At 37.7% G+C, this 144,179-nt stretch overlaps 3 protein-coding genes across 5 annotated transcripts in view; 1 reads left to right on the top strand and 2 right to left on the bottom strand.

Annotated features, from left to right (window-relative positions):
* The window catches only part of fas (Fas cell surface death receptor), a 52,222-nt gene extending 1,956 nt beyond the window's left edge, over positions 1-50,266 (bottom strand). Inside the window, exons 1-9 of one of the 2 annotated variants that reach the window (XM_028795442.2) lie at positions 49,673-50,266; positions 28,478-28,568; positions 27,099-27,233; positions 19,456-19,564; positions 17,555-17,622; positions 11,257-11,382; positions 6,735-6,778; positions 6,398-6,431; positions 1-2,477 (exon numbers count right to left, since the gene is read on the bottom strand). The exon at positions 1-2,477 is cut by the window's left edge and continues 1,956 nt beyond it. In XM_028795442.2, coding sequence (XP_028651275.2) covers positions 2,200-2,477; positions 6,398-6,431; positions 6,735-6,778; positions 11,257-11,382; positions 17,555-17,622; positions 19,456-19,564; positions 27,099-27,233; positions 28,478-28,568; positions 49,673-49,726 — 939 coding nt within the window. In that variant the 5' untranslated portion in view covers positions 49,727-50,266 and the 3' untranslated portion in view covers positions 1-2,199. The remainder of the gene's footprint in view (positions 2,478-6,397; positions 6,432-6,734; positions 6,779-11,256; positions 11,383-17,554; positions 17,623-19,455; positions 19,565-27,098; positions 27,234-28,477; positions 28,569-49,672) is intronic. The other variant, XM_028795443.2, reaches the window with a different exon arrangement.
* A 31,660-nt stretch (positions 50,267-81,926) lies between these two features.
* acta2 (actin alpha 2, smooth muscle) lies at positions 81,927-92,882 on the top strand. Its single transcript, XM_028795441.2, has 9 exons — positions 81,927-82,037; positions 84,747-84,914; positions 85,055-85,183; positions 86,253-86,363; positions 90,401-90,485; positions 90,825-90,986; positions 91,124-91,315; positions 91,734-91,915; positions 92,395-92,882. Exons 2-9 carry the CDS (start codon positions 84,786-84,788, stop codon positions 92,536-92,538), a joined length of 1,134 nt encoding a protein of 377 aa, XP_028651274.1. The 5' UTR covers positions 81,927-82,037; positions 84,747-84,785; the 3' UTR covers positions 92,539-92,882.
* A 150-nt stretch (positions 92,883-93,032) lies between these two features.
* stambpl1 (STAM binding protein-like 1) lies at positions 93,033-140,369 on the bottom strand. 2 transcript variants are annotated; one of them, XM_028795438.2, is made up of 11 exons: positions 139,732-140,369; positions 113,162-113,255; positions 111,359-111,573; positions 110,471-110,546; positions 109,271-109,366; positions 107,892-108,225; positions 106,895-107,019; positions 106,257-106,394; positions 102,052-102,164; positions 97,834-97,933; positions 93,033-94,077 (listed from the first exon to the last, which is right to left on the bottom strand). In XM_028795438.2, exons 2-11 carry the CDS (start codon positions 113,207-113,209, stop codon positions 94,021-94,023), a joined length of 1,302 nt encoding a protein of 433 aa, XP_028651271.1. In that variant the 5' UTR covers positions 113,210-113,255; positions 139,732-140,369; the 3' UTR covers positions 93,033-94,020. The 2 variants fall into 2 exon arrangements, with proteins under 2 accessions (XP_028651271.1, XP_028651269.1); XM_028795436.2 differs by having other exon boundaries at positions 111,359-111,576; positions 139,732-140,368.
* Between the last annotated feature and the right edge of the window lie 3,810 nt (positions 140,370-144,179).

Genomic DNA, 144,179 nt, shown 5'->3' with positions numbered 1-144,179 from the left:
TTGTTTAATTAAATTACCTCTACCCTGTTTCATAACACTGATCTCTACCTCTGCTTAATTAGTTCAATAAATAAGAAAGAATGCACAGAGGTGCACTATCTTCATTGAATTTACACTAAACTGTCAAACTATCTCATTAGAAACAACTGGTTTAAAAATATAAATCTTTTAGGTTTAAGTGTTTGAACTGAGTGGCACAGTGGTGAGCACTGATATCCCATCCCCTGGCACTATCTATGTGCACTTTACATGTGCGTCCCTCATTTGATTGGATGGACACTCTCTCTCAGAGGTTGAAATAGCAAGTTAGAAAATGGATGAATGGATAAATGTTCCATTTCTGTAATATAAATAGGTGATTACTCTTAAAAATGATCCTGTCTGAAATTTGTTTTTGCAATGGTTGGTTCCCTGCACTGCATTGTATCTTGTGGATTGTGCTGCAAGAGCATGGGAATCCAAGGCCGCTGTGGCATATTATTCTATTCTTATAGCTGCTGTGCAAAAGTTATGCTCTCATATTTGTCATTAAGTCAAGTACTTTCAGATGGAACTCTACCAGAAGTGTATCTAATCTCCTTGCCTGTTCATGATTTTCATGGACAAGGTATTAGGGTGCATGCAGCCTAGCATTTAATAGCATCCAGTCTGGGAACTTAAGAAATGTATCTCCATTTACATCATGTTGTTCCCTTGGCATCACCAAAATGTGCTCAGTTCACAACCATGTGTGATGATCAGTACCTCCAAATCTGAGGTCAGTTTGCTCTCCCAGTAAAGACAAGATTGTTTTCTTCTTGTAAGTAGCAACCAGTTCTCCCAAGTGGAAAAATGGAAGTATCTCAGGGGATCATGAGACTGGCCAAGAACCAGCAGCAGCACGAGTTCTCCCTGATGTTGTGTAAGTTTATGAAAATAAAGTAAGAGTTACTCCCTGGACAAAACTTTACATTCACCAGCTATACAAGACATTTAGTATCTTCATTCACACTTATGGTCATAAGGACTTGGTGTCAACCATAAGAAAAAAAAAAGGAATTGCAAATACTTGTAGCCAAAATGACAGTCCAGTGTAAGGTTGCTAGGCTCACTTTCCATGCCAGAGTGAGGAGCAAAGGAATATGGAATTACTTTAAAGTAGAACAGATGATTCTCACAATGGTGAGGAGACAGCTAAGGTGGTTTGGGTATGTAGTTACAATGCCTCCTTGGTGCCTTCCCAAAGGTGTTCAAGGGCCAGCGCTGTGGGAGAAAAGGGGCAGTCCAAACATATGCTGGAGTGATTATATTTCTCAAATGGTCAGGAACTGCACGTGAATTCCTTTGGATGTGTTGGAAGAATTTGCTAAAGACATGGTGGCTTGGTCAAGACACCTCACTGTGCTGCTGCCACAACCCATCATAACGAATTCCTATATTCTCTTCTTATGCGTGGGGTATTTCTCCAGGTATTCTAGTTTCCTCCTATATCCCAAGGGCACAAAGATGAGGGTAATTGTCCTATGTGTGTGAGTGTGCTCTGTGATGAACTGGTACCTGTTCCAGAGCTTGTTTAGCTAAACAGGTTAGGCTGCAGCACCCTAACACCAAACATTGGATTTAAAATAAGTGTACAAATTTCATGGATGGGTAAAATTACTTTGCATTTTTTTAAAATCTGTCCTGCCTGCTTAAAGACTGGAAGGAATTTAGATACACTTCAGTAGTTCAAAATTAACACAAAACCCTCATCTAATAAATATAATGATTTTTGGGATAAAACACCATCTAAGCATAGGATCTTGTATTGCAATACATTCATTGTGTTTCTAACAAGTTCTAAATCCACACATTCAACTGAAGAACAGATGTACTGAAACCTTGAAGAAGAAAATCTTATCTTGTAATATGTCAAATAATTACACATTAAAAGCACTTTAACATTATACTTGTACATAATACTGAAAACAGCACATAAAAAACAGAAAAAACAAGAAAAAACAAATTAATTTTTTTTTCTTATTAAAGAAAGACACATTCATTAAAAGAAGTTATCAAAAACCTATCAATAACTGTATCATATGCAGATTATTTTCGGTACTTTGTAAAACTTTTTTTTTTTTTTTAACAGAAAGATGTGTAGAAGAATAACAACTCACCGTGAGGTATTAAAATGTATATTTCAAGTGGCCAAAGTGCTGTTCTTTTGTGTTTTCCACACTAATGCTTTTTAATTATCCTAATAAGAGCATCAGCATCAGCATTTAGTTTCAGTTCCCTGAGGTTTCTGATCAAAGTCGGATAGGCACCACAAATTCCGTGTTTCTGTAGCCATGTATGCCAAAGTTCATAAGACTGCTCAAGTGCATTATGTGGATGGTTCTCTACAGCCCTGTCAATATCAGCCTTCGTCAGTCCCTCCTTCATAACAAACCTCTTTGTATTTATAAGTGCTATTTGCTCTGCAATTGAATATAAGTGTGGTCCAAGGTCCAGATCTTAAAAAGAGCAAAGACATAAAATATTTTAATTACTTAATTTCAGAAAAAAGTATTAAGAAATCCATTCACCTTCTCAGGCCACTAACTCTATTGTAAAGTTGCTAAGATATGCAGCCTATTCTAGCATTACTGGGAAATAAGCAGTCACCAGTCCGTCACAAGATAAAAGTAACATATACAGCCAAGTGCTGTTCACAAAGGCCCAATTTAGAGTTACCAATTAATCTCTCGTACATCTTTGAAAAAATTCGTATGGGCAATTATTAAACACCACTGGTCTGAAATTCAAATGCATATGCCTCGAACATGAAAGCAGCTACAGTGCCACCTGAACTTGTATTGCTTAGATTTTGATTTATGCAGAATTTTATTACAGCTTGGGTAACATGTGGTCAATATAAAATTGTAAGTGATACAATTAAAGGCCACTATTTGGACATAAATTTACAGTCAATATTACCCTAGGTTCTTGTCTATAAGCCGGACTCGTGTATAAGCCGGAGACCAAAAATCATACGAATTTTTAAAATAAAATCTTATCATAGATAAGCCGGACTCATGGATAAGCCGAACGTACTATAACCTATAACTAATAGAAGGGAGGGAGGTCAGTGGTCTCACTCGCACCCATTTAATTTCTTTAAGGGGGGAGAGAGTGTGAGATATTGGCGTCTCTCTCACTCCCCGCATGGCGCGGTTGGAGCGGCCGGAGCACGTTCTTTCTGCTCTGGGCGTCGCTGAGTCAACACGCGTGCGTAGCGGTCATTTAAATTGTGATTTTATATGTAAGCATATTTAAATATATATCGCGGATTTTTTGCTGGTTCGCGGATTTCTGCGGACAATGGGTCTTTTAATTTCTGGTACATGCTTCCTCAGTTGGTTTGCCCAGTTGATTTCATACAAGGGACGCTATTGGCAGATGGCTGAGAAGCTAGATTGCTTACTTTTCTCTCTCTCTTGCGCTGACTATCTGTGATCCTGACGTATGGGGATTGAGCAGGGGGGCTGTTCGCAAACCTAGACGATACGGACGCTCGTTTAAAAATGCTGAAAGATCATCTTCACGTTGCTATCTTTTGTAAAGCTGATTCCTGAAACGACATGCTGCACAGTGCTTCGCATACTTAAAAGCTCGAAGGGCACGTATTGATTTTTGACTGAAAAACAAACTCTGTCTCTCTCTCTCTCTGCTCCTAACGGAGGGGGTGTGAGCTGCCGCCTTCAACAGCTTTGTGCCGCAGTGCTTCGCATACTTAAAAGCCAAACAGCACCATTGATTTGTTTGCTAGAGATTGTTTTCTCTATCTATGTGACATTCTGTGCTCCTGACACACACTCCTTTGAAGAGGAAGATATGTTTGCATTCTTTTAATTGTGAGACAGAACTGTCATCTCTGTCTTGTCATGGAGCACAGTTTAAACTTTTGAAAAAGAGACAAATGTTTGTTTGCAGTGTTTGAATAACATTCCTGTCTCTCTACAACCTCCTGTGTTTCTGCGCAAATCTGTGACCCAAGCATGACAAAATAAAAATAACCATATAAACATATGGTTTCTACTTCGCGGATTTTCTTATTTCGCGGGTGGCTCTGGAACGCAACCCCCGCGATGGAGGAGGGATTACTGTATAAGCCGGACTTATGCATAAGCTGATATTCTATTTTTTCATTTTCACAACTTTTTTCCTTAGATAAGCCGCGGCTTATAGACAAGAACTTAGGGTATATATTTCCAAATGTATCATTATGAATGGTATTATAATGTAAAGCCCAATCCCTAAATAGCTTCTAATTAAAAAAACAGTCATGTCTAGTTTTATAAAATCCATACTGCATTCTAAACTTCTCACATTCATTAATGATTTATATATAGAATAGCTCCAGAGAACCTAAATGTGGAATTTGTGGATTTAGAAAATGCATAAAACCATGGTGATGGTTAGTAAACTATTGCGCTGTGAAACAATTGAAAAATAAACAGTCTTTTATTGCACCTGTGGCCTAGTCTCATCAGTTGTGTCCTGAGATAGGTGTGTGAGAAGCCCCAGTACCATCACAATACCACATACGGTAACTATGTTGTTTTTAATGTTTACATATAGATTTGTTAAGTGTGTATACAGTATATATATATATATCAATCAATGTCAATATATTAGCATACTAAGAACATATAACGTCAGTTTTACTTGTTTTTCTGTGGAGTGCTATCCTGTGCAGAAACACTTCTGCAACAATCACTATGGCACATTTGCGAAAAGCAGAGCGCAATAATAATAGAATGGAGCTGCAGCCACATTTTCCGGTCTCACATGTCAGACGTTTATACTAGACTAGGAAATAGGGACTTTGTAGTAGCTGGTAACTTAGAAGTTTTAATTAGTAGCTAAGTAGTTCCCACCCTTACCATTAACTTTAAGAATGTCAAATTATTTCAGGACTTTTTTGATTAATGAAAAAATTATAACGTAATTTGTCATTTTCTTCCCATGTACACAGCATGTTTTACTGCAAGTCTGCAATCTGAAGATTTAGAGTAATTTAAAAATAAATTTAATCAGATGACTTTTTCAGTTTTACCAGTTATATTGTCTTCATTGCATAGCATAACATTATTAAACTTGCTTAGTCTAAACTAGGGTCATGGGGGCGGAGCCTGTTCTAGCAGAAATGGCTGCAAGGAATGAAACATGTAAGACAGGGTAACAGTCTATTGTAAGGTCCAATTATGTACCTAACCTTCACTTCATAAAGATTTGGGAATAACCAAAGGAAAATCCATGCAGACAGGGAAAACACTTAAACTGCCCACAGAAAGCTAACAGGCATTTCTGATTTTAATATTTGTAAATATAATGTTATTAATGATATTGAAGACAAAGTTTAACTTTAAAATTCAAATTTTGGAAAAAATAATTGTGCTAAATTACACAACTAGAAAATGCTAGCATCTTCCATTTACCATGATTGGTAATAAATAACCTCAGAGTAAACTAACAATGTTTATTGAAGTTAGAATAATTAATTTGATTATCATTTTATTTGTTTGTTGATGTTAGGATAATTAATTTGATTATCATTTTAATTAATCCCATTATGTCATTTTTCCAAACTGTTTGTTTCCAATATTACAAATATAAATATATGCACTGCAAACTGCTGTTGTTTTGCCCGGCACTTCATGGTGTCTCGTCAAACTCAAGGAAGAAGCTTGCTTTCTGCTTACCTCTCTCAAAGACACCACCTGGTGGTCATTTTTACATTTGAAAATAGAATCTCTCAAACAACAATATAACTTTAGGTGGATGGATAGTTCCCAGTTTCTAAAAATCTAATTTCAGCAAACTGTTATATGTGTTGTTCCTGATGCACTGAGGCAGTGTCTGGATTCTGGACAATTTTTTCATCAGAAATAATCATAAAGTAATATTCTCAAACCCAGGAAAAGAGAGGAACCAAACTCAATAAACGGTTCAATTAAATACAAGGAACATTCATTCACACAAACACACACATACACACACTTCCTCAGAGCCAATCTTTTGTTGCCAAATACTTTAGCATGCATTGTCTTTAGAATGAAGGAGGGAAGCCTGTGCAAACACATGCGCAAACTCCACATATATGAGGAACAGGTGTGGGATATGAAATCAGCATATTGGATCCATCACTGCTAATCACTACACCACTTTGCTGCCCAGTATTAGTCAGTCAGCCTTTGGAATAAAGATAAAAGAAGACTGCATTCACTTTGGATTAGTATTCAAAGGAGTGTGGATAAATCATTTTTAAATTCCTGGCAGCTTGAATGATAACATAAACATCAATAAAACCATACTGTACATTTTAAAATATTTGAAAGTATGAATATAATGTCAAAGAAACGGTACTAAATTTTGAAAAAATAGAAAATACCTTCATCCACGTTATCATGTAGCTTAACTACCTCCTAAGAAAAACAAAGAAAAGGTCAGCACCTTGTTAAAACAGCTGTTTGTAAAAAACCGTTATGTGCTACTAAAGTCTGTTAAGTACTATTCAAACATATGATAATGTAAACTTTTATAGACAACAATCTAACAAAGGTAGAAATTCCCAATAAGTTATATAAAGACTTTTATACGTAAATAAATACAGGCACTGCTATTGGCTTTATTATTACCTCAAGTGTTCACATAAAATGAACACATTTCAATTTATATAATTAATAATTACAGAATTTTAAAAGTAGAAAAACTGAGTATCTGCTTACCTCATGGTTACTGCTTCTTGGATTCTCTCTTCTTTCTTTACATGCTATACAATGGAGAAATACAATTCTTAATGATTTTATACTTTGTATATATCTTTTACAAAACTGAACTCTAACATTGTACATATAGGAAACTATTTCAATGGAGGGACCACATGAGGTGTGCAAACCCAGTAAAATAGCAAAGCAGGAAAATAACCCACAAACTACAGTCTATAATAGAGTTTATAAATAAAAAAACAGACCTGTTACTGTTGCATTACAAGAAACCCATTCAGCCCAATGAAGCTTGTTAACTCTTATTCACCAAAAACATCAAACAATTTCAATTCACAAAATATACATCCCAAAAGTGCTGCTTTCAATAAATTTCTAGCCTGCTCCAAATTATTCTAAATGTTTTGTGGTGAAATTAATAAATTAAACACGTGTACCCTATACCCACAACTCCTTCCTTTACACATGCCTTACACCCTTAAACCCTGCAATACCATAAGGTAAGTCTTCTCCCGACTTTTTCTAGTGCTGTAATATTAATTTCATCACGATGTAAACCAGATGTATCCTCACAAGTACACAAGTTTGTGTGTGTAAATATGTATGTAAATATATGTATATGTATATACAGTATATATGTAAAGAGATTGTGAAACAACTTTAACTGCCTGTCATTGGCCCATCTCCTATGTTCTTGAGACTGCACTGGGAGAAACAACAAACCTTCTTGTGACAGCACATATGGATGTGCCATCCTGGAGGAGCTGGACTACCTTTGCAACCTGAATTGGCTGCAGGTACTGCCTCATACTACCAGTAGTGACAAGCACACTAGCAAAAAACAAAACTAGTGAAGAATCAGTTAGGAAGGATAAGGAGAGAGCAATTGTCAGTGGCCATCACCTGCAAAACCATTCCCTTTTTGGGGGGGTGTCTTGCTGTTGCCACTCCAGTGCTGTTATCACTTTCATTTGCACAAACTGATATCCCTGAAACTTAATCGACTTAGTGTTAGACTGTGATGATTAAGTGTTCCCTGACAGAAACAGCTTTGGCAGACCCAAAACTAAAACAGAATCACAAGTGTCTGAGAGTTATCAGGTTGCGTGAATGTGCCCCACAGGACAACAGCTTCAAGCACAGCTTAACAGTGAATAAGGGACTTAGAAAGAATAATGAAAGTAAATTTGCATTCATTGTCTGAGTATCCACGGTCAGCAGGTGAATGCAGATGTTTATCCAGGCAGCAAATGATGATGGAGGAATTCCTCCACTTTTTCCATAACAAAATTAAAGATCTAAATAATTCAACGAACATAAATACATCATCTGTTTATATCTCTCCCTGTTTTCCCACTCTATCCAGCTCCTTCTCCAAGTTTATAACCTGCTTTGTATGATGAGGCCGACTACTTGTGTACTGGACCCCATCCCCACCACACTACTTAAATCCTGCCTTCATGCCATAATCCCGACTGTTACAACAATAATAAACTCATCCCTTGACACTGGCTCTGTGCCGCTCACTTTTAAAATTGCTTCTGTAGCCCCAATGTTAAAAAAGTCTGGTCTTGATGCTGACAATCTTAACAATTTCCGGCCTATTTCCCACTTACCTTTCCTGTCAAAAGTTCTCGAGCGTGTTGTAGCTTCCCAACTCACCAATTACTTAACCTCTAATAACTTGATGGAACCCTTTCAGTCTGGTTTCAGGGTGCGGCACAGCTGTGAAACTGCTCTGCTATGGGTAACCAGTGATTTGCTTATGGCAGCAGACTCTGGACAAACTGCATATTAATTCTATTAGAGCTCAGTGCAGCATTTGACACTGTCATACATGACGTTCTATTGTCCAGAATGGAGAATATGCTGGGTATCTCTGGCACTGCCCCCCAGTGGTTCAAGTCCTATCTGACAGATAGGCAAGAGTTTGTTAGTCTTGACAACAGCAGATCCAGCTCAGCGCCAGTCACACAAGGAGTCCCTCAGGCCTCTGTCCTCGGCCCTCTTCTCTTTTGTATTTACATGCTTACCCTTGGCCATATTATCTGTAGCTATGGACTGGGTTATCATTTTTATGCAGATGATACTCAACTCTACTTCAATGTTAAAAGTGGAACTTCATCAGAACTTTCTCAGCTCACAACCTGCCTTAGTGAAATTAAAACCTGGATGGAGCAGAACTCTTTAATATTAAATTGCAACAAAACTGAACTCCTGCAAATTGAGACTAAAATGCAACTTAATAAAATGAGCTCCTTCCCAGTCCATCTTGGCGGTGGTCTCATCAGACCTGCCTCTACTGTAAAACATCTTGGTGTCATTTTTGATTCCTCCATTTCTTATTCCACCCACATAAATCACATTAAGAAACTTTCTTACTTTCACCTCTGTAACATATCCTGTGATTGCTCCTTCCTCTCCTTCTCTAATGCTGAGAAACTTGTCCATGCTTTTATCACATCCCGCATCGACTATTGTAATTCCCTACTGGCAGGTGCCCCTTCTAATCTTATATCACAGCTCCAGCTTATTCAAAACTCAGCTGCAAGAGTTCTTACTCGAACCAGCAGCAGCAAGCACATCACACCCATCCTGTCCCGTCTTCACTGGCTCCCTGTGTCTTACAGAATCAAATATAAAATCCTACTAATAACCTACAAAGCCTTAAATAACCTAGCGCCAAACTACATCAGTGACCTTCTCCATCACTATGTGTCTGCCCGCCCACTAAGGTCCTCTGATTCTGGCAATCTTGTTGTACCCCACACTAATCTACATTCCATGGGTGACAGGGCCTTCAGCTGTATAGCACCCAGACTCTGAATGACCTACCGAAATTAATCAGGTCAGCTGACTCCATGAATTCTTTTAAAAAACAACTCAAAACTCATCTGTTCAGGAAGGCTTTTAGCTCTGCTTGACTTTATTACCCTTCTCTCAGTTTACCTCTCTGTCAAGATGCTCATGTACTGTAAACTGTATGTGTGTGTGTGGAAGACCATCAATTATGTTGTCTGTTTTTTTTCTTCTCTGAATTCACTGCCGTAATCTTCTTTATTTATTTATCTGGTTTGTACAATGCTATATACTGTATACCCTGCCATTCTTTCTCATATTCTGTAAGTGCCTTGAGCATGGGAAAGGCGCTATATAAATAAAATGTATTATTATTATTATTATTATTATGGGAAGTAAAATTGAGGAAAGTTTCAAACTGAGAGGTTTGTGGATAGTCTACAGGTTAATTAAAAAGATTACATTTATTCTGTTTAATTAATTTTCCTAGGTTGGATGTGGTCAAGTGGATTGATATTTGTCTTTGTTCTTACATAACCCAATATCTATCATTATTGTTGGTTTTCTTTTACTATACTCCTTTTTTTTATCAATAAAAATAAAATAAAATGTATTTAGTCAGTATTTTAAAACTTCCACATTGGCTAGACATTCATTCATTCCATATTTGAAGTAAGAGACAAATCTTTCTAACGATGCTACATATGGTGTACATGCATAATAATAGAAAAGGACAATTAGTGGGGCTGCCAAAAAAGAACATTTAATTGCTAAAATCATAGCAGCAAGCAGTAAGTTTTTTGTTGTTAATTGGGTTTTGGAAACTAACATAATGTTCATTTTCGTAATAGCTAAAATGTGACAAAGCTCATCCAATACATTTTGAATGGTACACGAGTACCAATAAATGTAGACTTCAGTCAGGAGTAATAAGTGTTATTAAAGTCAGTCAAGCTCCATTTATGTAAGCATAAGTAATAACAACATCTAATCACCTATAAGGCACCTTAAAAACAACAGAAGAAAGACATATATAGGAATTTGATTAATATTCAATTAATCTTCAACTAATATTTTTGATTTCACACCCATATCCTTAAAGTTGGGACAAATGTTAAAATGAAAGAGAGGTTTGGAAAGCTAAAGCATTAGTAGTATATAACATTTAAATTTTAAAGTTGACTTGTCTATTAAATATTACTCATCACTAAATAATATTAACCAGATGTGTCCTCCACATACTACTGCTAACATAAATTTCACAGCAATAAACGTCACAATCCTGAGAAAGTCACTTGCTGAAAAAACTCATTTAACAAATGTGTTGATATAAAAGCAGCAAGTAAAAATATTCAGAATACTACTGGCATTCACTAATATTATCATTTGCTAATAATGTGGCATTGTTTTAATATGTGTAGAATTTTATTTTTCACTACTGACTTTAAGCAGTATACATTTTCAGTTACTGAATAGAATCTTTTTAGTGAATAAATTTAGTATGTGAACATGGACAGATTAATCAAGAACATGGTAGTCATTTTATCATCTCTATGAGCAATATGCTGAATCACATAATGCCTATAAAACCTCCCCTAAGCCAATACCCTATTAAACCCTTCAACTCCCCCTTCATTTGTTGTTACACAAACCCTAAATGAAATTCAGGTCATGACATATATATATTTTTTTATTTATTTATACCTGCTCTTTATGATATACTTACGAAAATGCAACATTCCTTTCTTCCTCAAAATCAGTAGCAGTAACAGTAACACCATACCTATAGCCAGCACAGCTACAACGGGTTTCCACCAAGGGGTGCCTTGATCTGAATCAAAATAATTTTTTCCTATTAAAAGCAAATAATAACACCAAGCAAATGTTAATAAAGTCTGCACTTCATTATATATTCTCAACTGACAACCCTAATTTTTTTTTATTATTATTTTATTAATTTTATTGTAATCATTCTGTACAAATAGATCAATTTTTACAAAAAATAGGATTGAAAACAAATCAAACCCCACCCCTGAGAAGGACAGCATGGCCAAAGGAGTAATACTTAAGGCTTGTAAACATGCCTAAATTGTTGAGTTTAATAGGGCAAAAAAGATAAATGGAGAAGGAAAAGAAATGCAAAAATAATTATTTCTTCTTATTCTAAAATATTATTGATTAGATCATGCCAGGTTTTGAAAAAATTCTGTACAGATCCTCTAACTGAGAATTTGACTTTTTCCAATTTCAAATAATATAAAACATCGGTTTCCCACTGACTTATTAGAGGAGAGTTAGGATTCCTCCAATTTAACAAAATCAGTCTGCGTGCCAAAAGTGTAGTGAATGCAATCACAGTTTGCTTGTCCTTCTCCACTTTAAATCCATCTGGAAGAACACCAAACACAGCTATTAATGGGTTATGAGGGATTGTGACACCAAGGCTGTCTAAAAGGCACCAAAATGATGTTAATTTGGTGCATGCCCAGAACATGTGACCCAGTGAGGCAGGAGCTTGGCTGCAGCATTCGCAGGTTCGATCTTGCCTTGGAAACATTTTGGATAGTTTTAAACGAGACAGATGAGCTCGATATATAATTTTAAGTTGAATAATTCTAGGCTTTGCACATAGCTCGAGTGAATTCTCTGCATTGCTACCCTCCACTCCTTTTCTGATATATTAATTAAGAGATCTTTTTCCCATTGTCCTCTTGGATCTTTGAAAGGAAGGGACTCTAATAAAATTTTATTTATTGCAGAAATGGTGTCTAAGTCTTCGAAATTGAGCAGTATTTTTTCCAGCATGGTGGAGGGTACGAGATGAGGAAAATCGGGCAGGTTCTGTTTAACAAAGTTTCTAATTTGAAGATAGTGAAAGAAATGTGTAGCTGGAAGGTTAAATTTGGAATGTAATTGTTCAAAGGATGCAAAGATATTGTCTATATAAAGATATCTGAGCAATTTAATCTCAAATCTTTTCCAGATATTAAAAACTAGATATGTTTGCGAGGGTTGAAAGAGGTGGTTCTCCTGCAGATGTGCCACAGATAAAAGATTTTCCATCTTAAATTGCTTTCTAAATTGGTTCCATGTTCTGAGTGAGTGAAGCACAATTGAGTCATTAGTATATTTGCGATAAGTTGCATTTATTGGAGCACAGAGCTGGGAATATAAAGAAGTACTGCAGGATTTTACTTCTATTGCGGACCAGGCCTGTGTATGTTCATTTATTTGTGTCCAGGTTTTTATGGCTTGTATGTTTGCTGCCCAGTAATAAAACTGAAAATTAGGTAGAGCCATGCCACCTTCTGCCTGAGGTCATTGTAGGGTTGCTCTTCAGATACGTGAATGTTTTGAGTTCCAAATAAATGAGGTTATGGTTGAATCTAATTGCTTAAAAAATGATTTATTGATATATATTGGAATGTTTTGAAATAAAAAAAGAAGCTTAGGAAGGATATTCATCTTAACAATGTTAATTCTTCCGGCTAGAGTGAGATGAAGGGTTGACCATCTATTCAAGTCTTGCTTAATTTTTTCCATACAGATGGCGAAATTTTGTTGATAAAGAGCTTTAGGTTTACTTGTGATATTTACCCCTAGGTATTTAAACTGTTCTGCTATGGTAAAAGGTAGGGTGTCCAATTTAATATCATATGCTTGTGAATTCACTGGAAAGAGTATACTTTTATTCAAATTAATTCTGAGACCAGAGATCTTTTGAAATTCTGTAAGTGCTGTTAAAACTGCAGGCACAGTGTTTTCTGGGTCTGATATATATAAAACCATATCATCTGCATATAGAGAAATTTTCTGTTCCAGTCCTTCTCTGATAATCCCCTTTATCTGATAAGAATTTCGACAGTGGACCGCCAGTGGTTCAATGGTGATTGCAAACAGCAGTGGTGACAAGGGGCATCCTTGTCTGGTGCCACGTTCTAGTTTAAAGTAGTCTGAACAAATGTTGTTAATATAAACTGAAGCTTCTGGACTGGTGTACAGTAGTTTGATCCATGCACAAATATTCGGGCCAAACCCAAATTTCTCCAATGCAGTGAAAAGTTAGTTCCATTCAATCATATCAAATGCTTTTTCTGCATCCAATGATAATAATATCTCTGGGGTGTTTGACTTTGCTGGTGAGTATATTACATTAAACAGGCGTCGAAGATTGGAAGATGTGTCGGCCTTTAATAAATCCAGTATGATCCTGTGATATTACCGAAGGCAGCACTTTCTCCATCTTTGTAGCTATAATTTTTGAGAGTATCTTAACATTATTATTCAGAAGTGAAATTGGTCTGTATGATGCACATTGTAACAAGTCCTTATTTTGTTTGTTTGTGAAAGACGGTGATTAATGCTTGACGAAAAGTTTGAGGTAGAATTTGATTGTCTCTAGCTTTTGTAAATGTTGCCAATAAGAGGGGAGCTAGCTGAGTGGAGAATTTCTTATAAAATTCTACAGGGTAGCCATCAGGGCCTGCTGATTTCCTGCCTTGAAGTGACTTTATAGCATCTTGTAATTCTGACAGGGTCAGAGGTTTATCCAGTTCCTCAGCACTAAAAGTATCTATTTGTGGTTATCTGTAATGTACCCAGAAATGCATTAGATTGTGTGTTGTCTTCTTTAAACTCAGTAGAATATAAGGTTTTATAGTAGTCTCTAAATGTGTGCATTATATTTTTATGGTCAATGATTTCATCTCCATTCGTGTTGGTGATTACTGGGATTGCATTGCAAACTTCTTGCTTGTGGATTTGTTGAGCTAAAAGCTTATTAGCTTTCTCTCCATGTTCATAGTAATGATGTCTTGAGTTATAAATAAGTTGTTCAGTTTCTTTAGCTGTCAAGATGTTGAGTTCTGTATGCAGAGCCTGCCTTTTCCTATGAAGAGCCTCACTTGGACACCTGGCTTGTTCTTCATCTATTCTAGTAAATTCGCTTCCTAGCTCTGACACTTTCTTGGTTTCTAATTTATTTCTGTGGGAAAGATATGAAATAATCTAAATCTACGATTTAATCGTAGGCAAGAAATTATTATCTATAAAGAAATACAGTAATCCCTCGCTATATCGCGCTTCGCCTTTCGCGGCTTCACTCCATCGCGGATTTTATATGTAAGCATATTTAAATATATATCTCGGATTTTTCGCTGCTTCGCGGGTTTCTGCGGACAATGGGTCTTTTAATTTCTTGTACATGCTTCCTCAGTTGGTTTGCCCAGTTGATTTCATACAAGGGACGCTATTGGCAGATGGCTGAGAAGCTACCCAGCTTACTTTTCTCTGTCTCTTGCGCTGACTTTCTCTGATCCTGACGTAGGGGGATTGAGCAGGGGGGCTGTTCGCACACCTAGACGATACGGACGCTCGTCTAAAAATTATGAAAGATTATCTTCACGTTGCTATCTTTTGTGCAGCTGCTTCCTGAAAAGACATGCTGCACGGTGCTTCACATACTTAAAAGCACGAAGGGCACGTATTGATTTTTTTATCTGTCTCTCTCTCTCTCTGCTCCTGACGGAGGGGGTGTGAGCTGCCGCCTTCAACAGCTTTGTGCCGCGGTGCTTCGCATACTTAAAAGCCAAACAGCCCTATTGATTTGTTTGCTCCTTTGAAGAGGAAAATATGTTTGCATTCTTTTAATTGTGAGACTGAACTGTCATCTCTGTCTTGTCATGGAGCACAGTTTAAACTTTTGAAAAAGAGACAAATGTTTGTTTGCAGTGTTTGAATAACGTTCCTGTCTCTCTACAACCTCCTGTGTTTCTGCGCAAATCTGTGACCCAAGCATGACAATATAAAAATAACCATATAAACATATGGTTTCTACTTCACGGATTTTCTTATTTCGCGGGTGGCTCTGGAACGCAACCCCCGCGATGGAGGAGGGATTACTGTAATCAATTCTTGAGTAGCTATGATGCACTGGTGAGTAGAACGAATATGTTCTTGAGTTTGGGTTTAGAAACCTCCAGGGGTCTGATAAGTTGTGGTTGGTTACAAACTGTGTAATTGTCTTTGCAGTGTTAGATGTCGTCCCCCCTGTGGCAGGAGTCCTATCTAAGAGTGGATTTAAAACACAATTAAAGTCCCCAGCCATTATAATTTTATGATTGTTCACATTGGGAATGGATGCAAATAGATTTTGCATGAATTCCTTATCATCGACATTGGGTGCATAAACATTTATCAAAATCATTTTACAGTTAAATAAGTTGCCCATGACCATCACATATCTCCCTTCAGGATCCGATACTACATCTGATGCTACAAATGGGACTGTTCTATGTATGAGAATTCCCACAACTCTAGTTTTCTTTGTAAAGCTAGAATGGAACATTTGACCAGTCCAGTCTTTTTGTAGCCGGAACTGATCCTTGCTTAGTAAGTGGGTCTCCTGTAAAAATACTATTTTAGCGTTTAAGCCTGTTAGGTGAGGGCATACTTTCATTCTCTTTAATTCGTGATTCAGGCCTTTAACATTCCAGCTCACAAAATTAACTGTCCCATCATGGAGATATGTTCTATAATAACAATATTTAATTAGTAAAAGTATGCCTTTTATTATCTTAACATGATGCAAAAACTCATACATTCCGAGTACAATTACTTTAACACTAATTCTAATAAAAAGATCTTTATACAATAAACATGAGTGCAGTATTGCACATGCAGAAGGAAGGAAAGAGCAAGAAAAACACAAAAAGAAAAGATACATTAGAAACAAATGAATCTCTCAGCACAGTACATGCCTACCAATCTTTTCTTTCTACATGTGTACATTATTAGTTTTAATCTCAACATCATACTTCTCTGCTGTACATTTTTTTGACCTAATACAGTAATAATAATCATTTAAATGTATAGTATTATTTTCTCTGAGGTGTGGGGACACAGTAAATGCTTTCTAGTTATGAAGACTGAGTGATGATGAAATTCATCTCAGAAAGACAACAAGCACACCCCACAAAAGTGGTGTGTGGTCTGAAATCCAAATCCAGTCTCTTTGAGCTGTGACACAGCAGTGCCATTCATTATGCCAGTGTACCACCCCAGATACATTAAAACAAGGAAAGAATTGTACTCCAGGTACAATTATCATCTACATGCATATATTTTGAAGTGGGATCTACCATTCTTTTCAACAACTTTGAACAATAGCCAGAATAAACAAAAGACAGGTTATGCACTATAAAATCACTAGAATACCCCATTAAGGCAAGGCACTAAAAACAGTCAACTCATAATCCATCCATCCATCCATCCATTTTCCAGCCCGCTGAATCCGAACACAGGGTCACAGGGGTCTGCTGGAGCCAATCCCAGCCAACACAGGGCACAAGGCAGGAACCAATCCTGGGCAGGGTGCCAACCCACCGCAGGACACACACAAACACACCCACACACCAAGCACACACTAGGGACAATTTAGAATCGCCAATCCACCTAACCTGCATGTCTTTGGACTGTGGGAGGAAACCGGAGTGCCCGGAGGAAACCCACGCAGACACGGGGAGAACATATAAACTCCACGCAGGGAGGACCCGGGAAGCGAACCCAGGTCTCCTAACTGCGATGCAGCAGCGCTACCACTGCGCCACCGTGCCGCCCTCAACTCATAATCATTAACAACAAAATTAGATTTTACTGCATTAGCTATAGCTGCTGAACATTACGTTACAATTATGTTTAGTTCACTACAAACAAAAACAAAGACCACCAAAAATATTAAAAGAAGCTACAATCATAAGTTTAGGCCATACTCAATAGGTGCTGTTATAACTTAGTGGAAACTCCCAAACATGTTATTCTTATGACAGACAGCCATTAACGTTAGCTTTTTACTAAATAAAGACTAATTAAAACATATGATTGACACTCTAGTAGTTGTCATCACATATATTGTTTACTTCTTTCCCCTTTCAGAGAGAAATATGCCAGTCTGCATTCCACTCCTATAATTATTATTAAGAAAAATAATAAATAAATTATTGGAAATTATCCAGCAATCACAATACCTTGTGACTTCTTGCATACAGTGTTGTTGTACTTGCTGCACGATTGCTCAATTCCAAAGTCTTTACACCTAAAACATAAGTACAGAAATATTCTCAGCAAGATATGGATTGGCATGTGAAGTTCATTATTATGGTAAATAGACTATATTATTGTTGTTGTCCACTTGAACATATAAATCCACTTTAGATGTCATGTTTTGAGGGCGGGTAGGGGGATATGCTTTTCCACCTTACCTACCAGTCCAACACATGCTCTTTACTAGCTTCTGCTGCACCAAAGTAGTGAAAAAGAGAGGTCCTTGATAAGTAAGGATACACACTGAGGAAGGAATTCCAGGAATATCGGCTATTTGAGAAGTTTCAATAAACAACTGTGAATTTTCACAACTGAGCTACACACGTGACTTCAGGCCTGTTTTTAATTTTTTTTTTCTGGTTCCTTCTTATATATACAATAAAACTTAGATGCCAGATCATAAAATCTCATTTGAACGATCATTGAGTGTGTCTACATGAACACATAAAACCAGGATAAGTTGAGTAACCTGGTTGAGGCAGAAGTCTGGTTTCTTAAAAGCCTCTGTGAAGTAAATACCATCCATCCACAAAACTGAGCACCTAAAGAATCATGGTATGAACACTGGCCACTATGCCACCCGATCACACTGTTTCAACATACTGTATCTATAGCAAATAGCTGCATAAAACCTAAAGTGACACTTTATTAATAGGTTTCTGTTGCCAGGTTGCATTCTGCACACACTTTTCTGCTCGGCTATGCAACTGAGCCCTGCAAAGGAGCAGTGCACCAGTACATTAGCTTCTTGCCTTATACTCAGTGCTGCTGGGATAATAATAAAGAAGGTGTTTTTATTTCAGTAAATGCGATAGGTTACTCTTTACATTAAAAAGAAATTGGACTATGTAATGCTCATTCTTTTTAACACATTACCCCCAACGCTGCTCTCAAGTACTGTTATGTTCAGCTCATCAACATACATGGGAAAGGCGCTATATAAATAAAATGTATTATTATTATTTATTATTATTATAAATTTAGAAATTTCTAAAATATTGAGACATTTTATTTCAGCCAGGATAAGAAATAAAGAGGTGCTGCAAAGAGGAATGGGCGAAACTGGCCAAGGATAGGTGTGCCAAGCTTGTGGCATCATATTCAAAAAGACTTGACGCTGTAATTGCTGCCAAAGGTGCATCGACAAAGTATTGAGCAAAGGCTGTCATTATGGGGTGTTGTGTGTAGAATTCTGAGGAAAAAAATGAATTTAATCCATTTTGAAATAAGGCTGTAACATAACAAAATGTGGAAAAAGTGATGCGCTGTGAATACTTTCCGGATGCACTGTAAGTCTGCGTGCCAATAGTGTAGTAAAGGCGATCACAGTTTTTTTGTCCTTCTCCACTTTAAGCCCATCTGGAAGAACACCAAACACAGCTGTTAATGGGTTAGGAGGGATTATCAGAATAAGGGTATACTCATGAAGCCAACACATGAGATATGTGTCAAGAACACCTCCATTAGTGAATGCTCATTTAAAAAAAAAAACCTTCACAAACATTACTTTTAGTTTTGATCATAGGATCTCTGACATTTACAACTTTTAAATTGTCTTTCACCATGCCAGATTCATCAGAATCAACTCATTTGTTTTGGAGGGCTAGATGAAAGAGGATATATGAAAAAGACGTACGGCACGTCTGTGTAATATGTACTCACACTGAGCCAAGGCAGACAAAACATTGACCACTCTCTACAAGGACATTTATTAAAATCATTAGCAAAGTATGCATTCTTATTGGCTTGTACTCCTAAACCCAAGTTGCTTTTAACTTGAACATACTTGAAAAGATTAAATCCGAATTGGTTCCAAATAACTTACTCTTCACATTTTTCACAGTGATTGCATACGGAATTAACACAATACCACCCTTTTTTGCATCTGCATATCCTGTCTCTTGTTGCTTCACATTTTGATTCCTCAACAAGATCTGAAAAATGAAAAAAGAAGTCCAAAATATTAACATTATCAGATTAATAAATGTACTGCATCTGTATTTATAAAACAAGCAGGCAGTGTGGTGTAGTAGTCAAGGCTTTGGAATTCAAACTCTGAGGATGTGGGTTCAAATTCCACTACTGACATTGTGTGACCATGAGCAAGTCACTTGACCTGCTAGTGCTCCAATTAGAAAACCAAAAGAAATGTAGCCAATTATATCATAAATGTTGTAAGATGCCTTGGATAAAGGCGTCAGCCAAATAAATAAATGTAATGTAGAAGCAGATTAATACATTCTAACAATAATAAGAAATAATGTTTTGTAATGCATGTCCACCTCATAGATGCATAATTTGTGATGTGAGTATAATGGGCTTTGTCTCCTGATAACAGTCATTCAACAGAACAGACACTGGCGATTCATTGTGTTCTACTGGTTATTTAACTTGTATTTTTATAAATTTATTTTACTGCATGGGGCAATAATTTACACTTACGTCTTTAAAGTTGTAAATATTTATGCGCACACAGATTGTGTTCAATGATCAGGGCTACATGAGATATTTTAAATATCCACCTTAATACAGTAATAGGATAAGTGTCTGTTTGTCTGTGTGTGCCTCTGTCATTCCTACTGATGCCATATTACAAACACTTTTAGTAATAAAATGTATTGTACTTGTCATTCCAATAGATGGCACATCACAAACATGAACATTGCTTTTCTGAATCCTGTACCAAATAGCATTTAACATAGACATATGCAATGCATGGTGCACTGCAAATGTTAACGGATTATGTCGATTACTTAGACTTTATCCTGTATTAGGCAGACCGCACATCTAGTGATTTTAAAAAATGGTAGTGAATGTAAGGTCAAAAATACAACAATATTTTACAGATTTTATTATATCAAACAAGCCTATGCATTTCAAAGACTCTACATTCCATCAAGAAAAAAATAAAACTTAAATAGTGCAGGAAAAACATCTATACACATTTACACTGAAGGTAGGACATATGTTAGAAATAATGATAACAAATTGTTCTTAACTTGATGGAATTGGCATAGCCCCTCATCAAGGGAAAAAAAAACAAGGAAGCAGAAATGAACTAAAAAATATCTATATTAAACAAAATACTTCAAAGAGGAACACAGAAAATTTGACAATAAAGTAAAAAATGAACAAAGGCAAAGCAACAAAAGTTATAGACTCCTGTCTATCTGAGGGGATGGATCACCCACTCATCCAATACCATGTGACACCAATTTACTCCATTGCTCAACTCCTGTTTTTCTACCTTTCTCTCTTATCCCGAGTGGACCCTGTACGAAGGAACTTTCCTTTTGGACTACAAGGCACCTTGTATACCATTTGTGTTGCAATACTCTGAAAGTTCATTGTGGTGGGGTGAGAGATCATTCCTGATCTACCTACGCTACCAGCGTGTCTCTAAGAATCAAAAGTGTTGCATAAATTCAATTATATCTTTCATATGTTTCAGTAACCAAATAAATGAAATCCTTGCACTTCTGGAGCTATTTAATATTTAGTTTATTTGTGACTATTCTGTTTGTTGTGAATTTCAGCTCAGCTTGTCCTTTGATAATTATGCACATGAGACACCATAGACTAAGATGCCTGTCTAATGAATATTGTCCTTTAAGACTCTTTAAACATTATATAGATAGAAATATATTTGTCCCCAAGGGGACAAATATTATCTGGTTTTCATTCTAATCAATCACAATGGAAAATATCTGATACAAATCTAATTTTCCTTCTACTGTTTTAGAGGATTCATTCAAAACCACCATTTCTAAAAGCTTTTTTCATGTTGGTGTCCGTCTTTTTTGCTGTTCAATCTGCTAGATTTGAGTACAGCATCTGATGTGAGAGGAACATCACTGTTTAATACAGACAGCCGTAGTTTAAAAATAGATTTATTTAGCGGCAGGGAGAAAACTCATCATTTCAGTCCTGGAACTTATTCCATCACCACCACCTCCCACGCATATCTGTAGTAAAGCGGTTTCGTTTTTGTGGAGACGTGATTCCGTTGCCTTCGCTGACACCGACCGCTGGCAGAGTGGAGCACAGCAAGTTCAGCCCAGTGTCCTGCGTCCATATCCGTTTTACGCCATGTAGTTTGGACGTCTGGGGCTTCCGTACTGTAATACTGCAATGTAATTCACATATGCGCTGAATCCTCTCGTTTTTGTTTTCTCTATCATGGAGGGTGGGTGTGTCTGGGGACATGTCATTTAATTACACCCGCACATCTGTAGTAAAGCGGTCCCGTTTTGTGGAGACGTGATTCCGTTGCCTTTGCTGACACCGACCACTGGCAGAGTGGAGCACAGCCAGTTCAGCCCTGCGTCCATATCCGGTTTATGCTGTGTGATGCGCTGCAGTGCGGCAATGCGCGTGCGCCTCGATGTGCCCAGCGCCCTGCGTCCATATCCGGTTTACAACCTTCAGTTAGTAAGATGGATCTTCTTTACTAAATATTAATTATTCCATTGTTTAATTATTCCATCCATACATCCAGGGTCGTGGCAGTCCCAGCAAGCATTGATCACGAGGCAGGACCAATCCCTGGATGGAATTCCAGCTTATCAGAGGGTGAATATGAGTACACACATACACTAGTAGCTCAATTTAGCATCACCAAATCCCCTAACCTGCATGCCTTTGGAAGGAAACCGAAGCACACGGACGAAACCCACCAGGAAAACATACAAACTCCTGGCAAGGAAATCTAAATCGACTTAGAAGAAAGTCATCATCATAGGAGAAGAAATTAGTATGGTCTCTAAATAAACACTCTTTTCTAATTATCCTATTTCCAATGTCTTCTAACAATGCTAAAGCAGCCATGGTAGTTGGAGTAGTTTGTCCGTTCCAGTTAGTCAGTCAGTTTCCAACCCGCTATATCCTAACACGGGGTCATGGTGGTCTGCTGGAGCCAATCCCACCCAGCACAGGCAGGAACAAATCCCCGGGCAGGGCACCAGCCCACCCAGTTGTCCATTGTATGTACCATTAAATGGTTACAGAAATTACAATCAAGTGCCTTAAATTTGTAATCAGTAAGCAATTAATTTCAGTGTAGTTGATAAAGCCAACGTCATGGATGCAAATCTAAAAAAGAAATGTAAACAACACAGAAACAATTGCACTGCTTTGATGATGTCTGTCTACTGTGTCGTTACACTCATTACAATGTATAAATTCATTATGGGTCACTTACCTTGTGCTACTGAGCTCCTGAATTGATAACAGCAATTTTAGCTTTTTATTTTTCCTCAGGGTCAAAGGTTTAGTTTGCTCTGTCCCTGAAACTCTAGTGGTTTGAAATGCACTGACTCTGGGAATCTGGGGTGTTTTATGTGGGCTTTTGCTGCTGCAGATTTTGCTACTATTCGCTACAAACCTTTTAACAAGATGTCCCCAGATGTGCATTCTCGTTTGACAGTCAATTCTGTCCCTGTGAGACTAGTACCTACCTAATGCCATTCTGGGACACACAGCACACGTAAAGGGTATACCAGCCTCAATCAGCCCCACTGCTTTCTTACTGGCATCTGTAGGACCTCTACTGCTTCTCTACCTTACATCATTATGATGATGCCTTCGCCTGTACCAACCTTTTGCCAACCATGCATGACCTCACACTATAAACATAAACTAGAAGAAACTGAATGATCAAGGATGGGAAAAGCAAAATCCTCCCAAAAATACAATGAGGTATAAAATTGATTCTAATGTTATTTGGTAAAATGAAAATTATAGTTTTTAATTAATGCAACAACATACTGATGCTACTTTAAAGATGTTCTTAACCAAATCCTAATGAAAACCTTTAGTGTGAACACAAATGTGCAACTGCTGAAGGACTACAAGCGAAAAAGATGTGGATAAATAATAAAAATCCATCATTACAGGTGTAAGCCTTAAGTAGACATTTCTGGGAATAAAAGTTCTGTCCAAATAAGTTTTAATCTTCTTCTTGTCCATCTTCTTCCCAACCAAGATTCCTGCAAAGTTTCTCAATTATCCACATCCTCTTCCCTTAATTCCAGCATATCCCTTACTATACAGTCCCTACACCTGAGTCTATGCCTGCCCTTTGACCTTCTCCATACTCTTCATTTCTCCCACACATCGTCTAACCACATACCCACACTATCTTAACCTAGTTTCTTTAATTTTCTCACAGGACTTTATCCTTCCTGCTCAGTCTTTCCCTTAGTGAAACAACTAAAGCTAACCTCATCATTCTCATTTCGGTTTTTTAATCGCATTGCCCATGTCTCTTCCTTGTACATTAATCGCACACTGTATTTGTCTTTCAACAGTACAACAAGTAGTTCATCTAAAGACACCTTTTTAACACAAACACTTAACACTCTGTCCACCACAACAGATTCCATTTTAAATGTGTACTATTAATGAATGCCAACAAAGAACAGCTTCATCCCCAGTATGGGGCACCCATGTATTCCATAGCATGACACTTATTGACTTAAATACTGTTAGTGGGAGAAGCACTGCTTAGATTAAATAGGCTCAAATCCAACAAAAACAGGCTCAAATGTGTAAATAGACTCAAATAAAACAAATCATCAAGGCCAAATGACATTTGTCCACAAATGCTTAAGGAGGTTATTCAGGACATATATAAATTCTATACATCCCATATTTTTTCAAAAATTTCTGCACACTGGGGAAATTCCTAAGGACTGGAGAAGTGGGAATCCAGGCCATTCTGTAGATGGGTACACAACTGGCCCAAATATAGAAGCAAAGGGTTTCGGTAACAGTAAATTGTTCAAAATTAAATGATGTTAAAAGTGGTATCCTGCAGGGATCAATGCTGGGGCCACTTCTCTTTTTAATGTACATTAACAATCTGGACAGGAATATAATCAGAAAGCTGGTTAAGTTTGCAGATGCTACCAAACTACTGTAGGTGGAAGGGCAGATATTGTAGAATCTGCTAAATTGTTACAGAGGGACATAGGTAGCATACAGTCTTGGACAGATGTATGGCAGATGAAATTTAATGTAAGTAAATGTAATTACAAATGGGAAGTAAAAATGGTAGATTTGAATACACAGTGGGAGATCTGAAACTTGAAAGCACCTTGTGAGAAGGATTAAAGAGTCACACTGGACTCATCACTATCTACAACAACACAATATGCCAAAACGATCATGAAACCTAAGTTTTAGTTTATACATAACGATATGTAAAGTATCAGTCAAGGGAAGTTATGTTTAAGTTAAATAATGTTTTAGTAAGGCCTCACATGAAGCACTATGTTCAGTTTTGTTCTCTATACAGTATTACAAAAAAAACATTGCAGCGCTAGACAAAAGATCAGAGATGAGTAAATAGCTTGTTTCCAGAACTAAGAAATAGGAGTTATAAGGAGAGACTGAAGGAGTTGAACCTTTTCAGTTTAAGCAAACCATTATTAAGAAGCAAAATGACAGATGTTTTTAAAATTATAAAAGGTACTAGTACAATATATCCCATCTGTTCCTTTAAAATAAATTCTGCATCAAGAACACAGGGACACAGCTGAAAACCTGTTAAGGGCAGATTTCACACAAATATTAGAAGGTTCTTCTTCACGCAAAGAACCACAGACACATGGAATACATTACCAAGTAGTATAGTGAAGAGTAGGACTTCAATGTAATGGTTGTTGATTGATATGGACTAGGTGCTTAAACACCAGGATAGTCATTATTACTGGTCTGGTATTCTTTAAACAGGTTATTTTGCTAAATAGGAGATAAATTATGTAATCACATCAGTCTCAATAAACAACCTTTTCTCAGCTCTCCCCTCTCTCCACGACAAATAAACATAAGAAATCTGGAAAAACAGGAAATCTAGGAAGGAACAAATTATCATTCAAGAATAAGACGGATACTTAGTTTTTAAAGCTGCAAACAATACCCAATGTGTTCTTCTTTATGCTGAGCCCATATCCTATCTTCATGGCAAAATTATACAAAGCTCAAAAAATGAAGGGAACACTTAATCATCACAGTCTAACACCAAATCAATTAAGCTTCAAGGAAGAGGTGCTGAAGAGGCAACAGCAAGACAACCCCCAAAAAGACAATGGTTTTGCAGTTCTTGGGCACAGACAAATGCTCTCTCCTTATCCTTCCTGACGGATTCTTTTCTAGTTTTGCATTTTGCTAGTGCCCTTGTTACTACTGGTAGTATGAGGCGGTTTCTGCAGCTGATTCAGGTTGCACAGTGTGTCATATGGAATGGATGGGCATCCCGACCAGGAGGGAAGAAGGTTCCATGCCCGGACGGGAACCCCAGGTGGATGGACAAACATCTCGACCAGATGTACTGGCTCGGGTAAAAGGGACACAGGGAAGGACTGTCTCTTGGCGTTGTTTATTCCCCCACGAAGCAAGACTGCAGCAGCCCTGGATATCGATACCCATTTGGACACAAGCAGGGAATGCCAGGAATTGTAGTCCAGTAGCAAAGCCCATCACCATACAGCTCAACTGGCATTTGCCAGGGAATACCACAATTGGCAGCTCTAACATTGGTGCCCCAATTTCTTCACAGATGAGGGCAGGTTCACACTGAACACATGTGACAGACATGAAAGAGTCTATAGACAACATTGGTGAATGTTATGCAGCCTGCAACATCATCCAGCATGACTGGATAGGCAGTGGGTCAGTTATGGTCTAGGAAGACATGTCCTTGAAGGGTTGCATGGACCTCAACGTAATTGGCATCGGTACCCTAACTGCTGTTAGGTACCGGGATAAAATCTTCAGAGCCACCGTCAGACCTTAAGCTGGTGCACATATGAATGTGCCATTCTGGAGGAGCTGCACTACCTGAGCAACCTGAATTGGCTGCAAGTACCACCTCATGCTACCAGCAGTGAAAAGGACACTAGCAAAACAGAAAACTATTGAAGAATCAGTCAAGAAAGATAAGGAGAGAGCAACAGTCTGTGGCCACCACTTGCAAAACCATTCCCTTTTTGGAGGTGTCTTGCTGTTGCCTCTCCAGTGCACCTGTTTTCACTTTCATTTACACCAAAGTTGGTGACGTTGATTCACAATCACTTATGCTTCCTAACTGGACAGATTAATATCCCTGAAACTTAATCGACTTAGTGTTAGACTGATGATTAAGTGTTCCCTTAATTTTTTTAGTAATATGTTTTTAGGTTTTCACAGGATAGACTTTGAACACACAATGTACTTCAAAATGTGTTCTTCAGAATAATTTGAAAATTGAAATTTCTAACCACAAAAGTCATTTAATGCATATACGTATGACTGGGACTCTGGATACCATGAAATTTAATTTATACCCCATAAAAACAATTGTTGACATAATTAAATGGTCATAGTTTGGTGGCATCTGGGAATCACTATAAAAGTCCTAGAGAACCTGTTTTTATCTTTTAGAAGCAATTATCAAAACAAACATCAAGGAAGATATACAGTACATACCCAACTGTAAGTCACAAATTGCGCAGGGTCCACATTGTCTTAAATAGTTTTTGTGATTCGTAAATGTTTCATCTGTACACTTCTTACAAGTTGGAATTGAGTGATCTTTTTCACAGTCAGAGACCACATGAGTACCTAAAATATTTAAAAAGAGACATATGTTGAACCATAAGTTTTCTTTTAGGAATACTATTATACTGATCATACATTGAATTTTTGGATGATTGTAGTTCATCCACTATTCATTAATTTTTGGACCCAATTATCTAATATGAGACGTTTGAAAAGATATACTGCATTTGTAGATTAGATACATCCCAGGAATGTCCCCTAGACATGTTTACTCTTCGTCTTTGGAAACTTTAAAGAGTGCAAGGTACCATAAAGCAATTACCAAAAAACAGTGAAGACTTAAAACTTTTTTTTTTGATACTTAGGCTGCCAACTGTCTTGCCACTAAGTCTCATCTAACATACAGTGGCTGTAAGGATTTAATTACAATTCTCCTAGTTTAATTACTTTTTGATTTTTGTGACCTTAACTTTAAATATTTGTAAAACGGAGTGCAATGCATCAGGGAACTCTTCTATACAATTGGTTTTGCATATACTGTTTTGTTATTTTAATCCAGTGTTATATTTATATGATTTCAAGTCGAAGGGGATGTCTAACTTTATGACTGCAGTTGCAGATCTCTTTGCCTATTGCATTACCTGAGTATGTCAATTTAGTCAATTAGAAATCACTAGAGATGTGAAATTATGCAACTGTATGATGACTTTCCAGCAGTGTCACGTTTTCAAAGTACTGCAATCTCACCTCTTTTTCTGACAGCCAATAACATGCTGTCTGAAGGAGCCAGTTTCTGTACAAATGGTTTACAGATACAACAGGTTCAGCCTCTGCCTCTGCCCTCATTTTTTTTCACTTTTCTCTATTCTATCATGGTACACAAAACATAAGGCATCAGATACGCCTCTCTTCTGTTTGCGAGAACCTTATACTTATTCTCCGTTGCTACATTATATACATTGTACTTCTGGGCGAGCGCTCATTGGTTGTCAGGTCTCCAGCACACAAAGCCCATCCCTACAACTTAAATTAAAAATCAAACATCTTTGATTTTGTCGGGCATGTCGCAGTCTAGTTGGACTGAGTTCTTGGGCTTCTCACACTAAACAACTGGTGGTCACAGGTCAGTCTGCGACTGAAAATCACTGCCAAAGTCATAGAATGTGATATGGCTTTAAAGTGTCATGTATTCTAAGTAATTGCACTGTAAGATTTTGATTGTATTGGTGACTGCCTTTATGATCCTGCACAACCCCTTTCAGAAGTAACTGGTAGCTTTTACATTTAACAAGGTGTATCATATTTACCTTCAGGGCACATTTGGCAGCAACGTTTTTCCTCTGTCGGATATTCATCACTGGGACAATCACCATAAGTAACCGGGGAAAAAAAACCAACCTATAAAGACGAAAAAAAATCAGGCTAGTTTAAATACAGATGAAATAAAGCAATGCTGGCAACTTTCTATAATATGACATACTGTATAAACCAAATGTCTAATCTATCTCTGGGGCATTAATCCATTCATCTTCTACCACTCTTACCAGGCTCAGGGTTGTGGTGAGCTGGTGCCAATTCCATTGCTATGCACATTCACACACACACACACACACACAAACACACAAATTTAGGAGCATTAATATACTCTCTGTGATTAATACAATACCTCGACAAGACTCAAGTAATACATATAACATTAAACATGCTTATTTAAAAACTCTAAACTGATGCAGCATGAGTGAGTGTGGCTATGTGCTTAATAGTGCCGTCTTATTCAGTGTTGGTTCCTACCTGTTGGACTTTGTAATGAAATGCAGAAAAAAAGATGGGTAGTAAAACATAATCCCTGCTAAATACTGGGTCTTCTAATATCTGCCCTACATTATTCAGTACTACTTTGGGTTGGGATGAGCTCTTTCAGCTTCTAAGAAATGAATGGAAAATTGATTGGTTTAGGCCAGTTAGTTTTATGGCAAGACTCAAAGTGAAAAGAATCCTCTCAAAAATACACAAAAGACATTTAATTACATACTCTTCTTCTGCTAATCCTCATATCTATCAGTCTCTTTAGATTTGGTGTCAGTTTAGGAGACATTTTAAACTACAGTCTATAGCAGTGCTTTTACCTATCGATGTAAACCATTTCTTCATTCCCTGTGATGAGGATGTACCATCTCTCCTTTTATGAAAAACTGGTAACTAAAACTAAAGAGCAGCACATTGATAAAAAAACATCATTTTGATGCTTCTGCAGCTGCTTGGTTTGCTAATATGTGGAATAATCTGTCCGAATTGAGTGCTCATCCTAGCACAGCCAGCAATGTTATCAATAAGATGGCATATTTTAACTCTTAAGGTGAGAGCTGCAGCTGACATAGTGACCCCTGAAAAAATTGTTAAGAAATCCTCCAGCACTAAAATACCTTAGATAATTCAATGAGTGTCTGATAATAAGAGAATATTCTATATGACTGAGCATAAATGGAGGAAAACTGAAATAACAATATTGGCCTTTTTTATAGTTTAGAGTTGTGTACAACAAAATAGTCCTATCTTGAGAGGCAGTCCTATTTTTTTGTAAAATTTTAAATTATTATGCATAAAACTCAAGTTTTACTTACAATTGTATTGACTATTAACATTATTTATTACTATTTTAATTGATTGCCCCTAAACCCAGTTCTTTCAACAGAATGCCACTAAAAACATTTAGAGAAACATGTGAGGCTTTTGCCACAAATTTTTAAACTCAATATGAATGATATTAGAAGTAATATAATAATATATCCCTCCAAAGTTATTTTCTTTGCTCTTTGTAGCAAATTAAATTTCACCACTGAAATAGGTTTACCTGAACTCCGTAGAATAATTCCTCAACTAAAACCTTCCACTTGTGTCCTTGACCCAGTCCCAACAAGCTTTTTAAAGAAGTCTCTGATGTGCTAAATGATTGTGGTACTTGACATAGTGAACTTGTCATTAGATACCGGGGTCTTCCCAGATTGTCCAAAGACTGCAGTAGTTAAACCCCTGCTCAAAGAAAAAAACCTCGACTTCTCTGTACTTGACATCTTTAGACCCATTTCTAGCCGGCCTTTTTAAGTAAAATTCAAAAAAGGCAAGCTGACTATTTAAATAAACGTTCCATTCTTGATACATTTTAGTCAGTCAGGTTTTAAAACAAATCACAGTACAGAAACTGCACTGGTTAATGAAGAAAATGACTTGTGGATTAATTGTGACAGAAGCCACATAACTGTTTTTGTTCTACTAGACCTATGCACAAAATATTTGACACCATAGACCACTGTATTCTTATAAATTGTCTTAGTCACTAGGTGGGTCTCGCAACCAGTGTCTTAAATTGGTTTAAGTCTTATTTAACAGGTAGAAAATTATTTATCAGTTGTGGTAATTATAGTTCAGGAATCCATAATATTGTATATGGTGTACCATAAGGGCCTATACTGGGCCCATTGTTATTTTCAATCTACCTGCTACCATTAGGCCAGATTATATTGAAACACAAGGTGAGCTAACTCATTTATGGAGATGACACCTACTTGACTATAGCACCTGATCAACCTGGCACTTTGGGATCTGATCCAATAGCTTTCTAATATTTCTGAATGAATAAGTAGTAATTTCCCCAAGCTAAATAAGGAAAAAACTGAAATAATAGTCATTGATAAAATGGAAATAATGAGGTATTAGAGACAAACTTAATTCCTTAGCAATAAATGTCAAGGCAGAAGCTAAGAATTTAGATGTAATCATGGACCCGAACCTAAACTGAAAATTACACATATTACTAGAATTGCATTTTTTCCAAGCAATATTGCAAAAGTTAGACCTCTTATAATGCTGCAAGATGCTGAGAAATTAATTAATGTTTTTCTTTTTAGTAAACTAAATTACTGTAATCCACTCCTAACAGGACTGCTTAAAAAAGGCATCAATTGGTTGCAGTGAGTCCTGAAAGCAGCAGCAAGAATCTTTACCAGAAAAAGAAATTCTTAGCATATCTCACCAGTTTTAGTGTTGTTTCATTAGTTACCTGTGTCTTTTAGAATAAACTTAAAATACTGCTAATGGTATATAATGCCTTAAATAATCTTACTACTTCCTGTATTTTGGAATCATAACCTTAGATCATCTAATAGCTGTCTGCTTATTATTTCAAGAGCCAAGCATAAAAGAGGAGGTAAGGCAGTCTTTTGCTGTTAAGATCCAAAAATCTGGAACACTTTACCAATAGAAGTATGCTAGGCTATCACTGTGGATCATTTTTAAAAAGTCCTGAAAACCCACTTTTTCATTTTGCTTATTCATAGCTATCCTTTTAGTTCTACTCTTAATAAACTAGATACACATTGAAAATTCATAGAAGAGTATGATAATTCTATCATTATTAATCTTTACTTTTCTTTGTTTTCTTTTCAGGTTCTTCTATGGTGACGTTTTGTGCCACCACTGCCTGGTAAAATGACTATGTTTGAATGAAAGAGTATACCTCAATCTCAATCTCTAACAAGACCCACTAAGTTAAATCCTCTAAGATGAAGCCAAAAAAAAAAAAAAAAACAACAAGGAACCAATTAAGGACATTCACATTAGGTATAATGCCCAAAAGGAGCTAGAGTCTTCTGGTCTTGGAAGCCCTGCAGATGCTTTTTTGTCTAGCTTAACTAGAGCTTTTTTTGTTTTTTCTGATCTCCCAGTCATCTGACCATATCATCAGACCCATTTTTATAGACTTAAAACCTGATTCTATATATAAGGATTCTACTTCTCTATTAACTACAACTAGCCAACCTGCGGCGTAGCATACACCGCATAATTATTTATTGATGGGTGAACACTTCCTGAAAGACACAGTTGTACAAATGGGGTGGGTTTGAGGATACGACTGTGAATATTCATGTAGTCAACGTATTGTTGAGCAGACTGTATGACTATGCTTCTGTGACTAAGAACAATGGACAGCACGTTGCCAAAGTTATCCCAATGTTGGCAAGCAAAGGTTACAGCTATGTTGCGAAGTTCGAGAGCAACAGTTTCGTCGATGACATTTTTCCAGAAAAAAACAACTGATAGAAACAAACAGTTACCTGATGCAGGAATTTGTATAACATTGAAAGAATTGTTGTTTCCATGAAATACATTTGAAGCGGTGGCCATGGTAGGCAAATGAACAGTCAACGTGACTCACAGCTGCATGTGGACTGTAGCACAGACCAAAGCGAGTGAGGATGTGTTTGGTGAGGTGTTGGGGGTGAGCACATGAGCAAGCATTGCCTCGAGAGCGAGGGTGGACATGGGAGGAGGGTTAGAGTTGGTGGGCGGGGCTCTGTCGTGCGTTCCCCATGACGCATGAGGAGGGTTAGAGTTGGCAGGCTGTGCTCTGTCGTTCGTATCCCATGGTCGGGCGACTTGGTGAATTATATATAGAAAAGCAGCCGGAACCGAAAAGAACAATGAAAAGTCAACGTGGCTCAGAGGTACATGTGGACTATAGCAGAGACGAAAGCGATTGAGGCGGTGTTTGATGAGGTGTTGCGTGCGGGCACATGAGCAGGAGGAGGGTTAGAGTTGGCGGGCGGAGCTCTGTCGTGCGTATCCCATGGTCTTAGAGTTGGCGGATACAGGCATGTCTTTTTGAAAGTTTGGCCCTGTGCCTTAGTAATTGTCATTGCAAAGGCTAATCTAACAGGAAATTGTCTGCATGTAAAAGTAAAAGACAAATTTGAATCTGATGGGGTCAGGAAATTGTCTGCATGTAAAAGTAAAAGGCAAATTTGAATCTGATGGGGTCAGGGAAATCTGGGGAATAAGGACAGTTTGTGAGGTAGCAGCTGCAATAGTTTTACACTCCAGTACATTGTGGTGAATGCTGGTAACAGTCAGGCGGGCAGGCAGGCGAACAGGTGGGCAAGCCAACAAAAACACTATGCTCTTAGTATGGTATGAATCAGGTTTTTGTAGACAAAGGTTTTCCCTGTTCCTGCAGGACCATCTAAGAAGAAGCATGTTTGTCGCGGATGGGAATCGCTGTATGCAGCGTGTAAAACAGTTTGCGAGGGTGGACGCAGTCGTGCGTATCCCATGACGCGGGAGGAGGGTTAGAATTGGTGGGCGGGGCTCTGTCTTGCATAGCCCATGGTCTTAGAGTTGGTGGGCGTGGCTCTGTGAGTTGGCAGGCGTGGCTCTGTCGTGCGTATCCCATGGTCTCTGTCTTGCGTGCCATGGTCGGCTGCTTAGTGAATTATATATATAGATATTTAAGTATACAGTGCATTATTTTTGTTTGTTATTTAATTACTATTATTTGTATTAATTTTAATTTGTTGGTTTTCTTTTTGTTTGCAATTATTTCTTTTGACATCTTGTAAAGCACTTAAGTGATTTGGTTGGAGTGTAACTGTCAGTAAATGATTGCACTATTTATATTTTGTGTTCAATGTGAGTACAGTAATCCCTCCTCGATCGCGGGGGTTGCGTTCCAGAACCCCCCGCGAAAGGTGAAAAACCGCGAAGTAGAAACCATATGTTTATATGGTTATTTTTATATTGTCATGCTTGGGTCACAGATTTGCACAGAAACACAGGAAGTTGTAGAGAGACAGGAACTTTATTCAAACACTGCAAACAAACATTTGTCTCTTTTTCAAAAGTTTAAACTGTGCTCCATGACAAGACAGAGATGACAGTTCCGTCTCACAATTAAAAGAATGCAAGCATATCTTCCTCTTCAAAGGAGTGCGCGTCAGGAGCAGAGAATGTCAGAGAGAGAGAGAAAAGCAAACAAATCAATAGGGCTGTTTGGCTTTTAAGTATGTGAAGCACCGCGGCACAAAGCAGTTGCAATGAAGGCAGCAGCTCACACCCCCTCCGTCAGGAGCAGAGGAATGTCAGAGAGAGAGAGAGAGAGAGAAGAGAGACAGAGAAAAACAAACAATCAAAAATCAATACGTGCCCTTCGAGCTTTTAAGTATGTGAAGCACCATGCAGCATGTCGCTTCACGAAGCAGCTGCACAGAAGGGAGCAACGTGAAGGTAATTTTTCAGCATTTTTAGACAAGTGTCCGTATCGTCCAGGTGTGGTACACCCCTGCTCACACCCCCTCCGTCAGGAGCAGAGAATGTCAGAGCAAGAGAGAGAGAGAGAAAAGTAAGTTGGGTAGCTTCTCAGCCATCTGCCAATAGCGCCCCCTTGTATGAAATCAACTGGGCAAACCAACTGAGGAAGCATGTACCAGAAATTAAAAGACTCATTGTCCGCAGAAATCCGCGAACCAGCAAAAAATCCGTGATATATATTTAAATATGCTTACATATAAAATCTGCAATAGAGTGAAGCCGGGAAAGGCGAAGCGCGATATAACGAGGGATTACTGTATAAACAGCAGCAGGGGAAATAACATTAAAGACAATCGTTTGTAGAGGGAACGTTGTTGGTGCAGGATGTTTAGGAACTGGATCTATGCTTTAACCTCCTGTCACACACGTGTGCATGGGAGGCAGCTAAAGGGCTTGAGTAAAGGCAGTTCTGAGGCATGCCGGGATGTGGCAGAGTGTACTGACTCTTTTTCTCCCTTCCCTGTAGACCATTCACGGGAGATTCCACCTGGCTCTCTTGACGTCACTTCCGGGACCAAGCCAATGGAAGGAGACCTTGCCGGCTCCGACCCCTGTGATATCACGTCCGGGCTCGAACCAGTGGCTGAAGAACATGAGCCCGATCCTTATGATCTCACTTCCTGTCTCCCCCTTTAAAAGCCTGCACCTTTTCCCCATTCCCTCAGTCTTGTTTTGGACTCGGTTGTATGCACATCAGTGCTGTATATTTTGAGAAAGCAACTTTGCAGCCAGGATACCAAATTATACGGGTGGCTGCCCCAAACCTTTATATGACTCTGTCTCGAGTTTGTGACACTCCTTAGCATTGCATTTTATTTAAAAAAAAAAATTTAAAGTTGCATTTTTTGGGCATGAAAAATTACATATTTATTAAATCTCAAAAGTATAATAATGATACAAAAAATAATTGTAATGATGAAGAAAAATAATATGAAATGAACAATAATCCCAAAAATAATAACAACAGTAGTAACACTAATACTAATGATGCCAAAACAGTATATAATCTCAAAAGGAGTCCTTTGTGGGGTAAATCTTAATGCACGGTGAAAGACACAATCCAACATCAGAGTCGGGACAATAATAGTGTGTTTCTTTTCTGATTTTCTTTCCAGATTTATCAGTTTTTGAACAGCACACTGCACAGGAGTTTTTTTTTTCTGTTGCGAGTTATATAATCAATAAAATGTATACCAATAGGACACTCTGGATTGACCCGCGATGTGCTGGGTTGCTTTAGCAGTAGTGTGAACGGTGAATGTGCGGAAATGATTTGTTCTACAAGTGGTCATGTAAAGTTGCATGAGATACAGTTTTACTAGCTTTTTGTTAATATAAGATGAATGCATTCCAAATGTACTGTTCCACCAGATAACGAAATATGTTTTTGTAGTATATCTTTTGTTGCCTCCACATAACAGGATAGAAAGTCAATTCTTGATTTGCGCAATCTTTGTTGCCCATCATGCTAATGTAGCTGACCACAGCACAAAGCTTCGTAACTTGTTTGTTGCCTTTTGCCTATACAGTGACCATAGCTGCCTTATGTACAGTGCTAAGACGACAAACATCTTTCATGTCCTTCATGCACTTCACCCTTTTGCCAAGCTACCACCGCACCTCACTGTAATTTAGCTCTGCCAAAGTCTTCAGGCATGCCACAATGATTGGGTCACACTGTTTCATATACGTCAGTCTTTCTTTGCAGCAACATGTCAAATAGCTCTGGCGAAGTATAAAAATTGTCCATGGTCACACAGTAACTTTGATCCAGCAGAACATCTATCAAAGTCAGCACCGATGACGTTGCAACGCCGTAGTGATTGTATTTCGGATCAAACATGGTCCCTTTTCCAGTGTACAGAACCAAATTCCAAATGTATCCCATTTGAGATTCCCAAAGCTTGCAATACTTTATGCCAAATGTTGCATTTTTGACGAGATGTACTGTATCCATGACAGCCTGCCCTTATAAGCCATAAGACTTTAATTGATGCGGACATCACGGTGCGGAATATAATGGGTGCTGGATGGGTATTCTCATTGAAGTCTTCATTCTTGGTAAAGTGCAAATATTTCATAATTAGTGAAAACCTACACTCAGACATTATTTCTCCAAAGAATGGTGCTGCCAAAATTTTGTTCTTGGACCAGTATCATAGTTGCTCAGGTGTCATTACAAGCCTTGCAATATCAATAAGCCTAAAAAGGCCCAGTTACTGGTTCCTATCATTTTGAACGGGAAAACTGCTTAGGTGTACGGTTATTTGCTCGACACTCTTCAGCGTAATGATTTTTCTCAACAAAAACTCTGTTGATCACGTTATCATCCAGGAATAACTTCATGTAAGTGAGCGGATCATGGCTGTCAACGTCTACTTTTGTTCCTGGCTTCCCCACAAAATCAAAACGAGGTGGCGCTGGTTTATTTGAAATAGGGTCAACTGACAGCCAGATGCGAGGGTCACTTTTGGATTCATCAAAATCACTTTCGACTCACTATCCATTTCAGTTTCACCACCTGAGGACAGATTCACTTCCTTATCACTGCTAAAGAGAAGCTCCTCAGCATCATCACCATCACTGCTTGTATCACTAGCAAGAGCATGGAACACCTGGGCTTCTGAAAAATGTTTCTTACAAGATGCCATTGTTACAGAAGAGGTTACTGATCACACTTACAGATGAGAGGAGAAGACACACCGACACCTTTGCCCATGTGATGCTCAGACATAATGCTTATGCAGGACCCGCATATAACATTGCCCGAGTAATGCTCATGACTTACACTGACAGCACTTTTACAGCCTGAGTGATTCTAACGCTTACACAAGACGCATCTGTACAGTTGCCCATGTGACACTCACAACTGATGCTTTTAGCACGATTTTCGTAGTCCGAGTAACGCTTGAGTCTAACACTAAGGAGATTACGAAATAAAAAGGGGTTCCACGGGCGTTTGAAGAGTGTTCAGTGATGCGCCACAATTTTCAGAGTTTATAAACCGATAGAAAATTAAGTGTTTTCTCCCTTTTGTAAGCAGCTAGTGAGGTATGCTTGAAAGTTAAATTATGTTTATTTAAAGTTTGTTTTTTGTTTTAAATGTAACGTTAAATTAGTACGTGTTCATTAAAATATTGTTGTTTATTAAGAACAGGTTTACTTTTTTTGAATTTAGATTAAAGTAACAATTTTCTTTGTGGAATACTACATTATGTTATTAAATGTCGAGTAGATTTATTTGAATTTATATTGGAATAATTTTTATGTAATTACATACAAGTCTGAAAACGTTATAAGTGAAATAGTGAAGTAAAGTTAGTTTTCTGTATAGGTTTAATGCAAGAAGAAAGATAAAGTGTACCCTTGTGTTTTTATTTGTTAATTTATTGTATATTTAGTTCTCACAATCATGATAATTTGGATATCCTTGTTTGGGTAACATATGAGAAAAAAACATCAGTTAAGTCAAAGAACTATTTGCTCATGTTTGCTGAAGGGAGCTACAACATTCTGTGTTTGAAAATGTGCTATAGAAATAAATGTTGTTTAGGCTATGGTACAAAAATTAAATTAAAAACTTGTGCATAGACAATTGTTTGCATCATATGAGGAATAGGCTCAAAAATATGTTATTCCAAAAACATTTTTTTTCCATTACTTGAAAATCCAAGCAGTTCGGGGTCTTTTATATTGTAACTCATTGTCTGCTATTTTAAAAACAAAAATTCAACCAACTTCTTTGTTATGTTTTTTTTAGTATTGCCCTAGATCAGGGGTGCCCAATACGTCAATTGTGATCGACCGGTAGATCGGAAAGGTAGTGCAGGTAGATCGCATTGCATTCAAAAAAATTTTTTTTTAAATGTTAGTCTATCATATCCTCCCTATGGCATTTGCCACTTGATTGACATACAGGGCGGCCAGTCTGAGATCTCTTTTCTTCTTACACACAGGTCATCCCGCATGCACGCTCAAACACGTGAGCTGCTGCAAAAAGAAGGGATTTAAAAAAGGGGGTTGTTTGGGCTGGATGTAGAATTGGAAGAAGATTTTTTTTCTCACAATGTCACAATCGAAGTGCGTTTGTCTGATCTGTCAATCTATCATTGCTATTCCAAAGAAGGAAAATGTGGAAAGGCATTTTCAAACTGTTCATAAAAACTACGAAACTGACTTCCTTCCAAAAAGCGATCTGAGAAAGAGAAAGGAGAGGGAACTAAAATAGCAGTTAATCGGACAGCCATCATTTTTCACTCGGCTGAATTCAAAAGCAAAGGCAGACACACTTAAGTATTGTTCCGGGTGAGTCACTCGATCATTAAGCATAAGAAGTCCTTCCAAGATGGAGAGATGATAAAAGAGGCCTTCGTTGAGGCAGACGGCTAGGGAGAAATTCCTGCTGAGATTTCGAGACCCCTGGCCGGAGAAAAAGGAGTTTCTCCTTGTCATTAAACATGCAGAATACAAGCAACTTAATAACGATCAATGGCTGCTAGACTTGGCATTTTTTTACCGATCTGACCAACATGTTGAATGAGCTTAATTTACAGCTGCAAGGAAAAGACAAAACCATGGTCAATATGTTTAGCTCTGTTAATGCTTTCAAACGAAAAATGCAACATCTGTCCTCAAAGCTGCAGTACCTTGATTTGGGAAACATCCAAAATCTCGCGTCAGAGCTGGAGACGCAATGGAAGGCGTGTGCGCAACTTGACAGTATACGCTACACAGAGCAGATTGAAAATTGTCTGTCAGACTTTGACAGACAGTTTCAAGACTCAGCTTTATTTGAGCCAATCGCTACATTTAAGTGCTATCCATTAGGGAAGATGTTGAGGGTGATTCACCCGCATCAAAAATTGCAACACTGTTTCACCTAAAACTCCTCTACAGTGGAGGATGAGATTTTGACACTACAGGATGACATTCAGCTGAAATCTGGGGCTCATGGACAGTTTTGGAACTTACTCACAGAGGAAAAGTACCCAAACATGAGCAAATGTGCTACCTCCTTGACTGCATTATTCAGCTCTACTTATTTATGCGAGTCAGTCTTTTCCCACATGAAGATTATTAAATCCAAATACTGTAGTGACCATAAATGTATTGAATTGTTATTGTGCCATAAGGGTTATTCATTTATGCAAGATACGACAACATATATTTTATATATAAAGTATACTCAGTATAAATATATATATAATATTTTAATGTAGGTAGATCATTTTGACATGGTCATTTTAATAGTAGCTTGGGAGCCAAAAAATTGTGGGCACCCCTGCCCTAGATCATATCCCATTAAGCAAAAAGCTGGCTGCTATATTGTCTTTTGTAACCCTTTTGTTAGACATCTCATAAGATGTTGGAAACAAGCAGTTCCATCCTTCGGACATTCGTTGGGCTAGGCCTGTAATGGGTTTCATTAAGCTTGCGAAAATAAAGATTCTCTACTCCTGGCAACACTGAAACATTTTATTTCACCTGGCAACCCTTACTGGATTATTTTTCAATAGTTATCACACACTCTTAAGTTTTAGACATACTCCTCCGTCCTCTTTAAATAATTTTATATCATTACAGATAACTAGATGGATGATGCCCAGTTGCTCTACTTTCTGCTTTATTTTTTCCCTTTTTTCTATATTGGAAAGTAACTTGTTGCTTCTATATTATGGTTTGTACATACAGTATATTAATGTTTTTAGATATCACTTTTGAATGTATGTAGTTATAACTTCCCAGTTTTTCCATCTTACTCAACTGTTGTTTGTTCTGTGTTTCGGCAACATGAAAAAAGTATAAAAAAATTTTTAAAAAAGCCTGTGTATAAAATATCTGTTTATTTTTATAGTTGATATTTTGATACAGGGCCAGTATTCATTACTAGATTGGTCACAGTTTCTGTGTTTGAGTGGGTTGAATGCTATGAGCAAGTATTGGTATGTAAGCAAGTCCTCTTTGCTCAAAAGGTGTTCCCTTCACAGGAAGCGAGATGTATCCAACCCCCGCAAAAGGTCTAGAAAAAAAACAAAACAGCAGCAATCTTAACCCCACTACATTTGTCTGTGTCTTAGCTATATATTGCTGCATCTCCTAGGTTTGATTCTTGCCCTGGACCCCATGTAAATGTAGGCTCTGTAGAGCAAAGTGGGCATTGCCCATTTTGCTAGGCTTTAGTGGTACACCAGGACTGTTATCACAGCAGATTTAACAAGGGTACAAACATCCAGCTTCAGCTTGTCCATGCCTTCCATTCCAAAGTAAGGGACTGAACTCTTTGTACCAGGACCAAACTGTAGCTCATCTGATAACAAAGATGTAAATCATAGAGGCCACTCTGCAGACCATTTCAGGCCAGAACACAGCAAATAGACACCCAAGAACAAAGAGATACAATTCAAAAAGTGGCAACTGTGATAAATAAAATAACACTCCTATGAGAAGGCACTGATTGTGCAACTGGAGATGACTTTAATCCAATTAAGTGAAGTTATACATTACATCAAAAACTCCAGGGGGCACTCTGTTCACATTCTCCAAAATGACCTCTCTCTAAAAACAGCTTCTCTGAAACTAAAAAATTGATGAGCCGCTCTCTCTTTGGGGAGCTGAAAACTGACGGTCTCCTCTCTTTGTGGACCTAAAAGCTAAGACAGCCTCTGCCAAACCAAGCACTGTGCCAGTCTGAGAACGCTAAGAAGCAGCCATTACTTCAAGAAAGCAGCTTCATTAGCTAAACTCCAAAAAGAATAATGCTTTTCCACATGAAGCTGCAAAGAATAAAGCAGAAAGCAAGCCGAGAAATAACATAGCACACCACCAACAAAGGACCGCGTCACAAAGAGAAAGAGTACACTCCAACACCTGGAGCAGCAACAAAAGCAACAAATTCACCCATCAAACATCACCTTAAAGACTTGGCATCGTAAAACTATTTATCTGTGCAAAGTAAATCAGAACTCTAATTAACCAGTAAATAGCCAACTTCTTCTATCTTGCATATTTGTCTGGCTGTGTTCTGTCTTATATTATCAATATATATGTAGTTATATTTCTAGAATTCTTGTGTTTATCAATAAATTCTATTATTATGCTTCTTAAAACAAGCGTGCCTCAGTTCCCTTGATACAAGTCTAATGGTTGGAGACCACCTATTACAGCAAAGAAAGCTAATCAGGTAACAGAAGCCCTTACAAATCATTTAGTTAATTACTAGCATTGTCAAAGGCAAAACTGACAATTAATTACCCAAGTTTAATTTCTTGTTATTCCTACAACTGTATACATCTCCTGGTAATATTTCACACATATGCATGTAGTTCTGCCCAGTAAGACTATGTGCAGAGGCTGGTTTCAGCATTTGTTTAGCAGTAAGATGCACAGCATCCAGACTGGTAAAATCTAAATCACAAAAGAACTAAATAACACACACATACACATGTATTGCAGGAAGCCATCAGATCTATAGTAACTACCTGTTTTTGGCCAATTCAGACATAAGAAAATGTTTAGGTGTAATGAAACAAACTCAATGTCCCCTGAAATGAACACAAGACACAAGGAATTTTGATTTTTTACAAACCCAACAGTATCAGGCGCTAAATGGGAAACAACCCTGGACAAGGGAACAGCTTAAGCATAAAGCACATTTAGGTACAACTTTACACTCACTCTATCTGGGCCAATATAGAGTCACCGATGAAAAATTACCTAGTGACTTACAATGTCTAGTTTCCTTTAGCTTGTCAGAGTAAGAATACAGCAAGGAGTGCAACTCCACTAAAGGATAATCCATCCTTCCATCCATCCATAGTATTTTCTTGCCATGGGGAAATAACAAATTAAACAAAAAAATCTTCCTACAAAATCTTCCATTTTCATCTTAATTTGACACAGGATTTGTATTTTCTGCCCTTGACTAGAATTATTGTGTAAACTGCCTTATAAGTGTTGGGTACAACTTCTACCAGCATCTGAAACAGCATAATGCTGCATTAACAGCATTTTTTAATTTTATAAACAAAAAATGAGAGATTTTCAAGCATCTTTATACTATTACCATTCAAAAGCTTCAGCACCCTTAGCACAACTATTTCCTTTGCTTATGAACTGTGTACTGCTTTGTGATTAAATTAAGTATACTAGCCAACCCGCGGCGTAGCATACGCCGCATATATATGTACTGATGGGTGAACACTTCCTGAAAGACACAGTTGTCCAAATGGGGTGGGTTTGAGGATACGACTGTAAGTGAATGCAAAGATGGAACTCTGGAGAGAGGACGGGGAAGCGGGCCCAAGAGGTTTTGGGTCCTAACCGTCCAACGATGGGTCAGCACAACCGGTAACGATCCTTCCGCAGGTTCACCTACGGAACCCGTGTTAGGACATTTACATCCTCTAGATAGGCAAGTTCGATCGTTTGACGCCCATTCCGCCCCCGCCATTCTAGTCTGCTGATTTCTTAAGTCATCTCTTAGTCATCGTTCAGTCCGCACTGCCTGCTCATGTATCCGCCCCCAACTCCTCACCTGAATTGCTTTTGTCTGTGTACAGTCCACATGCACTTGTGAGTCAGGTTGAGTGTTCATTTTCCACACACCGCCTCAGTCGCATGCACCTGTGAGCCACATTCGGGCCGGGTGAGGTTTCCCATGTTGAGTCCAATTAAGCCAAAGGCTCCACACCTGGTGGTGCCCTTCCGTTAATTCCTTTAAGTTTCAGCTTTGCAACCATATGCCACAGTTCACATGCACCTGTGAGCCATGTTTGGGCCGGGTGAGATTTCCCGTGTTGAGTCAAATTAAGCCACAGGCTCCACGGCTGGTGGTGCCCTTCTGTCAATTCTTTTCAGTTTCAGCTTTGCAACCATACTCCCCCCGGAACCCAAAGACTTTGGTTATCCGGTTGGCTGCCCGGCAGGTCATGGGAATAACGCCGCCGGATCGCCAGTTGGCATCGTGTATGGTCAGAACTACGACGGTATGTGACCTTCAAACCTCCGACTTTCGTTCTTGATTAATGAACACATTCTTGGCAAATGCTTTTGCTCTCGCACCATGGTCGGCTGTTTAGTGAATTGTTGGTGGGCGTGGCTCTGTGAGTTGGTGGGCGTGGCTGTCTTGCGTGCGTCTTGCTTGCCATGGACTTAGTGAATTATATATATATAGATAGTATGATGTGCTTGTCTGCCAATCATATATTAAGCCACATGTTTGTCAAATCTAACCCCAAGATATACATGCCCAAAGAGACAAAGGTATTTTTTATATGTGTATTTCCATCCACATCTATGCTTTCAAAACACCATTGTGAAAAAAATCACTAAAAATGCCCATTGTATATGTAGTTCTGTTTCCAAGTGTATACATGTGCTCTTTGATGAACTATCCTCCCTTGCCCTATTAAATTCTAAACAGTACCAAATGCTTTCAAGTACCTCTGAAATGGGTAAAGCATGTTAAATATGTTACAGAAGGGCCAACATCCATATCTGGGCTACTGTTATTTTGATTAATTTGAGATTTTAATACATTTAGGTTATTTTTTTTTTTGTTATTATTTGTCTTTCTTTCTTTTGCACTTATTATTATTAATATTATTCTGTTATCATTTTTATAGCATTTTACATGCTACCCTCTTGTGTGTTTCTGTATGGCTGTGGCCATATCGTTTATGGCTGTTATGTCCATTGCCAGTCAATGGACATATTATGTCAACTCTCTCTCTCTCTCCACCTATATAAGATGGTGGAAAAATCCTTTAGGTGTCCAAGTTCCTGGATATTCTAGAAAAATTTCTTTTGTGTCATATCAAAATCAATTTAAGAAATGATGCTGAAGCTTGTTGTTTTTATTTTCCTTTTATTTGCATTACACACTTAATGTTTAGTCTTTATACTCAACTTTTAATTGCTTTTTTGTATGAATCACTGCTACCATTCACTGGCAAAAGGATAATCTTAAATTAATCTGCCAAGGTGGGCAGCCATGTTGCTACCATAAGCTTTTTTATGAATTGCACTGTAGTTGAATAAAAAGGGTGTGGAGGAAAAAAGTATGCTTTATAAGAACATTTTCTGGGTCCTAGGTACCAAATCATTGTATAGAAGCAATTTGAAAAGTTAAATTTATACCAAGTGTGGCAGGAGGTTGGGGGTCAGACCCAGCCGCAACGCCTGAAAGGACCGGAAAGGCAATCTACACGTCCCCGGACCATGAGGGGGCAACTGCCCTGGATAGTGAAGGGACCACGGAGACGGAGTATGGAGGCTCAAACCCGTTGGGGCCCGTGGCTACCGCCAGTGGGTGCCCGAAGCCTCATAGAACCCGGGAGATCTGCACTTCCCGCCTCATCTGGGAAGGTGGAGGAACAACCTTCCAGGGATGCCAGGAGTGTTTCTGGGTGCTCATGCAGCACTTCCACCACACCGGAAAGTGCCGCCAGAAGGACATCAGCAAGCACCTGGAACACATCCGGGGGAGTATAAAAGGGGCCGCCTTCCTACAGTCGGGGAGCGAGTGTCGGGTGCTGGAGGAGGACGAAGCTCCAGCGAACGGAAGAAAGGCGGCCGCGGACGTTTGAAGGCCCATGATTTAGGGTGAATGGTGCGGGAGCACTGTGTGCTGTGCGGGACTGTGTTTGTGGACTTTATTGTAAATAAAAGCGTGTGTTTTCTAGTAGAGTCGGTGTCTGTCTGATGGTGTTCGGGCCAGCTCTCACACAGGTAAAAATATGTTAGTATTTGTCCATGCAGAGGTTGCATATTTTTCCTCTGTCCAAATGGATTTTCCTTCAGGACTTCAGTTTTCCTCCTAAATCCCCAAAATACAATAACTGTCCATTCCAAACCAGCCCTGTATGAGTGGGTCCAGCAATAGACTGACACCTGTTCACAGCCGTTTCCTGTCTTCTAGTATATGCTGCAGGAGTAGGCCTCAGTTCCACATGACCCTAAAATAGTTTTAGACTGTTATCTTTTCAATGTTGTTTAATGTTTTCTCAATTACTTTATTATTATTTGGTCTCTTTCTTTACTTCGTACATGTTTTCCAGATCAGGGTTTTGCATGTTCATGGTATCATCAGGCATGACACAGATCATCAGTATTAATGCAAACAGGAACAATCACATGGCAAGTTTTATGAATATGTAGGCCTCAAGATGAGGTGCTGTCAAATCTTCAAATCTTTATGAAATGCAATACAGTGGAACCTCAGTTCACAACCATAATTTGTTCCAAAACTCTCGTCGTAAACCGAAGCAATTTCCCCCATAGGATTGTATGTAAATACAATTAATCTGTTCCAGACCATACAAACTATATGTAAAAATATATATTTTTTTTAAGTTTTTAAGCACAAATATAGTTAATTAAACCATAGAATGCACAGCGTAATAGTAAACTAAATGTAAAAACATTGAATAACACTGAGAAAACCTTGAACAACAGAAAATTAACATTGCAAGAGTTCGCGCTATAGCCTTTACAACCCGATCACTGTAAACACTCGTTTTAAGCACAGGGGAAAAAAGGAACATTTGAACAAATCCGAACTTTATTTAAAAGCCAACCATAAACCACCAAGAAAGTAACATTACAGGCGTTCATGCTAATAGCCTTTAAAACCCGATCGCTGTAAACACTCTTTTTAAATGAGTTTTAAGCACAGGGGAAAAAAGGAACATTTGAACAAATCCGAACTTTATTTAAAAGCCAACCATAAACCACCAAGAAAGTAACATTGTAGGAGTTCGCGCCAATAGCCTTTAAAACCCGATCGCTGTAAACACTCTTTTTAAATGAGTTTTAAGCACAGGGGAAAAAAGGAACATTTGAAAAATCTGTAATTTAATAAACCACCAAGAAAAGTAACATTGCAACAAATCACGCTACGAACCACTCGCTGTAAACACTTTTTTAAATGAGTTTTAAGCACAGGGAAAAAAATGAACATTTGAAAAAAGAGAAAAGTAACATTGCAACAATTCACGCTATGAACCGAAAAATGAACATTTGAAAAATTCGTAATACAAAAATTAACCCTAAACCACCAAGAAAACTAGCCTTGCATGAGTCGAGTTCTGGCATGAAGTGAGGAGGAATTGGGTGGAGAACAATCCGGTCTCGTCGCAGTTGAACACTTGTTGCGGGATGTAGCCTTTGTCCTCCACTAATTTTGTGAAATTTTTCATGAATTCTTTCGCAGCTTCAGCGTTGGAACTAGCAGCTTCTCCATGCCTTACCACACTATAAATGCCACTTCTCTTGCGAAACTTTTCAAACCATCCTCTACTGGCTTTAAATTCCTCACTTTCGCCACTCGTAGAAGGATAGTTTTGCAGCAAATCGCCATGAATCTTCCTGGCTTTCTCGCATAACATCGCCTCGCTTACACTATCCCCTGCAAGTTGCTTCTCGTTCAGCCACACTAGCAACAGTTTTCCACCTCTTCCAACAATTGAGGCCTCTGCCTGGTTAACGCTGTAACTCCTTTTGCAACATCAGCTGCTTTAATAGATTCTATCTGCTTTAGAATAGTCGAAATCATAGATTTTGACTTCTTGTACTCGGCGGCAAGATCAGTAACACGAACACCACACTCATACTTTTCAATAATTTCTTTCTTTACTTCGATTTCAATTTTCTGCAAAACTTTCTTCTCACCACTCTTCACTTGCTTAGAAGCCATGGTTAACTGCAAAAGCACACGAAATACTGTAGAGCACAAAGAGTTCACAGGTAAAACACGCACGTCTGACTGAGAACAATGAACAGGGAGAGGCTGAACACGTGCTTAAATACAGTAATCGGCGCATATGAACCGGAAGGGAAATGAAATAGAGCACAAAGAGCAGCGAAAGCACGCATGTCTGACCGAGAACAATGCAACACGTGCAGAAGTTATCGGAGCGCACAAACCGAAAGGGAAATTGGCTTGTTTGTATACCGAGTGTGTGGTCAAGAACCGAGGCAAAAGTTTGGTGAACTTTTTGGTCGTAAACCGATTTGTACGTGTACCGAGGTTCCACTGTACTCTGAGAGTCTGTATTCAGTTATTAGGTAAAAAAGCAAAAACAAAATAACACCTTAAGATTTTCAAAATTTTTGACATTGCCCATCATTAATCTGTCCCTGCCAAGACACCATAGTTTATGATGAACATTTTTAACCATAAAAGAAAAACTACTTTCATTTTTTCCGGTCTGCTAGATTGCATCAGAATTCTGCATTTAGTGCAAGACAAGTGAGGTAACAAATCTTCTAAGAAGTCAACTGTGCTACTGTGATCAGTTGAGGTCTTCATATTACATAAAGAATATAACAGCACTAGAAAAAAGTGGAGAAGAGCTGCTGAACTACTGCTAGGACTACAGGGTTTAGAAATATGAGAAGTAAAATAGATTTTTTCTCTTCTCAGCTTGCCATATTTTGTCATTTATTTATTAATATTTATGAGCTTTATTAAGAAATTGTTTATAGGCAAGAGAATTCATATACTCTGTGTAGTATTTTGTAAGTCTGTTGAAATATTGAGGGTTCTGTAGTAATAAGGAGTAATGGGTATTGTGGAGCTACTAGGAAGTAGACTGTAATACACATGTAGTGTAATGTGTACTCAGCAATGACCTCAGTAAAAGAAACCTGTTAAAAGTTTATTACTTTAAACCTGCCTCTGTCTTTCCCTTTTTGTGAATGCAATATTACTGCCTATGTACGTATATATCTACATGCATTCTTGTGTTTACTTGTAACAATCTGTGTAAATTATCATTCAAAATGTTGGAATCTCCCTGTAATTTCCATGTTTTTGATAGAATCTAATTCTTTTCTATCACGGTCCCATTAAATTCATTTTAAAATACAGCCAAGACATTACTAATGTTACAAATGGCAATTGCTTCCTGGAATGACTGATGTAAAATTTATTGTTGCTTCATTTTCTTTCTTTTTAGATTGCTTTCCCTGAGAGTATGTATACACCTTTGTATACAATCGGATTCGTCAGTTTTTAAAAAATCTGTCGGATGGAATAACTTTCATTTTGCAAAACAAAAACAGATGGATGTGTTTCAGGAGAAAGCGGTTTTGTATTGACCACTTTTGGACCTAGAATTGAACTTTTCGAATGCCAACGTATACCTTGAAACCTAAGGAAAGACAATTTGCTGTACTCAACGGAATAACAGATTCTCTTTGTGATAACAATTACACATGTTCCTCTAATAATCGCTTAGCATTTAAACATAATTTATTAAACAGGAGCTAATAGAGATCACCATTAGAATACTGGAGTAAAAAGCTCCTGAAAATGGAGATTTGAAATCATATGTGAATAATAAAGTATAAATCAATCATTTCAAGCAGTAATAACTATTTACAACATTAATAATGTCTTGAATACATCTATAAATTAATTTAATGGCACCTTGATAGAGAAATAGTTTTAAATTCTGTCCAAAAAAACTGGTGATTCCAAACTTTTAAACGTTAGTTACAAGACAGTGTTTGTAAATGTAAATGTGCTAAGTAAGATTCTGGGCATGCTTATTTAAACTTACCTTGCACATGTATTACTTATGTTTTGCTCAGAACGATCCACTTAAACAAGACATTATATTGCCTTTAGAAATCAGTATGAACTGAAACAAGAAGTACGAATGTAATGCTTGGCATCTTGTAATAACTCGAATATCAGCGGTTGCCAAGTACATTTCGAGAAAGATATGACGTGTAAAAGTTACAGTTCTATATGAAATAACGAATGGAAGAAAATCTGGGTATTTCCACCAGCAGTAAGTGGATCTCACACCTTTTTAAAATTCCCCAGTTTCTACCGGGGCTGGGGCTTCCCATTCCTTAGACATATCTAAAACGATTGTTCTGTAAGGTCTCCAACTTTTATTCATGCTCTTTAAGAGGCGCTATGAAAATCAACTTTTGATGTTTAGTTGCCCGTCGTTTGCGCGGAATGGTGTGTAGAGATTACCTGAATATGCCAGGTAAAGTAACTTTCACAGCTGAACACATTAAATAATGGGAAAAGGCCGAACAGTAGTCCTGATTTATTCATCACAACTTTCAGGAGTCGCCCCAGACGCTAAATGCGTGCCTCGTAGACTTCTCTACCACAAATTCAATTAAATGCTCTACTGGGAGAGGACATGTCATGACGTGCCTCACGTAGATTGACACACACGCTCTGACCCTAAAATGTCAGTATTACAAAGCACTACTGGCGGTTTCGTGACTTCGCAGGGCACAGAAATCGCTGAGCCCTAACCTGCTTATCCGCCCCTAGCAACAACCAGGCAGGGAAGCCAGCAACGAGAAAATCTTTAATCGACGGCTTTACTTACCGTGCTAACTGTCAAAATAATGGCAAAACGCAGCGGACATCTCCCGCTTGGCATTCTCACTGTTTGTTTACCAACACAGGCTTTCACTCAGGATCCGTTTTGCTTGCTGCTCATTCAAGTTTGGCCAATCGCGAATTAACTTCCTACTTTTCTCTCCTCAACTTGCACTGACAGCAACGACTGACGGGGTTTTAGTTTCGTTTTGTTGTACAGTATCAAAGGAAAGAGGCTCAATCGAAATTAGACTTTAAATTATAATAAGAAGGCAGTCTTAAACTTCGACAACGCTAAAAATGACTTCCGTTTGCAAAGCTGTGTGCAAAGTTGACTTATAAGAAGAGAAAGAATGAGTGATCGAGAAGACACCGTGAGGCCCGCACGCTCTCTGGATCTGCAGAAGCTTTGAGACCCGCAACTTCCCGCCCTGTCCCAGGGAGCTTGTTAAAGCCACACCCTTGACAAGCCCCCTTCGACGATTGCTGCAGACTGGGGCTCATTCAGGCCTCTTTAATCCATCTTTCAGAAAGTTGTCAGAACGGCCAACCGCTGAGCAAACCAGAAAGAAATCGTAAATGCACCTCAGCGTACCTGCCACTCCAGCATTTCAGGTAGGCTGGTGCTGCGGGAGGAGAGACGGGCTCTGTGATATTACAAAACTTCTGTTGTGTCCATGTTTAAATATTCTTCAAAGTCCAAAACAGGCATTCGAATGTAATACATTTCTGTCTGTACGATGCTGAGAAATTCCTCTGTAAAAGCAGTCCAGGGATCGAAGCCCTGTCAGAAAATATGATCACAGCGAATCAGCCAAATATGACGTTGTAGCCTGTTGGCTGATGCATGAGCTAAAATAAGCAGCTCACCTAATAATATCAGAAGATTAGAACAGGCTGCTGAGCTGCATACACTAATATTCTCCAAAGTAACATCAAGTTGAATAACAAACTCTTTCAAACCAGTTCGTGATTGTGAGGCCAAAGGCAAATTCCAGCATCATTGCGTATAAAACTGGAGCATCTCTGGGATTTTTCACAGGGGGTCACAGTTTAACCCGGCATCATCAGACGCAAGACAACAAACAGTGGTGGATGGAAAGCAAAGCCATCACCAAAGACACAATCACGCCCACAAGGCCAAGTTAGATTTGCCCATCCTCATTTGTTTAATGCCTGCTTGTCTCATAATCATCAGAAAGAGATCAGAGCAGAACAAAAACAAAACATTTTCACAATTAAACTCCTATGCTTCTACATAAAAACCACTAGACATTTTTTTAAATTGAGTTTTGTATTTCATTAACATTTATGGCATTTCTTTAAACATCTCACTATATTTAATAAAAGACATTCATGGACCATCTCAGTGCATTTAATGGTGCATAAATATTGTGTTGCTTTTTGGACAAACTCAGTGCATTTTATTTGTTTTCAAAGGTCAATTCTGAATGTTAATGCACTATTATATGTATTGAGTAGTTCCTCTGTAAACATCAAATTCATTTGTTAAATTAATTTACTGACTTGGTGTTGTAGAATATTTGCTTGAAGAATGGGTGCTCCACAATAGTTTTTTTGTGAACAGGATGTGTGCCAGTGGTTATCAGTGTCAGACTTTCCATTGTGTGCAACCAAATATGACTTGCTAATAGTCACATAATGTCAGTAGTGAGCTTTAAACCCACGACATCAGGGTTTGATGTATATAGCTTTACCCACTGCCCTCGCTCATCATTGGGTGTTGGTTTGCTGCAGCCCCGATTTAAAATATGTTTTCTCTTTGGCATGGTGAGATTCATAGCATGGGATAGCATCTTCATCTCCGTATTTGTTTTCTTAGCAGATGAAAACACCTTAAGGCTACATCCAATCCACCTGGAAGTGTAAACATTTAAATATGGTTGGCAGCTATACAAAACATAGAGAGTGTTGCTTTCCTTTTGTGGGATTGGTCTTGGAGAAAAGCACATTAAAAATAACTGAAATGATTACTGTAAGTCAGCGTACTAAACTTAGTTCCCATCCAGCTCTGTGGACTATATTGCCTGCAGGTTTTTTTTGCAACCAAATTTGTAATTTAAAGTTGATTATTTCTATTAACAGAGCACATTTTGATTAATCTTAGTTGACTTGCTTGTTAACATTCCCAATCACCAAATGCTTTTTTTTATTCTTATTTGCTGGCGGTTAATCATGAGATACAAATAACAAGGGGATCAACTGCTGAGCAGCATCACATTTACTGCACATTTGTGGATGTGTGCTTCATAATGTATCTGTTTCAATGGAAAAGGAAAGTATGAGAATGGAAAATGTAAAGGCTTCAATTTTAGAAATGACTGCAGTTGCAAGAATGATAAGGCTAATAAACCTTCACTTTACTTTCACCCTGCACTTACCCTGATGAGGGCTGTAGTGGCAGAATGTCGAGTTGGGCCCAACAGGCCACTCCATCCTCAGCAACGTCTATCATCTTCTCCTGGGAAGATCCCTCATATTTCCAGGCCATTCAAGAAATATAATCCCTGTTACACCTCCTAGATCTTCACACAATGCATCAACCCCCACAAGAGAAGTCTAGGAGGCATCCTAGACACTGTATATGCTCAGACCAAATCAACTGGCCAGACAGCCCCCATGGAGCCAGGCTTGTGAGTGGTGTATCTTAGATTGGGTGACCTATAAGCCCAATAGGCTCAGTTTATAAAGAAGTTTAGTTATTTTGTATCAGAATATGCCACATTAGTTCAGGGTAATATTGGATTTATGCCATTATTTCCTTGTATTTTCTAGCAACAACATAATTGTAAATGGACTTAGGATAAAAGTACTTAGCATGGCGGCCTCATAGCTCCAGAGTCCTGGGGACAGTTCTGACAATGCTTGTTGGCTCCTTGCTCCCACTGTTCTTTGGTAGCCACTTGAATCTCCCACCATCGATACTATAATTGTAATTGAGGATACATACATAAAAAGGGGTAGGTGTAAAAAGTGAACAGGTGCTTTTACTAAAACAATCCATATCAATGTATCCAAAGTGCAGTACAAAAATGTTCAATAAATAAATAATCAATCAAAGCTGTTGCAATCCATGAGTTTAAAATCAAGACTAAAAATAAGAGTAAAAACCAACACCACAATCATTGGGTCAATGTTCCTTCTGACAAGCCCAACACAACTCCCACTTCATCTCTCCGGCTCACTTTTTGCTCGATCAGCCAACAGAGACACCAGCAGCTGTGATCCTTACCAACCTGACCCCCATCATGGCTGCCTCAGGTGGCGTCGTAGAGACCACTTGGAGTCGGTTGTCCGCTCGTCATCTTACTTACTCCCCTGGTGTGCCACGGATCCCTGGAAAGGACTCTGCCTTGGTCACACCCATTCCACAACAAATATTCAGTGGGGACAATCCACCCCTAGAGTACCAGCCCTTTGCTTGGACAATGACCACACTGTCTCTCCACTCAATGCTGTCCTAACTTCTCTGTTGCTGTTCACTCCGTCTTTTTCTCACTGCCATGCTGGCTTCTCTTATACTGCCTCTCATTGGGCACAGGTGTGATAAGCTGCTCTTTCGCAGCACCATTGAGACACCTGCCTGATCTGCCCAGCTCTGCACGTGTGTGCGGTGCAGTCATCCAGCACCTCAGTTAGCTGCAGAACGAAATGTACTCGCACACACCCAAGTCCAAATTAAAATTCACGCAGTGCCACAGACCACTTATCACACACTTATCACAACTGTCTCATTAACATTTGCATGTTCCTCCCTTTTTGTATGATTTTTTGCTCTAGGTCTTCCAGTTTCCTGTGTCCTGCCATGTGCTATTATGCAACTTTCATCCTTAAAAAAAATCTCTAAATTGGGTGAAAAGAAAAATCTACAAGCAAAATTTTCTACCTTAGAATAACAATACAGACATATTCTGGCCTGTTCCAGAGCTCCGGTGTGGCTCCAGCTGTTCGAGCATCAGTTTCCTGTATGAAAATGTTGGTTTCACTCTGTGTGTGCCTCAGAGGAAAGAGTTTAAACTTTTACATCTCTTTTAACTGAGGAAGAGGAGGTTAGGAGCACGCACTGATACAGCACATTGCCGCACCCGCCATATGACAAACCAACTCAGGATCCCAGGTTAGGACCCGAGTGCAGCCATGTAACGGGTGACTCCTCAGCACTATTCTTGGTAAAATTTCATTAGCCATTTCTGGTTTTGTTAAAGGTTTTATAAATTTTGCTTCATTAATGGGTGACTATATGATTCACATAGAAACTGAAGCTTGTATCTTTGCTATATGGGGGATTCTTATGTAAGTAACAGGCAGTGTGACTTAGTGACTAACAGCATGGATGGGAAATCATCTAGTTAGACATTCGGCCTCTCATTTTCTGTACACACATAAAGTCTGTTTAAACTGGTAAACGGAGAACTGCAGCTTCTTCTTTCAGTTGACCATCCTCTGCACACATACGTGTTTATTTTTATAGTCACTTTAAACTGATGGTTTCTAATAAAAACAAAATTTGATATACTGTAGTCATGTACATTGTAAAATAATATCAAATAATTTATGATATACCAGTTTCATAGATATCAACTGTATGACTATACTGTAAGTCACTTTACCTGCTCCTGCTCAATATTGTGTGATTTTTGTAGTTCAGTAAAGTAATATGTTGTGCTTTTCTAACAAGTTTATTTTAGTAGTTTATCTTAGCAACTCACACAGACGTCTTAAAATGTGGGCAGAGAACCACATTAATTAACTCCCCACACTTCATAATCTATAAAACCTCCTCACACACACAAAAAAATATAAATACATACATTTATAAATATATTAGTAAACCAACATACAAAGCTGTATCATTCAAAACTGGAAATATGTTCTTCCTGTACTAGTGGCATCATCAAGTAAAGCTAAAAGTTATTACAGAACGTGTCATAACTAAACTATCTGAAAAAGTGTGTGGAAATATGGCAAGCACCATGAGATATGTACAACTTACAGCAGCAGACGTGAAAAAAGACAAAGCAAGCAGAAAAGGGATGATGTGAATCTGGCACCTAAAAGGTCTTTTGAAAGTTTCTTTGTAAAAAAAACCAGGAACGAAAAAGAAAAGGCTATAGCTGGTGATCTTGAAGACAAGGATGCAAGTGAGAAACCTGAAGGTTTCAATGGCATTAGCAACAACTGTGCAGGCCCATTAGGTTGTTATTTCAGCACCTCGACACCACTTACCAGGAGTTGTCTTTCCTGGCTTGATCACTCTCTTTTTTTATGGTGAGGCTTTTCCCCCACATCCTTAAAACTAATACTTTTGAGTTTTAGATCTGGGTCACACCAAGATTTTATATACTGGCTTTCCGCACCCTGTGAAGCAAATTCACTAATTAAAATGGGGTAGGTGTCTAACTCCAAAAATGGTCTCCATTTTTGTTCAAATAATACCAAAATGCACGTAAATAGACCTAATTAGTTCAATAATAACATTTGTCATCAACACACGCTCTAATAAGACATTTTCCCAACATTAACTACTGTTTAATATGGCTGTTTATCTGATCTCATGTGGTTATTTTGTTGGTTTAGCGCTTTACACATGCAATGCCAGTCCCAGCACACATAAAAAGAGGTGTATGTTTCAAAATGGTTCCAGGCTTGCTTTCCATAGCTGCAACAAGTGTACTTCTTTATGGTTAGCAAGATAGAAAAGGGTATTAAATAACTTTCTATATATCCTGTCACACATGCAAGTCTCAGGAACACCCTACTGGTTTTGGCAAGGTAAAATGGAGAGGAAGGGTTGAGGGTGAAGCACAGTCTAATTGCTGTTGCCTTTGCCCCTAGAATGGAGGAAGACATTTTCGCGGGCAGTGACATCATTTAAGCTGCGCTGATGCCAGTCCAGTCTCTTCCGATGAACATCCTTTATAAACTGAAGAGCAACCAGAAACCGACCCTCATTTTTGGACATTGATCCCAATGAGAACTGATCTAAAGATTCTTGATGCTTACATTAACTATTATTTATAGGGCTAACAATCCTTCCATTTTTTGTTTTAAATAGCCTTTCATATGTTTCAGGAAAAATACCACTTGTACTACTAAAAACACACAGAGAAGCCAAAACAGGATTATTGTCCCAACAGTAGGTAATTAGGCAAGAGGGTTAACAGAAAAAGAACCAAAAAGGGAATGGCAGAATATCCTAATAGTCAAGACTTTCTGTCTCGTACTGTCTCTTTTCTCCCTTCTGCCAGAAAGCTCCTGTCCAAGACACCATTGCTGATTCGGTTTTTGTCTAGTTCTGGTTGAACAAGACTTTTAAGCCTGAACCCCAAGAATATATCCAGGTATGTCCAGGGATCTCTTTTGGTATAAAAGAGGACATGGGTGGCCAATCCTGAGGAGCACCCTCAAACCACCTCAGGTGATTCTGCACACCAGGCTATAAAAATATGTTGGAGGGCTTCTAGCAGGTGAAGGAGCCCATGACACACCCCATAATTGGTCAACAACACCTCTAGCTATTTGGGGAATTCCTAATGACAACAAGGGAGTTTCCCACTACTTTACCGTGTTATCTTTAAAGACTACAGTATACTACAGTTTTATCTAATAGCGTCTTTTTCTGCCTGTTAGAAGCAGAACAAATGTGGTCATCTTCACTGGATATATCTGATAGATAGATAGATAGATAGATAGATAGATAGATAGATAGATAGATAGATAGATAGATAGATAGATAGATAGATAGATAGATAGATAGATAGATAGTACACCCCTCACATTTTTGTAAATATTTTATTATATCTTTTCATGGGACAACACTGAAGATATGACACTTTGATACAATGTAAAGTAGTCCGTGTACAGCTTGTATAACAGTGTAAATTTGCTGTCCCCTCAAAATAACTCAATACACAGCCATTAATGTCTAAACCGCTGGCAACAAAAGTGAGTACACCTCTAAGTGAAAAATGTCCAAATTGTGCCCTGTAGATAGATAGATAGATAGTGCTTTATTTGACCACATGGGGATATTAAAACTTTACAGAAAGTAAAGTAATATATAAACTACAACCGCCCAAGCACACATAAGAACTTCTGGTTTGGATAATAAGAGAGCTGCTGTGTGATAACAGGCTTGTAGGTGGAAGTAAGATGTAGTCAGATCTGCCCAGTTGTGGCACAGATTTACATCTAAAGGCTTTAACATTTAATTGGGTATGGTCCAGCTTGTGTCCACTATCAGTTTAACATTCATAAGGAGGCAGACCAGATCTGAAGCTTTCCCACCTTGCTTTTATCTTTGCTGTTGATCTTCATCCTTTCTATCTTCAGATGAGCTGCTTCACTGACAGAATATAGCAAGGCTCCTTAGGTGGTAGTGATCAAAGTGCTACCAGCTGAGTATGAGAATATGTATCATATCACATTTTACATGCCATAGAGTCTCTTAAATTCTGATAGACATACGGTGGCCTTTAAATCCTCTATGCTCACCCTGGGACATCTCTCGTCTGCAGCTTGTCCGAAAGAAGCCATGCTCAAGCATATCTTCAATTTAAAAATAAAACTTAAAGAGTGACAAACCAGATGCCAGATCACATCCAATCTTGTCATTAATAATAAATGATTTTTTAAAAATTTTAAAATAAAGGGAGCACACTTCTGTATAAGGCTGTCACCTGTGCGCTGACCAAAAGTAAAATGTGCAGTGATGTGTATACAGTATGTATTTAAATTAACATGGTATGATCTTAAACCTCTGCCCCTGATTATCAATCATTACTCTTTATTTGTCCCAAAGTGATAACTTGAATTAGGATGTCCTAGTGGTAAGTCATCTTAGCATTTTTAGCACATAGAACATGAATTACCTGGTCTCATTTCCCAAGGTAAACCAGTCACTGTTTCTTTGTAATTTGCTAGAGTCCATGTCTTTTTTTTTTTTCTGAGAATTTTGGAAGAAAAATATTTATGTCAGCCGGTAACTCCAAACTGGCCACATCTGACTAAATATATATGGGTTTGCCTTGTATAGAAAGGCATCCCATCCAGAGTTGGATAATCTTTTGTTTCTTGTGCTGCCGGAGCAAATGGGCCCCACAATGGTAAAAACTGTCTCTGAAAAAAGATTCCTTTGAATTATTAAAAAATGGCCACAAGTCTAGGCATTTTTATAGATGATTTAATTGTATTTATTTTGACAAATGAAGCTGCAGAAATCAGAGGGTGTAAATGTATGTGTTATCCCACACATCTATTCCTACCCGATCTTCAAAGCTCATAACCAGTGGCTTCTCTACATGGTATCAGACTGAAGCTTCAATGCCCCTAGCTGGAAACCATTTTAACACAGAATTTTTCTAAGTGGTCTCTCTTTGAGGACAAAGACTTTGTATAGTGCTGTCTAAACAAAGGGGAAATTTTATTTAAAGCAGCGTCACACTAAAAATCAGGGAATAAATGTCTTGAGCAGAATTCTCTTCCCAAAAAAATAAACTTATTTCAGTAATAAAATTAGATACAAAGGTATAGTTTAAAATAAGTCAGCTGAAAATAAAACAGAAAAAAGACAACAAAGTACATGTGTATATTGTTGGAGGATTAACAGATGGCTCGAGATGAAAAGGAAAATGTAAGCAGTAAAGAAAAGTGAGTTCTGCTCTACCAAATGGGGCAGGCAGGTTGGAGGGCACCATATGTGGTCGTCAGACTTTTTTGGTTGACCCCTGGGTACATTTTCATACAATCTCTAGAGCAGAGCTATTAAATTACACATTCAGTTGGGCCAGATTTTCAAACCAAGACGTTTAGCTGGGCCAGACATTTTCAGCAGCAGGTATTAACAAATTTTAAACCAAAAGAAATGATGTATTGAAAAGCAAATAATATTTAGTCATTGTTTCTTTTTAAATTTGGTAACATCTGACACAGGCATATCACAAAGTACTGTACAACAATAAAAAAAGCTTTAACTGAACATAATCTGAGGTAGCAGCAATAGTTTGTTTCTACTTTTGAAATAAAGAATAAACATTTTGGTCATATACGACCTAGGCACATCTCAAAGTGCATAGAAACAAAATAGTCCAATAACATTTGTTTCCCTTTTGAAATAAAATAAATATTTTAGTCATATATGACCCAGGCACATCACAAAGTGCATTTAACAGAATAAAAAACTATCAATTCTATCAAAGCCATCAGTACAGATACCTGTAACAAGTGATAACAGTAACTAACACCCGTGAATATAACGTCTGCTGCACACTGAGGGAACATAAGTTGGTTTTAAACCACCACAAGTGTGATTAGCAGTGCCTTTTCTGTAAACAAAAAGGTGGAGATACGAATATGTTGCATTTGGATCAAGTCTGAGGTACTGTGAAGGTATGTAGAGTCCGGGCGCTACATGTTTTGTTTATTTCATGAAAAAGCATTCCATTTAAAATTTGAAATTGACAAATCATCAAGTATAATAATAATTCTTAACATTTATGTGGCGCTTTACTCACTGCTCAAAGCGCATTGTAAACTCCACGCATGGAGGACCCGGGATGCAAACCCGTTATCTCCTTACTGCGAGGCAGTAGCTCTACTATTACACCATCTATGTAGATTTACTGTACTGCACAATATTAATAATAATTACACATTTTATTTAATAGGCGCCTTACTTAACACTCAAGATCACCTTACAATGAAATTAAACAACATTAGTAAAATAAAACAAAGAGAATGATAAATCAAAAAGCAAGAATTAGCAAACAAACAAAGATAACTGGCAGTAACAGTGCAAAATTCACAATTGGTATGCCAGTTTGAAAAGATAAGTTTTGAGGGCAGTTTTAAAATGTGTTATTGAATCGAGCTGACAGACATGAGAGGGAAGTGAATTCCAGAGTTGAGGAGCATTATGAGAGATGCTCGAGCTCCCATAGAACAGAGTTTGATGTGTGGTACAGAAAGTAAAGCTGCAGATGAGGATCTGAGTGGGCGAGAGGGAGTCCGTAGGAGATCAGTGAGGTAGTTGGGAGCTTTAAATGTTAAGAGCAGTATTGTGTATTGTATTCAGTAGTTAACAGGGAGCCAGTGAAGTTGAGAGAGAATAGGTGTAATATGTTCAGTGGATTTAGAACAGCAGGTTATTATCCTGGCAGCAGAATTTTGAATAAGTTGTAAGCGATGGATAAGTTTTTGTGGGATGCCAAATAGAACAGCATTACAGTAATCTATACGTGAGGTGACTAGGACATTAACCAATACTTCAGTACTGTGTTGCGTAAGAACAGGACGAAGTCTAGAAATGTTTCGGAGATGGAAGAAGGCATTCCGAGAAACATTACTTATATGGGAAGAAAAAGAGAGAGTACCGTTAAGAATGACGCCCAGGCTCTTCACCTGGGTAGAGATGTTTGTTTTACTATTGCTAATTAAAATAGAAGACCTTTTAGCAAATGAGGATTTAAAAACCAATGAGGAACACCTCAGTTTTATTGCTGTTTAGTTGGAGAAAATTGAGAGTCATCCATTACTTTATGTCTTGGGGACATGCCATAAGAGTATCTGAAGGGAAAACAGAAGTGGATTTAGTGGAAAGACATAGCTGTGTTTCATTAGAGTAACAATGAAATTGTGATGGATAGTTTCAAATTACAAACACAGAATTTCTGCAATCGAAGAATATTAACCGCAGGTTAATAACAAGTTCTACATTCTACAAAAAGGTTGTTATATAGTCCCGCAAAGCAATCAGTACTTAATTTGGTTGAATTGTAAAGAGAGTTTCAAACTTTTTGCATGTTTTCATCAAATGCAGTCTTTCTAATGTGTTCTTTGCTTTGAGTGTCAATGGCTGACACTCAATGTAAGAATGGGACATTTCATGTGTTACTAAATTGTCTACTTTCCTGTGTATGTTGTGGTAAGCACGTACATGTTGCAGTGTGAAAGCAATCTGCTATCTTCATACTTCTTTATGTGGTTTCATTGTGGCAATGCTTCAAGCTATGCCATTGTTCAAAATAATTAAAAAGTAAGGAATGGAAACTGAGTTGAAAAAAACAAAAACTGCACACAACCAGATGGATGACAAAACAGTAAAAGCTTTTAAAAAAACCTAAGCTGCCTTGCCATTTAAGGCTTAGTCACATGATTTTCAGTAACATCTCAGGCTCCTGAAGATCTTACACATGCTGCAGGCACTTCCTCAAAGGCTTTTTACTTTAATTTGGTGTCATTTTTTTATTTTATATGGAGCTATCACAAGCTGATTAAGCCCAATATTCTGCTTAATTATTGACTTTTAAATCTAAAAATGCTATAATTATGTTCTGTCAAAATATCTAAATGCTCTGCATGAAATTACAAAGATTTGGAAAGGTTACCACTGACATACCTGATCATACTGTATAATGTGACACTGAAGTCAAAGTAACTTCTTTTTTATGCATATTTATTGTGATGAGGTACCCAACTAGCAACAGCACAAGAACATCACAGGAATGGTTAAAGTCCCTAACCAAACTTACACTTTGGGAATTAAAGAGTAACTGTGTATACCAGTCTGGGAACACATGGGCCACTAGGGGGCGGTAGATACCATCATACAAAAGTGAAAACTTCCAGCACACAAGAAAAAGTTGGTTGGAGAGAAGACAGAGGCAATGCTAGAATATGAAGACCTATAAGATATTATCTACTCAGAGAAAGATAGAGACCACAAGAATGAATAGCAGTTTTGATTCTCAAGCTGGGACCAGTTTTCCCATTAAAATGTGATGTCACCAAAGACTGGCAGGAGGATAGCAATCTTCTGTCTGACCATGAGGATACCAGGGTCAACCCTAACCATTTAAATGACCAAAGTGACTAATTAAGTCTCAAGTTATGAGAAGGATTTGGTGAAGTGCTTACTGATAGGAAGAGGAGGCCAGAGTCTTAATTGTGCAGTCCTTGGAAAGTGGGCAAGTGGATGAGCCCTCTCTTGTACTGTGTTTCTTTTCCCTGTGTTTCTGTTTTATTTTTTGACAGAATTACTGTTTTTGCCATTAATCTGAATGTAAAGAAAACATTACCAGACAACTCTTCCATTAGAAAATATTAAAAGGGCATTTCCCTCATTTATTTTTCCACGCTATCACAGTCATTGTTACCCTTGATACAAATTTGAACTGCTTACTTCCAGGTTTGCCACCCCATTTTAATGGTGTTTAGGGCTGAGCCATTCCAAAATTCAATGTTTCTTTTCCTCAAACCAATTGCACGTAAACTTGCTGGTGTATTTTGATGGTTGCCATTGATTGGTCCATCAGTTTCTTGAACTTAATGGTGAGTTGTCCAGTTTCCCATTTCATGACACTACAACATCATGCTTGACTGCTGATATGATGTTGTTACTCTTCAATGCATGGCTATCATTTCTCTACACATAACAGGGTCCATGTTGACTAAAACATTCCATTTTCAACATCTCGGTTCAGTGGAACCTGAAACAAATACAAATAGCTTTGAAATCTTTCTAGACTTCATTTAGGTTGTCCAACATGTACTTACGATACTGAAGAATGACAAGGAGGGTGGGGGTCTCCAGCAATGGGAGTTCAGCAGCTCTAACAGACTGTGGATCTGCTCTTTTGTTCAGAAACTGAACTGGAATTTTTGTTTTCTCTCTTTTCTGTTACCCACAGGCCATTTCTCACATACAGTTTTAATAGACTTTATATTATCTTGATTTGTTTTTCAATCACTTGGGGTTCCAGTAAGATATATTTGTTTAATGAGGTTGTACATGAGGAAATGGCAGCGGACAACACTGTTGTGTTTCCTGTGGCCATCAGCTTATCAAACAATGTCCATTTCTTGTAGACACATCCTCTTCTTGACCAAGAACCAAAGGAGATAGAGTTGGGATGGAGCAGAAGTGACGTCACTGATCTTTGGATGGGACACCCTTATGCCTGGTAACAACAAAAAATTGTTGTACTGTACTGTAGCAACAAAAAAATTTGTATTAACAAAAATACTGAAAGAAAGTAGTACCCGGTACCCGGTGCAGTTGGTAGTGGTCACTCCTGCTGAGCGTATAGTGAGGAGCAGGAGTGACCGGAAGGAGGATGGCTCACCGCGGAATCTTGGAAGGTGGATGCCCCAGCGTGAGCGCCCTGGTCACTAGGGAACCCAAGTCTCGGTCTGAGGAGAGCAGAACAAAGCCAGGGATCGGGAAGCCACCAGACCAGATGGCAGAGAAGGTCAGCTGCAGGTAGGGTGACTCCCCTGGTGCATAGCCTGGAAGGGAGAAGCAGGGCAGCCGTCAGTAGAAGAAGGCACTGGGCTTTGTTTAAAAGGACTGCTTCCAGCGATTATTTTAACCTTGTTTTAAAAGGATCCATTTATGTGATTTTAACCTCCACATTTTTCACTTGTTTTTAATGGATTATTTATTTATTAACGTTTTGATAGCACTGCACTATTTATTTGGAGACTGTTGATTTTGACTGTTTTTAATAAAAGCACTTTGCACCATTATGCACCATCCCCTTGCTTTGTTGTGTCTTCACTGTCCAGCTCATCCTGTGACATCACTGATGGTGTCTGGTTCAAGAGCTCCCAAAACGGAGACAGGAGCACCTAAAAAACACAAAGCTGCCAATATCAAAAATGAATTGCAGCTACACTGAAAAAAGGCCTGTTGGAATAATCCAAAAATGTACATCGGTTGCACACAATAGAATTGTTTTAATCAAAATTATATTCCATATACTCAATGAAAATATGCTGAAATAACTGATTATTTTTATGTTAAATGAATGTAATTCTTATGTTCTGTTAAATTAATTATATTAAACCAACTATACCTATATAACTATATGTCAAAAAAGCATAGAATTTTACCCATTTTTGTAACCTTTTTTCACAATGCACATTGAGTTATTCAGCTATATTTACTTGGTCTATTATATCGGATTCATTATTATTTTATGAAATTATTACCGTTCATGGAAATGGTTTACATATGCAGGTACAGTATATTAGATGTAATTATTCAAAAAAAACTTCTATATTAATATTTCAACACAAGTACAGTACCTAGGAACAAAAGAGACTTATTTTATTTGTTTAGGGTGATTGCACCTCCTGTGTAATTTTACTGGTAATAATTCTGTTGTATAAGTGGCAAAGAAAAAGATGCTTTTCTGATGTAGGTTGGGTAACAAACATGATGGTGTATCAACAAAACAAAAAAAAAACTACCATAAACCAGCCTCCACAACATTCGGTAAAAATGAATTTACTAAACGTCTTTAACTTTCTTTCCAATTGTGCAAAGGTGTGGAAATCCATTGGACCACAATGCAACACAAGGGGCCGATCTTTATGCAAATCTAGAATGAAATCTACATAAGACTTGTTTATTTTAACTTAATACTTAATTCAACTGTTTGTTTCAACATGATTTTATTGTGTTAATGTGACATCTAAGCATGTCAAGGTAACTAGCTATAATATCAAAAGGCATGATTAATGTAAGTTATATTAACTTAATTCAGATAAATAAAGTGAGCAACCCTGCTGGTTCATTTTTTTCAGTGACTGCGATAGACTCCATCAGTCAACACATATGTACACAATAACACTAAATGTTATTGATATATAATGTGTCATAGGAGACAGCTGAAGGGCTCTAGTGGCTGTAATTCCACTGCCACACCAGGGGTTGGTGCTGTATTTTAACACCTTTATCTCTTTCTCCCTGGACTGGCATGTCGTAAGTTGACCAATGTCTCTAAATTAGCTGTGTGTCATCAAGTGTGCCAACAATGTGCTGGTTGGTTGCTTTCTTAACCAGTTACTGCCCGGATTGGCTCCATCTGATCATCTGTTAAAATAAACAAATTTGGTAAACATGATGTTTTGTGTAGGGCTGTGTTTACTGTGGTGTGTCTTGTGCAATACCTCCACTGTTTTAACACACTTTAAAAAAGACCTCAGCTTCCTCCTAAATACCACAGAACATGACTCGGCATACATACAGTATAAGTATGACACTGTGGAGCAAACACAATCGGCTCTCTGCCATGCAAGTGCAGGCCTCATCATTCATTGAAACCTTAGCTCTGTGCAAGAGTTAAGCATAAACACCAGTGACGTGCACAGACTAATTAGTGCCTTTTTTGTAAATTTCTGTGACTTTTATTTAATTAAAAAATTCGAAAACTTTGCAAAAATGTTTGCAATGATTGATGGTTATGTCAGAAAAGACGTGTCACCCCCTCTATTCCACATCGACTTATCTTTCCTAATATAACACATCTTAAAAGAGAAATAAAGGAATGTCCATATAAATGAAATAATAAATGGGCATTAGCAGCAAAACCTCACATCATAGCACATCTCTATACAGTAATTTAAATGTTACGCATAAACACTTTCATCTTGTGCTGCATAATTTGTAACTTAAAGGCAGAATGTACACCATGTTATGGAATACCATCATTGTACGATTCTACAAAATGAACAACATTTTAGAATGTATGAAATACATTATGTCAGAATATACAGTTAGGCCAAGATGATTTTTCTGTTAATAATTTCAACAACTATATTTACCACTGTGTCAATGGCCATGCCCTGTGCGTGTGGCTGATATTAATTTAAAGAAACTGCATAATAAATACCACAAATCATCATGTATATTTATAAACTCTTTAAAATGATGGTTCTTTAATGTCACTTTATGGTTCTTTATGGGGTTATGTGATGCCTTTCAAAACCATTACTTGACAAAGCATTCTGGGAAGGGTTCTCTGCACATGACGTCGGTTCTTTGTGCTTTGATAAACTTCCTAATATGTAGAAAGAAATCGGGAGTGGTCTCCCCTAGACCAGGGGTAGGCAACGTCGGTCCTGGTGAGCCGCAGTGGCTACAGGTTTTCATTCCAACCCAATTGCTTAATTAGAAACCAATCATTGCCAATCTCAGACCTTATTTAATTTTATGGCTTGTTAGTCTGTGCAATGTAAGGCTCTTATATAGTAGATTTTTTTCCTTTCCAAGGATATCATCCAAATGATATGAAGCCTAAAACAGATCATTTTCAGTCTGTCACATTTTTCTATTAAGTGTTTTATTAAATCAAACAGTGCATGATGAACACACAGATGTAATTGGAAAAAAGCTAGCTGGAGAACTGCTGGCTGCTTTGTCTTTTACATCTTATTGCTAATAAGGAGCAATTAAAACACTGAATGCAGCAGTTTAAGATTGAAATAAGCAATTAAGGTTGGAGAACCTTAACAAGCGAGACCACTAAAATGAAGCATCAAAATGTCATTTAAGCAATATGTGCTTCATCAGCAATAATTGAGTTCTCGTTAAGGAACTGGGTTGGAACAAAAACCTGCGCATACTGTGGCACTCCAGGACCGACGTTGCCTACCCCTGCGCCTAGACTCGTAGTAAACCGCAAGACAATGATTATATTTTTATATTATATACTTCAAAGAACCATCAACAACAAATCAAATATATTATATATTAAACAATTATTACAAAAGTAAAGGACTCTGCGGCTGCATTAGTGCATAATTCCACTTCCGGTTAACGTAAATAGGCCAAAAGTTGATAGAACTCTACGTTTTGTACTTAATACTTGTATACAAAATTTGGTTGACAGTGTACTCGAGTTATCGTGTTTACACACATACACACACACACACAGATATAATTACAAAAATTGTATTTTCGGACTCAGTGAGGTCTAAAAACGTCGAGATTCATCAAAATCTTGAAATGAATTTTTTGGAGAATCCCAATACTTCGTATACAAGAAAGTCAGGGAGGTCGAAAAGGTCGAAATTCATCAAACTGGACGATTACAATACTTTCCCTATACTTTATGTACGAAAAAGTGAAAAACATAAATTTATGATAGGCTGCAGGACACTGATTAAGAAAACCAGCACTTAGCCTGTGTTACTTTTAAAACATGACTTCCTGGTATTTTACAAATCTGTCACCGTCTGTTCATGGTTATTTACTGTATGGAGTCTGTTGCAGTAGTGATCAAATCGTCACAATGGCAGGAAGATAACGTAGCAGGCAGAAGTACTTCTCAAACGTAAGAGTAGCATCTGCGGTGGTCTGCGTGTGTCTGTCTGTTTCCTCTATCGCCGTGCTCAATGTACAGATTTCTTACTAAGTTTCAGTTACTTTGTGCTACTTAATTGATAACGGCAGTTTTAGCATTTTATTTTTCTCTCAGCATCAAGTCACTTGTTTCGCTTCATTTGCTCTCTCCCTGAAAGCCCGGCGGGAGGAACTTCACAAACAGGAGGAATCGGGGGACGGGTGATTAAAAAAGAAGCTCCGTGGGCATAACCTTTGCAGCGCGGGATTTTGCGGCTATTCACTACAAATTTTTAACAGGTTGTCCCCAGACGTGTATTTTCGTTTGAGGATCACGTATGGCCCTGCGAGACTGGCTACTTTCTACCATCTTTGTCAGAGACTGTATAACGACCACCTACCTCGAGACTACAATACAATTCCAAGTTAAGAACCTCTGGTTTCAATGCTCCTTTGAATGTTTGTATCTCTTACACGCCCTATCAGACCGCACGATGCTGACACCACATCCTAAACTTCGTCAGCAAGTACGTCTGTACACATCACGGGTTTATAACAGTCAGCACAGCGAGCCAGTTAGTTTTATACTTCAAATGGAGGACTAGCTTTTGTTCTCCAGCCTATATTAATCACATTTATGCGATTGCTTATTTTTTCATCATTCTTCAGTAGGCACGTCTGTCTACAGCAGATAAGCAAATTGCAACCTCACTTCACTACTGTGCGGAGAATTTCACTTGCGATGCGCATTTTAAAATCCCCAGTGTAACGACGACCCTATTAAAGACCATACTTTATTTCCAGATGTGACAATAAAAAGAAGACAATATAAATTTAGCAAAATGCACTGCGTTGCGAGGCTTACTCGTTTCTTACAACGTTAACGGGATAAAATGGAACCCATCAGAGCACAGCTCGGTAAAAAGGCTGTTTCCATAGAACACGTGCACTTGAGCCAATGAGGAATAAGAGGAGGGGCTTGAATCACAGTGGTCACCCATCTGTGCAAAATTCTCGTATCATATAATTTTCTAAACCTCTTAATCCGGATTACGGTCGCGGGAGCCTCTCCCAGCTAACATAGGACGCAAGGCAGGAACAGCCCTTGGACAGGGAGAACACACATGCACACACCAGTTTAACTTCAACAATAATATTAATAATAATTCATTACATGTATATAGCGCTTTTCACAGTACTCAAAGCGCTGCTATCCACACAGAGAGGAACCGGGAAGCGAACCCACAACCGTCCACAGTCTCCTTACTGCAAAGCAGCAGCACTACCATTGCGCCACCTGTGAGGCCACTCAACCTTCTTATCTTTGCACAGTGGGTGGGAATCGGGGAGAACATGCAAACTCCACACAGGAGGACCCGGGGAAATGAGACCTACCATTGCGCCACAGTCCCTGATCAACAATACAAGTAATGAAAACATAACAGGAAATTCTCAAACCCAATTAGTCTAATTCAAGATCGACGACGTGGAGCGCAAAATAACTACGAATGTAGTATTCTCGTGAGTGGGTGGCCTACCTGATGAGCAGATGCATTGCAAATGTTTTTGCACATCTTCATTGCGTTTTGATGAACTGTTCATCATTCTGGCACACACTTCATCACCATCTGTTTGAAATTTCCCATTATGGATAAACGGCGAACGCATCATGTCGCGTAGTTATTTCCTGTGTCGTTTTCTCCACTAAGCCCTCTCGCCCAGCGTCAAGTATAAACTTTGTGTTTCGGTCGCTCGCCGGCTTCACGCGGTAAGTATAAAGCAGCCCCCTTAGACTGATTGCCAAATTGAGATCGCCAATGAACCTAAACCGCACATCTTCGGGTATGTGAGAGGATAACTAGGAGAACGTGTAAACTCACCAGGTGACCGCATTAGAACACGAAGACCACCTTTCCGCCCAACACCGTCATTATGATGGGAATATTCAAATATCTGAGTCCAGTGCAACTGGGAGAATCACATGATCATCTTGATCCCAAACCAAAGGGGGCCCCACATGCCTATCATTTTATACATAAATAAAAGTACACACAGTCGCTTGTCAGAATTTCTAAATCTCTTAACTTTTAGGAGGGTAGCATTGTCGTTTTACGGGCCCTGCGATAGCCTGGCGCTCCGCTCGGAGCTGCGTCCTGCCTCTGGCACTGTTCGGGTGGACTCGTGCTCCCGGTAATTAGCTTTACCACGTTTGAGAACACAAGTAGCCTGTGTCTGTATGTCCGTTACACTTATATTTGTGAATCCTCGCCTTTCTGTTTTATCAAAGTTGTGTGGTACAATCACACACACATAGCCTACATACAGTACATTTTTAAAACTTTTTTATTTGAAGGATCCATAAGGCCGGGGCCAATACTGACAGCTGTAAATTGAGCGGCAGACGCCATCCTTGTTCTTGAGCACATTAGAGTCGTTAGTAATCCACATTTTATTCAATGAATGTATGTAAAAAAAAAAAGGTTAAATATGCTGCCCGGTTTACTCGAGTGCCGTTGAATTCTTTCATTAATTCGTAAAAACGCGTGGCTGCCAAGTAGCTCTTTATTTACTGACTAGCTCCTTTTTTGGTACTGATCCTCGTAATAAACTAGTAAAAAACGTCTTCAATGCCAAGTTTCGCCACTTTTAAGAAGTGTTGCAGATCTCGGATCAGATCAAGTGGGCGGAGTCACGGCGAAAGCATCCCCTGAGAGACGCGTTGGGTCCCGTGTTACGGTAATTATATATAAATGTTTGCAAGGGGTTTGCAGATGGTGACCAAATGCTTCAGACCCCCAGTGCTCTCCTGGACTAGAGTCCTGCCCGACGTTGCTAGGATCGGCCACGCCTTCCGCCCCAAACTGGATTAAGTGATTTCCGTAATGGATGGAAGCGGATGAAATGCAAGGTGACAAGATTTTAACTTGGTTATTGTTTCTCATAAGCTTTGTTGAACGTTACAAAATAAGTTAGCAAACAATATGCAACAATAATGAAAAAAAACATTAAATGGGATACCTTGTAGGATCTCTGGTAAACAAAACAATTCTTATTTATTTTGCAAAGCGCCTGCTACATTACTTGGCATCAAAAGCCACAAATCTGTAAAACACAATGCGGCACGAAATAACAAGATGCAAGATTTAAGGCAAACACATAATGATAAAGGTCTGCAAATGTCCTGGCATTCAGAAAAAGAATGCGCAGTACATGGGCATCATTTGATAGGACAGGTAAAGCCGTGGTCACTGTTAGTATGGAAAAATCAACATCGGGAGAAGAAATGGAAGTAAGCAATGGTGGAATTTTGGGAAATTTGATCGTTATGATAAAAGGGGACCCATAGAGAGAAAAACCTGGAAATTTCTTTATCTCATTAAAATAAATTGTCTTTGAGCGTCATACATCCATTCATTCTTTGTGCCAACTCTGTCCAATACCAGTTCAAAAGAAAACACTGAATGGAAGGCAGGAGACAGTGTTTAATAATGCACCAGGCACACTCAGGCACATATTTATGTATTCAACTGCATAACACTAGTCATTCTTTAGAGATCCAAAAATCATGGAAAGTTAATTTAATTGTTTTCCAGCACCTTGAATGAATTTACTACTGTGTAGGTCACTCCAGGACCAGTCTATAAGCTGTGCAGCTCTTCTGGCACAAAGTTGGCCTCTATGGAAAATTGAAGTCTTTGTCCATTTAGATGGTTAGCACAAGGCAGACAAAACCTGAACTGGATACTAGTGTATTTTTAAATTATATGTTAGTGGCTACCCAATATTAAAAATCAAGTCAAGTCAGGTGGCTTTTTTATCATACCACCCATACCCAGTATTGCAGCATACAGTAGCATGAAATAATGCTAACCAGGACAGCAGTGCAAAATATACATAAACAAAGGACAAGTGCAGGCAAGGCAAACACATTCTATACTATAATAGATCAATAAATAAAAATAAATAATAGTTAAGTGAATCAATAGTAATAATTTGAAATAGACACAAATAAATAATAACAGTAAAACTAGTAATAAAAACAACAGTAGTGACAAGTGTCAGTCAGTCAGTCACTTTATAACCCACTTAGTCATGAACAACGTCATGGGAGTCTGCTGGTACCTCTCCCAGCTAGCACAGGGTGCAAGGCAGGAACAAAAACTCTGGACAGGGTGCCACTCCATCATAGGGTGAAAACACACACACATGTCTTTGGACTGTGGGAAGAAACCCATGCAGACACCGGGAGAACATGCAGACCCCAAGCAGGGGGGACCCAGCGCTACCATCATTGTGCCACCTGTAACAAACGTACTACATATAAATTCACTACTAAGAGCAGATTGGGGGGCAGCTCAGAGGTCATAATCCAGACAGCCACAGGGTAGAAGCTGTTGTAGTACCTGGCAGAATTGGTTCAGATGCTGCAGTAGCTTCTGCCAGATGGAACTGGGACAAAGAAATGTGGGAGTGGTTCTTCACAATGCTGCAAGCTTTACAGATGCAACATTTTACAAAGATGCCTTCAGTGAAGGGCAGAGTGGACCCAACAATATTTTCTGCAGTACGCTTTTACTTACTGTAAAATGCACTGTATAAAAGAAATTGATTAACAACACTTCCAAGTGGCAACTAAGGCTTAGCACGGTCATTATTGCTTGACTTAAGAGACATCCATGTGGTGTTTGCAGGGTCTTTTGGCATTCTTATTGTTTGCTCTTGTTGCCCAAAGGTGTGTAGTCTGCTTACCTGCCTCAAAATTCTCCAGTTTATGCATCTGTCTGGCCACAGGTGACCATGTATTCCTGATAAAAAAAGGATTGACAGATTATGTTTAAGCATGAAATAACCTCCATTTTATTTTGCAGCATGAAATTGCAGGACGGCACGGTGGCGCAGTGGTAGTGCTGCTGCCTCGCAGTTAGGAGACCTGGGTTCGCTTCCCGGGTCCTCCCTGCGTGGAGTTTGCATGTTCTCCCCGTGTCTGCGTGGGTTTCTTCCGGGCACTCCGGTTTCCTCCCACAGTCCAAAGACATGCAGGTTAGGTGGATTGGCGATTCTAAATTGGCCCTGGTGTGTGGGTGTGTTTGTGCGTGTCCTGCGGTGGGTTGGCACCCTGCCCAGGATTGGTTCCTGCCTTGTGCCCTGTGTTGGCTGGAATTAGCTCCAGTAGACCCCCGTGACCCTGTGTTCGGATTCAGAGGGTTGGAAAATGGATGGATGAAATTGTAATCCTATCCAGAGTGAGTCACTGCCTTGCACCTGATTCTTCTGGGACAGGCTCTAGCAACCATGCACTGGATTGTAATATAAGGTACTGTACATTCTGTGATGGTATTGTCTCTGTCCTTCCCCAGTTGGTTGCTCAGATATGCTACAGTTCATCCACTGCCCTGGATAAGTGGGTTAAGAAAGTGGATGGATGAATGTACTGTATATACTGAAACCCACTTGATCCATTTCAAGGTCACAGAGAGGCCAGAGTCTATCTTGGCAGCAATGAGCAGGAATCAGCTGTGGATAGGGTACCATTCCACTGTATGAGCCACTCATGCAAGTATTCAGGAACAATTTGGTGATGTAGGTAGAAAATCGAGATGAACATAGAGAGAATGTGCAAAGTCTAGATGAACAACAATTAAACACTGGACTTTAACCCAAAATGTTAGATCTGTGATGCAGCTGTGTTACCCATTAGGCTACAATGTTGCTCTGAGCCTGATTAGGAGGCTTCGATAATCATTAGGTATGATGGATAGTACATACATAAGCCCCATTATAACATAATGTAACATAACATAACATAATATACAATATAGCATAAACCTGACTAGAGGGAAACCATCTTGCAGCAACTGAATACACGGGTGGAATGGCCTTGGACAGGACATCAGCTCCATCTCTGGGCCCACTCATGCACATACCCAAATTGGACCAGTTTGGAATAAACAAACCTGCACATATTTGTGGTTGAGACAGGAAAACCCATGCAGACATGTTGAGAATGTGATGATTCTGTACAGAAAACAACCAGTTCCAAGGCTTGAGCCCAGAGCACTGGATCAGTGAGGCTGAAGCGTTTGCCGCTGTGTCACTTCATGCAGTTATTAATATCCTTTGAATGGTATTAGTTTGTTGTAATTATGGTTCACCCGTGGATACTACTGAATGTAAACGTTCTGAGGAGATTACATTGTTTGCGAGGTATATGAGCTTTAATGATGATCAAGATTCAGAAGTTAGCTTGCAGGGAGAGTCATTGAAAAGAGTGGATGTATTTAAACATCTAGGATTAGTGAAAGCCCAAGATGGAAAACTAGATGCAGAGATAACCCATAGACTGCAATGTAGATGGAACAACTGGAAGGAAGTAATAGGAGTATCTTGGGATCAAAGAATTATGGTGAAGGTTAAAGGTAAGGTTTTTAAGACAGTGGTAAGACCAGCAGTGGTTTAAGGAGCTGAAACATAACCATTCAAGGGACTGCAGGAGAAGAAGTTGGATGTGGCAGAAATGAGAATGTTGAGATGGATGTGTGGAGTTAGAATAAGAAATGAGACAATCAGTGGTACAACAAAAGTGGGAGAGATATCTAAGAAAGTACAAGAAATGCAGTTGAAATTGTATGGACATGTGAGGAAGAGAGACAATGAATATGTGGGTAAAAGAGTGATGGGAATGGAAGTACAGGAGAAGAGAAAGTGAGGGAGGCTAAAGTGGAGGTGGAAGGAGAATGTAAAAGAAGATCTGAAGGAAAAGGGCTTGACTGGGGAGGAGGAGCAGGAATGAGCTGTACGGAGAAGGTTGAACAAGCACATCAATCCCACAAAGAAGTGGGAAAAGACGAAAAGGAAGGAGAAGAAGAGGAATTCACATTATCAGTTCTTAAGAAGGCATGTAGCTTTTTAGTAAATATGGTGAAGACTTTAGCACATTTTGTGACACCTTCTACTCTAATGCATGGAAACAACATAAACTGGTAAACTCATGCATGGGCAGTAATAGGCAAAGTGAGAATTCAGTTGACAACCATTTATTGCATTATTAAGAAGATGACTTCAGTTTAAGAACAGAAAATAACAACGGAGATATAAGGAATGTGTCAGCTTTCTGATGGCTATTTTGAATAGCAAGGAGAAGCAAATACTGAATGTACTGTACCTTTCAAAAACCTGCTTAAGACTCAATGTTTAAAATGTGTGTCTTTTCATAACATAGTCATGGCACTTCTATTGTAAAGGATTAAAACTAATACTATATAGTCGCATATTTTTAGCAGTGCATTTGTTGATAGTAGCAAGTATGGCTATATTCATAGAACACAACAGGCCTAAACAGTTCCACATATTTTTTCCAGTTATTCCTTTTGCACTTGTTTTCTCTTGTTGGTACTCTGCGCCATTGCCAGCTGACCAGAACACTCAGCAGCCTTCTTTGACGCTGAAGGCTAAAGGATGATGCTGTTGTGATGATGATAGCCACACCATCAAACCTTCCAGAACTTTCCATTCTATGTAGACAACATTGAAATGCTTCATCAAATTGAAATGCTGTGCAATATCCAGGGCTGGGCGGTTGGAACCCCTAGAGCAGGGGTGGGCAGGGTCAGCTTTCTGATGGCTATTTTGAATATCAAAGAGAAGCAAATGCTGAATGTTCTTGGCAATGGTGAAACACAAGTATGGAATTGTCGTAATCAAATGAAAATCTGTCAGATATTTTAGAAAAACAGAAACTATAGGTAAACATTAGAAGAATTTACAGTTTAGCAGGAGACTTCTTTTCAGACAAGCAAATCAAAAAAAGCATTAATATTGTGTATTTCAAGGGGCCTAGTCAATAAACAAGCCCATGTTTTCACTACATTTCAAAAACATATGTTAGATTAACTGATGATTCTTACCTGAGTGTATGAACAGTCCTGTCCAGGGTTGGGTCCTAATTTTTCCCAATACTGCTAAGATAGGAGGAGACATTTGCGCAGAAACACAGGAGGTTGTAGAGAGAAAGGAACGTTATTCAAACACTGCAAACAAACATTTGTCTCTTTTTCAAAAGTTTAAACTGTGCTCCATGACAAGACAGAGATGACAGTTCCGTCTCACAATTAAAAGAATGCAAACATATCTTCCTCTTCAAAGGAGTGCGCGTCAGGAGCAGAGCATGTCAGAGATATGGAGAAAAGCAAATAAATCAATAGGGCTGTTTGGCTTTTAAGTATGCGAAGCACCGCGGCACAAAGCTGTTGAAGGCGGCAGCTCACAACCCCTCTGTCAGGAGCAGAGAGAGAGAGAGAGAGATAGAGAGGGAGAGACAGAGTTTGTTTTTCAATCAAAAATCAATACGTGCCCTTCGAGCTTTTAAGTATGCGAAGCACCGTGCAGCATGTCGCTTCAGGAAGCAGCTGCACAGAAGGTAGCAATGTGAAGATAATCTTTCAGCATTTTTAGACGAGCGTCCGTATCGTCTAGGTGTGCAAACAGCCCCCCTGCTCAATCCCCCTACGTCAGGATCAGAGAAAGTCAGCGCAAGAGAGAGAGAAAAGTAAGTTGGGTAGCTTCTCAGCCATCTGCCAATAGCGTCCCTTGTATGAAATCAACTGGGCAAACCAACTGAGGAAGTATGTACCAGAAATTAAAAGACCCATTGTCCGCAGAAATCCGCGAACCAGCAAAAAATCCGCGATATATATTTAAATATGCTTACATATAAAATCCGCGATGGAGTGAGCCGCGAAAGGCGAAGCGCGGTATAGCGAGGGATTACTGTAGAGATAATTGAAGATGTTCAAGAGCACTTGTTAAATATTTACTACATTTCTTAATAGTGTGATTGAATTCAACAATGAAATGAAAATGTCTCTATATTATATAAAGAAATCCTGCGACAAGACAAGACTTTTTGGAAGACTTTTTCAAGTCCCGCGAGACGAGACTTAGGCCATGTGATTTTTTTTCAAGTCACGCCCTCCTCTCAACCATTTTTAACCATGCACACGGTAATCTCACCTCTCATTCATGTGAATGCTTTTGACAGATAAAATTTATAAGAGCTGAGAGAGAAGAAACTAACGTTTTCCTCACTTTAAGTTCCCAATTAAAGAAGACGTATTATGTCTAAATCTTATTGAAGAATTTCATCATGAAGGGTTATCAACAGAAAAAATGAGTACATGGGCAATCCTAGCACAGAGAAACGATGAAGTCAAATGAATTAGCACCAAAAGTGACAATCGGTTACATGGCAAATTGGTTAAATGCGTATTAATGGGCTATGCTGAAACACTTGGTGGTGATTGTGCGGAAGATGAAAACATCAACTTACAATATTCCGTAGAATGTCTATAACCGTTAACACCATCCGGTCTTCCACTGCATGAACTACTGTAGAAAGAAGGATGTATCCAAGAAAGGTAATGTAGTACATCTTCCGCGGATAACATTAATGTCAATGTCAATATTAATTTATTTATATAGCACATTTAAAACAACATAGGAATGCTGTAGCCAAAGTGCTTTACAATAAAAGAAGGAAAAACATACAATTAACATAAATAGAAATAAAATAAATGAACATAAATAAAACAATAACACACAACAAAGGAGATCCTGATATGCCATTCGTATTAAAACGTTAACAGTTTCCTGTTAGAATAGCTTTTGCTATGACAATTAACAAATCTCAGAGCCAAACATTCGAAAGAGTCGTTTTATTTAATAGAAAGAAACGAAATTCAATCATGAGCAGTTATACGTTGTGTTGTCATGATGAAAGTCCAAAGACAGAATCAAACTTCAAAAAATTGTTTTTACTGAAGTTTTACAGTAAAAGTGTAAGTTTAAAAAGAATTTGCATGTTAATTTCAAAGCCAAACAGAACGAAATCGTATTATGCAATGAATAACTCTAATGCAACATGAAACATAATTTACTTTCAAATTATTATGTTTTACTCTTTGTAATATGGTGAATTACTCGCTGTAATGTAAAATAGTTCTATTATGCATATGTAACAATTCCCATTAAAATAAAAATCTGTTAAAATTGTACAACCGCATCCCCATATGCGAGTGACAGAACTACAAAGAGGCTAGCATGTAGCGCAGGCACGGGGGTTGGCGAGCAGGGGGCAAAGCCCCCTAGTTTATAATACAAAATATTTACAGTATTTGTTCTAAATTCCTTCAAAGAAGGCAAAAAATAATAATGTAGTAATTTTTCAATGTGTGTAATCATCCTTTTATCAATCAATCCATTTTCTAACCTGCCTATCTAATTCAGGGTCACCTGGAGCTGGTATCTGTCCAGCAGCTTAGGGTGTCCAAACCCTAAATGGGGTGCCAGTCCATAGCAAGGCACACTCACATGCACAATGTGCCATTTTGGATCTATCAATTAGCCCAGCACATATGTCTTTAAGAAGTTTGAGGAACACCCTGGAAGACAAAGGGAGAAAATGGAAATACTGCACAGCCAATGCCTGGGTGGATATTTAAATCCATAACTGTTGATCTGTGACACAGCAGTTAAGCACTGTGCTGCCCAAATACTTCAAATGCAAGTTTGTATGTTCTTCCACTGTCTACATGGGTTTTCTTCAGGTACCCTGTTTTTAATCTCAGAACCCCCAAAGGCGTGGGGGGACTTAACATTGGTCTCGTACAATATGGGTGTGTACACAAGGTTCTGTGGTGGAATGAGGCCTTTTCCAGGGTTAGTTCCTGCCTAGTGCCTGACACTGCAAGTGACCCTAGGTTTAAGAATGTTGTGTTTATAATCTGTTAACAAAATGTCATTCAAGACACATTGTGTCTCTGGATTTTCTTCAACCTTAGTGACAGTGTTTATTCAGGTATTTTTTTTTCTTTTATCTTTACTTGCCATGGACTATATCTCAACTCATCACCCAGTCCCTTCAGCAAACGTTTGCCCAGCTGTTTCACTGCACCTGTCTCTACTGCGTTAACTTAAAGGTCAGTGGTGTGCCCTCATCCTGCTTATCTTTCAGGAATATTTCCATATCTGAAGATCCACAGACCAGCTAATTTAGTGTCTAAAAGCAGGTTCTGTTTGTGCAGAGAGGAATACATTTCTAACCCAACACCAAAGCTTCCGCTTGTGAGATAAATTGTGGCCATTTTATTCATGAAAATAATTAATCACATTTAGAAACAGCTGCCTCATTGCACTTTTACAAGTTAATCCTGCTCCACAGGCCAAGCTCTTCTTTTGAGAGTTAAAACAGTTTATGATTATATTTTGGGACACCTGTTCCCACTCAGAGCTTCAGATGCTGGCTTGGTCAAATATCCAGATAGGTGGCCTTTTGCTTTTACGCACCTAAAATCTGAAACCGCTTGCTAAAGGAAGCTAGAATGAATGAACATTTCAAAAAACTGCTTAAGACACAATGTTTAAAATGTTGTCTTTTTATAACATATTTATGGTACTTGTGTTGTAAAGGATTAAAACTAATACTACATAGTCACACATTTTTAGCAGTGCATTTGTTACTAGTAGCAAGTATTTTCATATATTCATAAAACACAACAGGCCTAAACAGTTACACACATTTTTTCCAGTTATTCCTTTTGCCCTTGTTTTCTCTTTTTGGTATCCTGTGTTGGTACTCTGCGCCACTGCCAGCTGACCAGAATACTCAGCAGCTTTCTTTGATGTTGAAGGCTAAAGAATGATGCTGTTGTGATGATGATAGCCACACCATCAAACCTTCAAGGACTTTCCATTCTACTTAGAAAACATTGAAATGCTTTATCAAATTTAAATGGAGCAGGGGTGGGCAGGGTCAGTCCTGAAGGGCTGCAGTGGCTGCCAGTTTTTGTTCAAACCCAGTTTCTTAATAAGAAGTCAATTATTACTGATGAAGCACTTATTCCTCAAGTGACACTTTGATACTTCATTTTTGTGGTCTCACTTGTTTAGGTTCCCCACCCTTAATGGGTCTTAAACCGCTGCAATTCACTGTTTTTAATGGCTCCTTATTAGCAATAAGATGCACATGATAAAGGAGCCATCAGTTCTCCATCTAACTTGTTTCCATTCACTCTTGTGTGGATTCATCATGCACTATTTGGTTTAGTAAAACACTTAAGAGAAAAATGTGACAGACTGAAAATGATCAGTTGTAGGTTTCAAATCATTTGGATGATATGCTTGATAAGGGGGGAAAAAAATTACAATAGAAGAACCTAACATTGCAGATTAACAAGCCACAAAATTAAATAAGGTCAGAGAATTGGTTTCTAATTAAGCAACTGCAGCCTACCAGGACTGACACTGCCCACCCCAGTCTTAGAGGGTCACTTCCTGCAGTATCCATGCCAGCTGGACTTCTTGTTGGACATTTGTCTGTAGCATACTGAATCTATGTATTGTTAAAATCAGACATTAACATTTAACATTTTAACCTTAGATACTAACACACCTAGGGATTCTTCTATTTACTTATCTTACAACTTTTTCTTTTACTAATTGTAAAGCATTATGAACTACATTTTGTATGAAAATGCACTATATAAATAAATATTGTTGATGTAATGAGAAGCGACACTGTATTGATGTCTCGGCCAAAACAGATGCTGTTCCCTTTCTTGGTCGCAACTATAAAATGGATAGAAGGTGACAGACAACTTTCTAGGACCATATGCTTCCCCAGTATGCTAAGTGGGTGGCATTCCTGTGCGGCCAATACACACTCCATCATGGCACAGTGGGAACTACAGGCCCATTGGGCAGCTCTGTTGGGTCCCGTGAGTGGCACCAGGGTGTAGGGAAGTATGCAGGCCTGAAAGGCAGTCTCCCCGTGTCTATCCATTTTACAGTCACGTCTGGGAAAGCGAATGCCATCCATCTTGGCCAGGACATCAATCCAATGTCGCCTCCCATTAAATTGGTTATAAATAACACTCTTAGAATTTTTTCATATACCAAGTAAATTCACAAAATGCAGTTAAATAAAGGCTAGGCTTTCACCCACACATACACCCATTTAATACTAATAATGGCAGCATGGTGGCACAGAACACAGTATTTCTACCTTAAAATTTGCCTTATTTGTGGCTATGGTGCATCTTTTGTGATGTTGACTGTGCTGTCCCTATGCTCATGTGGGGTTCCTTCAGGGACTTTGCCCCCTGCCACTGTACATAAATGACACGTTGTTCAGTTGACCATTGATATTGAACCAAGAGCTGGTTACTTTCTGGAAAGGCTACAGTTCTTCAACACCCTATACTGAAAAAAGAAAAACATGATGAGAAAATGGACGGACAGATGATGGATAAAAATAAATCTAGAACGTCAGTCATGAACAAATATAGAACAGAGCAGTTCTTATAGAGCTTTTATAATTCTTACTGCCTCAGCCAATCAAAACACAATGATAATATCAATATTTGCATGTGCCCTTCAATAGGAAGCACTTTCAAAATGTACTGAGCAAAGAAAGTGTAAAAGTGTTATGGCTGCACACACTTTTTAATGAAGTATGAATTACTTAGTAGAATTTGTTAAAGGTAGAAATAGGAATCATCTTGAGATGTCTTCATTTCAAACATCATAAAAAATTGACATTTCAATAGCTTCAGTAAATTATTAATGTCCATTATATGCTGTGTGTGTACTTTATGTACAGTAGATTCAGAAGTATTCAGACCCCTTTACTTTCTGCACATTTCATTGTGATGTAGATTTAATTTTAATGTGATCAACTTGCCATTTTACCCATCAGTCTAGACCCAATAACCCATAATGACAAACTGAAAATGTGTTTTCAGAAAAATTTGCAAATTTATTAAAAATCACATCCTTTGCTGCAGAACTTCATATTGTGGTCAGGTGTATCCTGTTTGCTTTCATCATCCCTGAGACTTGGCTATAAGTTGATTGAACACTTTCTGAATTCGCTGTATATTTACCCATCCATCCATGTATTTAGGGTGGTAGGCAATTGGAGCCCATTCTGCCAGCATCAAATACATGACAAGAACTAACCCTGCCCAGAGTGCCAGTCCTTCACAGGGCACATTCACACTCAAATACTCCTTTTGTCCCAGCTAATGTAGCCAGTTAACTAAATCTGCATGTCTTTGGTGTGTGGGCGTAAATCCAGAAGAACTGCAGAAAAACTATCTTATACAGACACAAGGCGCACAGTACAGTTCCAGACAGATAGTTTACTTGCAAGGATTGGAATTCAGGTTGTATATAAAACCAATTTTGGTCTCTGCCAAAGGGTTCTCAGTATTAAAGGGGCATCAAGAACAAACCAGTATTCTTTACAAGAAGCAACAATGGAGTCACACTTGATTAGTTAGACCAAATGTAAAGTAAATACTTCAGCAGAACACTCTACATCATCTCGACACTGCAAGCTGAACATTTGTGTAAAAATCTTGAAAAGTGAGCTGTAGCATCACTCTGTCAAATAACCAATTTTTACTTTAGTGAAAGCTTTAATGGCAATCTTCATCACAATATTACAATACAATTACAGTACTGGATGTGCCAAAAACTAGAATAAAGTCATTTAAACATAAAAGGAATTAAATTTCAGTTTCAAAGCATTGCCACAGCTTTTAAATTCTACTAATACAATAAAACACATGCATTAGTAACCACTCAGAAAGTGAAACGACAGGAGAATAAGCTTGATAAATCAGCCAGTCCTTTTCACTGCAGAGCCTGTCATGCACTTCCTGCCACAAGCAGGTGATGTGACATTTTCAGGGAACTATTTGACTCACTGTCTGTGTGCTCCCTGCAGCAGTTTGTCCAAAGCACATCATTCTTTCACTCAGCAGACATATGGCGTCTTTACAACTGTAGTGGGGGCCTGCAGCTTGTTATGTGGAATGCGTCCTGTTTTGCCAAATGCTATCTGTCAATGAGGTTTTAGCAGCTGTCCTCGGGATCCTCTGTGTTTATGTTCCAGAATAGTAAAATCTCCTCCTCTCACATAAGCATCACTCCGGAATGCAGTGGACGGGGCTCAGGTCTCACTTGACCACCCAAACTGGAGCCTTTCTGCTCAGTTCCCCTATATGGTTCTGTCAGAAGGAGGGCAGGAATGTTCTCTTTTTTTCTGAGCTCCATCTTTGGGAAAGGGGTGGGGGGAATAGTAAGTTAGGGAGCTATATAGCCATAGTTTTAGTAATCGTACTGTACACCATCCCAGAGCAGCAAACCCCGGCCTAGCCCTGTCTGGGTAAGTCACAATGGCAACTTGACAGCTGTTAAGATCGGCTAAAATGTGGCAAGTCAGGTTGAATTGCTGGACAGAGACTCAGTAAAATTTGTAACTGCATGCTTTATTATTATTATCATTATAAACTGTGTGTGGAGGGGATTTATCCCCTTTGGGTAATTCTAGCTATTTTTAAGGTCTGTGCAATTCTAATAATAATTTGTCAGGATGGCTCCCTGTGGCCTTCTGCAAGGTTTGCTTAAAATGCTGCTAATGAGCTTGACTTAGCATCTCAGAACATTTTCTTTAACTAATATGCTTGCTGCTTAGCCGAGGCATGAGTGAATGATTGATATCAATCTGAACTGGAAAGCTGGTATAATTAGAATTTTGTAAGATGCTAATTTACTAAATACTAGAAACATATTTCAATGCTTTAGATGCTGTATGCACTGCTTTGTTTTTTAAATAATGCCATTTCTTTTTATGGTACTCTGCTTGGTTCAAGTTGGCATTTATTTTATTCCATTAATGGTGGCAGTGTCTTCTTCACGGGATATTAATGTGGAAATTTCTCTCTGCTTTGAAGACTATTAGTGAAGTTCGGCCTTGAAAAAAGAAAACACATTTCAAGCTCAGCGGCCCTTCACAGACTTCACCAGGATGAATGCTGTAATTTACATTCTGGCTCGGTCCCAGTTCTGAGTCTGCCCTGGCTGAGCCTCGCTGCTTTGTAAACTGGGATTCCACAGAGTTTTGCAGTTTATTACTAAATATGGTTCTCTTTTGGAATCCTTCATGAGCACCGAGTTCTGCTGGCGTTCAACTTTTTTTTTTTTTTTTTGGTTCTCTGAGTGAGGACCAAGGAGGACCAACAAGGACCCAAGAAAAGTCACGTTGCTACAAGAACAGAATTTCCCAAACCATTTCCTAATTAGGTAATTTGTCTCATCAAGCATGCCATTCATTAAGGGATGGTGATGCAATCAAAGGCCTGGGGGGGCTTTCTGAGGACGACTTAAGTTCATCATCAAATGAAAGTTGCTTTTACTTCAGTATGATTTGAAAATGAAAATTCAATTATGATGCAATTTTAATCTTTCAGTACTCACACTGATACAAGTCTATCAGTCTTTAATTCATACAGCACTTTTCATCAACCGATCCTTTTTGCTAAATATCATTCATTCACTACAGGACTGTGAGACACCATAGTCCATTCTGGCAACAACAAACACAAGGTAGAAACCAAACCTGGCCGGGATGCCATTTGATAGAGGACTTATCATGAAAGCAGCAGGCAGTGTGGGCAGTGGTTAAAGCGTTGGGCTTCAGATCCTGAGGATATGGGTTCAAATGACACCGTGTGACTATGAGACGCCACTTCACCTGCCTGTCTGCTGACTGGAAAAAGAAATGACATTTAACTAATGACATCTCAACAGAGTGCAGTTTAGTTTGGATAAATAATCTAAATAGTAAGTAATAAATAAGTAACAATGGCTTATAAAAAATGGCACAATCAAAAATATACACTGCATGAAATAGTAAAGAGTAAATAAAAGCAACAAGAAAAAAAAACATACCATTTAATAATTTACTTTTTGACTCGATGGCACTTTATAACCCAATGATTTATTTTTGGTAGTGTTATATTGCAAAATCATAGAATTTCATTCAATTTTATCAATATGGTCTGTCTTACAAAGTAATTTTCATTAAATTGCAAAAATAATAAACAATCATTCCACTAGTGCATAATTTGTAGCATTTAATTACATAACAATTTATAAGGAAGTTCACTTAAAAGTAATTACATCAACATATTCTAAGTATATTGATGTTTAGCTAACTTCCACAATGCAGTCAGATTACACTTGTTAAGTGCTTTTTTAACCGATTATTGGATATAATTGCAAATTTATATTTGTTATAACATTCCCACACACTCCAAATACTGCAAGCTTTTTTTTTTTTTTAAGAAAAGAAATAGGATATACACAATAAAACTGAAGATAATAATCTTTACTTGGTTTATTTTACATTTTTTTGAAAAAGATACATAGACTATGCAATTACACAACTATAGTATAACAGATAATAATCTCATGAAAGACACCATCATGCTACTTGCTTTTTAAACTGGAACATAAAATAAGCAAAACGTGAAAGAGATTAATTTGTAAAATCAAATCCTTCAGCCTTTATAACCTGTGAACTCGGAGGAAGTTCCTGCAGACATTTATGGACTTCTAACACACCTCACATACGGGTGTGTATAATACAACGTTATAATCTGCTATTCCATTTGTAGACACTGAAAGAGAAATAAACATCCTAAATGTGACATCTTGGTGATGTGCAGGATTTGGAGAACAGTAGAATGGCAATTATACATTAACCATGTCAGTACGTATAGATCAAAAGATGTGAAAAATACAGAGAAATAGAAAGGAACCTTTTATGATATGTAGATAAAAAGGCACTATATACAACAGATACTTGCATAGACTGAAAAGGAGCAATATAATTGATAGATAGATAGATAGATAGATAGATAGATAGATAGATAGATAGATAGATAGATAGATAGATAGATAGATAGTATAAGTTTGATAAAACATTGCTGATGCAGACATTTAGACCTGTAATGTTATAAACATGTTTTAATGGTGGGCGTTAATTTGTACTGCTGCTCAAAACTCTCAGTTCTGTTCATTCCTCTTCTAGAGGTCGAATCCTGACTGTCTGGAGAAAAGATAATTGAAAATGTGTGACGAAGAAGAGACTACTGCCCTGGTGTGTGACAATGGCTCTGGCCTCTGTAAGGCAGGCTTTGCCGGGGATGATGCCCCCAGAGCTGTATTTCCCTCCATTGTAGGTCGTCCCAGACACCAGGTAAACTCCATAATATGAATCTGAACAAATTGTATTTAATCAACTACCACAGATCAAGATAAAAATGTATGGTGTCTACTTTATTTTGCTGAGGTTTTCAGCTGCTACCTACTTTACAAATTGTTTTTGCTGCATTTTAGGGCGTGATGGTGGGGATGGGTCAGAAAGACAGCTACGTTGGTGACGAGGCTCAGAGCAAAAGAGGCATTCTGACTCTGAAATACCCTATTGAACATGGCATTATCACCAACTGGGATGACATGGAGAAGGTAAGAGTAGGCATCAGAGGGAAGAGAAATGGGAAGCTAAAGTGAAATAATAGGGAGAGGCAGCAGAACCCTCCAATTAATTCACTATATATTCTTTCTGTTAATGTGTCATGAATCACTTGTAAAACTTCTTACTGTACCATTATAGAGATGTCACTGCACAGAGAAACAACTTACATTTGTGTGGGACAAAATGTAACATAGTGACAGCTATGAGCAACCTTTATTGAGGGAAGAATAAAAACAGGTGACACATACATGCAATTAAACAAACAGAATTTCTTAAAGGCACAGGTGCCCTCAAACATTTGGGTTACAGACAACAGAATCCTATGTGCAACCAGTTATTAGCTCCTATGCTATAATCAAATACACTGAAGGAATCTATCTGATTTCCTAGTGGCATCCAATTTGACCTTCCGTTTCCTACAAATATTTGTTTCAATGACATCCTTTGAAGTTTTTCACTTACCAGTCCTGCTTCTCATTCAACATATATTATTTGTTGTGCATTTACTCCAATTACTACACTGTATCCTATGTTATATTCTCTGTCTTGTGCCCATGTTGTGTCCTTTCTGCCTCTAATAGCCAGACAGTTGCCAAAATGATATTCATTTACCCCTAACTAAACCTGCATAATCCATTTCAGTGTGGGGCAAAGCTTATTCTAGAAAACCTTGACAACAAACAAGTAGCCTTGAACAAGGCACCAGTCACACATACACTCCCACTCACTGATGCCAGGTCAAATTAGGTCAACAATTTACTTTTCCCATATATCTTAAAGATATGGAGAGGATAATACTGAAAATTTCGGGACTGAGGTTTACCTTTTAACATATTATATATTATACATACATATACATACATGTATGTATACAGTATGTATAGAGAGAGATACACACACACACACATACATATGTGAATTTTAATGCTAAACATAGTTATAAATTTGAGCACACACCTATCAGGCATCCAACTTTATGAGAAGTGACCATGATCATTTGGTCTTTGAATTACTACATTTAAGCTTTAAAAAGTGCACTAATTCTGCTTAAATCCTTAGATTTGGCATCACACCTTCTACAACGAGCTTCGTGTTGCCCCTGAAGAGCACCCCACACTGCTGACCGAGGCTCCCCTGAACCCCAAGGCAAACCGAGAGAAGATGACCCAGGTAAGGGAGCCCTCTTAATGGCCAAAAAAGGGTGGAAAGTATTTTATGGCCACATATTTATATTTTTTCACTGTGGAAGAGCTGCCCTTTTAAGATGCCATCCAGTCAAAAAGAATTTGCATTTGTTTGAAAAGAACATTAAAACATTTCTTAGAAGGCTAAGTATAGTTTTCAAATACACATTAATAATTATTAATTAATAATTCATTACCTGCGGAGCTCCGAAACATCAAATCATATTCATTTTTCAAATGCAAACTTAAAACGCATCTGTTTAAAATGGTTTATTCTTTTTCATTCTGATTACAGTGGTTTTGTTTGGTTTTAATTTTTAGATTTTCTGATCTTTTAAGTTGTTTATAATTGTGTCTTTTATTTGTTTATTTATTTATTGTTTGTTTGTTCGGTGTCCTTGAGTTCTCTGAAAGGCGCCTTCATAAATAAAATGTATTATTATTATTATTATTATTAAATGTGAAATACTATACGAGATAAGGAATATTCAGTCTGCAAAAGAACAGCAGAAGACCTCACAGCACCATCTCACCTGCCTACATGCCTGTGTAAAACATTTTCTCAAAGATGATTGCACAGAATTTGCACAGCATTATGATAGTTCCTACAAGTGCTGCCTAACCAGGGTCAGTTTATTGATAGTTCAGGTGCACCTTTAAGCAAACTGTATTTAATTATGTTGGTCATCTTTACAATTCCAAAAGAAAGTCATCACTCCTACATTAAAATCATCTTTATCAACAATGTAATAAACTCTAACTAGCATTTTATTAAGGAATATGCAATGATTAAGAGCACAGATGCAGTGAAGTATACCAGACAAGACTTTATTTCATCTGAGGGCAGTAGGATCACTGTGACACTTCAGTTTATCTGGAATAGCAGATATGGTCCTGTTGGAATGACACAGTCTGCAGGTTTTCGTTTTACTCAATGTGTTTTAGAACTTGCCTTCAGTTTTCTTGGTTTCATGTTTCTGGTTAATCTTATCCATCTATTTTCATGCATTACTATCCATAATCAGGGGCCTCATGTATAACACCATGAGAAGAATTCACACTATAACATGGTGTACAGACAAAAGCGGAAATGTGCTTAAGCACAAAAAAATCCAGATGCATAAATCTGTGCGAACGCCAACTTCCACGTTCTTCTGCTACATAAATCTCGGTCAGTGTGAAAAGTAACGCACGTGCCTGCTGTCCCGCCCTGTCTCCTCCCAGAATTACGCCTCTTTGAATATGCAAATCAATATACACAACCCTTAAGCTCAGCATTCTGTGAAAAGACAATGGCAAAAGCACAAGGGGAAATAGAAGAATTTCAGCGAATACCAAGTGGAGGCAAGGAAAAACATACTATTTGTTGGTATAAGCAGTGATATAAACAACAAAAGGAAGTTGATCGAGTGATATAGAGTGTCAGAGAAACTCGAAAGCTCAAGTTCACAAAGTCGCACAGAGCCCGAAATAAAATAGAAGCTGTCAGATATCAAAGTCGCCACGAAAAGGCGAGTCGTAGCCCACCATCTGAGTGTCATATGAATGCTTATTAGGGTACAGAGGAAAAAAAAATAGGCACACAGTTGGAAAAAAAGCTTGAAATATCAACTTTTATCTCAAAATTTCCACTTAAATCATGTAGTTTAGTTTGTCATTAAAGTAGAACATCATGAACTTCATCTTAAAATCGTTTAATTTACTAGTTTCTCAAATCCCATCGTAACTAAAGTAGCATGTCAAATGCTTTGTTTTGTATTTGATCTTCTATGTGCTTTATGTGTGTGACTCACTACGTGCTTCTTAAACCGGCTTTCTCTTCCTCCGACAGGACCAGAATCCATTACATTCGTGATATTATAGCTCTCTGAATAATTAAAATACTGAGATGTATACTTGATATCATTTTCATGGTGATAGGAGTTAAAGCATGGGAACACGGTGGCACAGAGATTGTACATGCCTCACACAAGATGCTTGCTGCGCTGTGTGCGACCTTCGATGAAATAATTTATTGCAGCAGTACTGTCTTTCAAACGTACTAACCCCTAATTCCTGTCCTTACTTTTCCTTCTCCAAATACCCAATCGCCACACAATCAGCTCTGTAATAGACGTTAAGCCATCTGTAAGCTTAGATTGCCGATTCTTCAAAACTTTTAAGGAACATTGAAATATCTTCATAGTACATGTTAAGATATTCTATCCATCCAGTGTTGCGCAAGTTCCAGCAAGAACACAGCACGAGGCAGGAACAATCCATGAATGGAGCGTCAGCTCCTTGCTAGTGCTGCGACACCGTGTCCTCACATGTTTATTTATTAACAATATAGATTATTTAAATTGAGTTAGTTTTATCTGTATAATATAATAAACATATTTTGCTGCGTTTCATTTTAAAAATGATATCATCATCATATGTAAATACGTGCTTTATAAAGTGGCTCAGGTTGTGCAATATTATAACTGTAGTGCAAGTTTACAGTTAGGTAATTGTACTTATAAGTACAAACAGTTCTACAAGGAGCACTTGATGGACTGATTGAGTGCGTTTATAGTTTGTGGGATGAAACTGTTTCTGAACCGTGAGCAAAGGCTCTGAAGCGTTTGCCGTATGAGAGCAGTTCAATAGACAGCATGGCTGAGGCAGTGTGTGCTTGATGTTTTATACCGATAATTCTCTTTCCGATCAGCTGCTGTATATCTGTGATTCCCCACTCAGATACAGTGATATAAATACTCTGAGTGGTGCAGTGAGTAATATGGAAAAAGATGATCCGCTGTGGCAAACCCTAACAGGTGCAGCTGAAAGTAGAAGAAGAAGGTGCAGTGAGAGTAACAACACTAAAGAAGCTATGATATTTAGAATAGTTTGACCATTATATTGTTACAGGTTAATTACAATCAGATGCCTTAAACTAATTAACAACATGCGGTTAATTTCAGTGTATTTATAAAGCCGCGTCAGGGATGTGGATTTAAAAAGGAAAGGGAAACCACACAGGAACAGTAGCACTGCTTTGACGCTGGGTGCCGCCAGTCTGCATAATAGAGCGGAGAACTTGGCTTTTCTTGCACATAAAACCGTACAAGTAGTATTGGATGCAAAGCAATAAGCAAATCTGAGATACAGTATGAGAAATCACCATGCTTGCTTAAATATGCCACAAGAAGTGCTCTCAAATGTTGTGAAAATATGCTAAACTTAGACAGGACTCGAAATGCAGTCCAACCGTTGTGAAGTAGGAGCACGCTGTGTCACCCTGCTTCTCAACACATTTGACATTACTTTTTTATTGATTATACAAAAAGATCAGACTTGGATTATGAGAGTCTTTGAAATGAACCCCAGGCAGTCACATCTGTTAACTATAGGATCACAAATAGTAGATTATGGCTGTACACATACTGTTACTTTTATAGCAGATGTCATTAAAATGCAGCAAAGTGTACTGTACACTTTAAACATTAATGTGTTTATTCAGACAAGTACTGTACTGTTGCAGACAAATTAAATCCTGGAAGTGGAACTCGTCCAATCTGTTTATCCATCACCAAGACTGCTTAATCCATCTTAGAATCATGGAAGCCACAGCCTATTCTGGCAAAAAACAACACTGAATGGGTTGCCAGTTCAATGCAGGGGACAATCGCACAAAACTTGTACCAGGCCTAGTTAGAATCGACAATTTAAGTAACAAACATCTCATGAATATTAAAAAATAATAATTATCACACCATTCTGTCTACTAATTATAAAGTCTTTAAAGCATAACCTTGTAGCTTGTGAATTTGATATTAGCCAATTATTTATTTAAAATTAGCAGAAAACATGTTGAAAACTTCAGTATTTGGCTGTAATTGTAACAATTGTACTGTTCTATATATTTTTTTACTTCAGCTTTCTTCAAAAGATCATATAACTAAAGATGTGTTTTTAAGACCCTGGTCTGATATCAAATGGACCATAATGGTTTACATGCTGACAATATGTTGGTTAACAGACAAATACTCTCTTCCTCAGATTATGTTTGAGACATTTAATGTACCAGCAATGTATGTAGCGATCCAAGCTGTGTTATCCCTCTATGCTTCTGGCCGTACAACAGGTGAGACATACACTTCTTAAACAATTGTTACAGTTTGGTTTCTGAACAGCTTCCATGTTTTATTTTTTTAATAAATTTAAAATTCTAAGGATAATGCATCATGCAGTAATATGACAAATTTCAGTGAAATAACTTCAGATAATTAATGAACAACTTCTAACAAAGAAAAGTAGTACTTTTGTGTAAGATTAAGTACTGTAATCTTACACAGTTAGTCAGCCAGTTATACTGTTGAAATTTGAGTTGGGGGGGGGGGGCAGAAAACTTTTTGGCACACCAACAACATTGTGTAAGTAAATCTGTACTTACAAAAGATCTTTCAACATATTGTTTTCATAGGTATTGTGCTGGACTCCGGTGATGGTGTCACCCACAATGTTCCAATCTATGAAGGATATGCTCTGCCACACGCCATCATGCGCCTTGATCTTGCTGGACGTGATCTCACTGACTACCTCATGAAGATTCTAACTGAACGCGGCTATTCTTTTGTAACTACTGGTAGGTAGACAGGGAATACTAAATTCAAGTCAAATGTGACCCTGTGCTTTCTGGCCAAGATTATTACAAGATGTTTAAAATTTCTAATCTAATGAACATGATTGACAACTATATGTATGTTTCTTTTTTGTCCATAGCCGAACGTGAAATTGTTCGCGACATCAAAGAAAAACTCTGCTATGTAGCCCTGGACTTTGAAAATGAAATGGCTACTGCTGCCACTTCATCCTCATTAGAGAAGAGCTATGAGCTGCCTGATGGACAGGTCATCACGATTGGCAATGAGCGTTTCCGTTGTCCTGAAACACTCTTCCAACCTTCTTTCATTGGTATGATACTAGATTATTTATTACAACAAATCTGAATGCAAACAGTAAGTATCACACCATTTCCGAGTGAAAAATACATACAATTATCAGGAAAAAATGACACATAAAATGGAAAAGTTAACGAAAGATATAAGATCTACATTTCTCTTACTACTGGTAGATCAGACTTTATTACATGGTCCTACACTGACATCCAATGGAAAAGAAAAGCATTGTTTACCTTTCCATTTGCTGATTTTAGAACTTCCTTCAAACTCAGTGGCACACACATAATGAATAGTAGAGACTTAATTTGCAACAGAATGCATTAATAGCTTATTGATATTTGTCAATAATATTACTTTTCTGAAGTTGTTTAAAAACAAAATATATTAAGAAAAACAGTGATCAATAATAAAGTAATTTTATTTTTCACTAGGCATGGAATCTGCTGGAATTCATGAAACCACTTACAATAGTATTATGAAATGTGACATAGACATTCGTAAAGACTTGTATGCCAATAACGTCTTGTCTGGAGGGACCACAATGTATCCAGGGATTGCAGATCGCATGCAGAAGGAAATTACTGCTCTGGCTCCCAGCACTATGAAGATCAAGGTATAAACATAATTATACATATAAAAACTGAAAGACCTTTACAGATTTTTTAAAATGCTAACAGCCATTACAATGTTTATATATTATTAGCTCATTCAATGCCTACATTAACTTAGCAGATAAATTCTACATTGGTAATATAATACAAGTTTCAGTTAACTTCTATATATAAGCAAGCTTTATACTGAGATCAATAAATGTTATTTTTTTATTAACATCACTTTCTAGTAGAAAGATGTATCCTTTCTTCAGTGATGGAAGCAATCTATTGGTTATGAATCACATTTTTTCAGAGGGTCAGATATCTAACTTTTATTAAAGAGTCTCAGTACAGTATTCTGCTGGAAAGAGACTTGAGATCTAATCTTATACTTTAGTATAAATAAAACTATTTTTTTCACAAATGCTGATATTAACCAGATGGCACTGTATTATTTTTATGCTGATTGGCTTTGTTTACTCCTTTTTACTTAAACCAGATCATTGCTCCACCGGAACGCAAATACTCTGTCTGGATTGGAGGCTCAATTCTAGCCTCCCTCTCCACTTTTCAGCAGATGTGGATCAGCAAGCAAGAGTATGATGAAGCTGGTCCTTCTATTGTTCACCGCAAATGTTTCTAAATCATTTTCAGCTTTTCTCCTTTCCCTTCACTGTTATTCCTATGGACTGTGAAAGTGCTTTCAAGAAGACTGCTAATGGTTTACTGCTGAGTAAAGTTAGTACACTCACTGTATGTATTTGAAATTGTTGACAAAATGAAAAACAAACATGTAGGTTTCAAGTATCAAGAATACGCATTTTACATGACCTTGTATGGCTTACTCGGTGGTTAAACTCTGATCAGCTTTTACAATTAGAGCATGATTGCAATAGTTGCATCTAAAGGTCTATGTAAAAGCTTTAGTTGAATGAATGTGGAAATGTGCATTATTGATTGAATAAAGCTTGAAATGTGCAGGCATTACTATAAGAGGTCAATGTGTAGTTACTGCAAGAATAAAACAGAAAATAAAGCTTCCTTGGTAGAATACAAAAAATGTACTGTTAGAAGCTGCTTGGACACTCCTTTTGTCACAAAATGACATCCTAAAAGTTGAAATTGCCCAAATTCCTATTTTTGCTCCTGTTTTGTATTTGTTTATTTCAACAACATTTGGGCTTGAAAACACTAGCTAAGCAAATATAAATTCAGTTCATAAAATAAAAAAAAAATAAAAAATGTAATTGTACAATTATTTTGTATTATTTGTGTTTAAATCAATTTAAGAGCATTATGTTTGAAAATATATTCTTCCATCCAATGGTCCATTTCAGAAAACCAAAGAATAACACAAAGCATTTTCCTAATTAAAAAAAAAATCTGTAACGCCAAAAATTACAAAGAAGTTCTATTTATGGAAACACTCAAATCAAGTATTGTGCTTCATATTTTTATCTTTCATTAAAAACTGCACACAAGCACAGATGTTCATTCAATAAGCTCTGTTCATAAGAAAAATGGTATCATCATGCAAGAACATGAAACAATCAAGATATGAATCTGTCCAATTTGAATGATCTATACCTACTAAATCAAAACACAGACTGAATGACCCAATACTAGTGAAGTCAAAAACTATTATTTGCAAACATGTAATTCCAAGTTATACATAATAAATAAAAATGTACAAGGAAATTTTCATTTTCATGGCACTAAAAGCTTAATAAATATTATAAATACTTGAAATGTAAATTAATATGTTAAGGAAAACTGCAGGTTCTGCTGAATAATATGAAAGTAATTTCAGGACGCAAACCTTTAGAATTAAAAATGATATTCTATTTGTATTGTAGACTTCAAATTTAAAGTTCATATCAGTCTCAAAAATTAGCATTCATATGGCCTTAGCAAAATATTATCACATTAGCAAACTGCCACATTAGCAACGCAAAACAGTAAAAAAATAATAAAAATAGATGAACTATTTATAAAAATATTAAACTAAAATATATATATATGTATATTGTAAATATAAAGGCTTTATTCATAAGTTTTCAGTATTATTGAGGGAGCATTTCTTCACATTGACATTTCTTGATTTTGCAGCACTCTTCTTTAACTGTCACCTTAGGTCCAGAACTATTGATTTAATTTCTTTCAGAACAGTGTGTTTACAGACCTGCAAAACAAAATCAAATATAAAATGTTATTTCATATCCTGCCAGAGCAAAAACACTATCAAAAACTGGAAATGTGGGCTAGGCAAATTGCTCAACATTTATAAGATTGAAACATTTTTGGTTATTAACCAAGCCTGTCCAAGTTTTGAAGGGAATGTCTTAACTGTGTCAAATTAATTAAATACTGTATTTACCATGTGATGCCTGGGTTGCCCGCAGTTGGCATTACCTCCTTGAACCCGGAATATTGACAACCATAGACCAAGATGGACTGGGTGATGAGGACACAGAACAAAAACAGTAGGTGCAAAGTGACTTGTGCTTTTCATTTCATTCAATCAAAGTGAAAAGAGTACAGTGCAATTTTCCAGCATTAAACACCAGTGCTCTTCTAAGCGAGAGTAAAAATCAGCAATAAATAGATGAGTAAATAAATTGCACACAGGTTAAAATCAGGAAGTTAAAATTGGGTACTTCTATTTTCCTTAGGGCTTCTCTTCATCCTCAGCTCACCCATTAGGTATGCTCAGGCGGGAACTGAGACACCAGCGGAAGCAGAACCTCTGCATTTTTTCCATTTGATTCTGGGTTTTATCGGGGGTGTGTTCTTGCTCCTAGTCTGTTCAATGCATGCATGGATTGAGTGTTGGACGGAGTCATGGGATCCAGACGCTGTGGGGCATCTGTTGGTGAAGAAATATTCAGTAATCTTGACTTTGTGGATAATGCTGTGATCTTCGAGGAATCCATGAAGGTTGTGATTGGAGCTCTTGGGAGACTGAGTGAGGAGTCCAAGTGTCTGAGCTTGTGAATGTAATCGATAAAAACCAAGATGCAGGCCTTTAATGATCTTTTGGGCACAGCCATCAGCAGTGTGTCTGTCTGCGGAGGGAATGTTGACCTCATGGAAAGGTTTACTTATCTTGGCAGCAACATTCATGTCTATGGTGTCTATTCCTGTGACGTCAATAGGATTGGGAGAGCATGGGGGATCATGAGGTCGCTGGAAAGGGGTGTGTGTTACTCCCGATATCTCTGTAAAAGGATAAAGGTCCAAGTCTTTAGAATCCTGGTGCTGCATGCTTTGCTATCTGGTTTGCTATATCCAGTGACCCGAGATGAAGACTGAACTCCTTTGTTACCGTGTTCTCTTTGGAGAATCCCTGGGTACCGCTGGTTTGACTTTGTGTTGAACAAACAGCTCATGGAGTCCTGAATGAGGCACATTACCTGCACTGTGAGGGAGCATCAATATGGCACTACAGCCATGTAGCGCGATTCCTCCTAGGGTGATCCGGCTCTCAAGATGCTCATTGCTGAGGACCCAAACAGCTGGACCAAGCCAAAGGAATGCCCACGTACCATCCGACTGTGGCAGATAGATGGTCATTTCCAGAAGGTGGAACTGGACTGTGTGTCTGCCTATATCAGTGCATACTCCCCAACCTGACTTGACCAGACATCTAATTAGGCGGACTAACAGAAACTCTACAGCCAGCCAAATACCTACAAATGCAATTGTGAAATATTTTAAGATCTAAGTGATTATACAGCAAAAACTGTTTAACGCAAACACATGTCAAATTTTACACAAAGAATGTAAAAATATTAGTTATATTACACAACAGGGATCTGCAGGCAGATAGACTTTGAAGGGAGGTTGCAATTTGTGACTCACTGTGTCTCAACACAGCAAATTAATCTTCCAGTGGGAGCATCACTGGCTGTTTGTATTGAAAGTTTCATACTTTAAGTCAATGTCACTTTGCCCAACTTCCAGTCATAGTGTGTGTCAGATTTGCTGACTGCAGTTGCTGAACACATTACTGGAGAATGTTAATTGAAATGACTGAAAATCACTGCTCATGTCACATTTAACAAATCATAGTCTTCAAGCAGCACAAAACAATTCAACTGTGCCAAACCATTAGGCTATAAATAGGCTATAGAGAATGATATTTATAACCTTCTATATGCAGGGAGGTGAATTACACCTGTGTTTTTAATGTGTTTTGGTTTCTAATTCTGAGAAATGACAAATGAAGGTAGCTGATATAAACTGACGAAAAACCAAAATACTGTAAGTTCTTCAGTGCAAATATGCAGCATTAGCCCTCTTAAAAGAGAAATAAAGTGTTCTATATATTACATACATCACTTTAGAGTTTAATGTTTGTGATGTCAAAGCACATTATATAACAACGGTTCAGTGATATAAATTGCTATGCATGCGAGTAGTCATTTAGCTGTTTGGCTGCGTTTCCTTACTTTACCAAAGGTGTCATGATTTCCAGTTACTCTGAAATTCTGGGTATGGAAGGATGAGAGTTGTGGTAAATACACACAAATTCTCCCATAAAGTTATTTTTTTATAAATCTTGATTTTTGCATGGAAAGTTGTGTACGCATATTTCATGTACTTTTTAGTGCTTAAGCAAATGATCCCAGTTCTGTGCACAAATCAGTATTAAAAGCACTGTCTACAAATGGGAAAGATGTTAGAATGGGAAGTGTCTTCCATTAGAAGATCAACCAAAGTGTAGTAATGTTGCACTTCAACCCATGCATTTGGTGAGAAAATGAGTAAAGTTAGAAGAGAATGGTTATGTCTTTCAGGTGAGCTCGTTTCATTTTTGATATAGCACTGTTCACTTTACTAGACCTGCCACTCAGGCAGCCGTCCTTCATGGTAAATTTAAATCTAAGTTTCAGGATTTTAGGCACCCAACACAGATTTAAAATTTTTTTTATCTCTTCTTTGCTATCAATGGTACAATATTCCAGAAGTCTTGCAGCTGGAAGTACTTGAATCTTAGAGCAATAGTGAATTCACAAATCTATTTCTTTGCTGGATTTCTACAGATTGTACTTGACTCAGGATTTGTTTACAAGGCTTTACAAGCATGCTGTGTGCATGTTATAATTATCTGGTAGCACACACAGCTGCGAGCAGGTCTTCTCACAAATTAAAATTTGTAAAGTAAATACAGAAGTTTACTAACATATACAAATCTTTGCAATGAATTAACTGTGATCTTAAGCATCTCATTTGATATTAACAGTTTGTGCAGAAGCAAGCACATTTACTTTGAATACAGTGTCACAGTTAAATTAGTTTGCTTTAAAATTACCCTATTAACAGGGTTCCAGCTTTGCTCTCATTAGCATTTAATAACAAGTTTTATAATTAAACTGTTTCTTGGAACATGCATTTTAAAGTTACTGATTCTTGTTAACACTAGATTGCCTGGGTTCATAGTCACACCTAGACTGACCCACTGCATGAGTCATTAATGACAATTCAGTACACCACCACAAACGTTTGCCCACTGGTATGCTAGCAGAACATTAGATTTTTTTCTTTTAGTTCAGTGAAAAAATCAAAATCAATTACATGCTGTTTACTCAGAAATACAAATTGTGCAACCAACACAGTAAAAAATTCAAGAAAATGAAAACACAGCCTCCCTCTCCTGCCCAGTTCTGAGAGCTATATGGTAAGAGAGGTTGGTGTGATGATGTTCCTCATATAAATTAAAAAGCAAAAAAGGTTTTTCAAAGACTTGGCATGCTTATTTCAGAATAACACTAATGAATTCTTGCCAAATACCAAAAATAGTCCTGTACTCTTTCTAACAGAGGGGGTTTAATTGTATAATTTACTTTTATTTTACAGACTTTTATGGTGTTGGTAACTTAGAATAAAACAAACATTCATTTTAAATAAAAAGTAAACTAAAATAAGTTATACTTACTTCATATAATGCAATATCCTTGGAATGAGGATGAAATCCTTTATTTCTACAGGCAGATATTTCAGACATCCCAGCATCAGTTAGTCTGAAGACTTTGGTACTAAAAAATTTTTAAAAGGATGGTTAAAATTTCATACAAAGCCCTTTAGTTGTACATGTAACCAGCCTGATCTCAGCATGTTGTGCATGAGAGAAACTTGGCACTGATTTACTAAATCCTGGCACTGGTAGAATAAATTCAGTAACTCATATGATTTTTGCCACAACCTGATCTTCTGTTCAGTGTGAATCATCAGGAATTAATTAAATTGACACAATGTTATTCTTCTTTGACAGAAGTAGTTGGTTACGTCAACTGCTGCATTCTGATATGCCTCTTTTGTTAGCACCCCTGCACTTGGCTGTTAGCTAACTGACAAAAGCACTTCTCAAGTTATGTCAGCCTGTTATTTACCCTTTTCATCATCAGTACATTTGAAACAATAGTGCTGGAATAAACTGGATCTTTTTTGGGTGTGGCTCATTCCTAACATGTCTACTTTGTCTATGCACTCCAGCAGAGTTATTGCTCCTGTTAACACTTTGGCCGGAAGGCCTTCTTAAGAGGACAGATTATTTCATATCTTTCCCACAGAAATAAATTAGAAACCAAGAAAGTGTCAGAGCTAAGAAGCGAAATTACTAGAATAGATGAAGAACAAGCCAGGCGTCCAAGTGAAGCTCTTCACAGGAAAAGGCAGGCCCTGCATACAGAACTTAACATCTTAACAACTAAAGAAACTGAACAACTTATTTATAAGTCAAGACATCATTACTCTGAACACGGAGAAAAAGCTAATAAGCTTTTAGCTCAACAAATTCACAAACAAGAAGATCGCAATGCAATACCAGTAATCACCAACACGAATGGAGAAGAAATCATTGACCATAAAAATATAATGCACACATTTAGAGATTATTATAAATCCTTATATTCTACTGAGTTCAAAGAAGACAACACACAATAAAATGCATTTCTGGATACATTACAGACACCACAAATAGATGCTTTAAGTGCTGAGGAACTGGATATACCTCTGACGCTAACAGAATTACTAGATGCTATGAAGTCACTTCAAAGCGAGAAATCAGCAGGCCCTGATGGTTACCCCGTAGAATTTTATAAGAAATTCTCCACTCAGCTAGCTCCCCTATTATTGGCAACATTTACAGAAGCTAGAGACAACCAAATACTACCTCAAACATTTCGTCAAGCATTAATCACTGTCTTTCCTAAACAAAATAATGACTTGATACAATATGCATCATACAGACCAATTTCACTCCTGAATAATGATGTTAAGATACTCTCAAAAATTCTAGCTAGAAGGATGGAGAAAGTGCTGCCCTCGGTAATATCACAGGATCAAACTGGATTTATTAAAGGCCGACACCTATCTTCCAATCTCCGACGCTTGTTTAATGTTATATATTCACCAGCAAAATCAAACACCCCAGAGATATTACTATCATTAGACGCTGAAAAAGCATTTGATATGAATGAATGGAACTACCTTTTCACTGCATTGGAGAAATTTGGGTTTGGCCTGAATATTTGTGCATGGATCAAACTACTGTATACCAATCCAGAAGCTTCAGTTTGTATTAACATTTGCTCAGACTACTTTAAGCTAGAACGTGGTACCAGACAAGGATGTCCCTTGTCACCACTGCTGTTTGCAATCGCCATTGAACCACTGGCGGTTCACTGTCGAAATTCTTATCAGATAAAGGGGATTATCAGAGAAGGACTGGAACAGAAAATTTCTCTATATGCAGATGACATGGTTTTATATATATCAGACCCAAAAAACACTGTGCCTGCAGTTCTAACAGCACTAACAGAATTTCAAAAGATATCCGGTCTCAGAATTAATCTGAATAAAAGTATACTCTTTCCAGTGATTTCACAAGCATATAATATTAGATTAGACACCCTACCTTTTACCATAGCAGATCAGTTTAAATACCTAGGGGTAAATATCACAAGTAAACATAAAGCTCTTTATCAACAAAATTTTGCCGTCTGTATGGAAAAAATTAAGCAAGACTTGCATAGATGGTCAACCCTTCATCTCACTCTAGCCGGAAGAATTAACATTTTTAAGATGAATATCCTCCCTAAACTTCTTTTTTTATTTCAAAACATTCCAATATATATCAGTAAATCATTTTTTAAACAATTAGATTCAACAATAACCTCATTCATTTGGAACTCAAAACACCCACGTATCCGAAGAGCGACCCTATAAAGACCTCAGGCAGAAGGTGGCATGGCTTTACCTAATTTTCAGATTTATTACTGGGCAGCAAACATACAAGCCATAAAAACCTGGACACAAAAACATGAACATACACAGGCTTGGCTCGCAATAGAAGTAAAATCCTGTAGTACTTCTTTATATTCCCTGCTCTGCGCTCCAATAAATGCAAGTTATCGCAAATATACTAATAACCCAATTGTGCTTTACTCACTCAGAATATGGAACCAATGTAGGAAGCATTTTAAGATGGAAAATCTTTTATCCGTGGCACCTCTGCAAGAGAACCACCTCTTTCAACCCTTGCAAACATATCCAGTTTTTAATACCTGGAAAAGTTTTGGGATTAAATTGCTCAGAGATCTATATATAGACAACAATTTGCATCTTTTGAACAATTACGTTCCAAATTCAACCTCCCAGCTACACATTTCTTTCACTATCTTCAAATTAGAAATTTTGTAAACAGAAATTGCCCGATTTTCCTCACCTCGTACCCTCCACCATGCTGGAAAAATTACTGCTTACTTTCGAGGAATTAAACACCATTTCCGCATTATATAAAATCTTATTAGAGTCCCTACCTTTCAAAGACCCAAGAGGACATTGGGAAGAAGATCTCTTAATATATCAGAAAAAGAGTGGAAGGTAGCAAAGCAGAGAATTCACTCGAGCTCCATATGCGCAAAGTTGTATATTATTTGAAATTGGAAAAAATCAAATTCTCAGTTAGAGGATCTGTACAGAATTTTTTCAAAACCTGGCAGGATCTAATCAATATTATTTTTAATAAGAGAAATAACTATTACCGCATTTATTTTCCTTCTCCATTTTTTATTTACCTATATATATTTCTTCCTTTCTTTTGTTTATTGTTGCCTTATTAAAAAGCCCTAAGCAATTCTCCTTTGGCTAAGCTCTCCTTCTCAGGGGTGGGGTTTGATTTGTCTTCAATTTTTTTTTTTGTTATAAATTGATCTATTTGTATGGAATGATTACAATAAAAGTAATACATAAAATTAAAAAAAAAAAAAAAAAAAAAAAAACATTTTGGCCGGTACATCAGGTATTTTCTCAGTACTTGCCTACCAGGATTAAAAGGCATTCTCTATACATTCAATAATGTCATTGACTGAACAATTAATTAGGTGCACAAAGTGGAGGCAGGCTGTATCTAGTAAGTTGGTAAGATTATTTGTTTCTTTAATAAAAAAATGAAGTGAAACAATGCTAGTGCCTTACAACTCTGGGGAATCTGAACTGATTTCCAGCCTGGTGACTGTGTATGTAAAGGTCACATGTTAGCCCTATGTCTGTGTCAGGGCTTCTCCAGGTACCACTACTGTTTTCGCCATCATCCTAAAGACATCCACTTAAGGCTAACTAGTACCTCAAATTTGGTTTAGTATTGGTGTATATAGATGTGCTTTGAGCGTTTCAGACGGACTACAACAGACTAGTACTCCATCCTTTGATTTAGACTGACTTGAGCACAATTTTAACAGGTAAAGTCCCATAATGAAAAAAAAAAAGTTCAGAGAACTAAGTAATAGATAGCTAAATGCTTATAGCTATAAGAAATTTGATTTGTGCTACATACACAGTGTCATTACCAAGTTGATTAAGACACATACTCTAATGTAGAATTTCTACATTGATCTACAGCATGAAAAAATATCCTACTACTGCAAGGATATTAAAACAATATATAAAGATTTACATGTGGCTATTGTTAAGTTACTCTTAACAGACAACAATAAAAATATTACCTGTAATCTTACGTACTGTATATAATTTATAAATTCCTGTGCTATTATATAAATTCTTCTGGAAGTATTTCTAAAACGATCTTCAAATAGATCTCAGATACTGAACAGTCCTTTTGAAAGAATAACTGTCCTCTATGACTGTTACTTACTCATTGTGTTTTGGAGAGCAAACAACTGCAATGGCCTCTGGCAGCATTAGTTGATATGAGCAATGAGTATGAAGATCCACACTAGAAAGAAAGGCAGTCTGGGTTGGGTGTGTCTATAAGCAAAAAATATAAAAGGAGTGAAAAGGAAGAAACTGAAACTATCCTTTATGTCAATTTATTGCACTTGTCAAGTGCTTCAATATCCTGAACAAGCTAAAAGATTTTCTGCTGCATCCAGCAACAATACTATTAACCATGATTGCAGAGAATGAATAACAATGATTATATCAGTATTATGAACTACAGTTAACCCTAGTCAAAGACTGGTATGTAATGATTGAAACACATAAATAAAATCACAAGATCACTTAAAAATAAAATGGTACAACTTATCTGTGCATTTAGTGTATTTTATGATTGAAGAAAAAAAAAAACAAACAACAACCACCAATAATAACAGAACGACCCAGATCAGAGCTGAATTACTAATATTCTGCTCATCTTGTTCACAAGTTTTTTTTGTTAATAAAGGTCTATTTCTGCTGCTAAAGAAAGGGTAAAACTTGTCTATTTCTTATATAACAGTACTTAGAATGGTAATTTGATTTCTAACATAATGTTACACTGCACCTTAAAGTGTTCAGTTTAACATTTAACTTTACCAATGCTATTGAATCTTTAATAAACCTCTGCACAGTAGGTATATTCTTTTCTTAAAGCTTGAAACATAGCTTGATTCCTATCTGGGATCAGTCTCTGTGTGAATTTTATTTCTTCTGCAGTCCAAATGTTTGCTTTAGAGATAAAATTAAACTCTCAACTGGCTCATACTGGGTGAAAATGGAATTTTAAATGAGTGAGCTCCTCTTTATTGGTCTTACCAAATTACTACTGGAGCACCCACTACAGTTTCACTGTTTAATGGCATCTGGTGTTATCCCTCCTTTAAAGACAATTAAAGACAATTAGATTTGCACACTCACATCATCTACAGATTTTCTTCTCTCTTTTAAAACCAAGCTGTGCCACACTGTCATCTATGTAATTAATGTAACTAGACTCAACAGTCAACAGAACTCAGCTTTAACCCTTACCTGAGTCGTAAATACTGTATTAAGATTCATAAAGGAATCTACTTTTGTCACAGGCTTTCATTGGCATAAGAGATGTTCATCCAGTTTATCCATTGATGGATATCCACTGGCAGACATTTTTATCTTTTGTGAAAATGTACTCACTTCAATTTTATAGTTCAATAAAGGTTATCAAAGGTTAAGAAGTGCAAGTTAAATGTAACTTTTTCTCTTTCTTTAATTATTTGCCTTAAGGCAGGTCTTTTGATCAATGGTTCCCCCATTGTATTCTGGTTTATACTTTTATTTTCATTGCTTTGTATGATTTATCATCTTTCAGGTAATATAACATGTGTTGCCTTGGACTTCCTCTTGATTCCTTTTCCTCCAGTTTACCAACCAGCAAAATTTTCAACAATCCATCTACTCTTAGTATATGTTCCATCAAGTTTTATCATCTTCTTCTCACTGTTTCAGGCATGCTGCTTTCTTCATCAGTCATTTCTAGCACTTTTTCTTTGGATAATTTATCCATCCAACTGATCTTTTCCATCCTTCTCCACAGGCACATTTCAAATGCTTCCAATCTATTCATATGTCCTTTTCTCATTGTCCATGTCTCTGCTCCATACAATGCAACACTACAAATTACTGTTGTTATTCTCTTCTTCAACGTTACATCCATTCTATTTTTTTTAGCAATTTTCATTTTGAATTGAAGACTGCTTTTCCTATTGCTATCCATATTTTTATTTCTTTTTCATTTCTTCCATCCCTTGAGAGCATATTTTCCAAATACGTAAATGTAAATTATCTACCTCCAACTCTCACACCCAAACACATTGTTTGTCAGGGTTTCTTTTATTTTTTCAACAAATATGTTAAATAGGATTGCTGAAAGTGAGCATCCCTGTCTATTACCTCTTGCTATTTCCCCAAGAATATGATCTCTGTAACTTCTAGCACAACCTTTAATCTCCTTAAATCCAGTAAAAATGCAAGAATAATTTTAACTTCTGTCAGAAGAGATGCATTGGTGTAACACTGATTTAGATTATAAAGTGTGTCAAAAGATAATTTAGTTGAATAAAATACTTAAACCAATTTTTTTTCTGTAAGCTTCTGTTAAGCAGCCAAATAGATGTCTCTTCCAAACCATTCTCAGCAATTATTAAATGCAACATGGCCCCAAAATTGTGTATACAAACAGTTCTAGATTGTCAATAGAATGGTCCTTTGATTACTCTGGAAAAGCTCTCCTTTAAATATGTGTCCTAACATTAAAGAATTAATGCATTCACTTTAATAGCCAGTATTTACTTTCCAAACTTTGGATGTATTGTATAATTACAGAAATAAATATGGCCGTAGAATTGCAAAACGATTTTTAGAAATATAAATGGCAGGATGTATTGTACTAAATACAGGTAAAATTCCATTATAACGAATATCTTTACAATGAAATTTTCATTACAACGAAGTATTTTTATGGTCCCGACAGCTTCCCCATATGACACGAGTCTATAGAAATCTCGTTACTACGAAGTACATTCAGCAGATACTTTCATTATAACGAAGTGCACAAAAGACCTTGAAATGCCTGAATGAATCATCCACAGAGCAGTTAGTTCTGTGGCCCTAGCTCAGTTGTGCACAATGATCCCCAAACAGACACTCTGTAATTTTTTTTTTTCTTCGAACTTTCCTTGTACTGTTTGATTTTTTTTTTTGCCTTTTTTGTTTCCTGCGGTTTTCAGTGATACCTTTTTACTTATTGCTCGTCAACATTTGAAAAACATCCATTGGAATTTAACTCATTGTCACCCTCCTATAGAAACGGCAGACACGGAAAAACGATAACAGTTCATATTAGAAAAAAAACGAATTTTTTGCAGCTCTCGATTACTGCAAAAAGAAAAAAAGATGTTGCCAGTGAATTCGGAATTTCGCCATCGACACTGTCAACTTTCTTCTCGGGTTGCAAACGTATGTGAACTTCTGCATTTGAAGACATCGAAAAAGCTGTTTTTATGTGGTTCAGTGATGCTCGTTGAAGAAACATTCCTATTAATGCAACACTCATTCAAGAAAATGTCAGGTTTATAAACTCTCTTGGGACCTCCCCCAACTAGACAGCAAGCCGAAGAGCGTCCCGAAGTGCAATCTCCGCGTCTGTACGGGGCAATAGCAGGCTCAAAGGTATGCTGTGTCTCTCCGCCAAAGTAAACAGAAAAGATCTCAATGGGTGATGCAAGGTTAGGAGCACGTAAATTGTAAATGCAGATACTTTAACAGGATTACTTGATCACTGACCTGGCCACGATCCTGCCTGACTGCTATGTCTGTGTACAGCAGAGTGGCAGATCACGCTACAATAAATAACTGCCGTTCATGTTTCAAGCTGAATAAAGCTGGTTTTGCTAAAGTACTGAGACTAAGCCTTGTGATTTGGGGTGCAAGACAGGGACTTATAGTGCGACCCCAATCTTTTATGATTTGCTTCTGTGGCGCTTCACTGCAGCAATGTGAGCCTCCTATTGCCCTTCCCCAGCAACGGACAAACAATCTTCCACAGACGTGGTAATCGCGCTTCAGGACGCACTTCAGCATGTCGTTCACATTGGGTGGGGAGTGGGGGGTCTCAAAAGAGTTCAGAAACCTCACAATATGAAGAAGAAATAATGATTAGGCTCCTGACTGATAACTGTGCTGCCCACAACATGCTTCCACATTCAGATAATATTTGCTTTGAATACCTCCCACCCAATTGCACGGCAGCGCTTCAGCCATTAGATTTGGGCATCATTCGCACCCTGAAAGTGTATTATCGCAAGGAAATGCAGAGAAAAATTATCATCGGTATAACTTGTAGGCAGGAAGAGATTAAAAGTAACGTGAAAGAAGCTATTAAAATGATTGCAAATGCCTAGATACAAGTTAAAGAAAGCACTATAGTAACAAATACAGAATCTCATTACAACGAAATATTCTTTACAACAAAATATTTTTTAGGTCCCTGGGAGTTCGTTATAAAAGAACTTTACCTGTACTCTAGTGACACTGTGAGGACAAAGACATTTTTCAGTAATGAAGCACACTGTAATTTTTAAGGGAAATAAAATATGAACCTACATGAATCCATCCAAGAGTCAGGAGATCGTGCTGGTCCTGGAAGCTAAAAAGCTCCTCTACATTCTCCACATCACAGTGATCTGGGCCAGCAGATTGCTTTGGAACAACTACATGAGTAATCACAAATTCATTGCGAGTCTGAAAGAAACAGGGATATTTGATTTTAATATAACAAATAATAGAAGTTTAAAACATTATCATCTACACTTTCCAGAGTAAGACAGAGTAGAACATAGTTTTAGTGCATTCATTTCTCTGTTGCTCTCTCCTGGCAGAAATGGAGAATACTTATCAAAATAGGTAGTTAGATCATTTTTAATAAGAGTAATCATAAAATAGTCATTCACACTAAACATCCACATGTTGTATGTTTAGCACATGCAAGCAAGATTTTCACTCTACACTGGCCACAAGACATGAATTACCCTATAAACACTTTACTGCAATAAGTGGATAAAAAGAGACAGCAGGTGTAGATATTGATATTTGAAAAAATGTTTAAAAAAATTCTGTTTCACCAATTTATTGAGATACTTTTTATAACCCATATCATCACATTTTCAATACTTCAATATGGAAGAAAAGACAAAAGAATTCAGCTGCTCTATCACTTTTGGGAGATAATGGTAACAACCTACCAGCTTTCCACAAAGAATTCCACAAGTTTCTATTCCTCTAGCAGTATTGTGGTCTGCAAGGACCAAAAAATTATGGGAGAGGTCTTTAGGAATCCCAATATTTCTCAGCCCAAGCACCTTTTGATCTGTAAAATAAAATTAACAACCAAATCTGAAATGTTACGTATAAGAAACTTGAATCTGCGCTTATTAAAAAGATGTGTATAGAGCATGCTTTGAATCTAAAACCATTATTGCCAAGAATGTTATTATCAGCTACACCTAATAATTGAATCACAGTGGATTTAACTTGGCTTTTTGATACTAATCAACAGAAAGACTCTTTAGTGTCCTCTTTCAAGAGATCTATTTCAGTTTTACATTAAAATGTCTTCTTCTGTTGATCAGAAGGGGCGGCAGAGTGGCGCAGTGGGTAGCGCTACTGCTTCGCAGTTGGGAGACCTGGGGACCTGGGTTCGCTTCCCGGGTCCTCCCTGCGTGGTGTTTGCATGTTCTCCCCGTGTCTGCGTGGGTTTCCTCCGGGCGCTCCGGTTTCCTCCCACAGTCCAAAGACATGCAGGTGAGGTGGATTGGCGATTCTAAATTGGCCCTAGTGTGTGCTTGGTGTGTGGGTGTGTTTATGTGTGTCCTGCGGTGGGCTGGCACCCTGCCCGGGATTGGTTCCTGCCTTGTGCCCTGTGTTGGCTGGGATTGGCTCCAGCAGACCCCCGTGACCCTGTGTTCGAATTCAGCGGGTTGGAAAATGGATGGATGTTGATCAGAAAAAAGCCAGATTAAATATACTGTGATTGAATGTCATATAACAGTAAAATGTGAAACCTTCCAAGGGGGTGAAAACGTTTTATAGTTACTGTACCTACAGCATGAATTGTTTGGTGCCAAAAGAAAGTAAGAAAACAAATACAATTAAAAGATTCTGTTCATAAAGAGAATTTTGAAATATTCAACAGACAAAAAGGTACCCTCCCTTTTTAATAGAAATATATTTAATAATTACTTTGTATAGCACTGAGTGTTGCTGCTGGTTTGAGTGCTCTGTTAACAGGAGGAGACTGGATGATGGAGTTTATATCTGGATGACGTTTTCCCTTGTAATTATTTTTATTAGGAGAGGATATGCAGGAAAGACTACCTCCATCCGTTTGCTCAAAAACCTTCATGGTAGCCTCATTTTTTTTGCTTGCTTCTTCTTGCCTGCGCAGCTGTTCCTCAAAGAAACGAAACTGTTCAGATTCAATCTGTAGTTTTCGCATTTGAGCAACACGCTGCTTCTCCTCCTCAATCAGATGGCAATTTTCCAAAATTTTGGTGCATTCATTTATAGTTCTGCTCTAACAAAAAAAAAATAATAATTTTAATGTTCATGTGCAAAGTCATATGAGAAGCACAAATATCTTTATAAATAAGCAGCAACATAAGGCAAATAAAGTTCAAGCTGTAATACTCAAATTGGGTCATCTAGAAGTATATGTCAATGCATAAAAATACAAGTATTTTCAAATATAATAAATAAAATAAAAAACATAGATGCTATAAGCCAATTTAGATAAATAAAAATGAACCCTGACAACAGTACTGTGGGTACTTAAAAGCTGAAACAAAAGATGGATGTGAAGAGAATAATACTGATTGGATTTAACCCTGCAAGTTAATATAAAATTACAATAAGAGACCTATTGTTATTGTTCATTTTTGAAACAAGGACAATAGGAACACTTGCTACCTAAAAACGTTTTCTGAACTTTACAAGGGAGGAACTGAATGAGTCCAGACAAACACATACCAAATTTTGGTTATTTTCACACCAAAGAAAGGAACTTGGACAGAAAGACTCTCCGTGATAAAACTGTAAGCATGCTCACTGTATACTGAATTTTTTGTATATTAGCTGGAGTATATTTGAGACATTAGTTAAACACTGATAACATATGTCTAGTAAGTTTAAGAATAAACAATATTTCCAGTGTGCTTTTTATGTTTTAGAAAAATGCAGCCCAGTAGTCACACTCATAAAAACCCATACTCAAAAACATTTTCTGATTCAATTTTATACAGATTTTGATTTTAGGTTGTCATTGATGGTGGTACTTTTGTAGTTGCTTGTTTTTTTAATGTATCTTTTCTTAGTTAAATGAAAAGTTTATATATCTTAAAGCATTCTATGTTATATTGAGCCAAAATGTCAATTAACATTTATTTACTACTATACAATGCTAAAATGTGCATCAACAGTACTACCAGTTTTAATCTTGGGTTGTATTACTGCTTACAAGACATTGTTGTTAGCATTAATTACAAACACTATCATTTAAAAAATAATTGAAAGGAATAAATAAAAAACTACATATGAAATTTCTGACTTTCCATTATTCTTACTTGGTTTCCTTTATTTTCTGCATACTCTTTGCTATACTTCTCCAGTAGAAGTTTTTTCAGTTCATCGGTTTTGGGAAAAGCTATGTCTTGCAATTTCTGTAAATAACACAGCAATAGATATTTAAGTCCAACTCTTAGACACTGACCAATTAAAAAAATCTGAACACTTCTCCATCCAAGGATTCCCATTTACTCTTAGAAGTGATGTTTTCTACCAAAAAAGCACTGAAAAGCAGAAATGTAAAATGTAACTAGGCTTAACGTTTTCTTACTAAACTGGTGTAACACCTATTTGCACAATTTCTTACCTAGTTACATAACTTCTTGATCTCGATATATGTATATTTATTCATATAAAATTTACTTAAAGATTTATTAACAAAATCTAATTAAATATGGATGGTTTGCAAGAAATAGAACCAAGGTCAAAACACTACAGTATTATATAGTAGGATATTAAGTAATTTGGAGCCCAGCACATGTCAAGTTACAGTCAGCAATGGTGAATGGTCCATGGCAGGTGTTAAAATGGACACCATGAATGGATTCCTACTTCTGTGAGCTGTTGACCAATGATCCAAGGTGTAAAACAGCAAATTATCAGGGATAATGGAAGATAGCAGAAAGCATGTCAATTGTGTTGCTCCTCTAAACTTTCCAGAGCCTTTCTGAAAGCCAGAAGAACCTACCTGCAAGCATTAATGCCACCATCATTCCACTGTAACATCTACATAGTCAACATGTGGCCCAGTATGTCAAGCTGACCACTTGTGACTGAACTGTTCACTCGCTATCAAACTCACTTAATTACTTGTAAGGCTGACATACTGATTGATTATAGAAACCCAATTATTTTCCTATATGTCCTTATTCACCTTCCATTCTGTCTTTTATGCAACTTTAATGACAGATTCTGAGACAAACTATCTTCAAAAAGTAGCAGCTAGATATGGTGCAATTGCTTATAAGCGTAAGCGGGCTAATTACTTTTCACACAATGCTGGTTGGTGTTAAAATTGTTCATTCAATAAATGATTTAAATAAAAACGTATTAATTGTTCACTCAATTTATATTTATATAGGAATAGATTTTTGGTTCAATACCTAAAAACATTCATAAACAAAAATATACAGTACAATAATTCCAGAAGGACACAATACTTATACAGTGCCATTAAAGCAATGACAAAATAGTATTACCTTCATTGTGTCTTGTTTTTCTGGAACTGTACATTGATGGTAGTCCCGGTGACTTGGAAGTTTTTCTACAAATAAACTAAAAAGTTTCTTAATTAAAATGTTGTAAATAAACAAAGCAAACTATATTACCATTATTTATGTTTAGCATATTAGGGAAGCTTCCCAAAAAAAAATCAGTACTGAATAAGTCAGTTACTTACTAATAAAATAGAATCAACATAAAGTATGTAAAAAATAATCTATCCTGCATAATTCACAGTTTAAGGAATTTTTTCTTAGGTATCACTTAACACTTAAATTAGCATTATCTAAAGTATGAAAAATGCCATTTTCATCCAAACTTTCATTAAAATCTCGAGGACCTAAAATACAACAAACTACAACAGAAACAGAAAATGGAAAAAAAGTACCAAGCAAAACAAAATTTTTGTATCTGCATCCCCTACTATACTTTAAATACAGGATATAATTTTCTGCAAACCTAATAAAATCTTCTGGATATGTTTCTTTTCTTGTTTTCATACCCGATTATAGTTATTTAACAAACCATGTCTCAAACATGACTGGCTGAACATTATTATTAATTGCTCCTGTGTTACGTAATGTAAATATAGTTCCTTAATTCAGATTGTACAGTCTAAAAAAGCAAAAACAGATCTCTGCAAGGCAACATATTGGTCATTATTAATATAAAATACATATGTCTGAAGCAAAGTGACATGGTAAGTTTATTTAAAAACACTATCTTTTTGCAACTTTAATGTGCAGTATTTTCACCTATCCATTAATTTCAAAACCAAATAATCCATTTCAGTCACAGAAGGCAGAGTTGTAGCATTTTGAACAAAACAGACAAAAAGAATGTAAAGAACACAGACTGTTTCTTACGTTATAAATTTATTATAAAGCACAAAGGCATTTTCAAGGTTATTTTCCTTCAAGTACACAGCAGCCATGCGCTCCATCTCCAGTCCTGAGCGGAAGTAGCGCCTAGGAGTGATATCTTCATTGATTTCAATGTTGCAGCCCAGCTTGCTTAATGCTCGCACTCTTTCTTCAGGAGTTAAAGTGACATCTGTGTGGTCAGGTTCAGCAGCAAGCTTCTTCTTTAAAATTACAAGATCATGTAATTAGTCAAATTCTTAGCCTTATTTATATCAATACATCTATCCAAACAATTTCATTAATAATGTTTTTACATTTTAGGCCTGAAAGTGTCAGGGACTAGCATGAGCAAAGCAGAAGCCAAAGCTAGACAGAATACTGGTTAATCACAGAGCATGCTCACACACATTCATATCCAAAATGAATCATGTGTGTAAAGTGTGAGGAAACTGAACCCACCAAAAAAAGAAAAAAAACACACACAGGGAAATACAAATAGGTCCCAGATTCCTTAAGCTCTGGGACTAATATGTCATTGACTATTCATAATTCTGTAATCTCTTCCTCCCAGGTTAAGAGTTTAGGTGTCATTTTTGATAGCACCTTAAAATTTGAGGTGCATATTAATAATATTACTCAGTCAGCATATTTCCATCTATGTAATATCAGCCATTTACACCCATCTCTTTCAGGTACCAGCACTGCTATTCTTGTTCATGATATGGTTACATCTAATATTGATTATTGTAATTCTATCCTTTCTGGTCTTCCTCACAAACCCCTTTGCAAACTTAAATTGGTTTAGAATGCTGCTGCTCGTATTATTACCAGAATCCCTTCCACTGAACACATTACATTGTCCTTCAGCAGCTTCACTGGCTCCCTGTTAAATTAAATAAAATTTTGCTTATTACTTACAAGACCTTCCATAATCTTGCACCTCCTTATCTTTCTGATCTTCTTCTTCTCTCTATTTCCCCCATATTCTTATATTAATATCTTATATTAATCTTCCCATATCCTCTATTAATCTTATTATAGCTCCTGCTCGCCTGACTACCTTGGGGTTGACAGCTTTCAGCCAAGCGGTCCCTTGCCTCTGGAAATCTCTCCACAGAATATTTGTAATATTGACTCTCTTCCTACCTTTAAATCTCACTTTAAAACCCATCTTTTTAAGCTGGCTTATTCTGTTTGATATAAGTTTTAGTTGAAAAATGTCATTTTATTATTGTATTTATTCTGGTTTTATAGTACCGTAATATTTTTTTAATTTTATATTGAGACTGTTATTAATGTGTTCTGTAAAGTGTCCTTGTGTGCACCTATAAATAAAATATATTATTATTATTAGACAAAACACTACCACCATTCAGGTCACCACAAAGTAATTACACAACCAAACCTGTTTAATTCAGTTCCCAGTAATGAGTGGCTAGGGACTATACCAGCAGCACTAAGAACTAGGCAGGAACCAACTGTGGATGGAATGCTGTTCGAACACAGGGCTTGCTCATTTACTCTAGACATTATTACATATGTTTGATATATGGGAGAAAAAACACGGAGTACCAAGGGGAAAAGCCCACAGAAATAACTCCACTCAGACAACTGAATACAGAATTCAAGAACACCAAATATGTTAAGCAGCAGAGCTAAAACTGCCTCCCAATTAAAATAATCATCTCTAAATATTTACTAAACAGTCACGCATGAAAAAACGTAAAATAAATCTAAAAAAAAAAAAGAACACCTTATATACACACTACAATAAAAATATATCTAAAAAGCAATCTGAATTCATACCAGTGTGCTGAAGCTGAATGTCTGGTCTATGTTTCCAGCAGACTGCATGATGGGGGATGATCACTTCTTCCTGATGCTTTTTTTCATAACAAAGCTAAAACAAGTGAAAAAAATAAATTACAAAAGAGTTAATCCTTATAGGCAATTATCCTTACATTACTGTGTCATTGTGTTAGAAATTATTGTTAAAACTGCAACACTAACTTGTCAGTACAACATTAAAAATAAATGGTGCACAGGTCATACATACAAGATTAGAATATTGCTTTTACTTCACTTTGACAATGAACAATGATTTTTTGGCTAGGATAATTAAAATAAAAATGACTCTTTAGCTAAATAGGACATCTTGCATGGAATAACATGGGCAGAGTGGATCACCTAAATGACACTCCTGCTCAAGTAGCAGTCCACTATGTTCCAATTCATGAACGTGTTCATTTTCATACCATATTTTACATACAACCCCAATTCCAATGAATTTGGGACGTTGTGTAAAACATAAATAAAAACAGAATACAATGATTTGCAAATCCTTTTCAACCTATATTCAGTTGAATACACTACAAAGACAAGATATCGAATGTTCAAACTGTTGCAAATCTTCACTCATTTTGAATTTGATGCCTGTAGCATGTTCCAAAAAAGCTGGGACTGGGGCAGCAAAAGACTGGGAAAGTTGAGGAATGTTCAAAAAACACCTGTTTTGAACATTCCACACGTGAACAGGTTAATTGGAAACAGGTGTTTGTCATTGATTGGGTATAAAAGGAGCATCCCCAAAAGGCTTAGTCGTTCACAAGCAAGGATGGGGCGAGGTTCACCACTTTGTGAACAACTGTGTGGGTAAATAGTCCAGCAGTTTAAGAACAACGTTTCTCAACGTACAATTGCAAGGAATCTAGGGATTTCATCATCTACTGTCCATAATATCATCAAAAGATTCAGAGAATCTGGAGAAATCTCTGCACGTAAGCGGCAAGGCTGAATACCAACACTGGATGCTCGTGACCTTCGATCCCTCAGACAGCACTGCATTAAAAACCGACATCATTCTGTAAAGGATATTACCACGTGGGCTCAGGAATATTTCAGAAAACCATTGTCAGTTAATACTAGAATTACCAGAGTCTACGAAAAAACTCGTAGATCCAACCCACCTTAAAACCGTTCTCACCTCTCTTTTGTCTTCTAAATGTGCCGATTAAGACGAGCAGAAAGTAGCCGGCTATTCCATCCCCCACCGTCGCAGAACATTCACTAAGTTTTCCCAGCTCATGCCTTGTTTGATTATCTGAGAGTGACTGAACTGCTGGAGTTTTACAGTGGAAATAATAGATTGTTATTTGGAACACACGCATTTCATGTGTGTTCCGTTTCTACAGTAATCTGTGTAAACACATTGTTAAAACAGAAACTTTTTCATATTTTAGTAATAAATGTTACAAAATGTAGGCATAAACTATAGAATGTGTGAAGCCTGAAGTCCAAACATCAAATAAACACTTTCACAAAAGGTTCAAGGATGATACGACACCTTCCGTGGCTTAATGCCAAGGTTTGCTGTTTTGGAGCACAGCAGTCCTGTCGTGCTACAGAGACCCGAGTTCAATTCCCAGCTTTGGAGAAAGTGTTTTTTTTTCCTCAAACGGACATAAAATTTAGAAATTGGTATGCACTGTAAATTGTTAAGTTTAAAATGTCGATCGCGGTTATTTCTGTTGATTATTTCATGCTTTTTACTTAGAGTCAGAACAGGAGCTTGTTCAGCTTATTCAGCTTCTGATCTGACTCAAACAGCACCAGTATAACTTCACACCCGATCTGACGCTGTTCGTTTTCAAATAATATTGCATTACTTCGACGATGTTTTCTGATTGGTACTATTCACGTCATAAAATGATTTCTTCAAAACGTCACATATACTTGTCTCTTTCTTTTTTTAAAATGTGCATTGTAGCACGCAGCAACTGGCCACCTGCATGTTCTTGTGCACACTGAATAAGACAACGCTATATGCAATCATCAGATTCAAATGTTAACAGTTATATAGCACGGAATGGAAATCAGCAGTTCTTAGCATTGCACCACACAAGCTGTCATATCAACTGCCTACTGTAACTTGCTTTCTTTTTTCTTCGGTTATAGTCTTGAATAAAAGTGCACTTGTTTTGTTATACTTTTACATCAACATATTCCTGTGTTTGAGCGACATGGGCATGCTCAAAAAATACACGTGTAATGCCACGAAAAGTGCATGCAGACACTTCAGTTCGCAAGCATTGGTACGACAATGCAGTCACAAGTACACTGCAGAGCTATGGCGCGTCTTTATGTGAAAACAGCAGTGTCAGATGGGGGGGTGGTAGGGAAGGATCCTGAACGCGATTGAGACAATGAAAAGTGAATTAAAAAAAATAAACAAAGCTAACCTTTACAAATATCATAAAATACACCAGCTGTTACAGACTGAAATCAAATGTATCTTTTTATTCTAAAATAGTAAAAAATAAGAACACTTCTCAAAATGAAATCATGCAGGATCGAACTGGTGACCTTCTGATTCCTAGTCAACAAACTGATACTATTGCGCCACGGCGGCAGCCATAGTATATAAGTGTCAGTGTCGCACACTAAGGTGGCTTTTATTGGCGGCGGCTTTTTTTTTTGTACCTTTTGTGAAAGTGTTTCTTTGATATTTGGACTTCAGGCTTCATACATTATATAGTTTATGCTAACATTTTGTCATTTGCTACTAGAATATAATAAACGTTTCTGTTTTAAAAATGTGTTCACACCGATTACTGTAGAAATGCAACACACATGAAATGTGTGTGTTCCAAATAACAATTTATTATTTCCACTCTAAAACCCCACTTCACTCCCAGATAATCAATCAAGGCATGAGCTGAGAGAAGTTCGTGCACGTTCTAAGTCGGTGGGGGGATGGAATAGCCAGCTGCTTGCAGCATGTCTTTATCAGTACATTTAGATGACAAAAGACGCTGGTGGAGAGGTGAGAACGGTTTTAAAAAGCGATTTAAGGTGGGCCGGATCTACGAGTTTTTTCGTAGGCTCTGGTAATTCTAGTGTTAACACAGTTCGTCGCTACATCTACAAGTGCAAGTTAAAACTCTACCATGCAAAGCGAAAGCCATATATCAACAACACCCAGAAACACTGCCGGGTTCTCTGGGCCAGAGCTCATCTGAGATGGACTGACGCAAAGTGGAAAAGTGTGCTGTGGTCTGACGAGTCCACATTTCAAATTGTTTTTGGAAATCATGGACGTCGTGTCCTCCGGGCCAAAGAGGAAAAGGACCATCCGGATTGTCATCAGCGCAAAGTTCAAAAGCCAGCATCTGTGATGGTATGGGGGTGTGTTAGTGCCCATGGAATGGGTAACTTGCACATCTATGAAGGCACCATTAATGCTGAAAGGTAAATACAGGTTTTGGAGCAACATATGCTGCCATCCAAGCGATGTCTTTTTCAGGGACGTCCCTGCTTATTTCAGCAGGACAATGCAAAGCCACATTCTGCATGTGTTACAACAGCGTGGCTTCATAGTAAAAGAGTGCGGGTACTAGACGAGCCTGCCTGCAGTCCCGACCTGTCTCCCATTGAAAATGTGTGGCGCATTATGAAGTGCAAAATACAACAACGGAGACCCCGGACTGTTGAGCAACTGAAGTTGTACATCAAGCAAGAATGGGAAAGAATTCCACCTACACAGCTTCAAAAATTAGTGTCCTCAGTTTCCAAACGCTTATTGAGTGTTGTTAAAAGGAAAGGTGATATAACACAGTGGTAAACATGCCCCTGTCCCAGCTTTTTTGGAACGTGTTGCAGGCATCAAATTCAAAATGAGTGAAAATTTATACTTATATTTATACTTATTATACGGCTATACTTCCTTAGAAGACTGGCGTCCTTCAACATCTGCAATAAGATGCTGCAGATGTTCTATCAGACGGTTGTGGCGAGCACCCACTTCTACGCGGTGGTGTGCTGGAGAAGCAGCATTAAGAAGAAGAACACCTCACGCCTGGACAAACTGGTGAGGAAGGCAGGCTCTATTGTAGGCACTGAGCTGGACAGTTTGACATCTGTGGCAGAGTGACGGGCGCTCAGCAGGCTCCTATCAATCATGGAGAATCCACTGCATCCACTAAACAGTATCATCTCCAGACAGAGGAGCAGCTTCAGCAACAGACTGCTGTCACTGTCCTGCTCCACTGACAAACTGAGGAGATCGTTCCTCCCCCAAACTATGCGACTCTTCAATTCCACCCGGGGGGGTAAACGTTAACATTATTCAAAGTTATGGTCTGTTTTACCTGCATTTTACTTACTCTTTAATTTAATATTGTTATTTGTATCGGTATGCTGCTGCTGGAGTATGTGAATTTCCCCTTGTGATTAATAAAGTATCTATCTATCTATCTATCTAGATTTGCAAAACAACAATAAAGTTTATCAGTTTGAACATTCGATATCTTGTCTTTGTAGTGTATTCAATTGCATATAGGTTGAAAAGGATTTGCAGATCATTGTATTCTGTTTTTATTTACGTTTTACACAACGTCCCAACTTCATTGGAATCGGGGTTGTACACTAAATCTCTTACTAAAGCAATGTTGGCATACTGTGTAGCTTCTAAAAGATAAGCATCTTGCAAAAAATGTTCTAAGACAAACTTCATAAACTGACATTTTAAAAAGAATACTCATATACTGTATACACATTATGCCTCTCATAATGAGCATAACTATTTGTACATAATTCAAATGTATTTTTAAAAATTCTTATTGAAGACAAAAACTGACATTCGCAAGTAGTGCTGGGCGGTATACCGGTTCATACCGAAAACCGTTTTTTATTTTTTTTATGATATGGATTTTTCTTATACCGCAACACCGGTTTAAATTGCCTAAACGACGTTCGGAACGTGGCGCCGCAGGAAACTGTTCAAGTGGGGTTCTTTTTCACTGTTACACCGCTAAACACAGATTTGTTGCACTAGGGCTCTTTTTCACTGCTACACCACCAAATAGGTAGCATTCCGAAACTGAAGCCGACAATAAAGTTGAACATGATGAACAGAAGAACTTTTGCCGAAAAAAAGGAGTCACATCCGTTGCCTGGAGATGCTTTAGTTTTAAAAGGTCAGATGTGTAAAGACTGTTTCTATACTACTGGATAATACTGCAAGCCAAGTTGTACTTGTTTTATTTGTTTTCAATACAGTGTAATGTACAGTGGAACCTCGGTTCACGACCATAATTCGTTCCAAAACTCTGGTCGTAAACCGAGTTGGTCGTGAACCGATGCAATTTCTCCCATAGGATTGTATGTAAATACAATTAATCCGTTCCAGACCGTATGAACTGTATGTAAATATATATATTTTTTAGTTTTTAAGCACAAATATAGTTAATTATACCATAGAATGCACAGCGTAATGGTAAACTAAATGTAAAAACATTGAATAACACTGAGAAAACTAACACTGCAATAGTTCGCGCTATAGTGCTAGGAACCGCTCGCTAAAAACACTTTTTTTTTTTAATGAGTGTTAAGCACAGGGGAAAAAATGAACATTTGAAAAATCCGTAATTTAATAAACCACCAAGAAAAGTAACATTGCAACAATGCAGGCTACGAACCGATCACTGTAAATAGAACTGAAAACAAAAACAAGCCTTCTCTACCTTATGCGTCCCTCGCTTGCTCTCTCTCTCCCCCGCCTGTGTGTGTGTGTGTGTGTGTGTGTGCACGTGTGTCTCTCTTTTGCGAGCCTGGAGCACCTGTGTGTGTCTCTCTAGCACGCTCGTGTGTGCACGCCTCTCTCTCCCCTGCCTGTGTGTGTGTGCGTGCGTGCGTCTCTCTTTTGCGAGCCTGGAGCGCCTGTGTGTGTGTCTCTCTAGCGGGCTCCTGTGTGTGTGCGTGCCCCTCTCTCTCCCGCGCCTGTGCGTGCTTCTCTCTTTTGCAAGCCTGGAGCGCCTGTGTGTGTCTCTCTAGCGCTCCTGTGTGTGTGCGCCTCTCTCTCCCCCGCCTGTGTGTGTGTGCTGTGTGTGCGTGCGTCTCTCTTTTGCGAGCCTGGAGCGCCTGTGTGTGTTGTCACGCTTGGGTCACAGATTTGCACAGAGACACAGGAGGTTGTAGAAAAAAAAGGAACTTTATTCAAAGCACTGCAAACAAACATTTGTCTCTTTTCAACAGTTTAAACATGCTCCATGACAAGTCAGAGATGACAGCTCCGCCAGGAGCAGAGATTGTCTGAGAGAGAAAGAAGGAGTAGCAAGCAACCAATTTAACAAACTGAAAGAAGCCCGTGCAGGCTTTTTAAGAAGGCGGAGCACCGCGCGAGAGGCATATTACGCGACAGAGCCGGCCAGAAGGGAAAGGAGGAATGTGAAAGTAGTCTGTCCATGTTTCTTAGGGGTTTTCCCAGGGGCGTCTGTATTCTCTGGGGGTGCAATCACCTTCGCAGCTCACAGTGTGTCTCTCTAGAGCGCTCCTGTCTGTGTGTGTGTGTGTGTGTGTGTGTGTGCACGGCTCTCTGTCTCACGCTGCCTGTGTGTGTGCCTCTGTCTCTCGCGCTGCCTGTCTGTGTGTGTGTGTGTGTGTGGGGCGCTCTCTCGCTCTCTCTCTTGTTCACTGCACAGGAAATGCACAGGGAGAGACTGAACATGAACAAACCGAAAGGGAACCTGGCTTGTTCGTATACCAAGTGTGTGGTCGTGAACTGAGGCAAAAGTTTGGCGAACTTTTTGGTCGTAAACCGAGTTGTACGTGTACCGAGACGTTCGTGAACCAAGGTTCCATTGTACCTGGGTACTGTGTAATAGTGTGACGACATGTTGACTTTATTCTCGACATTTCCACTTTAATCTTGACGCTTATGACAAGAATAAAGTTGACATGTTGACTTTATTCTCGACATTTCTACTTTATTCTCGCCGTTTATGTCAAGATTAAAGTCGACATGTTGACTTTATTCTCGTAATTTGTCATTAAAGTAGAACATCGTAAAATAAACTTCATTGTAAAATGAATATTTAATTTACTAGATTTTCTCAAACCTCGTCATAAGTTATATAGCACATTAAATGCTTTGTGTTAAGTGATTCTTAAACTGACTTCTTCTTGCACTAAGAGGAGGCGCCGGCAGCGATTGCCGCACAGAATACATTCACTTCATGATCTTCCTGCTCTCTGAACATTTAGAATGCTAAGATAAATACTTAATATAATTTTCATGGTGAAATGCATTAAAGCATGCATTAATCATATGGGGGCACGGCAGCGTGCCTGCCTTGCATTTGCATGTTTTTCTGGTGGGTTTACTCGGCGTGCTTCAGTTTCCTTTCAAAGTCATGTAGGATGTGGGGTTTTGTTGTGCTATATTGACCCTGCTAGTGTATGTTTTGCTTGTATTCATCCTGCGATGTGCTGGTGACTCGTTCAGAGATGGGCGCAACTCTGAATGGATGGCATAATTAAACATGTATAACGAAGATATTTTTAAAGTTCTGAACACTCGGTGGGCTAAGTTTAGAACTAGTTTTAATTTCACAAAGACGTTTATCGTGTGGTGATTGGTTATGTGGTGAAAGAAAAAGGAAGGATAGGAACTGGGGTTTTGGTACGTCAGATAGAGACAGCATGCATGCAATAAATATAGCCCGCTCAGAAGAACATGCATTGAATTCTGTGTTCGTGTCTCTGACCAGCAGATCACAAACCCAACATTTACATAATATTTAAGTTAAACCTGTGCGATAGCTATTTATACATCCAGTTTTTTGGAGCCTCGTCACACCTGCCATAAAGTTCTCTACACTGAACATACACCTGGGGACCCCTTACTGCGAGGGAGCAGCACTACCACCTCACTACCGTGCATGTGTAATACCTGCTTTAATGCATTTCATCATGAAAATGATATCAAGTATTTATCTTAGCATTCCAAATTTTCAGAAAACAGGAATATCATGAAGTGAATGGATTCTGTATGGTGATCGCTGTCTTCTCTTAGTGCGGAGGAAGTCAGTTTAAGAAGCGTAGTGATTAACCACTGGGTCGGAGAACGTAACACAAAGCATTTAATGTGCTGCATTAATTTATGACGGGGTAAATTAAGTAATTGATTAAACATTGATTTTAGGAAGAAGTTTAGTTTACGACATTCTAATTTAATTATGAAGTAAACTATGAGAATAAAGTGGAAATGTCGACTTTAATCTCAACATAAACGGCGAGAATAAAGTGGAAATGTTGACTTTGTTCTCAACATATAGTTTGTTTTTTTCTTCCCAGTATGCTTAGCTTGAAGCAAGGTCCATATTAATGCAGTTTGCCTAAATGATGGTTCAGTTGGTAAAGATGTCATCACCAAGTTGCACTTGTTTTATTTTATTTTAATTTGGTGAATACTGTGTAATGCACCTGGGCTTGAAGTCTTGAAGTAATAGTGCAACTATCAGTAATAATACTATTATTTATTTTATTGTTATTATTTATTAGTTTAAATATTATGCAGTTTAATGATGATAAAGTTGTTTAAAAAGTCACTTTAACGTGTCAGTGGACAGAGATTGTTAACATTAACAGAAAGTGTAGTTGGTTTACAAAAAAATATTTACTATTTATTCCTTTTCTAAGACATATTCGGTGGAATACAATTTTTGACAAGCACTTCTGGATATTTTACAAAGTCTAAATGCCTCTTTGTATGTTTGAAAATATGTTGTCAAAATTATAGTTTGTTTTTGCAAAATTTGTTCAATAAAAAGGTTCTATATTTTGACTGCATCTGTCATGCAATGTGATACCTTCTCCATTAGTACCACCCCCTTGAAAACTATCACTTTATGGGGCAATGCAAAACTGTATTAATACTTGTGTGCATATTAAAATGTTTTTTTTGTACAATGTACAATACTCTTGACAGTGGAATAGGTTATTCTTAGCCAGTAATTGCAGTGGAAAATGTGGTTAACATCCACTCATGCATGGGGAAAAAAATACCGTCGAATACCGTGAAACCGGGATAATTTAGAAAAATACTGTGATATAGAATTTTGGTCATACCGCCCACCCCTATTCACAAGTAAAAGAATGGGTACTTGTTTTATCTCTGAATCTCAGCATTTTGTTATTTCAGTCACATTAATCAACAGATTAAATTTTACAGTTATGTTTTTCTTTGTGATGTTGAATGGTTAGCTTGAATCGGCAATAGTAAAATAGAAAGTCTTCTGTTTCCTTAGCACAACCCTTTTAAGGATTTTGGGACAGAGTGTTTCCCTCACTGCTCTGTCTTCCGGATTAACAATTATGCTAAAAATAGAGGTTAAATACAGCTTTGTAAAAGTACCATTCTGCTCCAGATTACATTCCTTTTCAATAATGAACATGTGATTTCTGATTTATTACTGTTTTATGACAGAAAAGTAAGGCATCCATTGAAGCAAGCAAAAGCTGTTTTCTTTCTTATTAATAACAATGGAACATAGCTAATGGAGTTAAAATCACTATTTTAAAGAGGCTTTCAGCATAAGCAATTCTCATTCAGCAACTTTAGCCAACACATTATTTCACATGAAATCTACATTTTAGCTGTTTTGCTGACTTGACTTTGAGCAAAAATGTAATAAGAAAGAACAAGTTTACTTTAGTCCTGTATGTTATTCCTTGATGACTTCCTTCTAAACATGGCACCCAATTGGCATCCCATTGTGCAAGGTATCATGTCATGTGTGCACACAGCCTATCTGCCTCCTATACCTCTTGTGCTTTGCTTTAAAATTTTGCTCTTGATTGTTGTACTAAGCAGGTTTATGATAAATATTCACTTTTGGAGAGTTTTTCTAAGTTGCTACATAATGAATTATAATGCAGAGGAAATAATTAAAGATCATTATAATGCCATATTGGGCATGTTCAGTTGTTTTCCTTACCTTAGTAAGAGGACAAGCATCAGTGTGTCTGGTTGCTAAGTCTCTGTTAAATGCCATTTGTTAAGGGATTCATAAAAGCAGTGCCAATCCTTCGGTTGAAACATCTTTTGTTAAGAAAAATGCAATGTCTTTTTATTAGTACATAAATTGCAAAATACATTCCATTGCAAACATTAATACTGAATACACTAAGGTCTACATTGATTAATTAGATTTTAAACCATTTTAGTCAGCTAGCACTGCTAGTATTTGTCATAAAGGCAAAGTCACGCTGATATCCTGGCCAAGATGGATGGTGGATCTTTACCAACATCACAATGGATGGTTAGTGGGAGACAGCTTCCCGCAGATATGTGTTCCCCATATAGGTTGGGTGGAAGCATCCCTTTGTTGGACCTGTGCACCCGCTGGGCATAATTGGAGCTATACTCCCGATGCATGGTCCTCCCCAAAGGGGAGCTGTTAGGACACTCACCTGTCCTAGGGAAGTTCTGCATGACCATGAAGTAATTCTTGGTGGCAATGTTACACCAGAAGTACTCTCAGGTCCAATTTGAAAAGGAACTGCTCAGTCTTACCTAGGATAGTCGGAGTTTGGAGAGGAGGAGTACAAAATTCACATAGGAGGACTGAAATCTTACTATTGTGCATTTTTAAAGCCACTAAAATGGAAGGTTGTTATTTAGTCCCTTGTACTGCATGCTTTGGAAAAGTCACAATATGCTCATTCTGACTATTTTAAGTTTATATATTTTACAAATAGTTATGTTTTACACTGTTCCCTGAATACTTGCACTTGTTATCACAGCAAGAAAGCATGTACGTTTTTGAAACTACTCAGTAGGAAATATTACATATAATTTTACAATCTTAAGAAATTAACTGTAAAGATACAAACATCATTTGTGTTATTGCAGCACTGTCTGTTACTTAAAATATTGTTATTATTTACTTTCTTTATACACACATGCATGAATTGGACTTCTCCACGTGTTACTTTTCACCTAAATGATTTGGAATGAAGTGGTGCAAGGGTATAATGGAAAGACAACAGGGCTTTTGTTCTGGAGTCTGGGGTTCGATCTTTGATTAACAAATGCTATATTTTTCTAAAGTTAAAAAATGTAGGAAAATAAGCATTTTGAAAATAAAATAATAAATAATGAGCACTATGTTGCATTTTGCTTTAAGCCATAGCTCTGTATCTGGACACTTGTGGAAATAAGCAGTGTTTTTTTCCAGCCCAATCAATCTTTGGCCCTATCTACACCATTAACATTGTGATTTGATCACAATCAGACATTTTGACATTGTGACAGGACTGTGACCACTTCAGCACAATCATAAGTTTGTTATAAACAAATAATGCCATTTTGCCTTTTTTACTCAATGTATGCTCTGTGTCAAATGTCATCATGTCCACTTGTAATGTGCACATGCAGCTGCTTGATCTGTTTTCACTCCTATACAGCATGTTATGTTACTTGACACCCAAGGATTCTGCACAAAACATTTCAAACACAACTCATTAAGAGAACAAATGTTTTTATCCACTTTTACTCCTTTTTGTAGTTAATTTTAAACATTGCTAGTAATACATTTGTGTATGTAAATTGCAAGAATACGGTGTAGAAAACAGGCAGCAAAACAAAAATGAACTGTTTTTAAGGTAAATGCCTAAGATAACCTTTCACAACTCATATTATGCCTCATGATAAATCTAAAACCCTTAAAAGTATGTGTTTTCTACTGTCACAAACGTGCAAGTGGGAGACAACTTGAGGGCTCATCTAGTTACACTCCACCCCAAGATGAGGGATGGTACTGCTGCCTAATGCTTCTCCTCCCTTTAATCCCACAGACTGGACGGCTACCAATCCCAGTGATGTAATTTCTGGGTTACTGTCTCCTGACCCTGCCCCTTCAGGTCTTAAGGGGCAGCCCGCTATCTTTGCCTTAGTAGCTAATTTGATTGTAGTCAAATCTTTTTGCAGTTTTTTTTCCATCATACATATGGGGTTTGCTTTTGACATGCCCCAACTCTTTATAATTGTCTTTGTATTTCATTACGGTACGCACTTATGCTTCCTCCAAAATGACAGGTATACACTTTAAAACAAAAGTATTCATAAAAAAGTAAAAGTTGGCTAAATGAATAGATATGCACATTACGATAGAGGCTGAGGGCTTAACATCAAATAAAACTGTCAAGGATTGACACATCATTCCAATTTCTTTTGGAAGGGTGAGTTCTTACTTTCACATTTCTCCTTTATTTTGTGAATCCTGTTTTGTACTTACTCCTAATCTATTTTTTAAATCTTTTGCATGCTGTTTACATTACTTGCCCTTACTTACACTTCAATGTCTTCCAATAAAGGTATGAGGAATGGGGTTTTAAAATGTTTTAAATTTGTTCATGAAAACAATTTGGCCCAGTTGATATGAGCATGAGAATGGTCTGTAATGATCTGACTCATCCCAGTTCGAATTCCAACAATGGGCCCAATGCTAGAGGGATAGGCTCCCTCATATTCTTAATTGGATCAATGACTTGGGATAATTCAGCTCTGATTATATCTGTGTATCTGTGCTAAGGATCTCAAGGAAGAGACAGACAAACATTATGGGTGGCTGTGAAGTTTTTGACAGATCTTATTGATTACAGAGTATTGGTAAAGGCTTGAAGTGTACTTGTCACTTGTATTCACTTGTTTGGCAAGCGGCAGTCTTTAATTTAAAAACTGCACATCCATAACCCTGTGCAGTGAGCCTATGTCATTTCATTGTGTTAACAGCCAGGCATCTTCTCTGGGGATGTTTGTATCTTCTATTCAGTGCAGCTCCTTTTTGTTTCCATGTATCTAAGCAATGCTGATGTAATAATTAAAAATTAGTTCAACAACATTTCAAGGACTACTTTTTTAAAATGATTTTTAACCTAGCTTTTGTTAGCATAAGGCTAAGACCTATCCCGCAGCACTGAGCAGAAAGAATGCTCTATTGGTGGGCACATTTATCCTTTAGTAACTCATGCAGGACTACTTTCATTGAAACCACAATAAAGCTCATGAGTGGAAAATAAGCATTTATAAAAACAAACATTCACAATAACACTGTGGAGGAGACGGGAGCCAAAAAAATCTAATTTAGTACTTAAACCCAAAGAGAACAAGCAAACTCCTCATAGACAATGACTACAATCTGTGTTTAAAGGTAATAGACATAGCCAATGTGCTTTTAAAATTTCATAATTTTTCCTGTGTAACAAATTTGCACCTATGAAAGAAACAAAAAGAAAATAACGCTTTGATTCAGCTTTGAACCACCAGGGTGAATCACATTATGCTATCTATTACCCATTACCACTATAAGGGCAATAAAAACTCTTGAAAGAGAAAAATGAATATCAATGTTTAGAAAACTACCATTGCTTACTTACAGTTTCATATTACTGTAATATCACTATCAATTTGTATTAAATTGTTTGTTTGTTTTTTTTTACAATAAGAGCAAGTGCCGTTCTTATTACTATAGATAAAATATTCTTATATAAAAGGTAAAACATAACGCAGTAACTTCTTATGAAGTACAAAAAATAAACTTTATAATATTATTATACTTTTAAACCAATACCCATAGTACTGTAAGTCACAACATTAGACTGTGATGCATAACATATATATGAAAAGGTTGGGAAACTACAATCTATATGTTAAATACTTTGAAACTTGGAAAATAGTGAACATGGCAATCTGCAGTGACCAGGTTAGGTTTGGAAAGCATCCGTAGCTGATATCAAAATTATATGAACTATGAAGAAAAGGTCTGAGACAAATATAACTTAAATCAATAATTACAGTATTAAATTGGGAGGTATGAGAGTAAATCAAAAAGTAAAGGCACTTTGAAAATTATGTGGCAACCACAACAGATAGAAGCAGACACAATACAACTTGTTCGCAGTGGCTTTTGGGTAGTTCGAGTACAGCACTTTGCCATTAGTTTAGTTGAAGCCAAGGTACAATTAACATGGACACATTGCTGTGGGATTGCATTATTGTGAAGCAATGTGGTGTACTGAGATTTATTTGGACTGACAGAGTGAAATCTGCCAAAATTCACTGAAGTATAATTTTTTGTACCTGCTTTTTTTAGCTTTCTGATGATTTTTACAGATAAGTCATTCATTGCACAAGTTTGACTTGACTCCATGCAATGTTATTTTCTTGAAATTAAACAAATAAATAAAAAGTGGATATGGAGAAACACAAAAAAGTATTTTTAACCAAACATTCCTCAGCATATTTTGCATATTAAATATCAGTGCACACAATTAAACACATCACTCTGCCAATACTAAAAAAATCTGTACTAAATTTATTACACTTCAGCCTAATTAAAACTAAAAGTATTCTTATAATGTCTACAGTGATCCCTCGCTATATCGCGCTTCGCCTTTCGCGGCTTCACTCCATCGCGGATTTTATATGTAAGCATATTTAAATATATATCGCGGATTTTTCGCTGCTTCGCGGGTTTCTGCGGACAATGGGTCTTTTAATTTCTGGTACATGCTTCCTCAGTTGGTTTGCCCAGTTGATTTCATACAAGGGACGCTATTGGCAGATGGCTGAGAAGCTACCCAGCTTACTTTTCTCTCTCTCTCTCTCGCTCTCTCTCTCTCTCTCTTGCGCCGACTTTTTCTGATCCTGACGTAGGGGGATTGAGCAGGGGGGCTGTTCGCACACCTAGATGATACGGACGCTCATCTAAATATGCTGAAAGATTATCTTCACGTTGGCTACCTTCTGTGCTGCTTCTTGAAGCGACATGCTGCCCGGTGCTTCGCATACTTAAAAGCACGAAGGGCACGTATTGATTTTTTTATCTGTCTCTCTCTCTCTCTCTGTCTGCTCCTGACGGAGGGGGTGTGAGCTGCCACCTTCAACAGCTTTGTGCCGCGGTGCTTCGCATACTTAAAAAGCCAAACAGCCCTATTGATTTGTTTGCTCCTTTGAAGAGGAAGATATGTTTGCATTCTTTTAATTGTGAGACAGAACTGTCATCTCTGTCTTGTCATGGAGCACAGTTTAAACTTTTGAAAAAGAGACAAATGTTTGTTTGCAGTGTTTGTCTCTACAACCTCCTGTGTTTCTGCGCAAATCTGTGACCCAAGCATGACAATATAAAAATAACCATATAAACATATGGTTTCTACTTCGCGGATTTTCTTATTTCGCGGGTGGCTCTGGAACGCAACCCCCGCGATGGAGGAGGGATTACTGTACACAATTTTCTATACTTCACTTTTGATTGCTCCTTTTGGCTTTGATCTCAGTTTGTTTCACTTTGATTCTTGCTCATCCATTCTGTTTTCTGACATACCCTGGACAATTTCCTCCTCATACTGCAGATTGTCCGTTCCAAAACAATCATAATAGGAACTAGTCCTGTGTGTTTATTTTAAAGCACCATCATGACCCGAGTTGCTTAAAAATGTTGGCATAAAACTTTCAGATCTCATAAGATGGTAAAGTAAATGCAAAATTAACCATTGCTTTTTAATAAGAAAAAGGGACATGCAGATTAGGTGGATTGGCAATGCTAAATTGGCCCCATTAGGTGTGTTATATGTGCGTGTGAGTGTGTTCCACAGTGATGGACTGGCGCCCTGTCCAGGAGTTGTTTGCTGGGACAGACTCCAGCCTCTTGTGACCCTGCTCTGGATTAAGCAGGCTTGGAAAATGGTATGGTATATTCTTAAACTGGAAACCACTCTTCAGTCCTGTTACCTAGTCTTTAAATATTTTCTAATGTGTGGTTTACAGCTAAATGGTATGAACAGAATGACAAAAATCGCTATGCAGCAACTTCAAAGCAAAATCTTTCAGCAACATATACATACCCATGCGTAGTTATGAATATTCAAAATGATAATGTAGTAGGCATGGGTATTTTCAAATAATTTGTATTCAAATATCTTAATGCAGCCTTCAAGGTTTAATATATGCCTTTATACAATGCAAGTTTAAAATTTTAAGAAGAGTTTCAATTTTTGGTTTTCCATTTACAGCCAGGAAACTGACATGTAAATCCCAAACATTCTCCATAGGGCTGCAACGATTAGTCGACTACAAAAAATCGTCGACGCGGATTTTTTTTTTTATTGTCGACGGTCATAAACAGAACTTTCAATAGAGGCTCCAGTCACAAAGAACCACATTGGTTTTTGTAACTGCAATGCACTACATGAACGTCTGGGGGCAGTATCAAGACTGCACACAGTCCTACCAATGAAGGTCTGAGGAGAAGAATGTGGAGGAAAATAAACGTGGTTGCAATGAGGAGTTGGATAGAGGAGGGGGAAGGAGATGGAAAAAAATTGAGACAGAAACTTTCTAAAGTGTGGGAGCACTTCACCGAAAAAGAAGTTGAATGGAAAGCGGAGCTTTCTTTTCACAGCAGCACCACCGCGATGCAGGAGCATCTGAATTGCAAGCATCCTGGACCTGTGATGTCGCCATATCTTGAGAGGTAAGTTTTAGCGAGTAACGTTAGTGTCACATGTTAACGTTGATGTTTGTACTATAATGTGTATATCATAGTTTCGACAATGATAGTTAATCCTTAAACCGACACATACTTGGGGGTTAATGCACCACTGGACACCAAATACTTTTTAGCTGCACTTTTTAAGTAAATGTCACAATTCACAAAGAAAATGTGAAATTTTAATGGAACACGTATTTTTTTTTCATGCAAAGAGCATCACAATTACTGCAACACTGATCAACGAATATACGGCACTGACTGATCAGCTCCGGCGTGCTGGTAAATTGCTCTGTGAAGCAACTATAGCCGGTGGCAGGGTTCAATGAATGTATGTCGCCGAATATACTCGCCCCCTGTGTGCTGGAAAATTGCACTGAGACATGACTATAGCCGGTTGCAGCATTCAATGAATATACATCGCCGAATATACTCGGCTCCGGCGTGCTGGCAAATTGCACTAAGAAACAACTCTAGCTGGTTGCGGCGTCCAATAAATGTACTTTTCCAAATATACTTGGCTCCGGCGTGCTGGCAAATTGCATTGGGAACCAACTATAGCCGGTTCTGGTAGTTTAAGGGTTAAGAGAATATAATTTCAGTTATGTTTGCTAACGTCTTTGGTGCTATAGTAAACGAGTGAACAGGAGTAGCTGAGCCGTCCTAGTTTTTTTTTCTTCTTTTTTTGTATAATATTTGAGTTCATATGAATTGTAAACCATCTCTAACTAACGTTAGGTAACTTGTGTTTTGAAGCATATCAGTAATTAGCTTGTTACATATTTTAGTCCTTTATTTTTTATTTTGGCATAATATAGTACATGATGTGATAAACTACAACACTTTTCCTTCAGAGTGTGATGATTAAAACATCTTTCTCTGCAAAATCATTCTTGTGTATTCCTGTTATCTCTACTCCCTCTGAGAGTCTCTTCTCAGCAAATGGGAACATTGTCTCAAAGAAGAGAGCCAGCCTCACACCACAGCATGTCGAAATGCTCATGTTCCTGCACTGCAATCAGGAATATATGAACTGAATCTTTTATAAACTGTACCTCAGCGGTTCTCAAACTTTCGTATTTCGCGTCCCCCCTTTTCTACCTGGAATAATTCTGCGCCCCCTGCATAATATAAGATAGATGAGAATAACCCATGATACAACTAACAAAGGTATGATACTCGTGCGGTGTCGCGGTATCCTATCATTTTTACTTCCATAAGATTTGCATGTGTTTGGCTAACTTCGATGAAATATTTGCAATTTTTTTTTAAGTGCTTTAATAACTGTTAAAATGCCTTGTGTGGTTTTTGGTAGTAATTCTAATCCCAAAAACAAAGAATAAATTATTTATTCTTATTTATTTTTTTATGTAAAGAAACGATTAAATATGTTTTAATTTTTAAAAATCTCGTAAACGAGGACACCGACGAAGTCAATCTGCGCGAGACGAACGTATTTTCGTCCTACAAATATTATACTGCTGTTAGTTGTATCATGAGAATAACCCAATACGCAGTAAATTATTTAACTCAATTTGCAATATTGGCTATGCTGCCAATGTGGTGCTGTCGCGCCACATTATCACCTGATCTACTGTTACCCGAATGTTCGCGACAGATACCGATACGTCGCGAACTTTCTGGATTGAAAATACGCGACTATAAAAGCAGCAGCAGCAGTGCCACACGTCAGTTAGTTCATAGCTGTGTCATTGTGACTGTGTTACATAAGAGATTTAGTCAATTTAAGTTCAAACTCTGAAAAAAATTATTTTGATGTCTTGTTCATTTATTCGACACCCCACAGTTTGAGAACCGCTGCTGTACATTATTGCTTTATTTTATTTGAATTGGAGCTTTATTTAAACTTTTGGACTTTAAGACACACCAGTGGTCAACTTTGGTTAAGTTAAATGCGCTTTTTTTGTTTAAAGACTACATGCACTTTAGTTTGTATTGTTTAATGTATTTCTTTTTTATTGTGATGGTCACACTAATATAAAAGCATCCGATTATTTTCAAATTCATATGTTTCACTGGTTGTTATTTTAATTTGATTATTATTAATTTTAATCGTGTTAATGCAGAGACATCAAGGTGACATTCACAGGTGGACAGACGTGAGCAGATGAGGTAAGACATGCACTGGAGCCCAGAACAGGATGTGCAACCACAGGCATCAAAATAGTCAGGCATGAAATAATCGTGACTAATAGAGAAAAAAATTGAACGATTAGTCGACTACCAAAATAATCATTAGTTGAAGCCCTAATTCTCCAGATGTGGCAACTGTATTTCATCTTGCACCCATCTACCTCCTACAAAGGAAATATTCCAGAAGATGTAGCACATTGTTCATCCACTGCTGCTTTCCTGCTACTGACTATAGTGGCAGACAAGTTCTTCCTTTGCTTAGTTATTCAATAAAGAGTGGGGGAAATAAATGACGGTTGCATCGAATTGCTTTTGCAACAGGGAATAGCAAAAGGTATTTCCGAAAGAGTTTTAATTTTGCAGCAAGATGCTTTATAAATGATTTTATTTGTACATATTTCTACAGTGCATGAAAGATTACTGTTTTTACTGTAACTTTACTGAACACATACCCAAACATACCTCTTTCTGAGAATCTTGTATATGTTCTCCTACACAATAAAAGAAATACCAGTCGTATCTTTTATAAGGGCTTTGTTGAATGCATTAGTACAGAACATGAAATAAAAAATGTCCACATTATATCATGTTATGCCATACAGAACTTGTAGAACAGAAATCTTTTTGTATTAACAGAAATAAAAATTCGGACACAAGAGTCAGTAGGCTTTGCACCCTTATAATCAAGTTACCCGAACTATTCTATAACATTTCAGCAATTATTTACTGCTCTGATGTTGAACTTTCTGACCATAAAATAGGTCATTACGATAGCAACTGACAAGAAAAATTCATAATTAATTGCAGAATTACGGTATTTGAGGGTTTCTCTAGAGCACCTTTCTCTTGCACAATTTGCCTCAAAAATTAGTCAGCACATCATCATCTCATAACAGGCTTAAGTTTTGAGTTTGGTATTTTTCCATCCAGCCATTTTAGCTCCAGACGGTCCTCAAGAAACCACTACACACAGACACACACCCATCATTGAGATATCAACATTTTCTGTATCAGAGCTTCTAAAACTTTGCAATCCATTGAAAACTGGAGATTGAAATTTTTCAAGAATCTAAAGCTTTCAACCTCCCAAGCCCCTGACCCCCCCACCTACCTCCTCCTTAGATGACAGATCATGGTTGTGCAACTGTTGCAGTTGTGTAAGAGTTACAAAAGGCACCACTGCAAAGCAGAGAAGTGATGCAGCTAAAGTTGTACTGGATTGAAAATGGAGATCCAGTATCCCATAGATAGTTGAATACAAAGGTTAACAGATACACTTGTAGTTCTGCCTTTAATATGAAACCATACATCCAACATAATAATGTATTATAGGCTGCATAAACTGTACATAGTGTAGCACACTATCAACTGATATCATAAGAGTTTGTATTTGACTCTGCAGTGTCAATGGGACAAGATCCAAGGGAATAAATTATTAGCATGTAAAGTTGCTACAACTTGCATGTCTACTCTTCCACTAAGCTCACAAACATTTACAAGTCAATCTCTACTTAAAATGAGAACTCTAACTTGCCATGACATCTCTTGCATACATAGTTCTAACATGCCATATTGCTGTTCACTTTGGACATCTGCTTTGGATTTGTTTAAGACAAACCTGCAGTAAGAGCAACTTAGCCATACAGAACCCACTGTGCAGCTGTGCATTAAATGAATCCTCATGTTACCATATTTATTAAAACATCCTCAATAGATATTGTTCCACTAAAAGAAGGAGTCACTGAAGGATAAATATTTGTGTTGAAATTTTCATACAGTAATTTTATTACTGACATAAATAAGTCATCACTTTACTGTTAATTTACCCATGTAACATACTGAAACTCTTAACACTGGATAAAACCCAAATGGATCCAGCAACAGGCAAACATTTAGGCTGCAGCTGGATTCTCTTAATGCCTGCTTAAAACAACAATTTTATTGTTCTTGGTTTCTTTTAAATTATTCTAAGTGTGGATCATTTTAATCAATCAATCAATTAATTAAACGAAATTTACCTAAAATATGATTTTAAAGTATTTTTAATAACAACAAACTTCTCACTGTATATTATAATGTATGAACACTCTACATATTTCATATTAGGGAATCATTTTCCCCATTTTCTCAAAATTTTAACACAAAATAAAAATCCATAATCCTTGTACAGTATATTCTGTTCAGTTTATTTATTCTTTAATCTTGTTTTCTCAAGTATGGAGTTTAGGTGTGCTACAGCCTATTACGGTATTATCGAGCATGACAGAAAACAATGCTTGTCAAGAAGTGTGCATTTACAATCACACAAATACTCACATACCCTGAACAATTTAGAGTAACCAATCCATCTTAATGCAAGTTTGAACTATCTGATGATTTTGTAACACACTGATGGAACAAATGTTAACAGCATATGAGAAAATTCAACCTGGAGGGAATCCCACACAGATACTGTATTGACCGTAAAATGGTGCGAAACAGTAACATTACACAAATAGGAAATACACTAATGTTTTTATCAAATTGTTAGACAAATTGTTTGTCTAATTTATAAACAAAACAACTTGCAATTCAGAGTTGCTGGGTGAAACAGATTCTGTCATAGCTGTGTTAGGTTCAAGGCCAGGAACCAGCTCTGGATGTAGGTCTAGTCCACCACAGGACACACTCATATTGGGACAATTCACAGTCACCTATCATCTGAAACAGCATATCCCTGAAATGGAGAAGGATGGCAAAGAATCCATAGAAAACATTTTAAAACATGGGCAGAATATGGAAATATCATAAACACAGACAATGTGGCACAGTGGTTAAGGCTTTGGCTCTCAAATCATGAGGTTGTGGGTTCAAATCCCACCATTGAAACTGTGTGACCCTGAGCGAGTCACTTCACCGGCCTGTGCTCCAATTGGAAAAACAAAAGAAATTTAATCAATTGTATCATAAATGTTTAAGTCACTGGGCGGCAGTGGGTAGCACTGCTGCCTCGCATTTAGGAGACTCGGGTTCACTTCCCGGGTCCTCCCTGCGTGGAGCTTGCATGTTCTCACCATGTCTGCGTGGGTTTCCTCCGGTTTCCTCCCACAGTCCAAAGACATACAGGTTAGGTGCATTGGCGATCCTAAATTGTCCCTGGTATGTGGGTGTGTGCCCTGCGGTGGGCTGGCGCCCTGCCCGGGGGTTGGTTTCCTGTCTTGCACCCTGTGTTGGCTGGGATTGGCTCCAGCAGACCCCTGTGACCCTGTAGTTAGGATATAGCGGGCTGGATGATGGATGTTTAAGTCACTTTGGATAAAAGTGTCAGATACAAAATGTAAATAAATACAGTGCCCAAATTAGGACTGGAAGTGATGGTTTTTGACTGTGAGGCAGAGGCTCCCATGCTATCAAATAAGACAATACTTTTTTTGCACTCATGGATTTCTGCTAAGTTAGGTGTTTGAAGATCACGCCACCCCCAGCATTATAGAGAAACAAAATATGGATATTATTTTTGTGACTACAATATAAGCATGTTATGAATTTCTGGTGACATGTAAATAATGAAAAATAAATGTCCTCAATGAACATTAATTTTTGTAATCACCCCACGTTTGACTTACAGTTGTTAAACAATATGTAGCTGAACAGTTTCCTTTGGTGAACTGAACTGTAACTGCATTTTAAAAATTAAAGAAACCTTTAAACTTCAGCAGCCTAATATGCAAAGCTTTAAAACCAGAAAGAACATTCTCCTCCATTCAACACACACAATAAAAAGACAGGTGACATGCAAATTTGGTGACTCGGGAAAGTCCAAAGATCTAAATGTAAACAGTGATGCAAATACTGTAAGCACATGGGGGATACAAACATATTTTCTTCCTCTGAGTCATCTATCCCCCACTGATACACAGCAAAACTAGAAAAATAATATGGATGAAAAATTGGATCAAATTAGTTTTTTTTTTTTTTTTTTAAATTGTCATAGTTTGGAGTGGATGCACTATATTAACATGTTTCAACAAAAAGGATTTCAGCCTGTAAAAAGAACTGCAACCTGATACTGAGTGTAAAAAATGCTGCATATGGTGTTTGATCAGATGAATGGACACAGGTCCTTTTAGTATTTTGCAGAACGAAAAAGCATGGTGGGCAGCAAGTGTTCAACCATTGCCATTCACCTATCTGACAGTGACTGCAAAAACATGCACTGCAAGACATTACATCCAGGTAGTTTTTCAATGTGGTATTCACATTTTAAAGTGAATACTAACTGATTAACCCATGAACCAACTGCTCTAAGAAACCAGAAGCATACTACTCGCTGAGATGGCAGAAGGAGCACCAATCTCTTTTTGAAGTGTTTCTTGTTAGCAAAAACCATGATCATTGAAATAAATTCAAACATTTATTTTCAATCTCTTCTTTTCACATAAATGCAGTGGCTTCTTTGACAAAGATTATTGGAATTGCAAACTGCCCATGGTAAAATTACATTATGCTTTAACACTGAGCTTTGTGCAGTGCTTGCACAGTTCCACAGTTAAACCCCAATACCACCTCTACTGTAAAGCATAAAGTGCCAGCAAATTCTCCTCATACTACTGCTCAATTTCTGGAAGTAGATGAGCAGTGATGCACTAAGCAAGACAACCTATGCATTTGTGTAACAGAGATGCAAAGCGCCTTAAGGTGTTGCATCTGTGAAGTAGTTTAGTGCTATTGCCAAATCCAAGGTGGGCACCATATTCATCCTGTGAACCCCTTAGTCTTCCCACACGCATATTAATTTGCTAGATAGCTCAATTTTTATAGGCCTTATGTGAAACTGACACCAAAAACTCATGTATCTTATATGAACAGATACCTTTGGAGGAGGTCAGAATAAATAAGAGTGTCAAGTATAGATGTGAGTGTGCACATTGGAGTTAAACAGCATATATATACAGTATATTGGACAGCCACTTCAAGAAGTCAACGAATGAAAAATATGCATCAATTATCCAAAGTTTATATACGCATTCATCCAGTTTAGTAATACCATGATAAACATAGATAGATAGATAGATAGATAGATAGATAGATAGATAGATAGATAGATAGATAGATAGATAGATAGATAGATAGATAGATAGATACTATCTATCTATGTTTATCATGGTATTACTAAACTGGATGAATGCGTATATAAACTTTGGATAATTGATGCATATAAACCAAGAGAGGAACATGCCTTATTATTCATTGTTAACACAAAATTACACCATCATACTATTTAATTAATTTTACTTTAAAAGCAGTTTAAAATGTGTAATCTTATGTATGTGTGAAAAACAAACAGGCCTACTGGCTGAGCCACTTATATATTCATATATGAACACTACATTATTCACCATAAGGATTTAGACATAGCAAGGATATGTGCCTGTTCAAAAGTCTGGTCATAGAAAGGGAACAACTACAGTATGTTATGGAGCAGAGCTATTGAAAATAACTGCAATGTCCCTGTGCCAAATGTCTCTCATCAACATTAGCTCTCATGTAGATAGCTAATTCATCGGCCTACATTAAAATGTTTATTATTACTGAATGACTTATAGCTTCATTCAGATACCCTATATAATACTTTTATATACTCTAATACCTATTTCTACAGCCTTTCAACTTCCTGCAAAATGTTTTCAAAATTGTCTGCTTCCAACAGCCACTACTGCAGTCTCTTTATATATTGTATTTTTCCCCAAATAGTTCCATAGTTGTATATATATATGTTCAAAGACTTGAAAAACCACAGTCCAACATACATTTTAATTTCCTGCCATATTGCAGGCATAGCTTTTCTTTCATTTTAATGGCAGTATGGTGTAAATATATCAGGTAAATAAAAAAGAAGAAAAACCAATAAACATCCTGTCATGCATGTATGCTTGGGTAAGGGGATCATCTTCACATTGGACTAAGGAAAACAATGCCACTCCGGGATGAGTGGGGGTGCTAACACTAACAATTTCTTCTCTCTCACCTGCACCTAGCCCTGCCCACGTTGCCCAGAAAAAGCCACACTCCTTCCAGATGAGGCTCTATAAAACCAGATGGGCCCAAAAGGTGATGCCTCATTTTGGACCTGAATTGTGATGGTGATGGAGTTTCTGTATGTCTGTGACCAAAACCTTCCTGCTAGGAAGCTATGGGCTACTGAAGCCGACATTTTTCTTGTGCCAAAGTGCACCCATTTTCTTTTTCTTTATTCATTAAAAGGGGTTCACCAGGATGTAAAAGGAGGCAACACTGTCATAAGTGGCCTACTAAACACTACTTAACTGAAACTAGGAACTGTCAAAGACAATTTCAAAGTTTCTGAGGGTAAACAATTGCATAAAACAATCTGGAAAATTATTCACCAATTTAAAATTTACCATTTTATGAATGCACATTTTCAATTAGAGGGTGATTGTGAGTCACAGCCTATCACACCAACATGAAACACACAAGTTAAGACCAGGCATCTGAATAGGTAAAAAAAACTCTAGCTGTACACTGTACTGGGCCAGGACTGAAACCAAGATTTTTGAAGTTGTCAGTTAGTAATGCTAGTTGCTGTACCACACTCTTATTTATGACATTCTCATACATGCTATAAATAATTCAGGGTCATGGTGGGATAGAATCTACTCAAGGAGCAGCACTGTGCACAAGGCTGAAACCAAACCTAGACAGTCCATTGCTGAGTCCATTGCTGGGCCCATTTACAGACACTTTCACATTCTGCCAAATAACCTGACCAGCACATCTTTGAGATGTGGATAAAACCTGGAGTACCAAGCAAAAAACCTAACAAAGAACACCACCCTATGGCGGAAGCTGGACCCAAGGCACAGGATCTGTGAGACAGCCACACTAACCACTCCACGACCCTGGTTATTTAGCTTTACAGTATTAGCTAAAGATTTCTACCTGACATTTGGTCAACAAGTCACTGTCTGATGTGCATCAAATCTAATACCAAACTTAAAGAACAACAAGGAAAAACACAATTATAAGTACCCCATAGGCACCTGACCATATTCTAACAGGGTGCTGTGCAACAAAGATTGATATAGTGGAATAAATCTGCAGTGCTATCACTCAATGTGCAAATCTGTTTCAGTGTTTTTTGGTTTGGTGTGGTGTTTGGTCTTTGCGGTTTTAATAGTTTGGTGTGGCATCTTTTCTGTTTACTTTCTTTATCGTTGCCGGTAAAATGTAGCATTTTTTTCTCCTTGCAGTTTTTTTTTTAAAACTCTGGCGGGAAGAGGAGGCTCTCCATTCAACATGCAACATATAATCTCTAAATATACAGCCAGGATTAATTTATTGTTTATAAACTGTACTTGATTTTTTTAGCAGCCATCCATTCCTTGAAATGGGTATCCACTTATAAAATAGATCTGATCGCATTAAAAAGTATTGATAACCACATGGTTGCTTTTTTCTGTATGAATGCATTTAATGGCTCGATTCTTAGTATTAATTTTATGATGTGTCGCCCTCAATGGAGTTCGCATATTACAAAGCATATGCTGCGTGTAATTGATAAACATAGCAAACAGAAAAGGCTGCCTCGAGTTCTTTGTGGTGTCGCCTAATCATGTTATAAAGTTACAATCTCGATTTTACAGTATACCACATCTACCTCTAGAACAAGTATAGCCATCAATAGCACACAACCCGGCACTTCAAGGTTACTAGGACATTATTCACATTGAGCCCGTATCGTAAACTGAAAGTCTCGTATTTGCTAATCCGGGGCCCGTAGAGCAAACAGCTGTTTTATCTAGTTGCCGGTGAAAACGCGCCCAGCACTGCTACCACCCAGCCGCCTTCGCCGCAGCTCACATAGAAGCGCCCGTCTCCTGTGGCAAACTCACTTACCGGCTAAATCCCTGGCACCCATTCGAACTCTGGCAAGCAGCATGCCTCTCTGCGGCTCATTGGCAGTGCATGATTGAAGCCACTGCGGAATCAGCAGCCTGTAGTTGAAGCAGAGTGGAAATGGCTGTTGTCGCTTCTCAGTCCGCGTGCTCTTCTCTTTGTTTTTTTTTTTATCTTTCAGCTTTATTGTTCAAAGCAAACAACAGTGACCGACACTTAACTCTTTGTATACTCGGTTTAAAAAAACGGTGAAAAATAAAGGACCTTCAACGTCCATGGAACAATCATTGGGAATTAACCTGCCGAGATCAGTCTAGCACAGCCAATCGCTTGAAGGACCAGATATCGTCGCACGACTGGAAGGTGTCACCCGTGCGAAAGCTGCTAGGTCACCGCGAAACACGTCGAGAGCGCGCTTCAGCTTCCTTGCGCACGATTGCTAAAAAAAAGACCATATTTAGCAAAACCACGTTTATAAATACGTCCACGGCTCGGGTCATCAGGGAAATTTCAAAGTGGTTCGCGCGAAGTACAGGCGCGCCACGCGAACACGTTTTATATTTCGGTTACTTCTCAGGACGCCACACCAGCCTACACGGTTAAGACCCGTCAGTCAAGGGAGGCCGGAGAAGGAGGAGGAGGAGCCAGCGAGTTCGCTAGCACCTGTGTAGCCTACTGTAAGAGCCGATGAAGCTGCGAATTTCACAATACAGCCTCCATATGGAAGAATTAAATAATGAATAAGGCATATGCTAGGCACGAGTCTGACGAAACAAATAAGCATAATGCATATTTAAATATAAATCCGTATCCTGTCGTTTGTTCTATTAACAGCTGAGCCCATGATACTTCATGTTTTGTAATACGTATCTTTCAAAAGTGTGAAGAGGCGACACAGACTGTGCGCTTCTCTTGGTCTTTTGGGCCTTTTTAATAAAGTTTTATCTATTTTGTTTAAAGATGATGACATTTTGATGGGTCGATATGAACTGGACTTTATAAGTGCACCTGCGATTTCAAGGGCATCTTGTCCAAGTAAGCAGCTCGACGTTTACCCATTCGTTTATGCAGACCTGCCCATGGTGCCAAAGTACCGAGGAAGGAGGTTATTAAGATCTTTTAAACAAGGCTCTGCCTTCTTTGAAAAAACAAGGTTGCGTTCGCTTATTACTTTAACTTCCTGGAGGTGTTTAGTTTACAACTGTTATCGAGCCACTGTTTCACCACTTGCTAATTTTAAACACTTTTTATTTTTGGATTGGTTTTCTTTCCTTCAATACTCACTCTTAGTGCGTATTGGAGTAACAGCTGCGCTTGACCACAGACAAACTGCAAAATAATACTATGTGTATAGTTTATGATGGATGAAACAGGAATCGAGCACAGCAGTAAAACTGAACCAAGAAGTTTTATGGTTTTGGACTATAAGTGTATTAAAAGCATTAAAAGTTGAATTTAAGACCACAATTATTGGTTGCAAATTTTCAAAGTGCGCAATCAAACAAAAATCTGAAGCTTATATTTGTTGTAAGCCAGTCATTATCCGACCCGCTAAATCCTAACAGTGTCACGGTTGGGGGGAGTCTGCTGGAGCCAATCCCAGCCAGCACAGGTCGCATGGCAGGAACAAATCCAGGGCAGGGCGCAAGCCCACCGCAGTATATTTGTTATAATTAATATATAATTAAAGTCTTTTTGTAGACAGAACTAGAACCAGATTTTCAGTCAGGTGTTGGTTCCAGCTGTTATGAAATACCTTTGTTTAAATGCTTATTCCTTTAGAGGTATGGGTCATTACAAATAAAATGAAACCCAGGAGCAATGGCATTTCCGTTGTGATAGTGTTGTAGTGATAAAAAATAAAATAATGTGCCAGTGGCTTTATATTTCATCTTTTCAGAAAACTGGGCAAGAAACATGAAGAGAGGCTACAGTACTGTCTTGACAAAAACAACATCTGAGCTCAGGACATCCTGAAAGAAGAAGGATGATGTTTGAATTATTGTGCGGTAAGTTGGTAAGGAAGAAGTTCAGAGATTTAGTGACTAGAGTTAGTTACACACTATCTTTTATTTTCTAAAAATATTTGTTTAAGTACAAGCCACAGAGAGCTAGACCCCAGCCTAACAGAACTAAGGATAGAAAGTTATTCCACTCAAGGCCACATTCATTCACATTCACAGAATAACCTGCACTCCCATTGAAGAAACCTGCGCATTAAAAAAAAAATTAACATGGATAGAAAACATACAAACTCTACATAGACTGTCTAGCATTGGAATTTGAATTCATAAATTTTCACCTGTGAGAACTAGGAGGCCCTTACCACTATGTCAGCATTCAACCTACAGGTTATATGATTCATATAATTAAAACAATATGGTGATTGCAGTATGGTAGAGTTTGAAATAGTTGTTGAAAATAAATACAGAAGTAAGCATTTAAAATTTCTAAAATGTAATGTTTTTGGGAAGTAAAGAAACTCCTAGAAATTACAGATTTGGAAAACAAGAATACTTGTTTTCTAAATACCCATCCATCCATTTTCCAACCCGCTGAATCCGAACACAGGGTCACGGGGGTCTGCTGGAGCCAATCCCAGCCAACACAGGGCACAAGGCAGGAACCAGTCCCGGGCAGGGTGCCAACCCACCGCAGTTTTCTAAATACAGCTGTATTAAAATATTTGGACCAAGTTTGAATAATTAATTAATCAATTCACCAGTATTAAAGTGAATTTTAGAATTTTGTAATAATTCTTTTTCTTGTAGTTTATATCATGTAAAATGTTAAGAATTAGAAGAGTAGAAACATTCATATTCTGTCATGTCTTTATAGGATTTTAATGGGTCTGTCATCTATTTATAAGTTATAAACTAAAGGTACTAAGTTCAAAACATGAAGTAGGAAAACTTTTTTTAAACAAAGAAAGGTAAGTACCTCCTACAGATAGACATTCTGGTCATTTAAAAAAAATAGCCTGAATTGAGGCAGCTGTTGGCTAGAGTCTTACTACTTGCCAAGTGTATGTCAACCCAAAGTTTCAGTACAGTAATAGAATCACACTTGATTTTTACAATTTTATCTTGTCCTTCACCTCTCTTTCTTAAAACAAACAGGCCATTGCCATAACAGACAATAATTAATTTAGCTTATTATTTATTTTCACTGACATAAGATCATTCCTCCTTTGTACTCAATGCCTTGCCTTTGTTCCTGCTTTACCCCTCAATTGAACAAATGAATGTATGAATAAGGAGATGGACAATATCTGTTAAAAGGTTGAGAGTATAATATTGTATATTTTTTAAACAAATACATGTATCACTAATTCCAGTATTGAGGATATTTTCACTCATATCCCTGCATGTCTGAAATGCATTTTTAAGGTCTGCTGCTTAGATCTGTGAAGACACAATAGTTAAGAAAAGGTAGGACAAAACAAAAGTTTATTTGCTAAACAGGGCACATACAAAATATTATAGAAGCAATTCCATAATATAAGCTATGCATACAAGTAAGAGTTTATTAAACCTAATAAAACCTTTTTAAAAAGCAGCACAATTTTTATCAGTAGCATGCATATTATGATGTAAACCTTATCAGTCTAAATAGGCAGATTGTACAGAAGGAAGTGCTGGAGATCTATAAGCCTATTAAGCTATTATCTGGATGGGTAAGAGGTTTTCAGGTTCAGACCCAGGTAAGTACAAAATAGAGCACAGTCTCTAAAACCATGCCCCTCAGCTTTCCAAATTATCCCTTACAGTAACATACTGTTGCTAAATGAAGATAAGCTAATTATGTGCTGTGCATGAGAGGGTAAAATGTTGGAAAGCCATACCATAATGATTTCCAAAATTCAAATATATATTTTAATACTAAAGTGTAATTTACAGATTTTTAGAGGTAATTTTTTTTTTTTTGCAAAAAAGCTTAAGTAGTGTCAGTTAAGGGTATGCTATGCATACCTGTGTCAGGGCTTAAGAATTAAGTGCTTAGTGATTAAAGTATCAGCATGCTAACATTTTTTAGTTTGCTTTCAGTCGTAGCATCACTGCATTATAACTCATTATGATACTGTAAGTATACCAGAAAAAATAATTTAAAACATACATTTAACATACATTTGAGCAATATTTACTTTTTTGTTTAATGTAACACTATTTTGAAAAAATAATTTTGCAGATGTGATTGTTTTGAAAACATTGAAACATCTAACAATATATTGATGGCAAAAGTAACCTGGCTTAAACAGGCTATTAACAATGTTTTATGAAAGCAACCAAACATTTTACCACTGCAGTTGAAAAGAGAAACAATACCCTACATTTGCTGTCTTTAACTTTTTCTGTGCTTCCCATTGCATCAATATTCTATTGTTCTAATATTATTTGAACTAACTTGTCTGACTTATTTGTAAAAGCACCTAGAATCATAGACAAAAC

The sequence above is a fragment of the Erpetoichthys calabaricus genome, chromosome 2, assembly GCF_900747795.2.
Source record: "Erpetoichthys calabaricus chromosome 2, fErpCal1.3, whole genome shotgun sequence".
Classification (NCBI taxonomy): Eukaryota; Metazoa; Chordata; class Cladistia; order Polypteriformes; family Polypteridae; genus Erpetoichthys; species Erpetoichthys calabaricus.
Note: the sequence above shows the minus strand (reverse complement) of the source record. Positions and strands in the feature narration are given on the sequence as shown.

Coding starts and splice junctions, on each gene's coding strand:
- stambpl1 (XM_028795436.2), bottom strand. CDS start 113,209: ATGCAGTCTGCTGGAAACATAGACCAGACATTCAGCTTCAGCACACTG. Junction 107,020..107,891: donor AACACTCAGTGCTATACAAA/GTAATTATTAAA, acceptor TTTATTTTACAG/ATCAAAAGGTGCTTGGGCTG. Junction 106,395..106,894: donor GAATTCTTTGTGGAAAGCTG/GTAGGTTGTTAC, acceptor TGTTTCTTTCAG/ACTCGCAATGAATTTGTGAT.
- acta2 (XM_028795441.2), top strand. CDS start 84,786: ATGTGTGACGAAGAAGAGACTACTGCCCTGGTGTGTGACAATGGCTCT. Junction 84,915..85,054: donor TAGGTCGTCCCAGACACCAG/GTAAACTCCATA, acceptor GCTGCATTTTAG/GGCGTGATGGTGGGGATGGG. Junction 90,486..90,824: donor TGCTTCTGGCCGTACAACAG/GTGAGACATACA, acceptor TTGTTTTCATAG/GTATTGTGCTGGACTCCGGT.